At 32.5% G+C, this 106,888-nt stretch overlaps 7 protein-coding genes across 9 annotated transcripts; 1 reads left to right on the forward strand and 6 right to left on the reverse strand.

Annotated features, from left to right (window-relative positions):
* Positions 1–13,339: 13,339 nt before the first annotated feature.
* On the reverse strand, positions 13,340–31,551 carry LOC143046271 (programmed cell death protein 6-like). 2 transcript variants are annotated; one of them, XM_076219350.1, is made up of 7 exons: positions 31,397–31,551; positions 23,613–23,954; positions 22,893–23,020; positions 20,578–20,652; positions 20,076–20,150; positions 15,856–16,024; positions 13,340–15,241 (listed from the first exon to the last, which is right to left on the reverse strand). In XM_076219350.1, the coding sequence occupies exons 1-7, from the start codon at positions 31,433–31,435 to the stop codon at positions 15,197–15,199; spliced, it is 873 nt and encodes a 290-aa protein (XP_076075465.1). In that variant the 5' UTR covers positions 31,436–31,551; the 3' UTR covers positions 13,340–15,196. The 2 variants fall into 2 exon arrangements, with proteins under 2 accessions (XP_076075465.1, XP_076075467.1); XM_076219352.1 differs by lacking the exon at positions 22,893–23,020 and adding an exon at positions 23,041–23,168.
* A 4,449-nt stretch (positions 31,552–36,000) lies between these two features.
* On the forward strand, positions 36,001–97,204 carry LOC143046272 (2-oxoglutarate dehydrogenase complex component E1-like). Of its 2 annotated transcripts, none has more exons than XM_076219353.1 (20): positions 36,001–36,076; positions 36,185–36,676; positions 47,166–47,303; positions 49,264–49,366; positions 55,951–56,051; positions 56,440–56,594; positions 57,459–57,605; positions 58,215–58,485; positions 82,588–82,716; positions 83,150–83,329; positions 83,671–83,823; positions 84,193–84,421; positions 85,779–85,929; positions 86,267–86,394; positions 89,511–89,689; positions 90,137–90,208; positions 91,871–91,996; positions 92,846–93,082; positions 96,170–96,336; positions 96,531–97,204. In XM_076219353.1, the coding sequence occupies exons 2-20, from the start codon at positions 36,461–36,463 to the stop codon at positions 96,634–96,636; spliced, it is 2,988 nt and encodes a 995-aa protein (XP_076075468.1). In that variant the 5' UTR covers positions 36,001–36,076; positions 36,185–36,460; the 3' UTR covers positions 96,637–97,204. The 2 variants fall into 2 exon arrangements, with proteins under 2 accessions (XP_076075468.1, XP_076075469.1); XM_076219354.1 differs by lacking the exon at positions 49,264–49,366 and adding an exon at positions 50,966–51,062.
* LOC143047091 (uncharacterized) lies at positions 59,804–62,620 on the reverse strand. Its single transcript, XM_076220055.1, has 5 exons — positions 62,592–62,620; positions 62,119–62,363; positions 61,572–61,629; positions 60,906–61,068; positions 59,804–60,270 (listed from the first exon to the last, which is right to left on the reverse strand). The coding sequence occupies exons 2-5, from the start codon at positions 62,301–62,303 to the stop codon at positions 60,263–60,265; spliced, it is 414 nt and encodes a 137-aa protein (XP_076076170.1). The 5' UTR covers positions 62,304–62,363; positions 62,592–62,620; the 3' UTR covers positions 59,804–60,262.
* On the reverse strand, positions 63,261–64,674 carry LOC143047093 (integrase/recombinase xerD homolog). The gene has a single exon (XM_076220057.1). It carries the CDS (start codon positions 64,663–64,665, stop codon positions 63,565–63,567), a length of 1,101 nt encoding a protein of 366 aa, XP_076076172.1. The 5' UTR covers positions 64,666–64,674; the 3' UTR covers positions 63,261–63,564.
* LOC143047092 (uncharacterized) lies at positions 64,678–66,628 on the reverse strand. Its single transcript, XM_076220056.1, has one exon. It carries the CDS (start codon positions 66,292–66,294, stop codon positions 64,723–64,725), a length of 1,572 nt encoding a protein of 523 aa, XP_076076171.1. The 5' UTR covers positions 66,295–66,628; the 3' UTR covers positions 64,678–64,722.
* LOC143046446 (uncharacterized) lies at positions 69,766–72,889 on the reverse strand. The gene is made up of 3 exons (XM_076219608.1): positions 70,999–72,889; positions 70,160–70,336; positions 69,766–69,930 (listed from the first exon to the last, which is right to left on the reverse strand). The coding sequence occupies exons 1-3, from the start codon at positions 72,835–72,837 to the stop codon at positions 69,766–69,768; spliced, it is 2,181 nt and encodes a 726-aa protein (XP_076075723.1). The 5' UTR covers positions 72,838–72,889.
* LOC143046447 (uncharacterized) lies at positions 75,831–80,868 on the reverse strand. The gene is made up of 3 exons (XM_076219609.1): positions 80,865–80,868; positions 76,842–77,897; positions 75,831–75,877 (listed from the first exon to the last, which is right to left on the reverse strand). The coding sequence occupies exons 1-3, from the start codon at positions 80,866–80,868 to the stop codon at positions 75,831–75,833; spliced, it is 1,107 nt and encodes a 368-aa protein (XP_076075724.1).
* Positions 97,205–106,888: the final 9,684 nt, after the last annotated feature.

A 106,888-nucleotide genomic window follows, 5' to 3' on the forward strand; every position in this document is an offset into this window, starting at 1 on the left:
ATAAAGGTGTTTGCACATCATACAATGACAAGTGCACATCATGTAAAGGTAAATTCACATTATATAATGACAAGTGCACATCATATAAAGGTAAATGCACATCATATAATGAAAATGGTCATAACAAGACAGTTTTGGCGTTCCATAACATAGATGTAATCGTAGTTACATGGGGACGGGTATTTTTTGCCCCATATTTTCCATATTTGTTAATTTCACTGATATTCGTGTTTTTTAAACTTACAAAAATATAATTCAGGAGCGGATCCAGAAATTGTTAAGAGAGAATTCATACCCAGATGAAAGATTAAAAAAAAAGTAACTAGGGTTCCCAACCCCGGACCCCCGACCGCCTGGATCCGCAACTGCCTAAGCGATTACAAATACATGTATTAAGTAACGTGAATGTATTCATATTAATTTATTTAATCGATGATTTGTACATATAAGAATTGAATAATAACTCATACAGAATAAATGCAAGTTATGATAAAAAATTTAACAAGAAAGGCTTCACCGCATACTTCATGTTAAATGTGTGTATATAAGTATTCTTACCTCTACTAAGGCAATAGGAAAACAAACTCATGGACCATTCAAGTACACCGTAACTTTTCAATTGATTCTTTTTGACTTGAATTCCAAGCCATGAGATTTGTTTGATTATTGGTGAAATAAGACGCAAACTGGGTGTAAAAAACTATTGTTTTGATTTTCTGTGTCAAACGTTTATAAATATAAAAAAGAAGATTTGGTGTAATTGCCAATGAGACAACTCTAAACAAGAGAACAAATTAAATGACACAGAAATGAACAACTATAGGTCACCGTACGGCCTTCAACAATGAGCAAAGCCCATACCGCATAGTCAGCTATAAAAGGCCTAGAAATAACTTTTGTTGCATGGTTGTATTTTTCATGAAAAGTTATTACCCCTATTTATGTTTTTAAGTGATAAAAATAACAATGTTCCACATGAATGTATGAATAAATATACCATAAAAATCACCTACGTGCCCCATTTTCCTAAAACAAACTAGAGAAACGTATATTAAATTTTCATGTGCATGCATTAACAATGCTTTTTATATGTAATAATCAGTAACATTTTATAAATGTTGATATTTCCTAGGAAATCGGTCATGAATGTGGATAAATTGCATGTTTCAATCTTACTTTTGCTTAAGATATCGATCATGAATATGACCAACGAATCGGACAGTATGAAAACATACGGTGGCAACGAGGCGGACAGTACACTTTGAATAGAAAAGATTCAATTGTGACAATATAATAAAAAAAAATGAACCAAACTTTTGTGTGTGTATGCGGAATATGATTATTCAACTATGTATCGATTAAAAATCTTGAAAATGTTTGAATTTTCGGAGTTTTGTTAAGATTTATGACTCGAAAAATCGCAAAATTTTGACCCCTCTTCATGATCAGGAGTTATTTTAAAAAGACGGTTGATGCTAAAAGCATAAAATAAGCTTTAAATGGTCAAAAATACATCATTGTAGTTATTCACTTACCTTGAGCTGCTGAACAATCCATTATGGGACACTTTGTGTTGATATTCTATATTTTTTTGAAAAACAACGAGCCGATCGCCGTCGGACAGATCAGCAACTTCCGTTTTGTGTCACTGTCCGCTTGTACACTGTGATATATGGCTGTGTACATTCTGTATATACAACTCGTCTAAACATCAACCCAACAATGTTAGATCTGTAAATTTGCTTTTGCAAATTTTTTGTACTTCCCTCATCGGGATTCGAACCCATGCTACTGAGATATCTTGACACTATATATATAGGACTCTAAAGTGCGATGGTACTCTAAAATGCGATGGTCACGCTAAAGTGCGATGGTCTACGCTAAAGTACGATGGTGTCTCACGCTAAAGTGCGGATGGTATTTTGTTTGCTAATACACTATGGTATATGACGCTAAAATGCAATAGATCAATAGTATAGGTTTGGGGATTAAAACGTTAAAGTGCATGGATTTTGAAAAATATTCTTTTTGCATTAGATAGTATATACATGTGGTAAGGTATAACATATGTGATAGACTTATTTATAATTTCCAGATAGGCTTATAAGTGATTGTTTCTAAATTTAAAAGACCAACCACGTACTATTTTAGGTGTCACAAAATACTATATGTCTTGTTTAATGTTTTTATAACATCTCGTGCGTATTAAATATTTGGATGATTGGTTTATCTTGCCTTACACACAGTCTATCACCCCCCTTACAGTCGTCACTGTAAGTTACAAATACCTTTATTTTAACAACGTTAATTTTCAATAAAATCGACATTACTTTGATGGGACCCTAAGTAGACTGCATCGTAAACAATGATTTAAATGTATATGTTCGTTTCCAATAGAAGCAGGATACAGGATACCTAGGCGTATACTGTTTTGTATCAGTATAGAAATTTGGTCGACTGCAGAACACAAGTCTTTCTTCCAGCACCCTTAAATTATAAACACATTCTTTTTAGCCGACAAATATAAAAAAAGAAGATGTGGTATAGAGCCCGGTAAGGTTTGAAATTAAGCCATGGACATTCCGGTTAAAACGTTGTTAATCAAATATTCTTATTATATCTTCCGGCATGTCCACTGATTTTTTGTTTGTATAAACGACTGCTAATGTTCAAATAGCACAGCTGCAGTATATTATAAATTTAACACTAAACAGAAAAAAAATTAACTTGTGGCCACGATGTTATGCCACAAACATACGGTGTCATTTTTTTTTAGTACACCAGGTCCGGATTTCGACAATAAATGTCTCTTCAGTGATGTAAGGGATCGAAACGGTATTTGGAAGGCCATATAAAAAGTACCCTCATTTTTAGATAGGCTCTTGAATTTTAAGAGTCAAAATAGGATGAACGGATCATATAAAGCGGAGGGAAAATATGATACAAGCCCAAACGAAAAAATAAAAACGAGTCTAAATTGAAAACTACGTTCAAACCTATGATTGCGTTGGATAAAAACCGCACTTTTTATACGTGTGCATGTAAAACAAATTTCGTTGTAGAAGGGTCTAAAAACAGCACAAACAACATTTTCCAAAAGACCAAAAAAAGTGAAAAAGTATATTCAAACAAAACGCATTTGACTAACAGGTCGAACAACTGATGTTCTTTAACCCTGCTGACTGCCATTGGCGATTGCCAAATAAAATTGATCACAAGATGTAACAAAATGGATCTTAATAGAAATTTAATACTAAACAGAATAAAATTAACTTGTGGCCTAGATGTTATGCCACAAACATACGGTGTCAATATTTTTTTTTTAGTACACCAGATCCGGATTTCGACAATAAATGTCTCTTCAGTGATGTTAGGGATCGAAACGGTATTTGGAAGGCCATATAAAAAGTACCCTCATTTTTAGATAGACTCTTGAATTTTAAGAGTCAAATATATATATATATATATATTGTTTGTGATTTTATAGCTTTTTTTTTTCGTTTTGACATTAGTTGTGTATAATCAAGTTATGTAGGTCTATTAATACGGATACTATAAAAAGCAGTGTTTTTTTTACTTAAAATTGAGAATGAAAATGGTGATTTGTTAAGGAGACAACAACCCGACCAAAGAGCAGATAACAGCCGAAGGCCACCAATGTTTCTTCAAAACAGCGAGAAAATTCCGCACTCGGAGGCGTGATTCAGCTGGCTCCTTAACAAAAATGTGTACTAGTTCAGTGATAATTGACGTCATACTAAACTCCGAAATATATAAAATAAACTTTGGTTTACTTTTTTAAATTGTTATTTGGATGGAGAGTTGTCTCATTGGCACTCACACCACATCTTCCTATATCTATAGAATTAAAAATCATACCGTTGAAGACTAACAAAGGCCAGAGGCTCCTGACTAGGGACAGGAGAGAAAAAATTAGGCGGGGTTAAACATGTTTTTTTTTATATCTCATCCCTCCCACTATACCTCTAGCCAATTTAGAAAACAAATACACAGCAATACGCAAAGTAAAACTCAGTTTAAAAAAAGTCCGAGTCCAATGTCAGAATAGGTAACAAAAGAATCTAAACAAAATGACAATGTTCCATGAATTAACAAAGGACTACTAGCAATTACTGACATGCCAGATCCAGACCTCAATCAAACTGATTGAAAGATTATGTCTGCATCGTATGAACATCAAGCACAATCCCTCCCGTTAGGTGTTTATTATCACATATCACCATAAAATATATGAGACTTCTAGAAAGCGAGATGTAAAGTCTATCGATGAAGAACCGAAGATGTCAAGTAAGCGCCGGAGAAATAAAGTCTGCTAGCACCCAAGATGTACGATCTAGCGCTGCAGATTGAAAAAATCGAGCGCTGTAGGTTTTAGGTAGCAATACACATTTAGGACTTTGGTTTTGCAATTCGGCCCTGTTTGATAAATTGTATTGCACACCAACTTTCTAATTGGACAAACTCACTAGGGCAGAATTGCAAAATCCCAAATCGTAACTGTGTATGCTTACTAAAACCTATAACACATAACATGGATTCAGTATAAAGATGCCCCAAACAATCTAAGATTTATACAACGCCAAAACAAACGTATCGACAGGATGACAATTAGGACCATAAATGTCCATAACGTTATGTTCTTTGTCACCATGTTTCGTGAAAATTGGTGTATTTTTTCGATCATCGTGAAATTGCCACCCCTCCACACCACCGTTTTCAGAAGATTTAAGTATTCACATGGGTCGCAACAAATAAATTTGAAATCAAATTGTTCAAAGGACTTTTTGTAAAATAGAAATAGAAATTTTCCATTTAAATAATTCAAACGAGAAGACTGATTTATGTACAAAACAATAAACAAAAAACTGATATGAAAGACAGACATCAACAAGCACCACTGAATTACAGGCTACTGACTCGGATTAATCATAAGATTGTATGTGTCGGATTTAAACCTTTTCTAATGCTCTACCACCCTCTATAAACATGGGACAGTGAAGTAACAGACCTCATGAAAAAAAAAAACACTTTCAAATCAAATCATGAAAAAAAAAAAAACACTTTCAAATCAAGTTCATTTTTTTTCTTTCAAGACTCATCATATTGACACACAGCACAAAAATACTAAGGATACTATAAGCACTGGTCTAAAAGTAGGATGTTTTCTCTTCTGCAATGCTATCTATATTTGAATCAGCAGTGGTGCATTCATTTATACATTGTACAAAGGGGATTGAGCCCCTAGTAACTGAAAGGTTATAGATTTATTGAAAAAAAAATGTTTTATAAATTATTTAAATCACTGATGTCAAAACTTGTCAAATTGCTGTGACAAGGGAGATAACAAGTGTTTCTTAGTTTTTAACTATTCGTCGATTAGTTTCCATATTGATGTAGTCATTTTTTGTAATCATTTACTAATGTTTTTCATTAAATAAAGTATTGCAGTGTATGTCTTTATTGTAAAAAATAAATTAAAAAAATATACAAAAATCTGTTATAATTAAATCACATTTTGCTTCACATGTGTAAGTATTTGAAACTTGGATATGTTATTAAGAAATCATCCTTCAAAATGTAAGCCAACAAAAGATAACATAAAAAGTAAAGATTTGAGATTAAAATTGAATACAAGCAACCATTTTATGATAATTATATTACAAGTTACACGGAGTTTAGTTTCAACTTTAATAGTAGTTTGAATGTCCCACTGGTATCTATCTTCAGCCTATCTTTCACATGTATGTTTTTGCCCCCCTTTTTATGTTGATTTGTTCATTGATTTGATGTTGATTGATATAGCTCAATAAAAGATCAGATGATAAATTATGGACACAGTTATAACTGTGGAAGAGAACAATCGTGTAAATGCGTGCAAGAGAACAATAGTTTTACTTTAAATGCGTGCAAGAGAGCAATCGTTTAAATGCGTGCAAGAGAACAATCGTTTAAATGCGTGCAAGAGAACAATCGTTTAAATGTGTGGAAGAGAACAATAGTTGGAATGAGAAGGAGGGAACAATCGTTTAATTGTGTGGTACAGAACACTCGCTAAAATGTGTAGTAGAGAAAAATCGTTTAAATGTAAGCAACACAAAAATAGTTTAAATGTGTGAAAGAGAACAATTGTCTTACTGGATGGAAGAGAACAATCGTTTAAATGGGTGGAAGAGAACACTCGTTTAAATGTGTGGAAGAGAACAATAGTTGGAATGTGGGGGAGGGAACAATCGTTTAATTGTGTGGTAGAGAATAATCGTATACAATAGAACAATCGTTTAATTCTGTAATAGAGAACAATCGTTTAAATGTATACAAGAGAACAATCGACAAATGCATGGAATAGAATAATCATTTTAATGTATAGAAGAGAACAACCCTTTAACTGTGTGGTTCAGAACAATCGCTTAAATGCGTGGAACAGAACAATCGTATTAAAACGTGATACAGAACAATCGTTTATATGTGTGGAAGAGAACAATCGTTTTAACGTGTGGAAGAGATTAATAGTTTAAATGTGAGGAAAATAACAATTGTTTTAATGAGTGGTAGAGAGCAAGTTTAAATGTGATAACAGAACACGTTTTAATGTGTGATAGAGAACAATCGCTGAAATGTGTAGTAGAGAACAATCATTTAAATGTGTGGTAGAGAACACGCGTTTTTAAAATGTGTGGAACAGAACAAACCTTTTAGAATGTGATATAGAACAATTGTTTATATGTGGTAGAGAACAATCGTTTAACTGTGTAGAAGAGAACACTCGTTTTAAATGTGTGGAACAGAACAATCGTATTAAAATGTGATAGAGAACAATCGCTTTAATGTGTGGTACAGAACACTCGCTTAAATGTGTAGTAGAGAACAATCGTTTAAATGTAAGCAACATAACAATTATAGTTTAAATGTGTGAAAGAGGACAATTGTTTAACTGGATGGAAGAGAACAATCGTTTAAATGGGTGAAAGAACAATCGTTTAAATGTGTGGAAGAACAATCATTTAAATGGATGCATGGAAGAGAACATTCATTTAAATGTGTGGAAGAGAACAATCGTTTAAATGTGTGGACGAACAATCATTGAAATGGATGGAAGAGAACATTCATTTAAATGTGTGGAAGAATAATCGTTTAAATGTGTGGAAGAACAATCGTTTAAATGTGTGGAAGAACAATCCTTCAAATGTGTGAAAGAATAATCGTTTTAATGTGTGAAAGAATTATCGTTTAAATGTGTGAACGAATAATCGTTTAAATGTGTGGAAGACAATAATCGTTCAAATGTGTGGAAGAATAATTGTTTAAATGTGTGGAAGAGAACAATAGTTTAAATGTGTGGAAGAACAATCGTTTAAATGTGTGGAAGGGAACAATCGTTTAAATATGTGGAAGAGAGCAATCGTTTACATGTGTGGAAGAGAATAATCGTTTAAATATGTGGACGATATTTATCGTTTAATTGTGTGGAAAAGAACAATCGTTTAAACGTGTGGAAGAGAACAATCGTTTGAATGTATGGAGATTTATCGTTTTAATGTGTGAAAGAATAATCGTTTAAATGTGTGGAAGAATAATCGTTTGAATGTGTCGAAAGAACAATCGTTTAAATGTGTGGCTAAGAGTACAGTCACTTGTTTAAATATTTGGAAGAGAATGTTATGTATGGAAGAGAGCAATCGTTTAAATGCGTGGAAAAGAACAATCGATAAATGTGTGGAAGCGAACAATCGTTCAAATAGGTGGAAGAGAACATTAGTTTTAATGTATGGACGAGAACAATCGTTTAAATGGGTTGAAGAGAACAATTGTTAAATGGGTGGAAGAGAACATTTGTTTAAATGTTTGGAAGAGAACAATCGTTTAAATGTTTGGAAGAGAACAATCGTTTAAATGTGTGGAAGAGAACAGTCGTTTAAATGTGTATGAAGAACACTCGATTAAAAGTGTGGAAGAGAACAATCGTATAAATTGATGGAAGAAAACAATCGTTTTAATGGATGGACGAGAACAATCGTTTAAATGCGCGGAAGAGAACAATCGATTAAAATGATGGAAGAGAACAATTGTTTAAATATGTGGAAGAGAATAAGTTTTGAATGTGTGGATGAGAACAATCGTTTAAATATGTGGAAGAGAATAAGCTTTTGAATGTGTGGAAGAGAAAACCCGTTTAAATATGTGGAAGAGAATAAGCTTTTGAATGTGTGGAAGTACAATCATTTTAATGGGTGGAAGAGAACAATCGTTAAAATGGTGTGGAAGAGAACATAAGTTTTAATGTGTGGAAGAGAACAGTGGAAGAATAATCGTTTAAATGTGTGGAAGAGAACAATCGTTTAACTGTGTGGAAGAGAACAATCGTTTAAATGTGTGGAAGAGAACAATCGTTTAAATATGTGAAAGATATTTATCGTTTAATAGTGTGGAAGAGAACAATCGTTTAAATGCTTGGAAGAGAACAATCGTTTAAATGTGTTGAAGAGAACAATCGTTTAAATGTGTAGAAAAGAACAAACGTTTAAATGTGTGGAAGAGAACAATCGTTTACATAGATAGAAGAGAACAATAGTTTAAATGTGGGGAAGAGAACACTCGTGTAAATGGATGGAAGAGAACAATCGTTTAAACATGTTACAGAGGACATTCGTTGAAATGTGTGGAAGAGAACAATCGTTTAAATGTGTGAAAGATATTTATCGTTTAATAGTGTGGAAGAGAACAAACGTTTAAATGCTTGGAAGAGAACAATCGTTTAAATGTGTTGAAGAGAACAATCGTTTAAATGTGTAGAAGAGAACAAACGTTTAAATGTGTGGAAGAGAACAATCGTTTACATAGATAGAAGAGAACAATAGTTTAAATGTGGGGAAGAGAACACTCGTGTAAATGGATAAAAGAGAACAATCGTTTAAACATGTTACAGAGGACATTCGTTGAAATGTGTGGAAGAGATAAATCGTTTAATTGTGTGGAAGAGATAAATCGTTTAATTGTGTGGAAAGAGAATTATTGTTTAAATGTGTGGAAGAGAACAATAGTTTTAATAGGTGGACGAACAATCTTTTAAATAAGTGGTTTAGAGTATAACTGTTTAACTTGATGAGTCTATACGCACTCTCAAGTGTACAATTTCCGCGTTTTCCACTATTCTTTATATTCCGTCCAAAATTGTATATTTCGTAAATCCCACGTTTTATCAAAACGTTTAATCAACATTTTGCCAAGTAGGTTCTCCCTTAGAACAAGCTATTGTACGTGACTTGTCTCTATTTTAACTAATTCCTTCGTATTGTATTACGTAAAAACATAATTACAGCAATGATAGTGTGGTACCATCAAGATTCCTAGTCATTTATAAGTTGTTATGCGTCTACTCGTTGAAGCATGCACATCTTGAAATTGGAGATTTATATAAATGTCATTACAAACATGTGCTGCAGTCTGACAGAATATGTCATTAAAACACATATGCCTCAATCTGACATTATGTCATTACGAACATGTGCATCCGCCTGACAGCTAATATCATTACACACATATATGTGATTCAGTCTGACTGTATATGTCATTATAAACATATGTTCCTCATTCTGACAGTATGTCATTACAAACATTTGCCGAAGTCTGACAGTTTATGTCATTATAAACTCATATGCCTCATTCTGACAGTACATGTAATTACAAACATATGTCTCAGTCTGACAGCCTATTTCATTACAAACGCATATGTGCTTCAGTCAGACAGTATACCGGTATGCCATTACAGACTAATGAGTGGCAGTCTGACATCTTATATCCTTTCAAACACGTATTCCGCTGACAGATTATATAATAACAAACACATATTTACCAGATTGACAGGATATGTCATAACAAACGTATGTGCCTCAGTCTGACAGTATGTCATTACAAACATATGTTAAGTCAGTCTGACAGAAGTAAATGTTATTAAGTATTAGTTTAAACATATTTATATACTATATATAGTATAGGGGATTGGGAAACAAGTTATTGCAACTTATATTAATCCCTTTCCACTGTGGGGGTGCGAGTGCTGCCTTGTAGCGGCATTAACCTGCTCTTTCGAAATCTACAAAGGTGTCTTTTACGTGCAAGAGATATGATTCTCTCTTAACACGGGTCAGCCATTTATCGTCCCCTTCTGACGGACTATCATCGTTTCCTCACAAATGGTTTGACTCGCAAATGGTGTCAATGGAGAGCCGAAAATTAAGTCCCTGAAATCGAACCAGGTACCTTTATGTTAGTAGTTTGATGCACTAACCACTACACTATGGCTTTCTGGTGCATATGTCATTAAGTATGTGTATCCGCAGAAATATGAGCGCTTCTGTTTGACAGTATATTCAGTTAAAACATATGTGCCTCAGTCTGACAGTATATGTCGTTAAAACATGTGCGTAAGTTTGACAGTATTTGTCATTTTAAACACAAATACCTCAGTGTGACAGTAAACGCCATTAAAATGTGCGCCCCCGCTGGATATCTAATATCATTTCAAACACATGTGCGTCAATCTGACATTAACTCATATGTGCTTCAGTCAGACAGTATATGTCATTACAAACATATGTGCCAGTGGCGGAAATTTTCATAAGTGACTGACTGCCTAAGAGGGGGCCCTTCCTGTCATGCTTCAGTGATTCTCTATATAATCAACCAAATTTTTCCCACAAAAGGGGAGGGGGCTCTAAATCCGCCTCTGTGTGCTTCAGTCTATCATCTTGTATTATTTCTAACACGAAACGTATTCCGCAGTCTGACAGTTTATTTTATTACAACACATATACACCAGGCTGACAGTATATGTCATAACAAACATGTGTGCTTCAGTCTGACAGAATGTCATTTCAGAGATATGAGCCTTAGTTTGACAGTACATTCCATTAAAAGCATGTGCCTCAGTCTGACAGTATATGTCGTTTATAGAATGTGCATAAGTCTGACAGCATTTGTCATTTTAAACACATATGCATCAGTGTAACAGTAAATGTCATCAGCATATGTGCCTCCACCGGACAACTAATAACATTACAAACACACATGCAATTCAGTCTGACTGTATATGTCATTACAAACATATGTACCTTAATCTGACATTATGTCATTACAAACATGTGCCGAAGTCTGACAATATGTGTCATTATAAACACATATGCTTCAGTATGACAGTATATGTTATTACACACATACATGCCTAAGTCTGACAGCTAATATCACTACAAACACATATGTGCTTCAGTCAGACAGTATATATCATTACAAACACATGAGTGTCAGTCTGATATCTTATATCATTTCTTACACGTATTCCTCAGTCTGAAAGTTTATATCATTACAAGCACATATGCACCAGGATAACAGTATATGTCATAACAAACATGTGTGCTTCAGTCTGACAGTTTATATCACTAAATACACATATGACTCAGTAAGACAGTATATGTCATTACAAATATACATGCCTCATTCTGGCAGCGAATTTCATTACAAACCGAAATTATCTTCAGTCAGACAGTATATGTCATTGAAAACATGAGTGTCAGTCTGACATCTTATATAATTTCTTACACATATTCTGCAGTCTGACAGTTTATATCATAACAAACACATATGCACCAGGCTGACACTATATGTCATTACAATTATATGTGCCTCATTCTGACAGTATATGTCATAACAAACATATGTGATTCAGTCAGACAGTATGTCATTACAAACATATGAGCATCAGTCTGACATCTTATATCATTTCTTACATATGTTCCAGTCTGACAGTTAATATCATTACAAGCATGTATACACGAGTCTGACAGTATATGTCATAACAGACATATGTGCCTCAGTCTGACAATATGTCATTTCAGAAATATGAGCTTTGGTTTGACAGTATATTCTATTAAAGACATATGTGCCTTATTCTGATAAAATGTGTCATTACAAACATATGGTCCTGAGTATGAGTTTATTTCATTACAAACACATTTGTCTCAATCTGACATGATGTGTCATTACAAACACATGTGTCACAATCTGCCAGTATATGTCATTACAAACACATTTGTCTCAATCTGACATGATGTGTCTTTACAAACACATGTGTCGCAGTCTGACATGATGTGTCATTACAAACACATGTGTCACAATCTGACAGTATATGTCTTTACAGAAATATGAGCCTTGGTTTGAAAGTATATTCCATTACTGTTGTATGTGCCTCATTCAGATAATATATGTCATTACAAACATATGCTCCACAGTCTGACAGTAAATGACATGACACACATGCACACCTTTAAAATATGTATAAACAGCCAGCAAAGTCAAAACTTCCTAGCATTCAAACCGTAGAAAAATTTTGTCGAAATGATATGCACCTTTTATGCAAGTATATACTCCAAACATGACAAAGTTCAACTATCTCCAAAAAGAGCAAATATTAATAAACTTCAAAACCTTGACAACATGCACACCTTCAATATATGTACAAACAGTTGCCATTTGCTGATGTGGTTCATGTTTCTCCTTTTTGTCAAGCCTTTAACTTTTGTCCAAAAAGCAAGACATAGCAATCCTACATTCCCGTCTTCAGCGTCCACAAATATTCACTCTGTGGTTAAAGTTTTTGAAATTTTAATAACATTCACTATCCTGGATTTGTACCAAATTTGGACAAAAGTTTGTTTATGATTATAAGATAGTATCAAGAAGTAAATTTTGTAAAAATAAATCCTGTTTTTCCATATTTCATTCATAAATGGACTTAGTTTTTCTGCCAGGAAACATTACATTCACTCTGTGGTTAAAATTTTTCAAATTTTAATAACTTTCTTAAACTATCCTGGTTTTTTACCAAATTTGGACAAAAGCTTGTTTATGATCATAAGATAGTATCAAGAAGTAAATTTTGTAAAAAAAAAATGCTGTTTTTCTGTATTTTACTTATAAATGGACTTAGTTTTATTTTTCTGCCAGGAAACATTACATTCGCTCTGTGGTTGAAGTTTTTGAAATTTTAATAACTATCCTGGATTTGTACCACACTTGGACAGAAGCTTGTTTATGATTAAAAACTAGTATCTAGAAACTCTGTTGTTTGGTTTCAGAGGATTGGTGATGGCAGGAACAGGACGACAGATGGACAGACAGACAGGTGGATGGGAGGACAGATAGATGGGTCAAAAATATTATATCCTATTGAACTTTGATCTGAGGGGTACAATGGATAAGTGCTAATCAAGTTATATCATTTTAATGCTTTAAAAAGGTCTTAAGAGTATCAAAAACAAAAGAGAAATAATTCTTAGAATTTTTAATATTTATGTCAAATGATAAACATAAGTTCATATGTACCGGTATATAAGATTAATAAAAAGTTTCTTCTCTACTTAGTAGATAAAATTAATCATTACAAATACATTTTGCATACAGGCATACTTGTAACAAAACAAACAATTATAAAATAAGAAAGCAAGACATCTTTTGTACCAGTTTGCAAAATTAATAATTAAAAAGAGTGATTTTCTGTTTTTCATTTTTATTTGGCTGAATTTCCTTATTGAATCATTATTAAAGCATGATGGGGTATAATAAGAAATGTCTTCAATTAACCCATTTGTATACATTTATTTTTTGGAACAACCCTTAGTCTGGTTTTATACATTCAAAGATATATGTAAACATACAGACCCATATGAATATGCTAATTACAGATGATTTCTGTTCATAAAAGTAACAGAACATATACTTTTAAAACATTTATAGAAGCAATAAAGAAGTGGCATTTCACTAAAAGCAGTCAGTTTGGTACAATTTCATCAAAATAAGCTAAAAACCATCATTGGTGTATTATTGACTTGCAAGTCAATATTTCAACTCATTTAAATCTGTATTCATGCAACCATTAAATTTAACAATGTGATTCATAAAGTATAACATGTTCTGAATAGGAATGTTTCCATTATACACACCATCACTTTTATTTCAAAATACAATCATACAATACTAAGCTCACAACTTAGTCCTAAACTTAAAAATACATTTTGGGAGCATAAATTGTCACCTTTAATAAAAGTTTAAAATTTTAGCATTTTCTCTTCATCATACAAGTTCACTACTGCACTCATCAAGTCTTAAAAGAAAATGTATTGTAAGAGAATAATAAAGCCAGAACCTGAATATATAAATAGTCTGAAGAGAACAACTAAGGATTATCACATATATGGCATGTACAGATAATTATGTGGATAGAACTATTCTTGTATACAATTATTGATCTAACAATTATACAAAACACTAAATCACTAATTCAAACAATGAAAAAAACTTTTGGTTCTAAACGACTACATAAATGATGATTAACTATTGATTTATGAATTACTGTTTGCTATAGAAATATATTTCAATAAAACTTGGCACATTAGACCATACCAGACATACATTCTAACTTAGAAAGAGCAAAAAAGCATAATATTTAAGACACAATAGTCCAAAGGCTTTACAACTTGAAATGTAATAGTTCTAGAAAAATGTGAATGACTCTAACTTTATAAATTAAGTAAAGTTTTCTTTAGATAAGCAGTAGTTTAGTGACAATTGTTGCTGTTCTGCAAAAACACTTGGCACTATTTTTGTTTCTGTTGTATATTTAGAGGACAACCAAGAAATTAACAAAAATCTTATTACAACAAGGCATTTATCTGGATCACATCCAACCTAATTAAAATACAGATCATGTTTCCACTTTCCTTACAAGGATTAGATACTGTCCTGTTTTCTGTTTTTACCTTATGTTTCTCAAGATCCTCATGATGTATCATAATATAATACTCCCTCAAAGGAGGCAGTAATTTGATTTGGTTCATGTAATAACTGTCAGAATACACCACTTCAAAAATTTGGCGGCTGTAATTTAATTGGATTTTGTTATAATTATTAGAAAAGGAAGAATAATGGAGCATTGTCAGATCCTTGTAAAGAAAGTATGGACGCAGGATCACATGTAACCAGCTGATTATTAAAAATAAAATATAACACAAATGATATGATACGCTTGTCACTTTGGTCACCAGAAAGTTTAACTGTCTCCAGTATTAACCATAGGAAGGACAGTGTCGTAATTAATTTGATTGTCCCTGTCGTTTCCTTTTCTTCTTTACTTCACAGCCATAATAGTATTGTCTAGAACCATCTCTAAAAACTGAAAAATAAACAAACATATCTCATGTTCAATTTTTTGAAGTGATTGAGTGATTTTTTTCTTATGCTTAATAAGGGTATAAATCTGAATTATCATTAGAGTCTTAGACAACTAATGCTGACATCAGTGGCGGATCCAGAAATGTTTATAACTGGGGGCCCACTGAATGCCTATGAAGGGGCCCGCTCCGGTCATGCATCAGTGATTCCCTATATATAATCAAACCAAATTTTTTCCAGAAAAAGGGGGGGGGGCAGGGGCCCCTGGGCCGCCCCTCTTAATCCGCCTCTGGACTGGACATCAAAGAAAGATGTATCAATATTTCATACGTTACTAGCTATTATCTAAGACAGAGAAAATTCAGACGATTCCATGTTTTTATCACTTTATATCAAAAATTTAACAAGAATGGTATGGCACAGTTTCTGCATCTGGTCAAATGGGATTTAGGATCTTCATACAATCTTTTACAAGTAGCAGGTAATATTCAAGGTAGAATCTTTGTCTATCATAATGGAAAATTTGGCAAAATCACTTAAACATGAACTTTTTTTTAATTGGGTTGTAATCAGATATCCCAGCACATATCTATACACAGTAAGTTAATGAATTACCTCTTCATAACCTATGTTTATAACTCCTCTCTGTTGGGTGTCCTTCACTCGGAATTTATCTGTTAATGTCTTTAACATTACACAAGCTTGAATAAAATCGTCAAAATTAATGGTCCTCATTCCTCTTCTGTCAAACACTCGGATCACACTGTCACTGAATTGAGGTGACCTGAAAAGATAGGTTGAAATTTCTTCATGACATCCTGTTTTTTAATTATTTTACCTGATATACATGCTTAGAGGGAAAAGAAAAAAATCAGTAGATATAAAGGGAACTATATGACATACATTTATATAGCATAAATGTACTTGATCAAAATTTGAAACACTAATGTGTTTAGTCACTGTTCACACGAAATACAATTTTACTGTTTTAATGATTCAGAGCTCCAGATAAGAATTCACAAATTGGGTTTTTTACCCACCATTTTCTTATATAATTGGGTGATAAAGTTTTTTAATTGCATTATCAATTCCAATTCACCCCTCATGTTAATATCAAATTGGGTTTTTCACCACCAAGCTCCTGAATGTATTGGGTTTTTTCATCAACACAATATTGAATATTTAGGCAATATCAACCCCAGATTTTTTCCATCTTAAATATGTTTCTTTCTTTGTTTAGCTGTTTTATTTGGTTTAGGGTTAGGGTTAGGGTTATTTGCTAGCTGTTTTATTTGGTTTATTCACTGAGGAGCAATTGTAGGTTTAATTTGTGGCCTGTTCCAAACCTTCTGCCAGTTTTGTATTTTCTCACAAAAACGGATATGTGTATTCACAGGCACTCATCTTACACCTTTATATAATAAATTCGGAGACATGCAGTGCCTGTGTGTGTATTCATTAATTAACCGTAAAATGAAAAACCAGGTGCTCCGCAGGGCGCAGCTTTATACGACCGCAGAGGTCGAACCCTGAACAGTTGGGGCAAGTATGGACAAAACATTCAAGCGTGATACAGCTCTGAATTTGGATTGTGATCAAATTTTTGACATTACATGGTTTTTTTTACACAAAACAAATGTCAAGATTTTACAAATCAATTAAAGATTTCTTCTTATTTAAATCTAAAATTAAATAGTTGACACAGCATAGGTTTCTGACACATAATGAATGTGGTCTAATGAACTTAAAAGTTTTTTTTTGCCTTTGAGCAATTCACTATGCTGTTGAATATTAATCCTCTCAAAAAAATGTTTGAAGAAATTTTCTTTTTATTTATGAAATCTGAAATGAGAAAAATTTAAACCCCCCCCCCTTTTTTCACATCCCCGTTTCCCTTTTTCCAAAACTGATATCAATTCAAATTTCTAATGCAGTTTGCAACAATAACTACTCTTTTAAATACATCATAAAATATTAAAATGTAAAATAAAGTGCTTGTTATCACTGAATGGTAAAGATTGGTTGGTAGTAAAAGTGAATATACATTGTTTATTGTATAAAACAATAAAAAAAACTTCATCAGCAACATTTTATATTGGCAAATAAAAATAGAAAATGACATCATAGTCATGTCTGGCAAATTTCCAACATACATTATCTAAAACATTTTAGATAAGATAAGGAAAAAAAGCTTCATCAGCAACATTTTATATTGGCAAATTTCCAATGAAGTTATTTACATAAAGTTATTGGCAAATAAAAATAGAAAATGACATCATAGTCATGTCTGGCAAATTTCCAACATATATTATCAACTACTATTCTATACAAAGAAAGATAACTCCAATTGAAAATTAATTGCTATTGCACAATATTGTGCAATTAGATATTTCTTGCTATTGTGCAATACTGTGCAATTGAAAATTTCTTGCTATTGCACAATACTTGATATGGAATCCTGATTTGGATCAACTTGAAAACTGGGCCCATAATCAAAAATCAAAGTACATATTTAGATAAAGCATATCAAATAAGCCCAAGAATTTAATTTTTGTTAAAATCAAACTTAGTTTAATTTTGGACCCTTTGGACCTTAATGTAGACCAATTTGAAAACTGGACCAAAAATTAAGAATCTACATACACAGTTAGATTTGGCATATCAAAGAACCCATTTATTCAATTTTTGATGAAATCAAACAAAGTTTAATTTTGGACCCCCATTTGGACCAACTTGAAAACTAGGCCAATAATTAAAAATCTAAGTACATTTTTAAATTCAGCATATCAAAGAACCCCAAGGATTCAATTCTTGTTAAAATCAAACTAAGTTTAATTTTGGACCCTTTGGACCTTAATGTAGACCAATTTGAAAACGGGACCAAAAATTAAGAATCTACATACATAGTTAGATTCGTCATATCAAAGAACCCCAATTATTCAATTTTTGATGAAATCACACAAAGTTCAATTTTGGGACCCTTTGGGCCCCTTATTCCTAAACTGTTAGGACCAAAACTCCCAAAATCAAACCCAACCTTCCTTTTATGGTCATAAACCTTGTGTTTAAATTTCATAGATTTCTATTTACTTATACTAAAGTTATGGTGCAAAAACCAAAAATAATGCTTATTTGGGCCCCTTTTTGGCCCCTAATTCATAAACTGTTGTGACCTCAACTCCAAAAATCAATCCCAACCTTCCTTTTGTGGTCATAAACCTTGTGCTAAAATTTCATTGATTTCTATTTACTTATACTAAAGTTATTGTGCGAAAACCAAGAATAATGCTTATTTGGGCCCTTTTTTGGCCCTTAATTCCTAAACTGTTGGAACCAAAACCCCCAAAATCAATCCCAACCTTCCTTTTGTGGTCATAAACCTTGTGTCAAAATTTCATAGATTTCTATTAACTTAAACTAAAGTTATAGTGCGAAAACCAAGAAAATGCTTATTTGGGCCCTTTTTGGCCCCTAATTCCTAAAATGTTGGGACCAAAACTCCCAAAATCAATCCCAACCTTCCTTTTGTGGTCATAAACCTTGTGTTAAAATTTCATAGATTTCCATTCACTTTTACTAAAGTTAGAGTGCGAAAACTAAAAGTATTCGGACGCCGGACGACGACGACGACGCAGACGCCAACGTGATAGCAATATACGACGAAAAATTTTTCAAATTTTGCGGTCGTATAAAAATACTACATAAACTCTAATTATACTTGAATGATTTTGGTTTATTCAATTTATATAAATCTGGGTTTAGTTGTCTTTTATTAGAACTTTTGGTTTCTCATGCTTTATCATGTCATAATTGATTTGGCCTTTCACTTTTTCCAACTGATTTCGTTTTTGACGAAACCCCTTGTTTATTAGCAATGTTCTCGTTAGAAGGTACGCACACACGCCCGTGCTTTCGATGGACGCTTCCTAAAACACTGGCTGCATGAGTCTTGTTACCATAACTTTCCCTCAGCTTTTCAAAAGAAGCAGAAAACATGCTTCTATTTAATATTTTTACCGGACATTCACTTTTGTTTTAATTCAATGTATGTTATGATATATCTCGAGCAATGCAAAAAAAATATGACTAAATGACACACGCTAATTGGATTAACGCAGAGAAGACCGAAATGTTTTCAAAAACACGTGTACCTTTTGAGCAACGGAAAACTCCAACAGGGACCCATTTCAGCTACTTGATGCTTGGATCTATTTTTAGAACGAAAGGAAATTTCCAATTATAAATATTATAAACATAGATTTACGCGACGACTGTAAACAGATAAGGGTAAATAACGCAAACAGTAGCCAATTAAAGGGTTGAGAACTCATGGTTTGGGCATATAATTGGGTTTTCCTTTGAATTAATTGGGTTATTGAACCCTGCAATGGGCAATTGCATTGGGTTTTTTATTATTTGTATTGCGTGATCACGGAAATACGCAGCTTATCTGGAGCTCTGATGATTATATCACAATATGCAGTTTTTAACAAAACAGTATTTCAAGGGATGTTTTCATAATTTTACAGTCAATACAAGAGGAGAACTTTATGAGTTCTTGATTAATTTCTGCAAAATGTGAGGTAGGGCCATACTTGCAAGGACAAGAAATTATATCTTGTCATACCTTCTCTTTCATTCTTCAATATGTTTATGTTACTCAATTTTTGAAAGAAAACTGATAACAAAGGATATGAGATTTATTTGTCCTTTATTTAAAATGGCAATTTTCAGTCATTCTTTGCATCTGTGAGTGAGTATAACTGTTATTCCTGTCCTTGTAAATCTACAGTTATGTTTTAGCCAGACAATATTAAAACCAGACCCATACTTACAAATTATAACCAAATGTTCTGAATGCATTGCCTAGCTCCTGAGCGTCAATGTTACCCGATCTATCTGTATCAAATCTATAAGGTAAAATAGATAAATATGATCAAATTATATACTATTTTTCCATATTTATCCACATAAGGTAATAACTTGAGTTTGTCTGTGTGAAAGTTTTTCTTAGTTCAACATTGTGAAAAACAACATATTTAAGCAGTTTATAATGCAAGATATGACAGTCAGCCAGGATCAGTAAATGTTTTGTCATGCTAGTTGTTTTAAATCACATTTGGTTTTTCATACTGTATCTTTCAAAATAAGTAAACTGTCTAGGATGTCCTTATCTAATTTTTTTCTCCTTTCTTCTTTCTTATTATCTTGTTCTCTGAATCATAAAAACAAGTCTTAATTTTTTTCAAAGTATAATTTATGAACCAACTTTCAATTACTCAGCAGCCTTTTGCAAGAGTATTATTTAATCTGGTCTTATATTCTTTACAGTGTTACCTTTCAAAGCACCCTTTCCAATCTTGTACATATTTCCATAAAGCAGCAAATTCATGGATATCAATTGTACCATCTCTGAAATAAAAGGAACATAGATTAAATGTCAAAACAAGCAGAAAGACAAAACTATCATTTTGTTTCAGTTTTTCTTTCCTTAAGAGGCTAGAAAACAAGTGTTCTCCATTGCAAATTCAAGGTCACTGAAGGGAAAATTAAGCTGAATGGAACACATTTAGGAAATTTTGAGTTATCTTCCTTTATTGAAAATTGTACTTGAACCTATTTGAAAAACTTGTGTATTTTTTTATTATTAAACAGCTAATCTTGACAAGTACAGTTATGCAAATACATATAATTTAGTAAACTAACTGATAATTATTAATAAAATGGATTGCACCATGTTTTTTTAACTCTGGCATTATATGTGTCGAAGTGTTTGTAAATAAAGTATAGTGATAGTATTATCCTCATTCACATATACAAACGAGATTTGGAAGATAGACTTAAGGAATGGGTCATAATCTGTATCCTCATTCACATATATAAATTAGATTTGGAAGATAGACTTAAGGAAGGGCTCATAATCTGTATCCTCAAAACTACAAATCGGATGTCATGGTAAATACTAGAATAAACAAAACTCTTAACTTGAAAACTGAATAACTCACATAATTGAACAATATAAAACAATTCATATAAAGAGACCAACTACATGCAATCAGGCTAATGCAATGTTAATATTTCATCAACAACAAATATTTTGGCGAATATCATTTATTAAAGCTACTAAATCTACATCCATATCTTCAATAGAAGTGGGATCTTTAGCTACATTATAATGTCAGCACAATGATTATACATCAATGTTAAGAACATAAATGACACTTGTAAAATAGAAGTGAAATACTGAGGGATCTGAAAATTTTTAAAATTGCATAGCTCATCAATCAAGGGGATAATATCCAAAAAAATAAGAAGCTCTTACTTGCAGTTGCTGAAAAATTGAAACAAAAAAATCTTATATTCTGACATGTGACTCATTGTAAAGAACATAACATGAGAATGGAAATGGGGAATGTGTCAAAGAGACAACAACACGACTAAAGAGTTCTCCTACACAGTGAGAACATCTGGCACCTAGAAATGGCTTTCAGCTGCCATATATTTGGTAATTGCCAGATCTAAATGAATGAATATTGAAAAAAGCTTGCATGAAGATGCAGTTTTTTTATTTTGAGACTTTTCATAAACTATGCAAAAAATACAATATGTAAAAAGCAAGCAATATATAGGTTTAGTGTATCAAATAAAGCCTGTACGATAGATGTCAACTCTGAAATACTGATGGGATCTTAACAAAATGTTTCTTCCCCTTCTTTTGCATCATTAATTGTTGTTTTGAAAAGTGAAAATGCACAAATTATTGTCAAAAAATTTGTCTTGTTTAAGATACAGTACCAAAACCCCTTGACATGTTTTAGTGAATCAATTTATTTATGATAGCCCTTCTTTGAATGCTTTGAACTTTTTGTTCAATTATTCAAACATATTAATTGCAAAAGTCTGATAAATTGTCTTAAAAAATAAGTTGTAAATCAGTTTTCCTCTAGATAATTTCCCAAGATTAAGAATTTTCCACCTTGGAGACTTTTGTTTTGACACCAATGTTATGCTTCTTTGTGTTTTGTGTATAAAACTAATTAGTAAATACAGCCTAAAGTGTGAGCACACTGTAGCACTGTATATTCTGGTTAAAGATTAGTGTGCTATGAATGTTGGATGAGATCAGATGTATATATGAAACTTAAGTAGCTTTATTGTATGCTTATAGTGGGAATGTGTTATCAATAATTGAGTAAGAGTTTCCATCAAATTCACCTCTACATTTGTAAATAAGACCCAGTAAAAAAATTTGATTTCCATACCAAATGTAACTGGATTGATGAATGAAACAAATTCAAACTTTTTTGTGGGGGGGGGGGGGGGGGGGGGACTTTAAAATTTGTGTCCTCAAATATAATACTTTCAGTATTGTAATTGTGCTCAAAAGGGAAGGATGTATCCTTATACTTATTTCTTAGGTATTTTCTTTCCAAAAAAGAAAAGTAAAATAATAATACATAAACTTTAATGTGATTTAGTTTCCTAATCTTCACCATTAATTAGACTACATTTATATATTTACATCTTAAAGCATAAACTCAATTTACAAAACTTAACAACTATTGATATTTTACAATCTAGGGACCAACAATACAAACAACTACAGCATGCTAGAACATATTACAATGTACAACAAGAATGGTGTCTCTTACTTGCTCTTATCAAACATCCCAACCATTAGACGGCAAGTTTCTTCATTAAAAGGTGTACTATTCCCGTTCATTAAGGCTTGCCGTAGTTCAATGGCCGTAATTTTACCCGAACGATCTTGATCAACTGCCTGAAATAAGAATAGCTTACTTGTTAGTGTCAAACATCCCAATCATTAGACGACAACTTTCTGGATTAAATGGTGAAAAATTGCCATTTAGTAATGCAAGTTGTAACTCGTTGGCAGAAATCTTACCAGAGTGATCCTGGTCAACAGCCTGAAAAATATGGCAAACAATATCTATATACATGTAAAGACAGCTTGAAGCTTTCGTAATCCATTAATTGTTTTGCAATTAGAATATTGATCTTTATTTGAAGATTAATGAAAAGACAATCAATTGATAGATAACAGAACATTTTTAATGCTTGTTTGTACAACATGTTTTTCTTAATTGTAATTCTAAGATGCATATTATTTTGTCAAATTCATTTTATTCAAAATCTGTATTTATTGTCAAGATAAGTAATTTTCTAGGACAACTTTTATTAATTAAAAAAAACACTTTGTTCACAGGATGATCTTAGATAATTCAAATTTCTTTGATTCTTCATGCAGGTTCTTGTTTTAAGTACCCGTCAGGGAATATTATCAACAAAGTACACACTATTATGTGTAATGTGTAAAGTACTTGTTTCATACTATTCATAATGTTTTATACCTGAAACCAATTCCATAACTCTTGACTAACACCTGGTGGTGGAGCAGGTGCTCCGTATCCCCCTGGAGGTCCATATCCTCCTCCTTGTGGTGGTGCTCCTCCACCATAGGCACCCTGTTGATAGCCACCTGGCTGACCATAGGATGCAGGTGGTTGTTGGTAACCTTGTGGCTGGTAGCCCTGGGGTGGGGGTTGTCCATACTGTTGTTGAGGTGGTGGTTGTCCATACTGTTGTTGAGGTGGTGGTTGACCATATATTTGTCCTCTGTTAGGTGGTGGGGCCTGTGAGTAAGACAGAGGAGCACCTGGTCCTTGTTGAGGTGGAGGTGCACCATATCCTCCCTGAAATAAGTATGACAACTGTCTTCATATTTAATTCAACTTTTGTATGTCCTTATTACATTTCTATATATTAAGTTTATATTGTGATATTTGACAGTGGTGAAAATTTAAACTGGTGATTAATGGAGTCATTAATATTCATCATGTTCAATGTGACAAAAATTTCATGAATTTCTTTGGTATACATGTACATGAACATAAAAAATGAATTAATTATTCATTGAAGTAAATAATTTTCAATGTACGTTAACTTTGACAAAACCATGAAATTAAGTGTCAATGAAAATATAATTTGTCACTTGACAAGAATTTGTAACCATAAAATAAATGAATCCCCAGTAACAATTAAATGAGTGATCCTGAATAACAAAGTATTTGAAATCTACAGCTAATTTTACCGATTTTTTTATCATGAATTTAATAATAAGCTATAATTGGTATTGACCAATTACACTGGATATCATGATGACCAGTTACTATCAGAAATACACAATTTTTTTCAATAATTTTTAACAGGACCTTTTTGGGAAAATATTCTTTAAACATAAGGTTTCTTCCAAAAGTTAGGTTTATCACCATAGACTCTGACTTTATGCCATATCTCTTTATTGAATATATTGGCGGATGATTGTAATAGATCTATGATCTTTTGATTTCAATTTAAACTCCAGGTCCCTTAAGGTGTCACAGATGTACCTTATCACTTTTTGTCAGCCGTTACTGGACATCACAAAGGAAAAAAGTGATTGTTGTAAAACATCAAAAGTTGAAGTGTTGCAGATTCCCAAATAAGGATTAGGTCTCTTTGTACACCTGATCAAATTTACGCTTGACCCAAGAATCTGTGCCGGTTGAACTTTTAATGTAATACAACAATCACTTCTCCATCATTGTGTCAGATATTTATTATTTTAACTTCAAAATTTTGCAAGGAGCCTTAGTGATGTTCATTAATGGCAAACAAATAGCGATAAGGTGAAAGTCTGCACTGGTTGCGACTGGGACTATTATACTAACGGGACTGGAAACCATTACACCAATCAGTGTAATAACATCTACATCACGGCCGTTAGAACAAGACTTTACCTGCATTTTTATCGATACACCATATTGTTTTGACAGTGACATCGTGCCTTATAATTTCGGTAATTTTTTTTTTTATTTTATAGTTATTAGAAATGATAATCCTTAATATAAACATGATTACTTTAATGATTAAAGATATCCCAATCTTTGACAATTGTTATTAATCACCAAATCCCGCCTTAAGTTAAGTGTAAACCAGGTGCTCCGCAGGGTGCAGCTTTATACGACCGCAGAGGTCGAACCCTGAACAGTTGGGGCAAGTATGGACAAAACATTCAAGCGTGATACAGCTCTGAATTTGGATTGTGATCAAATTTTTGACATTACATGTTTTTTTTTTTACACAAAACAAATGTCAAGATTTTACAAATCAATTAAGATTTCTTCTTCAAACTTTTTAAATCTAAAATTAAATAGTTGACACAGCATAGGTTTCTGACACAGAATGAATGTGGTCTAATGAACTTAAAAGTTTTTTTTTTGCCTTTGAGCAATTCACTATGCTGTTGAATATTAATCCTCTCAAAAAAATGTTTGAAGAAATTTTCTTTTTATTTATGAAATCTGAAATGAGAAAAATTTAACCCCCCCCCCCTTTTTTTCACATCCCCGCTTCCCTTTTTCCAAAACTGATATCAATTCAAATTTCTAATGGAGTTTGCAACAATAACTACTCTTTTAAATATATCATAAAATATTAAAATGTAAAATAGAGTGTTTGTTATCACTGAATGGTAAAGATTGGTTGGTAGTAAAAGTGAATATACATTGTTTATTGTATAAAACAATAAAAAAAACTTCATCAGCAACATTTTATATTGGCAAATTTCCAATGAAGTTATTTACATAAAGTTATTGGCAAATAAAAATAGAAAATGACATCATAGTCATGTCTGGCAAATGTCCAACATACATTATCTAAAAACATTTTAGATAAGATAAGGAAAAAAAGCTTCATCAGCAACATTTTATATTGGCAAATTTCCAATGAAGTTATTTACATAAAGTTATTGGCAAATAAAAATAGAAAATGACATCATAGTCATGTCTGGCAAATTTCCAACATATATTATCAACTACTATTCTATACAAAGAAAGATAACTCCAATTGCAAATTAATTGCTATTGCACAATATTGTGCAATTAGATATTTCTTGCTATTGTGCAATACTGTGCAATTGAAAATTTCTTGCTATTGCACAATACTTGATATGGAATCCTGATTTGGACCAACTTGAAAACTGGGCCCATAATCAAAAATCAAAGTACATATTTAGATAAAGCATATCAAATAAGCCCAAGAATTTAATTTTTGTTAAAATCAAACTTAGTTTAATTTTGGACCCTTTGGACCTTAATGTAGACCAATTTGAAAACTGGACCAAAAATTAAGAATCTACATACACAGTTAGATTTGGCATATCAAAGAACCCCAATTATTCAATTTTTGATGAAAACAAACAAAGTTTAATTTTGGACCCCAATTTGGACTAACTTGAAAACTAGGCCAATAATTAAAAATCTAAGTACATTTTTAAATTCAGCATATCAAAGAACCCCAAGGATTTAATTTTTGTTAAAATCAAACTAAGTTTAATTTTGGACCCTTTGGACCTTAATGTAGACCAATTTGAAAACGGGACCAAAAATTAAGAATCTACATACATAGTTAGATTCGGCATATCAAAGAACCCCAATTATTCAATTTTTGATGAAATCACACAAAGTTCAATTTTGGACCCTTTGGGCCCCTTATTCCTAAACTGTTAGGACCAAAACTCCCAAAATCAAACCCAACCTTCCTTTTATGGTCATAAACCTTGTGTTTAAATTTCCTAGATTTCTATTTACTTATACTAAAGTTATGGTGCAAAAACCAAGAATAATGCTTATTTGGGCCCTTTTTTGGCCCTTAATTCCTAAACTGTTGGAACCAAAACTCCCAAAATCAATCCCAACCTTCCTTTTGTGGTCATAAACCTTGTGTCAAAATTTCATAGATTTCTATTCCCTTAAACTAAAGTTATAGTGTGAAAACCAAGAAAATGCTTATTTGGGCCCTTTTTGGCCCCTAATTCCTAAAATGTTGGGACCAAAACTCCCAAAATCAATCCCAACCTTCCTTTTGTGGTCATAAACCTTGTGTTAAAATTTCATTGATTTCTATTCACTTTTACTAAAGTTAGAGTGCGAAAACTGAAAGTATTCGGACGACGACGACGACGACGACGACGACGCCAACGTGATAGCAATATACGACCAAAAAATTAAAATTTTTGCAGTCGTATAAAAATAACATATAAACATTGAAATTTTCAGGATGAAAATAGCGTGGGGACGACGTGGAAAAAAGTATATGATTTGTGAAATGTCTTATAACTTTTGATGGAAAAGAGATACTCAAGTTCGGTTTGTTGTAAAGTCATATTTAAAGGTGATAGTTTACATTTGCCTATTTTTGTATTCACTTTTTTACGTGAAAAGTGGGGGAAAAATCACTTTTTTATTACAACCGGAACCCACATGCTCGGCTCAAATAAATTTAACTGTTCCTATAATTGCCTACTCCTTTTTATGTGTGCAATGTTTTATTGTAATCAGGGTTGATTTTGCTTAGTAATGGTCTTCAAGTGGCATTAGCATATGACTTTATGAAAATATATACACTGGGTTCCACATATTAGAACTACAAAAGTAGGCCATACCGTGCACCGCCTTTTTGAAATTTTGATATTAACACAAAGTTCAAAAAAGTTCAAAACAATGTGGCTATGTTTTCATGAGACCCGGATAGCTTTTGTTATATGAATTAATTAGGAACTGAAATTGTCAACATTGTATTTATTGCACACTAATTGTTTTTATCAGGATTATATGGGCTATTTAAAAAAAAATGATGCCAAAGTGTGACAAACATGGTAAAAAATTAAGTCGTTGATAATCTTTTTTCTATCATTTTTCTTTCATCCAGAGACATTCAAGTTTACAAAACTACCAAGGGTTAATGCAAAATAATGAAAATAAAAATTTTAACAACATTTTACTCATAAGAATTCATCCACTTTTCAAAGGAAACAACAAAATTATAATATCAACATACAAACATAAAAAAGAATATAAATATCAATGTAATTTTTTTGTTTGTTGCAATAAAGGTACTTAATGATTTCTTGCAATTTTTTTTTACTTATATACAGTTTTTTTTTTAAATATGTAAATTTCACCAATTTTTAGTGTATTCTTTATTTCAAAAGTTTTTATATCTCTTTGCAAAGGCTTTAATTTTATATAAAAAATTATAAGGAAGCAAACATATATGATCTAACTACATCCTCTGAAAATTTCACACCAATTGCTTTAGTCAATTCTAAGTTTTCTTCATTTAAAAAATACAAACATATGTTTTCTATCCTTTTGTTACACTCCTGACATATTTTTTCAGTAACTATAAGACTGTTTTTTAATGGAATGTTTAGAAAATCAGTAGTGATATCTATTTTAAATTTACAATCTCACAAATAAATAAACCTATTATATTTGATTACATATTTTTTTAATTTCTGAGCAAAGAGCAAACTTTTAACATGTTAAATGAGAATTACACTTTAATTTTAAAGAATCTTTGGTAAATAGTGTGCAGAAAAATCACTTTTACAAGACAGATCGGCTTTCTCATTTCATTGTAAAGATGTTACAATTATTTTAATAAAGAATCATGTTGAATTTTGTTATAGATAAGCTACATCAGAAACTTGCCAGGAGTGTAACAAATGTTACACTCCTGACCATAATTTATTGCTACCATATTTTAACCTGAAACTGACCTGAAATCATGTAGAGTCTTTATATTTCACATATTATTTTAGTGCACATTAAGAACAGGTTAATTTTTTTTATATATTTCTTACATATGTACAAATTTTGCTAATGGTCTATTTAAAAAAAAAGATGGCTTTCCTTTAAACCTTGTTCAGTCTCTTGTTTGATACTATATATATGCTGTTTTTGTGTCAGATAATGTATTATGATAAGTTTGTTCGTACTACCAAAGATGGTAGCAGTACGTGCTCTGTATAAAAAAAATTGTCCAAAAAATGTACCCAAAAATGTCAGGAGTGTAACGCTTTAAAATGTTTAAGTGTAACATTCATGTTATTTTTTATAGAAACAATGTTGTTATTATTGGTTTTCTTTTCTTGAATTTGAGTGTGAACACCATCTGTTGCAGATTATCAGTAACAAACATGCCATTATTATGGTCTTTATTGCTTGTTTATGCTCAATACTTGTATGTCAGGACTGTAACACATTTAAACAAGCTAGTTCAATTGCAATTTAAGTTCAAAAATTTCAAAAGTAATGATGTAGACTTGTATTCTGTGTTAAGCTGAGGTGTAGTAATGTCATTTTATAATAATTGTCAGCTTGTTTTTCTTCCAATAACTTATCTTTGCTAATAAGATTGAAATAAGGCATTTTTTTTGTGTTACACTCCTGACATTGAAGTATTGAGCATACAAAAGCAATGAAGGCCATAATAATGGCATGTTTGTTACTGATAAACTGTAACAGGTAATGTTCACTGAAATTCAAGAAAAAACAACAACTATAACAACATTGTTTCTAAAAAAAATACATCTTAACCCAATTGTTACACTCCTGACAGACTTGGGTAGTCCTCTTATTGTAACCATAATATTCCAGTAAAAGAACTTCAGGGTCAACTGGATGCACCTGTGCTAAGCTATGATACTAAACAAAAAACATAAACCGTGCAAGATGTACAGAAACATGTTATTTAACCTACAAAGACATTTTCTGGCAGCATATTGACTTTTACTAACATTTTTATTTTTACACAAACTTATTTGAATTACCTTATGAGGCTCATAAAAATGTAAATATATGAAAGATTTGAACAAGAAATCATAGTTAAGATATAATAGTTGGATGAAAGATATTGTTTGGTATTGAATCTGCCCTTATTTATTCTATATCATCAATGAATGCACATGCTTTCTTGTAAATGTCACACTAAAAGCGTTACACTCCTGACATTTTGAGGTACATTTTTGGACAATATTTTTAAACAGAGCACATACTGCTATTATCTTTGGCAGTTAGGACCAACTAATCATAATACATTGTCTGACCTAAAAACATTACAGATATAGTATCATACAAGAGACTGACAAAGGTTTAAAGGAAAGGCATCATTTTTTTTGAAATAGCCCTTACATGTATATGATCTGTTAACCTTTGACACATTGTTTTCTTTGTGGTCAAGTAAATTGTCGGCCAATTTAATTTTTCGACTATTTCTGGTTTATTTTCAACACTTATATATGGACAATTTATTAATATTTTTTCGTAAACAATATCGATTTTTTTGCATATAAACTAATTAATTTAATAATTATTCTTTATTTCAAATCCCCCAATTTTAACAGTTTTCTATTGGCTGTTTTGTTTACATGTACCAAATGCTAATTTACTACGTGACATGATAAGCTGTCAATTAAAACAAATAATCAATAATCCCGCTATACATATTTTCGAACATCCTGGCACTTTAAATTTCTAGGAGGTGAAATTCTCGGGATTTTACCTCAAACTCTATGGGAAAATACAATTTTTAATTCCAATTTAAAACCAAACGGTAAAAGATATCACAAAGATTTTTATAACACATGTCTAATATGATAAGGAGATTTGAAAAAATGATCTCAAATTTAATTTTAATGATTTAACAAAAATTAAATTGAGTTTTAAGTTTGTGTATTTATATATGGTAAAACCCAAGGATTTGCCACCGCTTCAACTCCAATATTCAAATAGATAAACACAATCTAATTATCTGAAATCTGTGATGCAAGCATGAAATTATGTATCAGGGCATTGAAATCTTCACAGATCGATCAGTTTCCAGTCCCGTTAGTATAATAGTCCTAGGTTGTGACGAGAATCTGTGCCAAAATAAACTATTGACATCATACAACAATCAGTTCTCTAAACTATTTTGTGTCATCAGATTTTTTGTACAATGACGTCAAAATTTTACAGGAACCTTTGTGATGTCCAGTTTTGACAGACAGATAGTGACAAGTCCTACCATCTCAAAAATCCTGATCTTAATTTACAGGCTAGAATTTAAAAAAAACAGAAAATTTACAATTTCATTCCGTAATTGTTTCAAAACTTGTTGAATTAAAGGTATTGCGAAAGAGAAAACCCTACTTTACAGTACGTTTTTATACTTTTATAGGAAAATAATGCCAAATACTTTGTTTCCATGCAGCTTCTACAAAAATGACAGTGATCGTGAACATCGGTTAGGGAATTTATAAGTATCTTACGTATTGTTGTTGGGGTGGACCACCCCAAGACATTTTCATATAATGTTATAACGAAATGAAGAAATTATTTTGACTAATAATCACAACTAATACACAGGACAGTGCTGACATCTATTTATACAAAGGTAGATAACTTTGGGAAGGTCTAAAACGCGGAAATGGAAAACGCGGAAATGAAAAATGAGTGTATTATAACTAATATCTTTGGAACCGCTAAAGCTAAATTAATAAATAAAACTGATTTTGAAAGCTAATATAATAGTCTATAAGATAAAATAAAAAAAATATATATTTTAATATGCATTTTTACCGAAAAGTTGACCGGAAGGCTTTCTTAGTGCGACTCTGGCAACACATTTTTGAACATTGAAACTTAAATTCACGAAAAAGCATATAACCCGGTCAAAGTCTGTAAATTGACTCTTAAAGACATTTAAATGACAAATAATATTATATAAAGAAAAAAATAAATATATTACTATAAAAGGACAAAAAGTTGACCGGAAGACCCCCTTGTACAAAAATATTGAAGTGAAGTTTTCAACTTTGAATTAAAATTCACAAAAATATAAAAAGCCCGGTGTTGATACTATTGAAATTATTTAACTTAAGTGAAATACTGATTGAATAAAAATTGACACAATTTTGTCAAAAAAAGCAAAAAAAAAACCCTCATCGATAATGAATTATTCACTTGGAAAAGAAGGAGAAGCTTATATAACTTAGGAGGCGATAGTCAGGGTTATATAGAAGATTAATTAAGTTGTTAAACCAAATGGAGTACTGTACATTGGAAATTCATCATATGTATAATCCATGTATTTGACTTGCAAGTAATAATTCAACTTCATTGAAACCGTATCATGATTATTTGTATTTTTTTTTAAATGAGAAGATGCAGTTATGCTTGTTATTTTTAGTACAACAGTTCCAGGATATAGATATATGAAGACTGTATCTTGACCTATAATGGTTTACTTTTATAAATTGTGACATGGATGGAGAGTTTTCTCATTGGCATTCATACCACATGTTCCTATATGGTGATACATGGCTGTGTACCTTCTGTATATACAACTCGTCTAAACATCAACCCAACAATGTTAGATCTGTAAATTTGCTTTCGCAAATTTTTTTTTCATCCCTCGCCGGGATTCGAACCATGCTACTGATATATCGTGACACCAAATCGCCTGCACTCAGTAACCGGAGCGCTAGACCACACGACCACCTGGGCTTCTAACATTGTTGGGTTGATGTTTAGACGAGTTGTATATTCAGAATGTACACAGCCATGTATCACCATCACTGCTGGTGATCCGATGGATAAATCTGTTGTAGAGTTGTCACTGGTTCAGACGTACTTATATATATATATATATATATTTATATAAATAAGCAATATATGAAGTATACATACATCTCTCTGCCAACTGTAACGATTGTTGTAAACGTGAAAATTCCGATAAAAATCTCTCGACAGGTATTTCAATAAAATTATAAATACTGTTGATATTCGTATATCTGATTTTGAGACAATTCTGAAATTAACAATAGAGTCTATGATATACCCATTTTTAGAACAAAAAGATACACTCTAAGTTTTCGCAAAGCGGTTTGTGTTCGTACCGACAGACAAGCCCATAATGTAGTGGTTGTGTGACGCATATACTACATGGAAATTATCAAAATTTAATGGTCAGTTCTTCTACATACAGGTCCGTCCTCTCCATAGACAGTCATATTGTTTTAATGATAGTGTCTCATAAGTTGTTTTCGGCTGGCATCCTATATATATATGTCCTTTTGCGAACTCACTCACAGTTCTAGATTTGATATTCTTTGTTATAATTATAGAATTTAGATGCACATCACCAAGGTGGTGTGTCACATATTGAATGTGTCCTTTTACACAGTTCTAGTTTTGAACTATAGAAATTAGATGCACATCACCAAGGTGGTGTGTATTACTTAAATGTTAGGTTCTTATGACTTTATGTGTATATATATAACTTTGAACGTAGTTTTTAATTTAGACCTGTTTATATTTTTTCTTTTGGGCTAGTATCATATTTTCCCTCCGGTTTATATGATCCGTTCATCCTATATTGACTCTTAAAATTCGGCAAGAGTCTATCTGAAATTTAGGGTAAATTATATGGCCTTCCAAATACCGTTTCAATCCCTAACATCACTGAAGAGACATATATTGTCGAAATCTAGATCTGGTGTACAAAAAAAATATTGACATCTTGTGTTTGTGGCTTAACATCTTGGCCACAAGTTAATTGTTTTCTGTTTAGTATTAAATTTATATTAAGATCCATTTTGTTACATCTCGTGATCAATTTTATTTGGCAATCGCCAATGGCAGTCAGCAGGGTTTAAGAACATCAGTTGTTCGACCTGTTAGTCAAATGCGTTTTGTTTAAATATACTTTTTCACTTTTTTTTTGTCTTTTTGAAAATGTAGTTTGTGCTGTATTTAGACCCTTCTACAACGAAATTTGTTTTACAAGCACACGTATAAAAATTGCGGTTTTTATCCAACGCAATCATATGTTTGAACGTAGTTTTCAATTTAGACTTGTTTATATATATATATATATATAGAGAGAGAGAGAGAGAGAGAGATATTGTAATGGATGGTGACACTTTAATAAAATAAATCTTATCTAATTTATGTAAACAAGTACATTACTACCACTATACCCATCTATCAGTAGTCTCTTCTGAACATTTGAAAGTCCCGACTATATACTGGTTACCTAATTACACAAACAAACACTTATTTTTTTTTCCATCTCCGCATCTAATAAGTGTTCTGCTACTTATATGTCAGTGCTTCTAACTACCCCCCTAAATTTAATACTATACAAGAACTTGTTGGTTACTTTTGTTATAAAGCTGATGAAAATAATGGTATCAATAATTTTGGAGCGTTAAAAGTTCTTCAGACGTTTTAGGTAAAATACGTGCTTTTGATGGTCCTTTTAATTCTGTTCACAGTTATGATTTTTTCTTCTCTCTACACTGCACTTCCACACAATCTTATCAAGAAAATTTTTTATTAATTAACTGGTCTTTTTAACATAAAATTGTAAATTGATTTGCTGTGACTCGTTAGCCTTTTACTGTAACGAAAAAGGAAAGCATGCTTGTTACACTTACCCATGGTTACCTGAAATGTGATTGAAGCTTCAAATTTCTCCTGGACACCATATATGCACGGTTTCGGCGATAAAGTGTATCGAAAGGTATAGTAGGTATTCCTATGGACACTAATTGTTCCCCCCTTTAATAGCAGATTTATTTCTGTATTGCTATGAATCTCAGTTTATGACCAAACTCAAAAGACAAGCCATTGTTACATTTGGTTGAAACATGCAACAATACCTAGCGTTATCTTGATGATGTGTTTTAAAAACGTTTAAAAACCAGAGTTCTCTAGATATACTACCGAAATTTACCCAACGGATTTTACTTTTAAGAAATATAAGATAAACAGCAGTATAGTTGTCCATTTCTAGATTTAGACATTCCTCTGAAACCACACAATAGAATTTCATGAAACTTTGTAGATAATAAGGACATACTATGTAGATGTGCATATCGACAGGGAATTATGATTACATTTTTTTTCTATGAGTTACCGTATGTTCGTCAGTCGGTCAGTCCTGTTCTTGTCAACGCAACTTCTCTGAAACCACGCAACATGATTTCATGAAACTTTGTAATAAGAATCGACCTACTATGTAGATGTGTATATCAACAAGAAATAATGACTAAACAAAAAATCTAAAGAGTATGCCCCTTTGAACTTAGAATTTTGGCCTAATATACTACTACAACATGCAGTTTGTAATCGCAAGTGAAGGACAATCAATCCCCACCCAACACCAAGGGAGTGCTAGGACACCGGGCAGTCTGTTATTATGGTGGAGGAAGCCGAAGTACTCGGAGAGAACCACCGGGCCACTCGGTGGAAACAGACAAACCAGAGAGATATCAGAAGATTGATCTCCAGGTCAAAGTAAGGGACAACTTTGACCAACCGAGGCCCCCAAAGTACCCATTCTAGTTTAAACTCCGGTCTGGGTATCAGAGATGTGTGTGAGAGGGTGAAAATTACCCTTCTGATGTGCTGATATTTTTAGCACCCCGAGTGAGAATCGAACTCGGGACCTTTAGCACTGTAGCCATCGGCCTTAACCACTAGACCACGAACTCACATTATTATAGTCCCAGTTCAATACAGAATTTTATTATTATTTATCCGAAATTGCACTGACAACTTTATCTGGCAGTTGGTTCCAGTTTATGATGTTTCCACAAAAAAATGAAGATTTATAATGAATATTTTTGACAATTTATAACCTAATTCTTAAAACAAATATAAAAGCAGAACAAAAGTGCTCTTATCTTAGATTTAATTTTTTGGACTAATACGGTATACATTAGTCATTACTGTTCCGAGATTAGACCTAGACGGTAAAGGGCTTGTTGGTATTTCGCCAAATCTGTATCTAACCAAGTTCATAAGATCATTTTTGATTGGACAGATGCAAGAACAAACCCAATCAAATCATGTTTTACAGATAGAATATTTCGTGACGTAAATTTCGGATTTTCCCTACCGTTATTGCTCAAGACTGGCATTGAAAAAGGTCACATGAAAAGGTAAAACAAAATGATACAGAAAGTGCATCTGTGTTCAAAATCTAACATAATATATAAAAGACTTATTCGATAGTCATGTATAACTGATTTATTTATTTCTGTTTTCAGGTTCTTTAACAACCAAAATCAAGTCAAGGACAAACAGAAAATAGACCGACAATTGAATAGTGTTATTTTTGTGTCCTTTAGAACGGTCACCTGTTTGTCATTCTTCAACACTTACATATGATATTTCGCAAAATAACGTTAGGATATTGTTCGATGGAAATTTATTAAATCATTTGATTGCCATCAGGCTTTTGATGTGTTGATTAGAAATCTGGAGCGACATCTGAATTTTGATTTAAGACATAATATAAGACATTTTCACACACTAAAGACGTCATGTATCGTGTGAAGGCTATTGCTTCTGGTCTCACTAGGCCAGCACTGTATCAATTGAAGTGCCTGCATAACCAAAGATTTGCAGAAGTGACATGTGTTCCATTCAGGAAATATGCTTCAAGTGCACAGGCTGAATCGTTTCTCAATGGAAGTTCAGGAAGTTATGTTGAAACGATGTATGAGTCTTGGCAAAAAGACCCGAATAGTGTGCACAAGGTGTGGTTCTATTCTTTAGTGCAAAACCTTGTAATATTGTGTTAATTTTATATGCCAATCTTGTGTTTGTCTGCCTTTTTCTTCTTCACAACATAATTTTTGATGTTTCATGTGAACCTGGTCAACCTGGGCAAAATTGAGGTTACTCCTAATATAATACAGGAACATGAGATTGGCATATTGGAATCTAATATACACCTTACTGCTATTTGAAAATCTGGGTTGGTTGAACTATTGACGTCACTCACGTCAATCACTTTTCAATTGTGGCATCAGATATTTTGTAATATGAGTATGACATCAAATTTATTAGAAACCTTTGAGATGTCCAGAAATGGTGAGCAAATAGCAATAAGGTGTACATGTAATGATTTTTATAATCTATTGATTTCAATTTTTAAAACAGTTTTTGTTTTGATATTTAAAACAACATATGCTATGATGACTGTCGACAGTTAACAGCAAACACAGGACCTTGTTATATAACAAAATTTATCTAACAACAATAATACTGAAGATTTCCATATAACTTACATATGCCATTTATTTATTCGTGCAAGATCATTTTGAAAATAGCATGTGCACTTAAGATTTAATTGTTTAATTTTTTTACTAAAGGAATGACTAATATTTTGTCTCTCCATTAAATTGTTTGATTTTTTTTACTAAAGGAATGACTAATATTTTGTCTCTCCATTAAATTGTTTATTTTTTTTTACTAAAGGAATGACTAATATTTTGTCTTTCTATAACTTTATATCATTGAAAATGAGGTGCCCACTAAATAACACTTGTAACATTTTTTTATATTAATTCCAATAGACAGGATTACAGTCATTCCTGAAAAAATGTTGATGACATCAAAGTCACATGTCGAAATTATGTCTATGAGCTGATTAACAAAATTCTCTCAGCCAATCAGCATGATCAGAAGATGTGTTGCATCCAAATTTAAATCAAATGTATAAAGAAAAACCATAATCTTCATTCAGTTAAAAAATGACTGTCATAGTGGATTTCTATCTACATGTATGAAGAAATAACAGAAAAAATGTGGTGTACAAACGTACACTGAAAAACCTGTGTAGTGGGTTATTTTAAAGTTTTTAAAAGTGTGCATCACATTTTTGATGTTATTTCAAATAAACAACAATCTAACTATCATCATGATCATTGGAAGCTGGTGTACATTTTTTTTCTTTAAATCATAAAAAAATGTTGATGACATCACAGTCACATGACAAAATTATGTCTATGAGCAGATGGACAAAATGCTGCCAGCCAATCAGAAGAAATATTACATCCAAAATTAAATTATTTCTGAATATAAACTATTGTCTGAAGGGAAAACAAATTGCAATATAATATGCAATATACATATTAAATGAGGATACTACACATTAATTAGGATTTTTCCAAATCTGTTACATTATATAATATAACATAATTTTTATTCTTATATATATATATATTTATTATATACTTAGTAGTAAATACAGATAAATTGTATGTGTAATACAATCATTGACAAGAATGCTGTATCAGCCACCCGTGATGATATCGATATCAGCACAGTTGCAAAAGCTTAATCACACCTTTTAATCTGTATGACGTCACGTCATCGATTGCAGTCACTGTTGCAAAGGCTTTCAAATCCCTAATCTGTATGACGTCATGTTACATAAAAAACATCTTCTTGAGGTATATGTATATAATAAAGTGTATATGATATGGCTTTTTCAATATCACACACCTTATCAACCCTCAACCAATATAATCCCTCGAGCAGAGCTCTTGGGATAATATTGGTGTCTCGGGTTGATACGGATGCGATATTGAAAAAGCCATATGATATTCTCTATGTATACAAATGTCATAAACATACTGAATGTAATGTACATAAAATGTAAACAATTGTAGATTTATGAGGAAATAAGTTTTATATGGATTTTTTTTGGTTTTATTAATTTACTCTGATTTGAAGCATTTTGAAACATGCAGATTGTACTTTTATTTTCTGGGGGAGAAAATGTTGAAAACAGTGTTGCATGAATACACTTGTAAATGTAGATGTTCATATAATTCATTCAAAACTGGTGCATTTGTGTATAATTCCATCAAATTTAATGATATAAGTTTGTGTATACTATTCAAGAATGCATTAAGTGACAAAAAAAATCTTTTTAATATCATATTTTATTTATAACACAATGGTTGTTTCAACATAAGACATACATGTATCTGACTTGAATATATAGGTTTTTATTAGCACACCTGGTCAATAGGGCCAAGTGAGCTTTTCTCGTCACATGGCTTCCGGCATGTGTCCAGTGTCGTCTGTTAACTTTTACAAAAATCTTCTCTGAAATTATTGGGCCAAATTTAACCAAACTTGGCCACAATCATCATTGGGGTATCTAGTTTGAAAAATGTGCCCGGTGACCTGGCCAGCCAACCAAGATGGCCGCTATGGCTAAAAATGGAACATGGGGTAAAATGTAGATTTTGGCTTATAACTCTGAAATCAAAGCATTTAGAGCAAAACTGACAAGGGGTTAAATTGATAATCAAATTAAGATTTATCTGCCCTGAAGTTTTCAGATGAATCAGACAACCAGTTGTTGGGTTGCTGCCCTGAATTGGCAATTTAAGGAAATTTTGCAGTTTTTGGTTATTAGCTTGAATATTTTTATAGATAGAGATAAACTGTAAACAGCAATTATGTTCAGCAAAGTAAGATCCACAAACAAGTCAACATGACCAAAATGGTCAGTTGACCCCTTAAGGAGTTTTTGCCCTTTATACTCAATTTTTAATAATTTTGTAAATTTTGTAAATTTTAACAAAATATTTTCCTCTAACCAATGCTAACTAATGGGCCAAGTTCATTATAAATTGAGATAATTGTAAGAAGCAAGAATGTTCAGTAAAGTAAGATCTACAAACACATCACCATCACCAAAACACAATTTTGTCATGAATCCATCTATGTCCTTTGTTTAATATGTACATAAGTAAGACCTACAAATAAGTTATGATGAGCAAAACGGTCAATTGACCCCTTAAGGAGTTATTGTCCTTTATAGTCAATTTTAAATAATTTTCATAAATCTTGTAAATTTCTGTAAATTTTCATGCCCCACCTGCAATAGTAGAGGGGCATTATGTTTTCTGGTCTGTGCCTCCGTCTGTTCATTCGTCTGTTTGTCCGTCCGTCTGTCTGTCCCGCTTCAGGTTAAAGTTTTTGGTCAAGGTAGTTTTTGATGAAGTTGAAGTCCAATCACTTGAAACTTAGTACACATGTTCCCCATGATATGATCTTTCAATTTTGTCATCAATCCATCTGTGCCCTTTGTTTAATATGCACATAGAACAAGGTGAGCGACACAGACTCTTTTGAGCCACTAGTTCTATTTATTAACCTAAACAAACCATTGACCATTCACATTGATCATTCAATAAGAAGAAATGCAATAACTTGAATAAGCAATATAAGACATGTAAGATGGCTTCAGACATGAAACTATTATAGTTAATTTAACATGTCATGATTCAATAATAGGCGAAGATAGAAGCAAGTCTTAAGGAGGCTCGTGGGTCTAAATCATTTTTTTTTTCATAATATAGGATTTCTCTATATTTTTTCATAAATTAACTTAATACATATACTTAATAGAAAAATGAAATAAAAAAATGGGGTCACTGTTCATTTAAGCTCACAATCTGCCTCCGAAAGAGGCATACATTTTTGTTAATGTCCTTTTTTTCTGTTGAACTAATAGGAGAAATAAAGGTAATATCGAAATAAAAAAAGAACTAAATTACAGAAATTACTAAAATTTTACAATTATTTAGTTTATTTTAAGTTTATTTGAAAACAATAATAAAAAATATAGGTCACGGATGAGTTAAAGAAGATATTTCAATTTTAATGTAAAAAAATGGCATTTTTGCACCAAAGGGAGATAATTAGGAGCTTTTTCAATGATAGAAACATTTTAAAAGTCATCTGGGGCCAAACCGAATCGATTTTTTTGGTTGATTTTTGTACCATATCATAAAAGTAATAACTAAAAGTGTAATAAATAAATTTTGTAATGAAAAAACAAATGTTTAATTTTTTGCCGAAATTTTTGTACCCGCTAGCCTCCTTAAGAGGTACATTTGACCATGTCTTTTTGTGTTTTTTTTTTTTATTTTAAGATCATTACAGGTATTGAAAGATTTGGCATGAAGCAAGTGCAGTCAGAAAATCAAAATGACACAAAGTTATTCATTCCTTGTGACTAAATTTTTACAGATATATAACAAAGACCTGAGCTATCACTATATATACATGTATAAGTAATGTACTGATAAGATAAATTTTTCCTCAAATCTCACAATTTTCAACATTGATCTCTGAAACTAAAGACTTAACAAAGACCTGAGCTATCTACACGTACATCATGGATAAACGTTTCTTCAAATCTCAGTTTTTCAGTTCCAAGTGGTTATATATGGTTGTATTAGAAAGTGAATAAAAAAAATTACCCTGTTTTTGAGACCCTCACTCATAATATATTCAGAAGACAAAATATTACACAACAAATACTGGTTATAGTTGTCATAAAGTCTTGGAGATGAACATTTTTTCATATTAATGGTTCATGTCTTGGGTCATTAAATGTAGTTGATGGTAGCCAGTAATAGAAATTTTAGATTTAGTTAAAACATTTTCCCGGCTTTTGTGGCTTTTACCCCTGGTGTAGTGGAGGGGGCCTTAAGTGTTGCCCTTGTCTGTACGTCTTTTACCCCTGCTGTGGTGGAGGGGGCATTAAGTGTTGCCCTTGTCTGTACGTCTTTTACCCCTGCTGTGGTGGAGGGGACATTAAGTGTTGCCCTTGTCTGTTCGTCTTTAACCTCTGCTGTGGTGGAGGGGGCATTAAGTGTTGCCCTTGTCTGTACGTCTTTAACCCCTGCTGTGGTGGAGGGGGAATTAAGTGTTGCCCCTATCTGTACGTCTTTTACCCCTGCTGTGGTGGAGGGGGCATTAAGTGTTGCCCCTGTTTGTACGTCTTTAACCCCTGCTGTGGTGGAGGGGGCATTAAGTGTTGCCCGTCTACGTCTTTTACCCCTGCTGTGGTGGAGGGGCATTAAGTGTTGCCCTTGTCTGTATGTCTTTTACCCCTTCTGTGGTGGAGGGGGCATTAAGTGTTACCCTTGTCTGTACTTCTTTAACCCCTGCTGTGGTGGAGGGGGCATTAAGTGTTGCCCCTGTCTGTACGTCTTTTACCCCTGCTGTGGTGGAGGGGGCATTAAGTGTTGCCCCTGTTTGTACGTCTTTAACCCCTGCTGTGGTGGAGGGGGCATTAAGTGTTGCCCCTGTCTGTACATCTTTTACCCCTGCTGTGGTGGAGGGGCATTAAGTGTTGCCCTTGTCTGTATGTCTTTTACCCCTTCTGTGGTGGAGGGGGCATTAAGTGTTGCCCTTGTCTGTACTTCTTTAACCCCTTCTGTGGTGGAGGGGGCATTAAGTGTTGCTTTTGTCTGTACGTCTTTTACCCCTGCTGTGGTGGAGGGGGCATTAAGTGTTGCCCTTGTCTGTACATCTCTAATTAAGTTTCTATTCTCCAACTTTAGTTTGCCTCAACCAAAAGTAATGAACCTTTTACATAATGCTTATTACCACAAAACACAGATTAAGTTCACTTTGGGTTGGGTCAATTTAACAGTTCTTGAGTTATGTCCCTTTACAATGTTATATGCAAATGGGATCATCATCTATGTCCCATGGACACATTCTTCATTTACCTGGCTGGGCATTTATTGACTTTCAGTAGTGATATTTTACTTTTAAATAAAGAAAAACAACTGATTTAGAGCTCTCTGCATCTAAACTTGTACTTTTTTCATATAATAAAAGGTCGGAGTTCTTGCTGATCAAAGGGAGACAATGTTGCAATAAAAGCACTGATATTCAATAGTAATGTTAAACACAACTAAGATTATCTCACTTTCATATAAGATTTTCAACATTAATGATTTTTACAAAAGATTCAATCAACTTACTAATAAATATCAGTTTTCTTTGTTTAACACATTACAATTTATCAATTACCAGTCATTGAAATAGTGTCAATAGCAAATTACTGATTAACTGTTTTTATGATGGTAGTTTTCATATCCAAGTTATTTATAGTAATATGAATAATACATGTGTAAGGTGACCTTTTTTTATACGACCACAAAAAAATTTGCGTTCGTTTATTGGTATCTCTTCATCGTCTCTGTCAGCCGAAGACATTTGGTTTCCGGCCAATAACTTAGGAATAATAAAATAGAAATCTATGAAATTTAAACACAAGGTTAATTACCACAACAGGAAGGTTGGGCATGATTTTTGGGGTTATGGTCCCAACAGTTTAGAAATAAGTGGCTAAAAAGGGACCCAAATAGGCATTTTTGGGGAAAGACGGCTTCAAGCCGTCAATTCCCTAATGGGGTTGGCCAGAGTATCATTCCCTCACGTCAATCATTTTGTTTTGATAGTTTGGAAACCCCCTCAAAATGTCATACTGAAATTGATGACAAGGAGAACAGATTGACTTTAAATACATTTTTTACACATTTCCCTTCTGTTTCTCGTGAAATTATCGTATATTGAGCTTTCCCTTACACTATATACGTTTCTTTTACAGTCCGGAAAAATCAGTATTACGAAATATTCTAAATATATCTAACCTAGTGACGTCATTGTTGGAATGCCACACAGGGATATCCTTTATTCATTATAAAAATCATTCACAGTATTTGTATACTAATTTAAAATCCGTATTTGTTAAATGTAAACCTAATGATGTTTGCTGTAGCGTAGATGATTCACACACCAACATGCAATGCTTTAATCTGAGGCTATAATCAGATAATTTGTAGGTCAACTTTCGCGGTAAACAATGTCAATGGGGATACATGAGATTGGGGAGAGAAACGATAGTTTTCATTGTTTCTGTAAAGTTCTGTTTTTAGAATCTTCCTCCAATTCAGGAGCACCTCCATTGATGAGTAATTATACACTAAAATCAAAGTAAATGTTTCTGAACACTTAAAATGTGACATTTAGTATATGATAAGTAGTCTTCTATATAAATTTTTTTTTGTGTACCAACATAATTATTGAAATGGTAAAAAAAAAAATAAAAAAAATTAAATGTTGCTTTTTGTAGTTTATACCTATTGAGATTGGGGAGAGTAACTGCAGTTTTCATTCTTTCTGTAAAGTTATGTTTTTAGAATCTTTCTCCAATTAAGGAGCACCTCAATTGATGAGTAATTACCCACTAAAATGAAAGTTAATTTATCTGAACATTAAAAATGTCACATTAAGTATATATATGATAAGTAGTCATCAATTAAAAAATAATTTTGCGTACCAACATAATTATTGTAGTGGTCATTATTTTTTTCATTTTTTTTTTAAATATTGCTTTTTGTAGTTTAAAGCTATTTATTCATGAATTTTACAGATATATCAAAATGTGGGATCTGGAAACAAACTTCACACAGCTTATATCAATCATATTTGATTTTATAAGTACATGTATCCCTGTGATGAGAGTTGTAACTGGGAACTTTATCAATGGAAAATTAAAACTGAATAGATTTTTCAGTCCTCACTTTCTTGAGAATACTGTCACAAAAAATTGAGAATGGTCTTAGCCTGCCGTTCAGTTGTACATAATTAAAATTCTAAAATATATTGTAGTAGTTGTTAAATTCAATTGAATTTTAGATAATTAACTCCCAACTTTAATCAAATGTTTTGATTTAGAAGGTGCAGATCTCATTGGTCCAAATTGTCTCTATGATGAATTCTTGACTAAGGAAATGAAATAACAATAAACAACAATTAGTTTCATTATTGTTAGCCTTTCAATATGTTCTAGCTGTTCTTTTGCTCATTCTTTGTATGTAGACTATCAAAAGATACCCCCCTAAAAATTGAAACAATGGCCGTCTTTTCCCTCAGAGCTCTTCAGCTCTTTGATTCTAGTTTCCAGACAATAACTTGTAGAACAGTGCATGGATCTCTCTGAAATTATACCACAAGTTTCCATACCACAAAGAGAAAGTAAGGATTGGATCAGAGATGGGTCCGATTACATTCAATGTAATTGATTAAATTACAATTCCTTTTTCATTTGTACGATTAAATTAAATTAATGATTACATCATTTCTGAAAGTATCTGATTAAATTAATGATTACATTGACAAAGTAATCATGATTACATCTGATTACAATGAATTTAAAAACAAAACATTTTGAATGATGTGAATGAATAAATGTTCAATATAACTATAGCACTTTTGAGAAAGTATTTCATTTGGTTCAATTATAAAATGATAACTTTACATTAAACTTCATTTATTTAAATAAACACCAAATTTCACTACATATATATACATTACACTTTATCACCAATGATCTCTGAATTATTTTGAATTAAATTTAATAACAATATTTCATAATCAGGAGTTTTTTGTTTGTCTTCTGACCGCTCTTTCATAATTTATATGTATTCCAAGTTGCAGTTTATGGAAGTTTAAATGTGGATGAAATAAAGTTACCAGTTAAAACTATGTTAAATTTGAATAGAAATGTTTAATCAAATTGTAAACAATATGTAAGTACTAAAAATCATTGCATTTTACATGTCCAGTCCAAATAAAAAAAAAAAAATTAAACAACATATTTGTCCAACTTTTAATTAATGTGCTAATTAGATAAATTTTCATGTCTGATTTATCTTTTATCATATATGTTTCCCTACAGCTATACTCAATTGGTAATTGCAATAAAAACAAACATTAATTAGTCTCCTACCTGTCATTTCAAAGTTGACAAAAATCACAAAAATTAACAAAAGAATTATAATTCAGGGTTAAAGAAAAGTATTACTTGAATATATAACAGTTATTATCAAAAATTAATATGAAGATCATTATAAAACAATGAATATACATGTATGTACAATATCTTTTACCAAAAAGATATATAATTGTATTATATATCTCTGCTTAGGCTAATGATGACTTTTCAATACTGTAACTTTATTTTTTACTGAAGTAGACATGCTTGAAGTAACCAAACCATTTTAGTATGTTTAAAATTTATCATATATGAATAACAAAGAGGTTCATTTAATGACCAAAAACACAATTTTAGATTTTTTTCATTGTAATCAGAATGTAATCAAAAAGTAATCATGATTACAGGTTATTTTGAAAAGTAATTGATTAAATTAAATTACATGTAATCAGATTTTTGGCTGATTAATGATTACACTGATTACTTGAAAAATAGTAATCAATTACAGCTGATTAACGATTACAATTACAATTACCCCAAGTCTGGATTGGATTAAATAAAAAAAAAATTTCAGTGTCAAATATTTGATAACAATCCAAAATCAGACCTATATCAAGCGAATATTGTGTCCATTTTTTGCCCCAACTGTTCAGAGTTAGACCTCTGCTGTTGTATCCAGCTGCGCTCTGCGAAGCAAATTATTTTTAAAATGTAGACCAGTGTGTAACCCTGTGTTATCATTCCAACCTAGGTAAGGGAAAACATTCAATCAATGGGATTGTATTGTTAGAATAATTATGTTACACTGCACTTGCTTCATACTAACACACATACACAAATAGTTGTTATTTTCTGTGTCATTTTGGTCTCTTTTGGAGAGTTGTTTCATTAGCAATTATAGCACATCTTCTTTTTTATATTTGCACTAGCAATGAGTTAAAAAAAAAAAAAGAAGATCTCCATTCTAGTTGATGATTAGACAAGATTTAGGCTTCCATGAATTTCAAAATGAGGTGATGTATTTTCATCATGGGTACAGCATGAAATGGGCAGATTTTATTAAAGTTCTCTGACTATTGAATTGCATAACAAGCTGGAATATCAGACCACTTTTAAGATTCTGAAACTCTTGCATTCATGATCTTTACATGTATATGATTTAAAGTGCAAATCGCTTTTATGTTATTCAGCTACTCTTTTAATCTAAAAAAAACCAAACCAAAATTATAAGTACATGTACATGTAAAAAGGGGTGTAAAAAATTTGTTAAGTAGTTACTACAATTGTGAAAAGCCAAGGACCTCTTGTCTCGCCTTTGTTTTTCTTGGGTTTTTTGTCGGTTGACTCATTCCTGCTTCCATTCTCTATTTTGCATGTATGTGATACACAGATTATCTTATATTTTGACTACAAAGATGTCGAAATAATCTGTTGCTAACATATAATTTAGAATTATTTGCAATTAATTTGTTAGTTTTCAAATCTTACTACATCAAATCTTATCATTTCAGTGCCATTGTAACATTTAAACAAGTAACATCACTTTGGTACTCTTCTGACCTTAACACCAAGTCTGAAGTCTTTTTTCAAGTTTGTAAAATAAAAGATCAAAACTGATAATATACTGATTTATTTTGAAGTCTTGGAAAGCATATTTTGAAGGCCAGGAGTTTGTCCGACCACCATCTTTAGGAGGCAGTGTTCCTTCTCTCTCTTCATTTTCAAGTAAAGATATCAAAGACAATCTGGAAGTTGGCAAACTCATAGAAGCTTATCAGGTAATTAACATATTTTAGTCGTTTATTATCACTTGTCTCTCTTTAAACTGAGAAAAAAATTGATTTCTGCCACAATATACCTACACATACTAGATAAAACCAATGACCCAGAAACAAGCCTTTTTTTGCTATTCTTCATCTAAAAGTCAAGAGTGATGCCTTCAACACAGACCAACAGCTCTTGTGTCAATGTAATTGTAAGATACAAAATTTTTAGTTAGAAATCAAGAAGACCATCTGTTCATTGACCACAACTAAAGAATATTTATACAAATTTATAGCACCCAATCGTTTTTATTAAGTAGATACCATGAAGAAAAATTGTAAGTACAGCAATGCTAACTGTAAAACACTCAGTAAGTCATAACAAAGAATGACCCAGGACACAGCAATGTCATTAAAAAGCATTCCTTAGGTCTCAGCTGAATTTTTTTTCAATTGCTATACAAGAAATGGTGGCATGCAAAGTACCAATATCGCAACAGGAAGTTTTCAAAACTATCTTGTTGCTCTTATTTAGATTGATTGTAATTGCTTACTCAATGTCCAGATACTGATATTTTATGCATATTCAGGGTGAGCATATCATCTGGGTGTATCAAATGTTATATAATATAATATATAGGAAATCAAGAGTAGAAAATTTCTAACAGATCGATCATTCTAAATCCTCATCAAATTTTCCTTGATATTTTTGATATATGTTGTTAGTTTTACATGCATATTTATTATTCTATTGTTTAACTATTTGTCTGTTACTGTGTTATATAATAATACAAAGAATATACTCAACATGAATGATAATAATGTATAAAGTGATTTTTGATGATGCGTGTTATGTAATTAATTGTTTACAGGAAATGACAGCAGTGAGCAGTACAACTATTGCCAAGTTTATAAATAGTAAAAAACAGTCAAATACTTACAATTAGTTCTGCAAAGTTTTTTTATTGAAATATCAAATCAAATAGATTAGATTAAACAGATAATGATGTATACATTAATACTTTTAATGAATTTTTATTTAGATTAAAAAAAAGTTTAAAAAAGGGGAGATAACTCAAATTTGTTTCTTTTAAACAAGTTTACAGCATACAATTTTTTCTACTTTCTAGTTATTTAAACATTAGAAGTGGTGAAAAATTTGGTTTTTTAAAATTGTACTTCTCAAGAAAATGTTGATCTTTGAAGAACTTGGTTGTTATAATAGTGTCTATGAGCAAAGTGTTGCCTAGAAGTGTGCCGTTTAGGACTATACTTTACACTAGTTTATTATCTCTTCTGTGTGATGCTGATTAATCTATTTATCTACAGGTCACACTTTCATGCCCATGCTTGCTGTGGTTATGGTTTTTATGTTGACATTAAGCTGTTGATAGACTTTACATGAATATACCTTCTATGTAATCCTACAAAAACTTGCAATAAATACTTTTGTTTTAATTCAGTCATGTCTGAACTGTACACAAAATTGATTTATTTGAGTTGTTTTGGGATGAGGTATAGAGGTAGCTGTGTGCAATTAAAAACTCTAGTGAAAGTCTTAAAGTTTTGTTCAATATACATACTGTAAATTCATATATTATTGTGAAAAATCAATAGGGTTATAATCGCAACATTTTGAAATTTTTATATGAATTCAAACAGGATTTTTCTGAATATTGTGAATTAAAATCGCATTTAAGTCTAAATCAAAATCACAATAATGAATAAATGCAATAATTACAGTATATGTACCTGTACTGTGTTTTACATTTCTTATGATAGGGAGGGTTTTCAACTTATCACAAAATTCCAGACTGAAAATATACTGTACCACTTCATTACACAAACTTATTATTTCTCAATAAGAACAGCTATTTCTTGATGAGCTTACTAACATTTCTGGCACAGAGCATCAGGTTCATGGAGAGTTATGTCTATTTCTTGAGAAAGCTAACAAACATTATATCTATCACAGAGAAGAGGTCACAATATTGCAACACTGGATCCGTTGGGTCTACTGGATGCAGATTTAGATCCAGAAATTCCTAAAGAGCTATTACTGAGTAGTTATCACTGGGGTAGGTAGATACTGGGTAGTATATACATACCTAAGTCCTAGTGCAGCAAGGTTAAATAAAACAAAGGTGTGGTAACAGTTTGATGTGGAGGAAAGACACATTGTCTTAAAATTGGCATTGTTAGTGATACTAGTTCAATGGATAAGGTACGATAAGGCCCATTTTTGGCCCCCCTATTTTCTCATTTTGTTTTGGAAAGCTACTTATCATATTAGGTTTGAAGTTTGTTTAGATGAACTTCAAAACCATTAATTTCAGAAAATGGGTGAGTTGAGGGGGGTTAAAGGGCATCAAAAACGCCAAAAGAAAGAAAAATTACGATTTATGGTCATTAGCATGGACCTACGTGACCTGGAAAAAATTATAGTAATTTAGACTATGAAAAACAGTTCTCATGACATTGGAATACAAAAAATCCTGGGCCACATTGGCGCAGACATTAAAATACAAAAAAAAAAAAAACGTTGTACGTAACATCTGCAAAGGGAATAATAATTACAATATTTGTATAATGACAGAATGTTGACCCCCTTCACCTCACCCAGTCTCTAAAATTAGTGGTTTGAAGTTCACCCAAATAAACTTCAAACCTCAGGAATATTTTAACATGATAAGTAGCTTTCCTAAACAGAATTTGAAAAATGAGAAAATAGGGGGCCAAAAACAGGCCTTATCGTACCTTGTCCTTTACTTATCACAATATTTTTTTTCACAATACAAAATTAGTCATGTTATAAATGAATAACTGGAACCACATATTGTTTTATTTGGTTTTACTGTGGTATTGTATTGGGCTGCTGTTGGTACGTACTTTTAGCCCATATGAAACCATTGGGTCTTTTTCTGTAAATTTGACATCTATATAAATACAAACAAATACTCTGTGTTAGAACTTTTTTCGTTCATATGTCTTGTGTTAAATTCTGAACTGTAAAAATGAAGGAATGTTTATTTGTTTGTATATAAATAGATGTCAGATTTAATATTATATAAAATGGTGACATTCATGGAAACCTGTTTAAGCCCCCCTTCCACTTTGTTAACCTATTTGAAAGAAACTTCTAAAACTCATTCTCCAAAGGCAGCTTAGACCAGGTTTACATTATTTGCTGTGAATCAGTTAGTTACTAATTTTAGTATTTATTTATTGTAGATATTGACAGAATCATGAAATTTGGTCATGTGTGATCTTGTATGCCACTTTACTCACGGCTTTTGTTGATGCATCCCGTCTGTTCATACAGTATATATACAGACCCTTTATCATGACTGTCAGTCACATGTGCTGTACTGCTTTAAACATACATTCACAACCTTACTGACATATAAATCCATTTTCAATATTATAATATTCACCTCCAATTTCAATTTTTAAAAGTAACTGGATAGCATGGCTTTCAGTCAGGTTTGTTTTTTTCTAATTTTCATTTGAATGTTTTAAATTTTTTGTCCTTTTTGTTTACCTTTCTTAAGACTGGTAACCCCTCTATACCCAAGCACACATATGACCAAAATTTTTTGAGCACATTTTCAGGATATTTTGAATTGTTAAATTATTAAACAAAAATTAATTTTTGGAGTTGTGTGAACTGTTTGTAGGCACGTGGGCATACTATCGCCAAACTTGACCCACTAGAAATCAGTACTGCTAATTTGGATGAGAAAACTGAGTTATCTCCGTCTATATTTAATTTTGGTAAGATACGTGTAGGTGATGCATGGTGGTGTGTTTGTCAGTTTTGCTTGCACTGCTTTTCATTCTCACTATTTAATCCACATGTCAAGTTTCTTTTTAATTTAACACATTACAAAAGTAGGAAGATAAATAAATTGTTGAGCTATATTTCATTCACAATTCTCACCAATGAGTTTTCTTTAGTTTAGAGTTATTTCCCTTCATGAAAAAAAAATCACATTTAAAGCATTTTTAACCAGATTTTTGTGACAAAAATGTCGGTTATTGATTTGGGGATGTACGGCGGGCGGCCGGTCGGGCGGTCGGTCGGGCGGCAATCAAATGTTGTCTGTGCATTAACTCATGAACCGTTCAACCAAAGCTTTTAAAATTTTAATATGTTGTTACTGACAACTAAATGAAGGTCATGTTCAATAATGGGACTTTGACTTTTACCGTTCAGGAGTTATGGTTCTTGAAAGATTAAAAAATAGAGTTTCCAGTCGTGTCCGTGCATTTACATATGAACAGTTCTACCAAAGCTTCCCAAATTTTAATATGTTGTTACTGATGACAAAATGGAGGTCAAGTTCAATAATGACGATTTTGACTTTTACCGTTCAGGAGTTATGGTTCTTGAAAGATTGAAAAATGGTGTTTCCAGTCGTGTCCGTGCATTTTCTCATGAACCATTCAACCAAAGCTTTTGAAATTTTAATATGTTGTTACTGATGACAAAATGGAGGTCAAGTTCAATAATGACGATTTTGACTTTTACCGTTCAGGAGTTATGGTTCTTGAAAGATTGAAAAATGGTGTTTCCAGTCGTGTCCGTGCATTTTCTCAGGAACCATTGAACCAAAGCTTTTGAAATTTTTATATGTTGTTACAGATGACAAAATAGAGGTCAAGTTCAATAATGACGATTTTGACTTTTACCGTTCAGGAGTTATGGTTCTTGAAAGATTGAAAAATGGAGTTTCCAGTCGTGTCCGTGCATTTACGCATGAACTGTTCTACCAAAGCTTCCCAAATTTTAATATGTTGTTACTGATGACAAAATGGAGGTCAAGTTTAATATTGACGATTTTGACTTTTACCGTTTAGGAGTTATGGTTCTTGAAAGATTGAAAAATGGTGTTTCCAGTCGTGTCCGTGCATTTTCTCATGAACCATTCTACCAAAGCTTTTGAAATTTTTATATGTTGTTACAGATGACAAAATAGAGGTCAAGTTCAATAATGACGATTTTGACTTTTACCGTTCAGGAGTTATGGTTTTTGAAAGATCGTAAAATGGCGTTTCTATTCACTTTGTTGCATTTACTCATGAACCATTCAATCTAAGCTTTTCAAATTTTAATATGTTGATACTGATAACAAAATGGAGGTCAAAGTTGATATTGACGATTTTCACTTTCACTACTCATCAGTAATGGTTCTTGTGATATTGCCAGGACACAAATAAATGTTAATAAATCCGGTTTGCTGTCGTTGTGACAGCCTCTTGTTTAAAAAGGAAATTATGTGCAGGCATAGTGCTATTGTTTGTTATGATAAAGTTAATTAATATTTAATAAAGTTTTTACAAATTATCAGATATTTTTTAAATAGATTGGTAGTGATTGTTAATGAAGGGAAGAAACTCTTGAACAAACTAAAAATTATCTCGTTTATCATTGCAACTTTTAGATATTTGAAATGCACTTTAAATTTTGAAGAATTGTTATTGCTACATGTAATATATGATTTTTTTGTTGGTGCTTATTTTGATATGAAAGCAGGAGGTGGGACAGGGTAACTGGTACAAAATTAGCATTGTAATATTTATATGAAATATACATGTATTTGACCTTATTCCATATTTGAAATGGAGGTTACATTCTGGTCAACAGTATATCTTGGTGGATGTTAATTGTTGTACATAATGTAAAGTCTCATTGTAATGTTGTTGATTTCCCAGAAAAAGTAAAACTCTTCATTTCACACAGTATTAATTCTATAGTAAAACTGTTCATTTCACACAGTATTAATTCTATAGTAAAACTGTTCATTTCACACAGTATTAATTCTATAGTAAAACTGTTCATTTCACACAGTATTAATTCTATAGTGAAACTGTTCATTTCACACAGTATTAATTCTATAGTGAAACTGTTCATTTCACACAGTATTAATTCTATAGTAAAACTGTTCATTTCACACAGTATTAATTCTATAGTAAAACTGTTCATTTCACACAGTATTAATTCTATTGTTTCTGTCCTTTGATGTTATACAACAGTGTGGACTAAGGACCCAACAACTATGACACAGTGACACACATTCACAAATTAATGTGTTGTTAGGTCATTTGTTGGAAATTTTCTATATTTAAATTCCTATATATTAGTTATTCCATTATTATATTATGGTTTTTAACCCATTTGTCTGTCCTTCTGTCCATTGCTCATTTTCTTTTCAGTATCCTAACAGATATTTTATATCAGATTGCAACCTTACCAGGATGTATGTTCACATATGACGAAAAATACTTTTGATTTTATGGTCAAATCTTAATTGTCATAAAAGGTCAAGGTCATAGATACAAAGAATCCAAAAAGTGGTATCCGTTTGATAAGTTGAATATTTCATATGGTATATTGTAACATAACTTGGATTCATGGTCACTTGTAATGAGAGAAATACAGCTTTTGATTTTGAAGCAAAGGTCAAGGTTATTGTTCCAATATTTGAATAGCAGACAGTAATATTTGGTTGTATGAATATCACACACTTTTTTTTATACTTTAGATATACAGCAGAAAGTTCATATATAAGTTAACCTGTGTGTATAATGCTTTCACTAGTGAAACATTATGATGAAAGTTGTTTATTTTCTGTATATATCACATTTTCTTTATAAATTGTATATTATGTGATTCCCTCTGTGATGTCCTCTAAAGTTTCTTTATTCTTTTCTTGCTGTGATTTTATGTATAACATACATAATATTATATAATACAGTGAAACCTGGGTAAACTGAACCCTGATAAAACCGAATTTCAGTTTAAACCGAACAATTTTCAAAGTCCAACAAAATTTCCCTATCAATTAACGTTAATCTAACCTGAAAAAAACGAACCCTGTCAACACCGAATTCCGAACGCTTTTTGAAGGCTCGTTAGTAATTTATTATCTAAAAATTACCTGTCAAAATCGATCAATACCAATCAAAACTATAAAATATTATTAATTATTTGCATGATTTAATTAAACAAACACAGGATGGCAGAGTATCCCCGAAGGTATTTGAGGTTTAATGAACTTGTGAGTTGTTATTACAAACTAATTAGCATGTCTGTGTCCATGTATAAAGTGATTTTTTGTACAGAAACGTTAAACTGGTCAGGTACCCCCATCGCCGATAATGACGAGAAAAGAACTTTCCCTCAGATCAATTAAATGCACCTTACTCAAATAATTACGGCCACAAAATCGAAACTGCCACTCTGTAGCTAAACTGTTTAATTAAATAATAGTTTTAAAGCCTTTCACCGGATTAAGAAGTCGTGCAACACAACAAGGTCAATGAATTTCGATTGCTGGATTCCCTTTATAGTCCCTATATATTTGATTCGAATGCCCCCGAAGACTTCCGTTAGCTATTTGGCAACGATAAAGTCCCAGAATAAACTAGACCCCTGCTGTTGTTTCACTGTTATCGTGTGCCGAAGTATCAATCAGCGGGTGACCAGTTTAGTCCGAGAACTCGTGTGTACAATGATGTTCCCGATTCAACTACGGAATCGTCATTTGACATTGACTGTGAATCTGAATTGGTCAGTGAATTAACGGATGAGAAAATAATTATAAAAAGCAAAATCGCTCCACGTTGGACATCTCCCAACGACGAGCGTGATTGATGGAGTGGCGTTTGATTTATAAACAAAAATGTAGCAAAACGTCTTTCTTCATCTTCTTTTACTTTTACATTTACATCTAAATCAACACAAAAATAAACTGTCGTCTGATGTGTCACCTATTATCCCTTGTCAGTATATGCAAATTATTTGGTGTCGACTTCCGTTTACCTCTACAATCCGAACACCTGTGAAAACCGAACAAAACGCAAAGTCCCGTGGGTGTTCGGTTTGGACAGGTTTCACTGTAGTTAAAACTTAACAACTTCATAAACTCTTGTACTTGGAGAAGCATCATTTGCTAGCTTTATAGATATAATTATAAAACTATCCATGTACTTTTACAATGTATTGTTGAACAATCTATTAATTCAATGAAAACAAAATTGATGTGAAAATAAGTTGATAAATTGAAAGAATATGAATTAAAATTGGATAAGTCATGTTAGTTCTGATATGTTCTAAATTTGAACATGCACAAAATCTTTGTAGGCATCTGTTTTTGGATGTACACATCTGTGAAATGAATTATTGTGATTTTAGGAAATGCTTCCATACAAATGATACTATCAAAATTTAAAGTGTGAAATACAAGTTTTACATTCTCAATAATAAAAACATTTGAATTTACAAAAACTTTATTTAAAATGAACATTAATTTTCATTCTTTCTTCACATGCCTCTGTAACATCATCATATATTAGTGTTTTAGATATGCTGAAATAATACTTTAATAATTAAAGAATGTTTTCTCAGATTTCTAAATATACAGTAGACTAATGCCACTTCTGTTCTTTTATAATTGATTATTTGTTTAAAAGTTGTAATAAAAAAAGATGTTGAAATAAGTGAAAAATTAGTTCTGAAATGATTCAACAGAATAATTTGAACATACTGTATCATTGTTTTGTATAATAGTTTGACCATTTCTGTATCATTGATTTGTATTAGTTAAAAGTGTATGTATGATTGTCCACTTATTGATACTCTGTTATATACTTTATATAGAGGAGAGTGATTTGGAGAGAAAATTTACCCTTCCAACAACAACCTACATTGGAGGGAGTGAAACAGAAAAGCCACTTAAGGATATCATTGAGAGGTTGAAGGTAACTGTCACCACTATCTACATACACGTATTACAGAGTACACTAATGAGGTTACCAACTTGACATTGGAAACATCAGTTTTTTCTATGTAACAATTGACAAAATTTACCAATTCAGTTTACAGAAGCACATTTTTTACACATTGTGCATATAAAACCTAGATGTGATTTGTCCGTGTAACCATATATTTGGAGTGAAAGATTCATGTTAGACAAAATTGATTTTTTTATCAATGTACCCAATTAAGTATCCACTTGTTATATGAAATCATAACCAATAGGGTGTAGTGGAAGAATCTGTATGCAAGCTATTGTGTGAATTATTAAACTATCCATCATCTGAGATTAAAAGGTTACCAAAAACTTAACATTTCTAAAAATGTTTTCAGGAAGTTTATTGTGGCCATATTGGAATAGAGTTGATGCATCTAAATAATAAGGAGCAAATTGACTGGATCAAACAGAAGTTTGAAACACCTGGTATTGTCAGGCTAACCAAAGAGGAGAAAAATACAGTATTAGCAAGACTGCTCAGATCTCAAAAGTTAGTATTGGTTAAGTCAGAGAATTGAGTCAGGTGGTTACATCTATAGTGATCACAATAGAACCCTCAACAATGAATGAGTCCCAACACCATTAACCTTTTTCATTGGTCATTATACTATGAAGTATTGCATCATTACATAAAATGCTTTGAATCATAGATAAATTATCAGTTTAAAATGTGTATTAATGCAAAGAAGCATTCAGATATTAATCCCATAGAATTCAAGTTTCTTTATTCTTTAGTATATACGGTAAGGGGTCATCCATAATTGTCAACCATTTTCCAAAGTGTGCAAAACATACACTTTTTCAGACCCCCATCCCCACCCTCCTTCAAAAAGTGTACATCAACCATTTTCAGATTTTAAGACGAGAATCAATCATTCTTAATAAAAAGAAGATCCTGTCTATTATAGTTTAGTTTTTTATAGAAATTTGCATTAAAAAGAAACTGAAACATAATCTGACTGTTTTATTTTTATTTTATATTTTTAAAGTGTACGTATATTAAACCCTTCTCAATGGATTTTTTTTTTTTTTTTTGCATACTTGATTCACATAGGATTTTTCAATAAAATTCTGAAAATATGCTTTTAAAGTATTAATGCATTGCGAAAAACATATTTCAACAATAAATTGAAGTGAGATATTCATAGATATTTTATGAATATTCTTTTCATATTGGATACAAATTTTATTAAGTCTGATGCAGACATTTCATAGTCAAAGTGTTTCAACTGAGGTACTGCCTAGGTGTAAAAGGCGTCATTATGGAGCAAAGGGGGTGGCGTCAAAAGGCGTCATTATGGAGGAAAGGGTTAGCATAATTTGACTAGACTGTAGATACTTAATATCCTTTTAGATTTGAAGAATATTTAGCTAAGAAATGGTCATCAGAGAAAAGATTTGGTTTGGAAGGCTGTGAAGTTTTGATACCTGCCATGAAAACTGTCATAGATACTTTAAGTGACCGAGGCGTAGATGACTTCATCATTGGTATGCCACACAGGTAAGAAATATTAACTGACAAATATCCACAAAGTTAAAAGGAAGTGAATGTAAGCAATTATAGGCAGCTGTCTTCAGAAGTGAGAAAAATCCATACCATATCGCTGTCTATAAAAGGTCCCAACATGAAAAACAAACGGTCTTATTTGTAACAAAATAATTTATAAAAAACAAATATGATAGGCATGAATCAACAGCTGAACTACAGGCTCATGACCAGGGACTGGCATTTATGAATAAAGAATTTGGTAGAGTTAAACGTGTTGAAGGTGGCAGCCCTCCCCATTCCTGAACAGTGGTGAAACAGTACAACATAAGAACAAACTATAAAAATCAGTTGAAAAGGGTTGGACTCATCAGATCAATGTAAAGCAGAAAAATTGTACATCCCTTACATTAAATTCACTCAAAGTACAGATCTGAAAAGCCAATAACAACTAATGGAAAATCATTAATCTAAGACTAAAATATCAATTAGTACACTCTATAGTCAACACTGCTTTTAGCATAAGATGCCTTACATAATTACGTGTACCAATGATACTGCAGGAATTTAAACATTTTCTAGTTTTGATATGCCTTGAAAACAAATTTATTGATATTTTTTCAGAGGAAGACTGAATGTGCTGGCTAATGTGTGTAGAACACCATTGGAGAGGATATTTGGTCAGTTTGATCCCGACTTGGAACGTTTCGAAGAAGGATCTGGGGATGTCAAGTACCATCTGGGAATGTCTATACAGAGACTAAATCGGGTCACAAATAAAAATGTATCACTGTCTTTAGTGGCTAACCCATCACATTTAGAAGCTGTTGATCCTGTTGTACAAGGAAAGACTAAAGCCAAGCAATTCTATAGAGGGGATAGTGAGGGGAAAAAGGTAGGATATTTTTCTTGGGTTTAGGTTCTAACTACTACTACTATTTGGTCTAGATCAGAAATTTGGGCTTTTCAGATAACTTGTAATGTAATGGAAAAACAAGTGTATATTCCAATTCTGCTTTGAAATACTTGTGGAGTAAAGAATATTATATTTGTTTGCTGCTCTTTTCCTGGTTAGAGGATACAAAACACACTTATAGTTTAAACTGATTGTAATGATATGAGTCATTCCACAGTAGTGGTATCAAAATGTGGGACAGTGTTTTTTTTTTTTAAAGTGATAGTATCATGCAATAACTGGATATTACAGATAGTTTAAACATTTAACTACATGATATTGATAATAAAAAGATAAAATAAGGCAGATAAAATGCCAAAATGTGCTTCTGAAAAATGACTGTGGGAAAGTGACGTAGGTTACATTGGTGTCCAGTAAAATGATTTAAATACACATATTTTGTAACAGTGACTATTAAGTTTATGCATTTTCAGTTCTTTCCATTGAACCTAATGCACATTTTCTCTGTTAAGTGTCTCAAGACTATTTTTGGGGGATGTTTAACTCTACAGTTTTGACCAAGCCTCACGAAACATCCTTATTCATGTTTAACCTATTATAAATTAACACAGAGACAACACAATATAAACTGCCTTTTGAAAACCATTTAAAGACATAGTTTTAGTGAAAAATATATGAAAAGTTATTTTTTTATGAGTATGGAATAGAAAAATAAGAAAATTTGTAAAAAATGTAACGATCATTACAATGGACACCAAAAATTGTGTCAAAACTAATATCCTAATAAAAAAAAATAACCGTCAAGTTTTCTTATATTTTGATAATGAATTTTATAGAAACTCCATCAGAATAGTTATACAAAGAATAGATATAACATCTACTAATCAAGAGGATGTTGAAATTCAATACAAGTCTAAATATTCCATGTAACAATCGTCACAAAATGTAATTGAACAGCCCCGTACAATTATAGAACCTGTATGTTCAAATAGTCATCTGAGTTTTGTAGAAAGCATCCATTGACCTATAAATGTGTAGAACTCATTAAAAAATCTTTCTTTTCAGTCTAAATCTAGGTTATTTAGACAAATTTTGGGCGAACCAAATGTCTGTTATACATTGAAACACCATAAGAATAAATTTAGTAATTAATACGTTGAAACACCATAGGGGGTCTTGTAATTAATACATTGAAACACCAAAGGAGGTCTGTTTTTTTCTGTGTTGAGTTTTTTAATGTTGTCTCTATCTAGAATAACTCTTTTGTTATATTGATTGATTGGTTTTTGGTGTTTTAACCACTGCATTTAGGCTTTTTTGTTGCTGCCAGTCTTTATTGGAGGGAGACCGAGTGCCCCGAGAAAACCACAGACCTTGGATAGGATATCTGACAATTTGCCTGTACCAAGTCAGGAAGATGACAGTTCTTGTCCAATCGTTTTTGATCTTATGAAATGTCAGTTCATAATTTTTTAAGGTGGGCAGTGATTTGCATTGGTCAATAGCATGGAACCGCTGGGAGGGAGTTTCTGTAAAATGAAATCTTGAATACAGTTTTAGAATTGATTTTTAAAGGGCTACCCAGAACACATGTACATTAAAAGTACTAATTAAAACCATGAAGAGATGCCAACACAGGGAATCAAGAATAAATTATCAGTAGTTAAAACTCAAGCATAAAAATGTTAACCAAATATTTTATTTGACATAAAACTTGGAACACTCTCTGGCGGACCATCTCTGGCACAGATTCAGTTCAAAGATCTGAAAAAGAGGAAAATGGTACAGCATTAACTTTTGATATTAACTGAACTTTTCATCATAGTATTCATATATATATATATACGTATATATATATATATATTACATTTTGCTATGATACATGTGAGACAAAATATCTATTTTAACCTAATTAATAAATGTGTATGAATAAAATAACATTGCTCTGTGTGTGTGTGTGTGTGAACATATGAACTTTTAAGGTACATGTATTCCTTCATTGTACAGTACAAACAATGTACATATTTCTTGGTTGTCTTCATGTACATGTCCACATACTTTGGTGAACAAATGGCTACAAAAATTTACATTCAATTGAGGTATTTGTTTCAATTGTCTCAGCCAGGACACAAATTTACACATTCAATATATATATGTCAATGTATGTGTTATAGATCATCTTGAATTTAGTTTAGGGTATAATTCAGAATCATCACTGAACATTTTTTGGAATAATAATTTATGACTTATTCTTTTTGTATGTGTGGACTTGGCCTACCACTCACAAACATGTGACGTGAACTACTTTGTCAAAGGGTGATCTGAGTTTAAACACTATTTTTTTATATCTATATCTTTGGATAATGTAACCTATGTTTAATAAATAATCTCATATCTACCTTTGAATTTGTACATAAATCGTCTAGTTCCAATCAAACAGACATCTGGCGGGTCTATTGGTTTAACCACCTCTGATGATTTTATGGAATGGCGTATTGATGCACTTATCCACAAGTCCTCCTTCTTGTGGGTGTAGAAATACACATAGGGCCACACATCAACCTAAAACAACACAGTATTGATTTTTTATTGTTCAAAAAGGTATCAAAAATAACAACCACTTCTATATCAATACCATACAGTTCAATTTCATCAGACATGTCAGATCAGCAAAAAGTTAAAGAAAATGCTTATTACAACTGTAGGCTGATGTTGTTGCAAACACCAATCACAAATAATTATGATATGTGTAAACTAACTATTTATCCCTCTAAAATTGTGTATTAAATTTAAAGTTACATTTTAGAAATTTATGTAATTATATATGAAATTATAAAACCTACTACATGTATAATATCTAATTATTTGAACTGAAGATCAATCAAGAATACAAGAACCCTTTATTAGAATTCAGGGAATTCAAAAGTTCTACAAAAATGACAAAAGTATCATACAAAATAGTGGTTAATTATACATTTAGAAGTTTCTGAAAAACAATCCTAGAAAATATAACAGTATAACATAATAAAACTTTAACTTAAACTGAACAAAACTGCAATACTTACAACAGCAGGGTATGTTTTTGTCCCTTGGGCAATAAGCAAATACTGCCCACTCATATAACTAATACAATGTAAATATAAAGTTGAATAAATTTGGAAAGCTGAATTATGAACAAATAATTACCGATACTAAGTCAACTTCAATAATTTATGAACAGTTGCATACATGGTTATCAGACATATGTAGAAGCATTACTTGGACAGGAATTAGTCATCACTCAAGACATTTTATCATAGCCATCATGAGCTGATCTGCCATTATGACAACAGTGTGTCAGAAATTGTATCTAGTATTCATCCTCAGTCACAATAAGCCTTCCATCATTAAAGGACTGGACAAAGAAATAACACAACAGGTGCCTTATATTGTGCCAGAAATGCTTACCCTTCCAGAGCACCTGATTTCACTGCCAGTTTTAAGTGGAGTTCCTGTTGTTACTTACTTACTTTAACTGTTTGTAAATGTCTGTTGTTTACTCCTTGATTTTGAATGTTATTGTCTTATGTACATTAAAACAACAAATCTATTCATCACTAATATTTTCCTTACCTCTGTTGTTCATTGCATCTTTTAGTGTGGTGCTCAGAGACTAAGAGCTGGTCATATAAGGGCTTCTCTTGGGACAGTACAATACTATTGTCTGTCTGTTCACTTTTATCCTGCAAGTTGGCCGTCAAAGCCACTTCAGGTTGAACTAAAGCAAAAGGATGGACATCCATTGGTTTAACTGTCATCGAGGACTGGTTATCTGTCAGTTCATCCAATAAGGAGTGTTGATCAGCTGTGGTCTCATCCTGAAAAACAGCATGGAATTGTAATGCATGTAATGGCATAAAATTCTTGCACACCTTTATTCATCAAGACAAAAAAGATCCACGTACCAAATGAAATCAATACATGAATGGGTCTAAAACAGCTTATTTAATTTTTTTTTTAAATGAGTGGCTTCATCATTGTCCATTATAACTGTATGATCATGCCCAATATCTGGGTCTGCAATTTACATAATAAATTATAGATACCTTAGACACAACACTACTTTTGTTGCTCTGTTCAAGGCCGTAACTACCCTTGAGGCAAGTGAGGCAATTGCCTCACTAAAATTTCGACACTGATTATTTTTTTTATACATATATATAAATATAATAGTCATTTGTTGTTCTGTCTCAACCTTAATTTCTATAACTTGTCATCATTCCTTTTTAACTATTCTTCCTGGATATAACTCAGCATCTCAACGGGTGATGTTTCTCGATTACATTAACCTATAGTAACGATAATCATCTTGGATCTCTGGTTAAAAACAGGCTCTTGCAGAAAAAGGAAAAGCGACACTGAAGGTAAAGAAGGAATAAACTATTTTTTTTGGTGAACAGAGTCTGAGTGTTGCATATAAATTCTTCATTAGAACAATCCAAAAACGATAAGTAGACTGACAAATCAATTACTGGGCTTCGCAAGGGGGCAGGCCTGTCTGCGTATTCATTTCTCCGTTTCACCCACTTTTGACAAATCAAGTACTGGGCATCGCAAGGAGGCAGTCCTGTCTGCGTATTCATTTCTCCGTTTCACGAACTTTAATCTTTCTATTTACAGATAAATAAAATATAAATAAAATGAAACATGCATGGATTAGTTTTTATCCATGTTTCTTTAACCTTAAAAATTGAAAGAATATCCCTTCTCCTGGTATAAACAACCCATCAATGTAGACATAACACCAATACTGTACCAAATATCCAAGTATTATAATTAATACTTGTACCAAATATCCAAATATAATCAATATTTGTACCAAATATCCAAATATATATAAACACTCTGAATATACACGCCATAAAAAGGCTATAATAAATACCAAAGACTTTGTAAAGTGGATAGTCGCACGACAACGCCGATGCTGAACCCAAAGAACGGGAAGCTATATATATAACTATTATAGTATTAAAATTGTTTATAGTCCAAAATGCAATTAATAAAACAAAAAGAAATTTATTAAATTCCCAAATTCTGGGAAACGATCATACGTTCTGATAAATCGTCTTTAACATAGCCATCCTTTGAAGTGTCCGACTTCCAACGTCCATGACGTTTAAAAAGTCTGTCTGAAACTCCAAATCTCGCTGCGGCTGTAGCACCCCCAGATCGTAAACTATGTAATCCGTATGATTTTATATCGGGAACAAATGGTGAAAAAGCATCAATGAAAATTTCCCTCATCCTTGTATAGCTTAAAGGCTTATTCGTTGAACGAAAAACAAATTTTCCTTTCACTTGCGACAAATTTCTGAATAAATACAGATTTGAATCGGATTGAATGCCACTCCATTGCATATATAATTCCAAATTACGAACTGGACACAACGTTGTCCCGGTCTTCGCAATAATCAGCCAGTTTCCATCTCTGTAAATATCCGTCTTGCTTTTTTCAATGAAAATTGAAATGTGTGATGATTTGAAATTAATATCAAAATAACGCAAATTTAGCAATTCTGATACACGCATAAATCCTGCATATCCCAATATACATGCACAAATGGTACGTTGTGAAAAAAGATTTTCTACACAAAATAACTTATCATACATAGCCTGCAATAACTCAGGAGTTATCGGCTCTTTCTTCTTAATTTGTGAGCCTAATTTCCTTTTAGCGCCTTCAAAAACACATTTAACTAATTGAGAATCTGTAGGAGAATCTGCACCAATAATCGAATGCGCCCACTTTATACTATAAAATGCATCACATACGGGGCTAGACGTGGCAGAAAATTGCACTAAAGAAGCTAAATATAAAGCCAAATATAACGGTTTTGTCGGTAAAATATCAACATCAGAAATGTGGTTGATTTCCGCCCACTTTTTCCATCTCAAAAAACCATAGTAGTATTTCTTTACTGTGTTGTCCGATTTACTTTGAGCTAACAAATCGGGAATAATTGCTAAATAACTGTCAAGATCATTTGGTAACTCTGTAATATCGTTTCTGAATACCTGGAAAAACATATTTAATAACATAATTTTAAATAAATATGTGGTTCCTTCAAATTTTTGATATAGTTCATCAATATAATACATAATACAGTACACCAATAACATAAAATATATGCAATAAAACTGTCAACCATTACATAAATAACTACCACCAAGTTAATACTAATTGTTAATTAATGTCTCCCTGAAATCCATTCTAAGAGCCAACACCTTAAATGGTAAATCAATATTACCAAAAACTGATTTATTCCCTCTACCAGGTAAAAAGTTAGCTTTGTTAGTAGGTAGGTAATAGAAACCCAACACCTGATCAATAAATCTATCACCTTTGGGACACAAAAACGGCCAGTAATTTGCCGATCTCCACAAAGGTAAAATAACAGTACCATATGCATTGCACTGCTGCATGTACATAAGGACTTTCAATAATAGGCAAACTGGGGGAACATACCACCCATTTATACCTTGCCAATTGACAGTGAACGCATCAATACCCATTGAATGTACATTCCAATACCTGGAGTAAAATACAGGTAATCGATGGTTATGATCACTGGCAAACCAATCAATTTCATGAGGTCCCCACAGGGAATCCAAATATTCAAAAACGTGTACTGCAACACCCCAGTCATCAGTGTCTATGATACAACTAATATAGTCTGCAATTTCATTCTCAGCCCTGGGTATCCATTCAACCTCTAGGGACACGTTGAACTTTAAACAAGTCACAAAAATGTCATATGCAATATCTTGCAAATAAGGCTTCATACTGCCTTTATGAACAATTGAAACAACGTTTTGGTTATCCGTAAACCATTTAATGCGTTTATCTCTCATAAAATCTATCAAAGAATGAAATACACATTTAACAGCCGTAAGTTCTTTCCAAGTAGAACTATGATGTACCTCGTTTTCATGCCACATACCATGGGCAATATTCTTAGGATTTTCTACTGTAAATCCACCATATCCAGTGCCACTAGCATCACTATAAACAATAGTGTGACACGAAAAATCGGATACAAAATGTTTAAAATTAATACATTTAATATTTTTCTTCCAGAATATAAGCTGCTCTTTACTTTGAACCGAAAGTTCAATATAAGATTTCCAAGAACAAGCTGACATTACATCAATACTAAGATATTTAGTCATAATATAAGCCACATTTCCTATGACATACGACATGGATATAATCTGGCCAATAACAGAAGCTACAGTTCTCACATAAACTTTACCTAAATTTCTTAAAGATTGTTCAACTTGTATTATGGTATCAAACAATTTTGACAGTCTATCAACTGGTATGCTCAGAATAGCTTTGTCTGTATCAATAAAATAGCCTAAATATATCAATGTTTTACTGGGAGACCACATGGATTTCTCAACCTTGGGTACAAACCCACTATCAATAAGATCTTGTTTAACTTGTGCGGCAATATCTGTACACGAGTTAATATCAGAATGGGTGCCAAATCCATCATCTAAATACATAAGAATTTGTTTACCCTCTCCTCTCCATTTTTTAATTAGCGGCCTGGTGACTTTAGTAAATATATAACAGGCAGAACTCAATCCAAAAGGTAGGACGAGAAATTTAAAATATTTTGTACTTTCACCATATGTCCAAGAAAACCCAAGGTAATCAGTATGCGGCTCGTATATGTCTAAATGGTGATAAGCTGAATGTATATCAAACTTAAAACAATAAAAATCTTGTTTGATAAATTGCATAGCTACACGGATATCTTCAAATTTCACAGATGTCTTCCACAGATGTAAATTTACGTGACGTAGATCTAAAATTAAACGTTTTTTGCCATTGTTTTGAACAGAAACAGTTAATGGATTTACGACTAATGGTTTATCATTAGTACATTCAATAATAAGTCCTCTTATCAAAAGATCATCAATAGCTTCTGAAACAAAATCACTGTGTGTTATAGCAGAATGATTGTTTTGTAAACAAACGGAAGGCGGTGTAGTATAAAAAGGTATTTTATACCCGTGTAAAATAGTATCAATAATGAAATCATAACAACCAATGCTATACCAAAAATCAATATGTCTCTTTAATCTACCTTTGATGATAATTTTAGCCTGACCTTGTTCATATTCAAAATAATCATGTGCAAGATAGTGTGCACTCGATTGACTATCACTAGAAATATTTAAATACTCATCTTTTATGAAATCATTCCGTTTTTGGCTTGCCGACTGCTTTAGGATTGAATGGGCATCTATTCCTCCAGTGTTGGTTAGATCCACAACCATAGCAGGCTCCTTGTTGAACTCTAGGCTGACTTCCGCTCGTGCTGGGCATGTTTGAATATAACGGGAATCCGGAATACCAACCGGACTGAGGTTCCCGAAAGGGCTGCTGTTGGAATTTTGCTGGAATATTAGGTACATTCTGAGCAGAATTATTAACATAATTAGTAGAAGATTTAACCTTTTTTGACGCCTTGAATTTGCGCTTTTTAATAGCTCTATTTTCTGCTTTGGTGATTTTGTTTTCATCCTCGGTATCACTTGCAACCGGATTTGTCTCATACTGCCTAACAGTATCCCAACCACCCTCACTGCTATCAGCAATCTTAATTAATTTGTTACGTTTTTTAAGCTTGTCAATAACATCAACAACAGTTTCACGTGCGTAGTCTGATTTACAATGTTCAATAGCCCAAATTACTTGATTAAGGTCTTCAACAAATTCAGAATTAAGTGTATGCTGCACTTTATTACCCTCATATTTCCAGTGATATTCATTATCAACTTTGAGTTTTTTAACCTGCGACGCGACAGCTAAAGTGGACCCCTGAACCTCATTTTTTAAATCAATGAACTCCTGACGGAGTTTAGAGTTAATGTCACCTTGTTGTTTAACAGCTCTGAAAATGTCCTGTAATGAAACATCAGGAGATTCTTCAAGTGGTGTTGGATTCTCTGGATCCATGGCTAAGTTCAAGATGAAAATTTACCAAGAAAAAAGCGAACTGTTCAGATTGACGGTGTCGTGCTGAATGATTACACGGGCAATAAAATACCGCGAAAATAATTTAGAAGCGGGAAACCTAAACGCCCCCTATGTTACATTGATGAAAACACCCAGGAGAAATTAATTTCACTCTAATGCACTGCCCGTTTAAACGAATGAAATTACAAATATTCCAATTTGATATTATTGAGGAATGGTAGAACTTTTAACACAGGATTTTGACTTTATTTATTCGGGACTACGGAATTTCGTTTTCTTATATTCGGGGTTTCGGAATCGGACACCCCAAACCCCTTACCCCTAAATTTATAGATTCTGTAACTAAAATACCACCGACTATTTCCAGAAATAATTTGAAATTACATGTAAACGTTAAAAACTCCATTCAAATTCCCCTGTACCCATATCATATATACTTACTTTATAGATAGAATAATATACATGTATCTTACCCCATTCTATCCCTAGTTTGTCTACTCTATGTCAGCATGAAAGCGAGTTTAATATTTTGCAAATGCGACTGTATGATGGTGCTTACATGAAAGCTTAATTCCCTTTTGCAAACAAAACTGTTACTACCGATGCTGCTACCCAATTGCTGATGGAGAAGGAATTGGAAGAAGACATTGATCATTGTGTTGATGATAATGTGCTACCTTTAGAAACACAGAATGCCCTGAAACGACTGAAAACTTGGAAAATAGCATGCATGACTGGCGAGAGATTGTGCGGTCTTGCCATGCGTCATGTTCATCACGATACAGTCAGGAGTCTACTTCGTCAAAATTATCTCCCCATTACGCCAGTTCATTTTCACAATCGTAGAAATGGAAGCCATTGTAGGGATGACGCGCTACCAATATTGCTCTTGGAAACCGATAAATTTATCCACATTGCACCATTACGATCCTTATATGTCAATTGTATTTTAAAAGACAAATGTATCAACTAGCTAATGAGCATCAGTTAATAATCTTGTCTGCATTGATTCAACTTAAAACTATTGTCTGATCGGTTGTCAGGTGGAATTTTCGAAAATTCATAAACATTTAAAAAAAATTCTAATTAAATATTCTGTGGAAGGGCAGACTAGATTTTTTTAGTGTATGAATACTTTAAACCTTGTAATCACACACAAAAAATTAGAATTTTTCGAAGATATGCATTTTCATCATCAAACTTGAAAGACTGTCGTCAAGTACTTTCAGTAAAAAAAAATAGCTATTCGAACACACCTTCTCTTTTTTTGTGACTCATTAGATAGGTATTTCACTTGACCCATATATTTCATCTTTTAGTACTGTGATTTTTTTGTGTTATAAAGTCAACCTGTAGCTTTAATATATAAAAATAATAGAATTTGAAGCGAGACGATGTATGAAATATTCTTACTTTGTACGATATCAAGACAAAATACTCAACTCAAACACGCCCTAACATAAAAAGGTGCACTCGATTTTCTCTTTTCGATACAATTGTTACCCATTTTTTGGAATTTTTTCTTCAGTCACATAATGGAAGGGCAGACACGAAAATTACTGAACTAATAGTTTGATATGTTTTCCGTCCGTGATAATTTTTTCATAAAAATCGGAGGTTATGCATTTTCTTCATCCAACTTGATATCTAATTGTTCTGCTTAACTATGTACTAGATAAATTGAAAACTTATGCAAATGGTGTTTTAAAATAAAACACCTCGTAATTGAGAAGAAAATTGCAATTTTGTATGTTTCTATTAAATTTTTAAAATTTTGTCACTATAGTAAACAATACAGTAAACATTTATCGCCTTCTCTAACAAAGAGCTTCGATTCTTTTGTTCTATTTCAACCTGGTTTCCGACTGAATAATGATATCAGCAGACCAAATTATGATTCTGAAACGATTTGACTGAACCGGCCATAGAAAAATTTGGAAAACTCTACTGATTCGATGTTTGTTTTATGTTCTGGCAGCAGACTCAAATTGATATTTGGATGATTGTCTTACATATAAATTTAAATAAAGTTGTTAAAAATTTGATGTTAGTAAAAGTCTTAAAATACGAAAAAATTTATATAAAAAGTGTCCAAATTCAAAACATTATCAAACTCTCTAAAAATGCTTAGAATGCAGGATTTTGCACCATTCATTTCATACCCTCAAAAAAATATTTTTACCTCGCTTCGCTCGGCTCAATTATTTTGCCTCACTAAAATAAGAGGCTTAGTTACGGCCTTGCTGTTCACTGTTATCCTGCAAGTCGGACATCAGAGCCTCGTCAGGTTGAACTGAAGCAAAAGGTTGGACATCCATGGGTTTAACTGTCATCGAGGACTGGTTATCTGTCAGTGTATCCAATAAGGAGTGTTGATTAGCTGTGGTCTCATCCTGAAAAACAGCATGAAATTGTAATGCATGTAATGGCATAAAATTCTTGCACACCTTTATTCATCAAGACAAAAAAGATCCACGTACCAAATGAAATCAATACATTAATGGGTCTAAAACAGCTTATTTAATTTTTTTTTTTAAATGAGTGGCTTCATCATTGTCTATTATAACTGTATGATCATGCCCAATATCTGGGTCTGCAATTTACATAATAAATTATAGATACCTTAGACACAACACTACTTTTGTTGCTCTGTTCACTGTTATCCTGCAAGTTGGACATCAGAGCCTCGTCAGGTTGAACTGAAGCAAAAGGATGGACATCCATTGGTTTAACTGTCATCGAGGACTGGTTATCTGTCAGTGTATCCAATAAGGAGTGTTGATCAGCTGTGGTCTCATACTGAAAAACAGCATGAAATTGTAATGCATTTAATAGCATATAATTGCATATTTATAATTCTTAAGACACACTAATAATTAAGTGAAAACAAATCCATGTACCAAGTGAAAGCGATACATTAACTGTTTAAAAACCTCATCATAGATACAAGGATTCCAATAAAGTTTAAAAGGCCAAATAACTTATTGAAAAAAATGTTGCTCCATCATTGTTCATTACTGTATGATCATGAACACATCTAACATTATAGAAATATTTACCATATTATATTGGTTATTGCTGACTTCTGAATCACTGTCATCAAGTAAATCCATGACCCATGGAGCCAGCTGCTCAGATAACCCACTGATGTTTTCCAGGTCTATATCTCCAAGAGTGTCAGTACTGTATTCAAGGACATCATCATTTATGGACATCTTCAAAATTGGACAGAAATGGTTTGGAATCCAATGAGCATATGTCATTTCATCATTTCTGTTTGATGACCAGAGGATATATGCAGGTGTGTTGCTTTCCATTTCCCTTGGCAAGATTGATCGATTGAGATCTTTTCTCACATTTGGATTTCCACGATTTGGATAAACTGATTGCAGAGGCCTTCCCAAAACTGATGCAAGTGCAAAAAGCTGCCAAATTCCCATGAATTCATTTGCACTGCATACTTTCCTAATCTCTTCAAATAGTGTTCTTTCTATCAAAGATGAAGTAATTATATCTCCAGGTGTATACAGCTCTGAATACATAACGTAAGACTTTGGGAGAACAAGCGCTTCTTTATCAGATAGTTGTTCACCTCTCCTTAAATATGTATAGTCCACATATAGCGGCAAATAGCATGCCAGTTCTAGTGCAATTCTTGCACGTAGTTCTGTATGATTATTTTCCGTTCCATACATTATCACACTAGCAGACCTAGGCAAACAATTTCCATCACCAAGTACACTTGCAGGGAAATATCCTTGCTTCTTGACATCATCCGGCAACAGTTCCATGCCGAACTTGTCAATGTGTAACCCACTTCCAGAAATAGAAATGTCTTCATCTTTGTTGCACCTAAGATTTGGTATTACACTTGCGAGTTCAGTTCCTTTAATCATGATGTCATCTATTGAAGTACAACTCTTCAAAGTTTGTAATATAACTTCAAAAACAGAGTGCACTTCTTCAACTGTCGTGTCTTGTCTGTTAAATTCTTTTTGGTTTGGTGAATCCTGTGATCTTTCTTGTGAGTCTGCTGTTTTGTGGCTATTTGAACAAGTTGCTCTTTGTTTTCTTGGCGTTTCCTTTAACAAACCTTTGACATTTTTCTTGTCAACTTTCTTACTTTTTTTAGAGGTGTCTTTCTTGTTCAACTGTCTTCTTTGTGTCTCTTTTATCCAACCTTCTACCATGTCTGCATTATGACAGGAACCAGATCCTTGCATGCATGTTGAGCAAAAGCAGCTAAGTGTGCGCTTTTCTAAGGAGGCTGAATCATCGGCAGCCCTCACAGAATGAAGTTGTCTGGTTTCAGGAACAGCCTTTACATTGGTCCTCTCTGGGCGTTTTCTGTTGACATCACCTTCCTTTACTATAAAGAAATTTCTTCTAAAATGACAACATTCATTCTGTGAGTCTAGTGTTGGACGTCTTAAATTTGCCTCTGCAAAATCAAAGAATTCACTTGCATTTTTCACCATGGCTTTTCTGTTTTTTACAGCATTTGTTACAATTCTTTTAATAACGCCAAATTCACCATCACATGGTCCTTTCCCATGCCTGCTTCCAAAAAAGTGTTTTTCAACAGGAAAACCAAAGTCTGATTTGCTGTGAAGAGCATCTGCAAATGGGGTTTTAGACTTGAACTGTGAAGCTGCTCCATCACTGAAGTGAATCTGCCTCTTAGATTTCATCTCATAGACTCTTTGTATATACTCGTTTGCCAATGAAATACAATGTTGAACATAATGAACATCATGTTTTTTGTCTTCTGACACATAGATCATGCTTTGCGTTACGACTAATTCACAGAATTTGCATCTGATGTACGCAACAATGCTGAAAAGTGTGACCGTGTCGTGAGACCAATGAGCACTTTGTGCTTCATCCTGGTATAAACATGTGTAATTTTCGGCAAAATCACTACAGAAAACAGTCCAATCAGATGGCAAATTCTGTGTCACATGTCTGAATTGGTCATGTTGCCACCAGGCAGTATTTAAGTGAGCACTGAATGGCTGTAATTCTTTTTTGAGCTCTTCCAGGAAATTAGAGACACTCTCTTTCTTTAAACTTAGAACCTTCTTTGATTTTTTTTCATTTGCATACATATATGTCTGCGTTTCCCATTTATACCATTGTATATTATGCCTTTTGTACAAGTCTAACTGGGATATAAACTTATCCACCCCACATAATTTGCATAACCTTTTGACGCATTCAATTTTGTAGTATCTAGAACCCTCTGGTTTTGGGCATACAGTTCTTGATAATAATTCATATCTGGTTTTTATTCCTTGCATATTTAAAGCCTTTACCTTATATTGAATGTTGGTACAATATTCGCACAGACAATTGTTAATCAAAGTACTGAAGTACTGAACATCAGAGGACCTCAAGTTGTGTTGAATTATTGATAAATGACAGGTGTTTATATTATACCTATCAGACAGATATGTTCACCATACAATATAGTACAAATATTAAATATAATTTGCTATCATATCTGAGATACTGACTTGAACTAGGAAACTTAATTTTGTGAATTATCAATGATTACTTGGTCAAATGAGAACTGTTAGATTGGCATTATGACCATATAGTTGCACACATACAAAAATCGCTAACATATAACTTATAATAGAGAATCAACATAGCAAACAGTTCTTCGAGTAGCTATATAGTCACTCACTGAACTATGAAAAAGAGGTTCAAGACAATCATATCAAAACAGATAAATTGTAATATTGTGGCTAATTGAAAAATAAAGTGGGGAAAAATATATTGTTTTGGCGAAAGAGGTGGCGAAAAAAATAATTGACCCAGGGGAAACCCTGGGGCTAAAGATACCAGATGAACAGCAAACTCATAAATGGAAAATAAACTTACAATTCCATGACTAAAACTGAAAAAGACATGCATACAAATAAAAGTACACTAGAAACAACATAGAAAACTAAAGACTGAGCAACACAAACCCCACCAAAACAGGTGATCTCAGGTGCTCCGGATGGGTAAGCAGTTCCTGCTCTACAAATGGCATTTATTAACAATGTTTGTACATGTAGTATCCAGGTCTTTTTTCTGAAACATTTAGCTTTTGAATCAATTGCTAATTAAATGGATGTTAACACAGCAAGATTACTATCCCTTATTCTAGATTTTTGTTGCAGTCAACACAAACTCTTTAAATGTTCATAAATAGCTTCACTGAGTTACATTTGTATCTTGGTTTTATTGTAACACAGTCAATCATTTATCCATTATATTTTTTTTTAAATCAGCAGCTATACATGTACATTGTAGGTTCTGTTTTCTAATTATTAAATGGTTCATTGTAAATATTACAATGTATTATATGTAGATAGCCATTTGCTAATGATGGTATTTTTGTTAATTGAATATCACATTTGGATAGTTTTTCAACTGTTAGGTTTTTTTAACTTTGTTCGGTATTTAATACTTTGGATACCACTGGTATAGCAATGAGAACATTTTGCACTATACATATAGAACACAACTACCATATGAATGTGTCGGTCCTTTGTAAGAAACCTGTAAAACAGGCCTTGTAATTTTTTGGTGTATATCTTGATTTCCCGATTGTACATTGATGTGGCCATTAGTTTTCTTGTATATATTGTTTAACATTTGACATTTCATGGCTATTTCTAACTGATTTATGTATAGTTTTTTTCTGATTGTAAAAATGTTGTATGGTTATAAGCTTTATTTCTTTTTCATCATTTTGTCTAGAGCTGGTGTCTGATTTATACCAATCATACCTCCCTTTTCTTTTTTTATGAATAATGACAACAGTTTGGTTTTAATTTTCATTTATGTATGTACATGTAACAATATAAAACAGTATATAAACTTGTATAATCTCATTCCATCATTAATATTGGTCATTGTCGGTATATATTTATCTTTAAGTTTAACAATGTACTGTGAAAGAGCTATCTTCTAACAGATACTTAGTATATAATGGTTATTGTGAAACCACTGATTTAAAGGACAAGTTTCACTTATTGCCCAAAATAGCCTAAACTATAAAACTCCAAAAAGTTCTCAATTTGGTTTGTAATTTGGGTCTATTTCAAAAGTCTTAACACTCAATAAATCAGTTCTTTTCATAAAAGTACATTTTACGTTCCAAATTTGTCAAAATGTGATGATTTTGGGCAATTTTCAGACCTGAAAGCTTTAAGCCTCAGGAATAAAGATTTGGCCCCTACCTAAATGTACCATCCAAAATGTTTTGTAACCAAAAGAATCCAAATCTGATATATATAATTCATCAATATAAAAACTTTTTAGATCTTGGATGGCAGCCAAGTTTAATTATGCCAAAAACAATTAAAGTTTTACCATAGTTATCTGTGGTATAATTTTCACAATTATTCAATGGTTTTGTTGTGTCTGATTTTCGAATAGAAAAATAAAAATGGCAAGACCTGAACGATGCCGCCTAATTTTTTTAAGTAACATATGAACAACAGAGTCAGTGTGGGGCCACTAAGCTAAACTGCCCGCTTTGCACCAGCCAATATAAATGAATGCCTAGGGTGGGAATCGAACCCACAGACACCAACTCTGTTGTCCCTATATTTTTTTTTTAAAATAAACAAAAACAAATTGTCAAGAACAAATTTAAAAATATAGCGCTCATAGGTTTGTCTCAATAAAGATTTGCTTAGTTTGCTCATGCAGTATCCCAATATTGCTCTCAATAGTATAAATAGGCTCATGTGTACTCGAATAACCATTTAGATTAGTCTCAATATTGATATATATCTAACTCAATTGAGTAGATCTAGATCAAATTTTACTCAACATATAACTGATCATATTTGCTCAATTTAAGATCTCATGGGTGCTCATAGATAAAGTTAACTGATTGTATTTCTCATAGATATAACTAATCATATTTGCTCAATTCAAGTTCTTATATGCATGTATGTGTGAACAAATGTCTAATATAAGTTACTAAAATTTGACATGAATATGGTTACACATTTAAATTAAATAATGCTGTAGAGTATGATAAGCACAAGTATGTCATCAAATTATCATATAATTTTGGCGATACATGTCATGTATGGTCAAAATAATACAATACTACAAGCTAAGGAAGACTTAAAAAAACAGGACAGTTAATCTATATTTATATCTCCAAAACTGTAAGGTTTCTCCCAATATATCTATAGTAATTCAGTAAATGTGATTAACCCAAATTCTGACATTTCAGTGTAAAGTAAGACTCTTGATTTTACGAGCAAGAGTCTTTATACACTCAAAAAGAGTCCAACTCTATTGGAAGAAGAAAAAGTCGAAGATTCTCTGAATATTATATATAAACAATAAATTCAACCAATAATTATATATTAGAATTACTTACATAGACATAGTCAAAGCAAGGATTTACAAATCCTTGGTCAAAGTCATTACAAATTCCGCGTATTTTCCAGTCAAGGGACATATTCACATATACTAATGCAACAAACTAAGTCGGAGAAGGAGCGAAAATCCGAAACAGTATCTTAAAAAAACAGAAAATAGTTCCGTGTGTGTGTGCAAGTGATCAATCTACTTGTTATTTACGAAGAAAAGAAATTTAACTCCAAAAATTGTTGAGATCTTTATAAAAACAAATTGTTGTTATAAAAAATACACAAATAGTAACCTTATCTTTAAAGGCCTTGCAGGTTCTTGTTACTCCTACCCAATCTGCTGGTATTTTCATGATTTTCAAAATGGCTGCGGGACGGGACGTGACCTGATAATTTATTTTAATATTATGACAGATTAAATTTTCCTGGTTTTGCTACGTTAATATTATAGACAAATATGCTACAAACGGTTTAAAAAGGTGACTCCAAATCAAATAATTGAAATATGATTACCTTTCTGTGTATAAATGTGTGAATTGATTTCCTCTCGATTTTCTACACGCTCGCTCTTGCCCTCTTGCGCACTCGTGGTATTCATCCGCAACAACAATTTTTCGACGCGTCATTGATTTTGAAGATCGTTTGATTAATATACAAATATTTCTAACGACAAAACATTTTCATATTATAAATTTTGCATTAAGAAAAATTAAAAAAACTGAGTATCCATTGAAAACATGAATTTAAAAGAAGCGATACGGAAGTTTATTCTGCACTATATAGGTCCGCGGGTCTATAATGTCGGTTATTATTCCAACACTAATTATATATGCATCTCTTTGATCTTTGAAAAGTAGGCGATGGCAATACACCCGAGGCCCCCTCAGGGGCCTCTGATGTAAAAATTGATTTACTCATAGTCTGTACAGTCTTGGGTCTTAATGCAGTAAACTTGGAAAAACTTAAAGTACATTCTTGGTTTTCTTTTAGGAATTCATTGTAGTTGTCCCTTAAACTGCTCTGCAAGATTCTTTTTGGTTCTTCAGATTTCAATGATGCCTGTTTTTTATCCGGCAGACATACAGTGTCAAAATCTTTGTAGAATTTTTCTATCTTGTCAATTGTATCTTCTGTCAAAGCATCACTTCTTTTTGGTGTTTCAGAATCTTCTTCCCATACATCTTTAAGTTTTGAACATTTTACTGCAAATTTCCAAGAAATGCCAGCCTTTCTCTTTTCAGCATCTTTAAGTATGAAGCTAGTTAAAAGTCTTCTTTTCTTTAAAACTTCCTTAGTGCGATGTTTTCTGGTTTTATGCAAATCATCTTTCATCTTGCAGATTATTTCTTGGCTTAGCCTAAGATGTCTTTTTTTTGTTGGTGTCAGTAAAAGGCCATGTTTGGTCAATGCTTCTCTTTTTCTAGGAGTTGCCTTAGCAGTCAACCCTCCAACTACAGATGCAAACTTTTCAGGTGATGAAGGTAGATGCAATGAGGCTCTGTATATAGCCTTTCTTTCTGCTTCCTTTGTTGAATACCCTTGATGAGTTTCTGTTGATTCAGCTGGCATTAGGTTTTCAGTTGTGCTCTTGGATTTATCCAATTTGTATTGCAACCGCCTTTTTTCATTAATTCTTCTTCTCTTTTGGCTTGAGTACTTCGCTCTTTGTTCTTCTTTTTTTCTCTGCCAGTATTCTCTTTGTGAACTTACTTGTGCACATGTTTTTGGTTTAGTATTTTTTTTTAATTTAACAATTTCCTCTGGTTTTCTTTCTTCTCTCCATTTACGTACTCGTAATCTCGTTTTTTCCCTCTGATGGATTTTTTGTTCAGAAGACCAATTTTCCCTACATTTTCTATTTCGTTCTTTTTCTCTTTCTAAGTATGTTATATATTTTTCAGGGTCTTGTTTTATTTTGTCTCTGTTATTCTTTGACCTTTGTGCAGCAGTTTTCTTTTGTGAAGCAGATTCTGATATATGTATGGTATTTGTTTAGACATCATTGCTGACCTGTGGCCGCATTTGCGACCTCAACTTTAAGCGTAAAAACGACCTGAAAGAAATAATACAGTGGCATTATGCTTTCTGGTCTGTCCCGGATGTTTTTGGTAAAAGTTGTTTATTATGATGTTGAAGTCGTATCAACTTCAAACTTGGTATGTGCATGTTCCTTATGGTATGAACTTTCTAAATTAATTGTATGTTAAATAAAGGTTTTGATCTCATTCTTATGTTGTTATGGTTTACTGAACTTAGAAATGTGATAATGTAATAAACTGTTGACACAGGGATATGTCTCGCCTATATGCATTTTTGATAGTAGGCCAAAATAAAATGTCTGTTTAAGGTTACATGCTTTAAAAAAATAGGGTAGGTAGATCGATATTTCCATTTTATTTTATTTTTTCATTTTATTTTTTGTGATATGATTTTGAGTGCGATTTTGTCTTGTTTATAACAATAAGTTGCTAAGCATATCCCCGCATGTAACCTAAGTCAGAAAAAGGGCTGAACAAGGATAATATTAATTGTGTAAAAATATGCAAGTGTTCGGTAAACAGGAAGTTGTCGAGTAATGAATCTGAAAACGCATCACACGGTATAGCTGACTTATATTAACCCTTAAACCAAATTTCAGAAATCCTTGTATTGTAGTTCCTAAGAAAAATGTGACGAAAAATTTTCAACTTGGCTATCATGTGTAAAATCAAACAAGTGTTCAGTAAACAGGAAGTTGTTGAGTGATGAATCTGAAAACGCATCACAGGGAATAGCTGACTTATATCAAACCTGAAACCAAATTTCAGAAATCCTGGTAGTATAGTTCCTGAGAAGACTGACAGACTGATGGACTGACGGAAGGACAGACAGAGGTAAAACAGTATACCCCCCTTTTTTTCAAAGCGGGGGTATAAAAATTTCAAAGTATCGGGAAACATGAATTTTAAAAAATCTAAAAAGTGCTCACACGTTACAACTCATAACTGTTAAGCTGGTGACCTAGTACGTCATTCTGTACATTTATATTGGAAAGGTGTTTGAGGACTAATTTTTAATTTTAGTTCATTTTGATATTAAAAAAGTGTCAGCAAACAGGAAGCTGGTATTTGAAAAATCTGAAACGTGCTAACAAGTACCCGGCCATGTCCACTTGTATAAATGTTTGTCCATCTGATGAGTTAAGCCTTTTTGAACTGATTTTAACAGTTCGTTTTTATGTTGTACTGTTATACCACTGTCCCAGGTTAGGGGGAGGGATGGGATCCTGCTAACATGTTTAACCCCACCACATAAAGTATAAAAATGTATGTATGTGTCTGTCCCAAGTTAGGAGCCTGTAATTCAGTGGTTGTCGTTGTCTTATGTGTTGCATATTGGTTTTTCGTTCATTTTTTTTTTTATATAAATAAGGCCTTTAGTTTTCTCGATTGAACTGTTTTACATTGTCATTTCAGGGCCTTTTAAAGCTGACTTCGCTGTATGGGCTTTGCTCATTTTTGAAGATCATACTGTTACCTATAAATTAATTGTTAATTTCCAAGTTATTTTGGTCTATTGTCATTGGCAATCATCCAAATCTTCTTTTTTATATTCACACATTACAACTCATCACGCACAGTTAAGCTGGTGGCCAAGTATGGGTCATTCCGCACATTAATTTTGAAGTAGCTGTATAGTGTTTGACAAAAATATTTAACAGGCAAATGGACAAACAGACGGATTTTTATACAAGGTGATTGCATTATAGCCCCCTACTCTAGAGTGGAAGTTTCTATATAGTATATGAAAGTAGTATATATTGTGAAAGTATATATTATAGCGGATTTAAAGTGGTTTCTTCGGTATCAGGCAATCACACCACATTTTATTTTATCCGATATTATTGTGCAAAGTTTATTTCAATAAATTTTTCCTGAAATATAATAATTTCTTTAATGCAACAAGATCTTTGTTTAAATATAAAATCTTCGTGTCCATGTGTAACAATCTTTAGGTGGACTCGTGTCTCAATGTTACAATCATCACAGAAATGACAGTATATAATCATTACAATAGTGGCAGTTCATTGGGAGTATGCAAAAATAAACTTTTGACATTTGAAATGGAGATGGCATTATAATATTTATTAAGTCTAACATAAACATGTTTATTTCTGCAATTCAAGATTTTAGTGTCCCTTTGTAACCATCACATAAAATTTTGGAGTCTCAATGTAACAATTGTGTTTTATTCTGGCGTCTCCATGTTACAATCATCACAAAAATAGTGACTATATTGTCACTTCAATATTTGCAGTGCATTTTACAAGTATGTAAATGAAAAACATTGACATTAAAGTCCATTAAAATGAAGTTGGCATTACTGCACATAAATATTTTCTAAATAAACATGTTTTTCAGCAATTCAACATGATTGTTACAGAGACGCATAATTTTGGTGTCTCTATGTTACAATCACTTTGAATTCTTGTGTCTAATTTGTAACAATCGCTACATATTTTGGTGTCTCAATGTTACAATCATCACAGAAATAGGGAATGTATTGTCATTACAATAGTTGCAGTGCATTTGCAAGTATGCAAATGAAAACTGGTGACACTAAAGTCCGTGGTATATTTAACCATTATTATTTGCTTTAAAAATTATGTGTTTTCCACAATTTTGCTTGATTGTTACTGAGACACAAGATCTAAGTGTCCGTATGTAACAATCGTTTCTTAAAACGGTGTCTTTTTGCATGATAATATAAAAACATTTTTTTATTGTAACCGAGGGAAATATAAAGTTCGTGGATATCGATAGACTTTCTACATTTCTTCTTCATTGAACTGGTAAATATTTACATTTTTATACAATACTTCAACTATTAATAAAGAACTGTGAATGATCGTTACTTGTGTCAATCGTTAAATTTCAGGACACAGAAACGTTACCTACCCATTCTCCGCCATATTCCATTTGTGTTCCCCGCTTGTACACGTCACTGATTCTTCTTCTTCTCTGTATTAGCTTCCTTTAAATAGGAACACCTCTAATATATATATTATTAGAGTATTTGGGGTAAATTTTGAAAGATTTTTTTCTGGTTGTATGTAGATAACTATGTACAGCACACTATATAGGAGGTTTTCTTTCATTTATAAGTTGTTTTTATATATATATACAGACTGTTTTATTTTGTATCTTTTTATTTTATTTTTTTTTTATTATAATAAAGGAAACGTGCACCATAGCAGTATTTACATGTGAGGGTCTTATATACATGTTTTTTTTTTTTGTTTGTTTTTGTTTTAAAACTTAAACATACAATATTTAAAAGTTGTACAAAAACAAAATAAGTGTCTATAGTGATAGTAGTTATATATATATAATTCTATTTTTTATAAAAGGATAGAGTTATAGATTAATTTTCTAAAATGAGGTTACTTAATTATTTTAAAAGGAACAAGTATGTATTTTAAAAAGTAAAAATATATATTGCATCAATTTTAATATGATAAAATATCTCATAATAGTGAACATCAATTTTCTTGACTGGCGATGTGGAATTTCATAGATAAAAACTAGAATCTTTTATCTAATTAAAAAGCTAAAAATAAAAATAAGACAGTCATTAAAAACAAAGTTCTTATTCTTAGTTTCAGTATCATGTAATAAATTTACTTTGTTTTAAGTGGAAAATGTGGTTAAAAATATTTTGGCATCATATAAAATTATCATTTATAATTCAGGAGCTTGTCATTAATTTTAATTATTTTAATTATATGATAACATTTCTCATTTTATAGAGATTCATGTGCACATGCTACGTCACTAACACAAACATTGATGATTTGCTGATGCGCAGTAAGAAAATATAGGTGAATGAATGATCGTTACAAACTGGACGCGAATGTCAGCCGGTGCATTTCAATTACGATCATGTGTCAACAGAACGTCTTTATGTTATTGTTTTCACATTTTACAAAGAGAAGACATAATTGGTGCATTTAAATATAATCGCTCATGCATGGCACCTACAATTAAAAATCCTGAGACCATTAGTTTTGGGTTTAACAGTGGACACGACAGTAGCGATCGTTTACATTAATTTGAAAACAATATTTTTACCTTTTTTGTTTATTTTTCTCCGACAAAATCGCGTATTATAACGGCTTAAACCATCTACTTCACCATAGATTACTCAATAAAACATAAATAAACAAATATAACGTATTTGTGTATAATTGAAAATACCGTACCAGAGATGTCCCAGAAAATGGCCGATTATTTTACCCTACTTCATCATAAACTGGTTTCAAAATATATTTAAAAAAACATTAACAACCGAAATTATATCTTCTTTTATTTCTTTGATATGTTATTTAAAGCATGACATTACGAATTGACCTTAAATATAGATCAAAGACTTTGTTTTTACTTGTTTTAAATGAGAAGTCTATTTTTAGCCACTACCGTGGAATGACTCATATACTAATTCCCAATATGTCAAAACTTAAAACCCACTTATTGAGGAACCCTGACCTGGTTGATTTTAGTAAACATTTTCAGTAGTCAGGGAATTGTTATGTGCATCTTGCTAAAAGATGATGTTGTGCTGTTAACAGTTACGTTTGATAAAATTAGAATAAGTAGATATCTACTATCTGACTATTTGTAGGTGGTCAGTATGTTACTGCATGGTGATGCTGCTTTTGCTGGACAAGGAGTAGTTTTTGAGACTTTCCATCTGAGTGACCTTCCAGATTATACCACAAATGGAACAATTCACATAGTTGTCAATAATCAGGTCAGTATACACAATCATTTTGTTTCCTATATAGGTCAGTATGCTAGGATGAGTTTTGTTTCCTATATAGGTCAGTATGCTGGGATGAGTTTTTCATCCTAGATTATAGAAAAACAAAACCATTGCTATAAAATAGAATTTAGTCAGAAGGACAATTTTGTCTTACTGATCAATTTGCCTAAATATAATTGAGAGTTTAAAAAAAAGTAAGAATCTTTTTTCGGTATTTTTAATGTGAAAAAAGATAAATTTATTTTACAATCAATGGTTTTGAAGAGTGCAGATAAGGATGTATTTAATTTTTGTCAATGATTGAATAAAGCATTTTATATGATATAATGGAACATAGATATAAACCTTGCATGTATGTTTTATATAGAAGGAAAGGTATTCATATATTAGATATTGTTTTTATTTCATTAAATTGTTGTAGATTGGATTTACTACAGATCCCCGATCAGCCAGATCATCAGCCTACTGTACAGACGGGGCTCGTATGGTCAACGCCCCAGTCTTTCATGTCAATGCTGATGACCCAGATGCTGTGGTTTACGTGTCCAAAGTAGCAGCAGAATGGAGGGCAGAGTTTGGAAAGGATGTAGTTATTGATTTGGTATGTACTGCAAAATTAAAACAAATCAATGTAAAATATACAACCTGAAAAAAATACACATTATGATCATTTGGTGGAAAGGAATAAAAAACATAAGATTTGGTTAAATTTTCTCTAGTGTGGTTTCTAAAGAGAATTATTTTGATTTGAGTTTGTATATGTGTTTATTGCATATAAGTTGAGTGAGTTTTAACTATTGGTAACTATGAATGACTTGGGGAGACTTTGTGCTCAGAAATAAGAATGTTTACCAAATCAGTACTATGATATTCCTCATCAAAAGTGTTTAGAATATTTGAAGTTAACAACATTATGTCATTTCCATACACTTTATTTTATAGGTATGTTACCGTAAGAATGGTCACAATGAAACAGATGAACCAATGTTTACTCAACCATTAATGTACAAGAAGATAGCGGTACAGAAACCAGTTTTAGACCAATATGCAGAACAGCTAATCGAAGAAGGAGTGGTCACCACAAAGGCATATGAGGTCAGTAGATTTTGATATAAGAATATAATCTTAAGAAAAGATAAAGTACCAGATACATGAAGATAGCCTTTCTTTTGCCTCTTCTTTGACAAAGTACATTAAAACTGGTTCTACAACTTGTTGAATTTATTGTGTAACAAAATACTTTTGTTCATTTCAATAAATATAGCCATTTGGCACTGATGCTATCTTGTAACGTAGGGAGCATAGTTTATTACAGCTGAAGGCTATGGTTTAGCAGGGAAAATGATTCACTGTTGATTGAAATACATTTTTTGGTTCTTAGAAAGTCAGAATTATATTGTTGGAAAAGTCAAAAACATATTAATTTTAAAATATCAATTAGAATGATTTAAAATTTATTGACAGGAAGAAATAGAGAAATATAACAAAATCTGTGAAGAAGCATTTATTCATAAAAAGGATCATAAGAAAGGGGAGTGGTTAGATTCCCCATGGGATAACTTCTTCAAGAAAGAAGGACCTGGTCAGGAACGGTGGATGATGGTCAAACCAAACACAGCTGTACCAGAGGAGAAACTCAATCACATCGGAATGAAAGTTAGTTCTGAGCCAGAGGATGTTACCATTCATTCAGGTAAAAGAAACAGTGTCTAAGTATACACTATACTTGCATCTACCTGACAAGAACTACATTAAAGTTCAACCTTCATCTAGGTTAATAAAATATTTAAATCTAAATGGTTTTCCAGAAATGGGCATACAATTTATTAGGAAAAAATTGATTCTTCCATTTAATGAGTTGTCTTTGTTTTAATTTGGAGGAGTACCTTTTATTGTCACATGGCCATGTGAGCTTTTGTCATCACTTGTAAACTACTGTTCTCTGAAACTAATGGATCTGTTATATTTGTCCTGGGGTCCAGCTCTCTATTATTCTTTATTTTTATGCCCCATTTATGGGCATTATGTTTTCTGGTCTGTGCGTCCGTTCGTCCGTCTGTTCGTTCGTCCGTCCGTTCGTTCGTCCGTTCGTCCGTCTGTCCCGCTTCAGGTTAAAGTTTTTGGTCGAGGTAGTTTTTGATGAAGTTGAAGTCCAATCAACTTGAAACTTAGTACACATGTTCCTTATGATATGATCTTTCTAATTTAAATGCCAAATTAGAGTTTTGACCCCAATTTTACGGTTCACTGATAGAAAATGATAGTGCAAATTTCAGGTTAAAGTTTTTGGCTTCAGGTTAAAGTTTTTGGTCAAGGTAGTTTTTGATGAAGTTGAAGTCCAATCAACTTGAAACTTAGTATACATGTGCCCTATGATATGATCTTTCTAATTTAAATGCCAAATTAGAGTTTTGACCCCAATTTTACGGTTCACTGAACATAGAAAATGATAGTGCAAATTTCAGGTTAAAGTTTTTGGCTTCAGGTTAAAGTTTTTGGTCAAGGTAGTTTTTGATGAAGTTGAAGTCCAATCAACTTGAAACTTAGTATACATGTGCCCTATGATATGATCTTTCTAATTTAAATGCCAAATTAGAGTTTTGACCCCAATTTTATGGTTCACTGAACATAGAAAATGATAGTGCAAATTTCAGGTTAAAGTTTTTGGCTTCAGGTTAAAGTTTTTGGTCAAGGTAGTTTTTGATGAAGTTGAAGTCCAATCAACTTGAAACTTAGTATACATGTGCCCTATCATATGATCTTTCTAATTTAAATGCCAAATTAGAGTTTTGACCCCAATTTTACGGTTCACTGAACATAGAAAATGATAGTGCAAATTTCAGGTTAAAGTTTTTGGTCAAGGTAGTTTTTGATAAAGTAGAAGTCCAATCAACTTGAAACTTAGTATACATGTTCCCTTTGATAAGATCATTCTAATTTTAATGCCAAATTAGAGAATTTATTCCAATTTCACAGTCCTTTAAACATAGAAAATGATAGTGTGAGTGGGGCATCCGTGTACTGTGGACACATTCTTGTTTACCTTCTAGGTTTGAAAAGAATAATGAAGATGAGAAAACAGATGGTTGAAAAGAGACAGGCAGATTGGGCTTTGGGTGAAGCCTTAGCCTGGGGATCTTTACTCAGTGAGGGATATCATGTCAGACTTAGTGGACAAGATGTAGAGAGAGGAACATTCAGGTATGATGGTCAGGGAATCACTTAAATGAGAATCAGAGTGTATAAACTTGTACACTAAAAAATACTTTTGGTTGATGTTATTAGACATATAGAATAAATATGATCTACTTCATTACATACCCAGGTCAGAAGACTTGGCTCTCAATTTTCAGTATACAGTCATTGGAATATATGTTAAATTTAATTAAAGCCTGGTTTCGAGAAATATTGTGTTGCTTTGATGGAAAAAAAAAACAAGATAATATATTATATAATCAAAGATATATTTCCTATACATGTTATAGACTTAGAATTGATAATGACTTTGTAGATATTTCATAACTTTGTTTGATTGTAGCCACCGACATGCTGTATTGTTTGATCAGAATGTTGACAAGAAGAAAATTGTACCACTGAATCACTTGTATCCAAACCAGGCCAAGTTCCAAGTTCACAACAGCTCACTCTCAGAATACGGAGTACTGGGTAGGTATAAGTAGTCATTTTTGTCGAGCCTGCGACTTTTGTCGCAGAAAGCTCGACATAGGGATAGTGATCCGGCGGCGGCGTCGTTAGCTAACTTCTTAAAAGCTTTATATTTTAGAAGGTGGAAGACCTGGATGCTCCATACTTTGTATATGGATGCCTCATGTTACGAAGTTTCTGTCAGTCACATGTCCAATGTCCTTGACCTCATTTTCATGGTTCAGTGACTACTTGAAAAAAAAATCTTTATTAAATTCTCTCTTATTGTAAGTAATAAGATAACTATCTTTGATATGTGTGTACCTTGCAAGGTCCTCATGCCTGTCAGACAGTTTTCACTTGACCTCGACCTCATTTCATGGATCAGTGAACAAGGTTAAGTTTTGGTGGTCAAGTCCATATCTCAGATACTATAAGCAATAGGTCTAGTATATTCGGTATATGGAAGGACTGTAAGGTGTAAATGTCTAACGGGAGGTGTCATCTGACCTTGACCTCATTTTCATGGTTCAGTGGTTATAGTTAAGTTTTTGACTTCATTTTCATGGTGCAGTGGTCAAAGTAAAGACTTTGATTGTTTGTCTTTTTTTCTAATACTATATGCAATAGGTCAACTATATTTGCTGTATGGAAGTATTTTATGATCTATATTTCAGTTACGCAGGTTTTATTTGACCTTGACCTCATTTTCACGGTTCATTGCTCTGTTAACTTTATTGTGTTTTGGTCTGTTTTTCTTAAACTATTAGCAATGGGTCAACTACATTTGTTATATGGAAGAATTGTTAGCTGTACATTGTGTATACAAAGCGAAAAACCGTTACAGTTTTAATAAAAATAAAGCGAACCGAGATGAGATGAAAAAGTGAGGGAAAGTTTACAGAGCTGAAATGAATAAAAGTTTTGAGAGTTTTCAACATGCACTAGAATCTGACATGCGTAAACTTTCGAAAAAAGATTCTGGTAAATTTTGGAAAATCTTGAAAAGATTGGATAGAGGGGGGTCTGATAAAGATATCCAAATTACTATTGATCAATTATATGAGTATTGTAAGTCATTAAATAAGAGCGATGTTCCAGATGATGATATTGATTTTGAGGATTTAGTTAATAGTATAAAAAGTCAGGGGGTTATTGAAATTATAGATCCGGAAATTACAGAGGACGAAATATTGTCAGCTGTTAAAAAATTATGTAGTGGCAAAGCCCCAGGGGAAGATGGGATTGTCAACGAATATATAAAAAGCACGGTGAATCAATTTTTGCCTATTTACACTAAGTTATTCAATTTAGTGTTTGATTCTGGAATCGTTCCCAAATCATGGCTTATTGGTATCATTAAGCCGTTATTTAAAAACAAGGGGGATCCAAATAATTTGGATAATTACCGAGCTATTTGTCTTACATCGAATTTAGGAAAAGTGTTCACCTCTATACTTAATTCAAGACTTAATGCTCTGTCAGACGAGATCGGGATTATAACTGATGCCCAGGGTGGTTTTCGTAAGGGGTATTCTGTCCAAGATAGTATGTTTATCATGCATGCTTTAATTTCACTATATTTGAGTTCGGGAAAGAAATTATTTTGCGCTTTTGTAGATTTTAAAAAAGCTTTTGATACAGTGTGGAGGGTGGGACTATGGCAAAAATTATTAAAATATAACATTGGTGGGAAAATGTTTAAAGTTATATTGAGCATGTATACGGATATTAAGTCTTGTGTTAAAAATGGAGAACTAAAAACAGATTTTTTCCCGTGTGAGGTAGGTGTAAGACAGGGAGAAAAAATGTCACCTTTTCTCTTTGCCTTATACCTGAATGACTTGGAGGAATATCTGGATGAAAACTTTGTTGAAGGTCTAACATTTATGAATGACAAATTTACAGAGAATCTTGATTTGTATATCAAGTTATTTATTCTTCTGTACGCCGACGACACTATTATTTTTGCAAAGTCGGCAGAAGGGTTGCAAAAGGCTCTGAATGTTTTTGAGCAATATTGTTTCTGCGGCTGAGTTTTCTTTAATAAACTAAACTAAACTAAACAAATGTCATGAAATGTATACAAAATGCTTATTACCACAAAACACAAATCAAGTTCAAATTTGGATGGTGTCATTTTCACTATTCTTGATTCATGTCCCTTTATACATGGTAAAACATCAAATAGATACATGGGTGAACATGAAGATGGTACTCAACATGGCTGCCACTGTAACTATAAAATATATTGGTAAAACATCAAATAGATACATGGGTGAACATGAAGATGGTACTCAACATGGCTGCCACTGTAACTATAAAATATATTGGTAAAACATCAAATAGATACATGGGTGAACATGAAGATGGTACTCAACATGGCTGCCACTGTAACTATAAAATATATTGGTAAAACATCAAATAGATACATGGGTGAACATGAAGATGGTACTCAACATGGCTGCCACTGTAACTATAAAATATATTGGTAAAACATCAAATAGATACATGGGTGAACATGAAGATGGTACTCAACATGGCTGCCACTGTAACTATAAAATATATTGGTAAAACATCAAATAGATACATGGGTGAACATGAAGATGGTACTCAACATGGCTGCCACTGTAACTATATTGGTAAAACATCAAATAGATACATGGATGAACATGAAGATGGTACTCAACATGGCTGCCACTGTAACTATATTGGTAAAACATCAAATAGATAAATGGGTGAACATGAAGATGGTACTCAACATGGCTGCCACTGTAACTATAAAATATATTGGTAAAACATCAAACAAACAAAAAATTAAAATTTTTTAGATAGCACACTCTTTTCATCATGTTTCCCTTGAATAAATGATGGTGATAATTTCAACCAACATCATAAAAGGTACAAAGTTTGATTATAAAAAAAGTTCACAGGGCTGACATTCCTTCAGAATCTTATGTAGAAGTTACTCTATTTTTTTTCAAACTGATAGTGGATAGTGAGGAGTGGTGAGACTTCAAAGAGATGTGCCTTTTTGCTTACAATACTGTGTAATAAACTTTGATATGTTGTCAAATCAAATTTCACCAAAAATATACATCAAGAAATATGTATAACCAAGATGATATTATTTTCAGGATTTGAATTAGGCTATTCCTTGGAGAATCCTTATACATTGGTGATATGGGAGGCTCAGTTTGGGGATTTCGCCAACACAGCACAATGTATAATTGATCAGTTTATTAGCAGTGGCAAAGACAAATGGACAAGAGAAAGTGGCATCACTTTACTGTTACCACATGGTTATGATGGCATGGTAAGTGGCATAACTTTATATTTTTATAATTTTTGAACTTGTCAAATATTTCCAATTATAATTTATTTATGATAATAACATGGTATATATCTTACATGTATTATGTATGTTGTGTATATATTTTAATTGTTGGAAATAAAAAAATAGAAAATAAAGTTTAACGAGATTGTTTTGCTAGGCAGAAGTATATACTATACAGTCATTTTATTTGACATAAGGTTACATAAGGGTGTTGCAGCTTCCTCACACACACCTTGAATTGTATTACACAGTACACAACAGCTGGGGAGCTATATTGCTCATATCATTTTCATCAGAATTTAAAAAAATATATAATGAAATGTCTATTGTAATTACTAACGAAAATATTATGCAATTTTGAGAATATTTACTCCTTGTAAGCATTGTCATTATTATCTACATTTAAGTTTGTGATTTTGATTGTAGGGACCAGAACATTCCAGTGGCAGATTAGAAAGGTTCCTTCAAATGTCTAATGATGATGGAGACTATTTCCCTGTAAGTATAGATTCACTAGTCTTATTTGGTAAACTGAAGTCAGGTTGGCCCTCTAACAAGGGAGTAGTGTCTATTTCCCTGTAAGTATAGATTCACTAGTCTTATTTGGTAAACTGAAGTCAGGTTAGCCCTCTAACAAGGGAGTAGTGTCTATTTCCCTGTAAGTATAGATTCACTAGTCTTATTTGGTAAACTGAAGTCAGGTTGGCCCTCTAACAAGGGAGTAGTGTCTATTTCCCTGTAAGTATAGATTCACTAGTCTTATTTGGTAAACTGAAGTCAGGTTTGCCCTCTAACAAGGGAGAAGGGTCTATTTCCCTGTAAGTATAGATTCACTAGTCTTATTTGGTAAACTGAAGTCAGGTTGGCCCTCTAACAAGGGAGTAGTGACTATTTCCCTGTAAGTATAGATTCACTAGTCTTATTTGGTAAACTGAAGTCAGGTTGGCCCTCTAACAAGGGAGTAGTGTCTATTTCCCTGTAAGTATAGATTCACTAGTCTTATTTGGTAAACTGAAGTCAGGTTAGCCCTCTAACAAGGGAGTAGTGTCTATTTCCCTGTAAGTATAGATTCACTAGTCTTATTTGGTAAACTGAAGTCAGGTTGGCCCTCTAACAAGGGAGTAGTGTCTATTTCCCTGTAAGTATAGATTCACTAGTCTTATTTGGTAAACTGAAGTCAGGTTAGCCCTCTAACAAGGGAGTAGTGTCTATTTCCCTGTAAGTATAGATTCACTAGTCTTATTTGGTAAACTGAAGTCAGGTTGGATCTCTAACAAGGGAGTAGTGTCTATTTCCCTGTAAGTATAGATTCACTAGTCTTATTTGGTAAACTGAAGTCAGGTTAGCCCTCTAACAAGGGAGTAGTGTCTATTTCCCTGTAAGTATAGATTCACTAGTCTTATTTGGTAAACTGAAGTCAGGTTGGATCTCTAACAAGGGAGTAGTGTCTATTTCCCTGTAAGTATAGATTCACTAGTCTTATTTGGTAAACTGAAGTCAGGTTAGCCCTCTAACAAGGGAGTAGTGTCTATTTCCCTGTAAGTATAGATTCACTAGTCTTATTTGGTAAACTGAAGTCAGGTTTGCCCTCTAACAAGGGAGTAGTGTCTATTTCCCTGTAAGTATAGATTCACTAGTCTTATTTGGTAAACTGAAGTCAGGTTAGCCCTCTAACAAGGGAGTAGTGTCTATTTCCCTGTAAGTATAGATTCACTAGTCTTATTTGGTAAACTGAAGTCAGGTTTGCCCTCTAACAAGGGAGTAGTGTCTCAACAGTCACAAAAGTTAAAAAGAATGTGAGCTCATAGTTAATATGTGAATCTGACAGAGGCATTGCAAACTTTATGTATAAATTTTAAAAAAATGATAGTCAATAAAAAGGACATCACAAACAAGTTTTGTAGGAAGACAGAATTAGTTTGATCTGTGTACAACAAAACATGGAAAAATCAAATTCTCCTGTTTTCTGGTGAGTTACAATATTTTTCCAATATCAACAGTTATTATACAGTTGAGAAATATAATTTGCAATGGCAACAGAAAGACAAACACTATTTTTGATAATATATAGTGTTATAGCTATTAGGGTTACATCATTTATAAATGTTGCTACACATTCAAATGACAGTTACTGAATTTTTTATAAATTTTATGTTTCAGCCTGAAAATGAAGATTTTGTAACACAGCAATCTCATGAAATTAACTGGTTTGTATGCAACTTTACAACTCCAGCTAATTTCTTCCATGCAATGAGGAGGCAGATACTTTTACCATTTAGACGACCAGTAAGTCCAGAGGCAATTTAGAAGTCAACACAAATCTTACAATAAATAAACTGACATTAATTTCTATATTAAATCATGGTTTACAAACAAATGTGATTTATACAATATAAAATATCACAAATGTTGAAGAGCATTAAATTACATCTTAAGGAGGCTCGCGGGTACAAAAATTTTGGCTAAAAATTAAACATTTGTTTTTTCATTACAAATTTTATTTATTACACTATGAGTTATTACTTTATGATATGGTACAAAAATCAAATAAAGAAATTGATTAGGTTTGGCCCCAGATGACTTTTAAAATGTTTTTATCATTGAAAAAGCTCCAAATTATCTCCCTTTGGTGTAAAAATGCCATTTTTTGGCATTTAAATTTAAACAACTTTTTAAACTCATCGGTGACCTATATTTTTTATTATTGTTTTCAAATAAGCTTTACATAAACTAAATAATTGTAAAATTTTAGCGATTTCTGTAATTAAGTTCTTTTTTTAGTTCGATATTACCTTTATTTCTCCTATTAGATCAACAGAAAAAAAGAACATTAATAAAAATGTATGCTTCTTTCGAAGGCATATTGTGAGCTTAAATGAACGGTGACCCCATATTTTTATTCCATTTTTCTATTAAGTACATGATAAAGTTCATTTATGAAAAAATATAGAGAAATCCTATGTTAGGAAAAAAAAATGATTTAGACCCACAAGCCCTTTAACTGATAAGTAGCATTCAGTCAAAACAGTGTTAATTAGTTTGGAAATGTATTCTTACCGAATTGAAAATTGATATAGACATTGGCCAGCCAATATAAAAACTTCTTTCAAATATTAATAACAATATTATTTTTAGCTTATTGTCATGTCACCCAAAAGTTTGCTACGACATAAGGATGCCATTTCTAGCTTTGATGATATGAATGAAGGAAGTAAATTTCGTCGAGTTATACCAGAGTCAGGAGCTGCTACACAGAATGCTGCTGGTGTAAAGAAGTTGATCTTCTGTAGTGGCAAAGTCTATTATGATCTGATCTATGAACGAGAGAAGAAGGAATTAAATGATCAAATAGCTATTGCAAGAATTGAACAGGTAATAAAACATAGCTTTATCACCTACCCAATACTGGTGTTGAGAAAAGATTATATATTCTACATTGGTGAAACTAACAAGCTTAATACCCCTTTCAGATAGTTGAGGTAGAATGTCAACATTTCGATCTAAAGAGATCATTTTATTTTACTCTGCTGAAATTTTTTTAACCTGCAGTAAACCAAGCTCCTACATTTTAGGCCCCAGATTGTCATGCTTGTCATACTTCAGTCCATTGAGTTTTAATAAGATAGTCTTACTGGAAATCATTGAAACAGTTGGCCCTAATTTTCTACATGTGAAGTTAAAAAACCCAACTTCAGATTATCTAGTCTACCAAACAACATGTCTGCTTTTACTATAAATAGAACATCTGTCTTCAATGAGGGTGGTAAAGTGTTATTTTCGTGCAACGTGTTTTGCCATTTTTATTAGCTCACCTGGCCCGAAGGGCCAAGTGAGCTTTTCCCATCACTTGGCGTCCGTCGTCGTCCGTTGTCGTTAACTTTTACAAAAATCTTCTCCTCTGAAACTACTGGGCCAAATTAAACCAAACTTGGCCACAATCATCATTGGGGTATCTAGTTTCAAAAATGTGTGGCATGACCCGGCCAACCAACCAAGATGGCCGCCATGGCTAAAAATAGAACATAGGGGTAAAATGCAGTTTTTGGCTTATAACTCAAAAACCAAAGCATTAAGAGCAAATCTGACATGGGGTAAAATTGTTTATCAGGTCAAGATCTATCTGCCCTCAAATTTTCAGATGAATTCGACAACCCGTTATTGGGTTGCTGCCCCTGAACTGGTAATTTTAGGTAATTTTTGCTGTTTTTGGCTATTATCTTGAATATTATTATAGATAGAGATAAACTGTAAACAGCAATAATGTTCAGCAAAGTAAGATTTACAAATAAGTCAACATGACCAAAATGGTCAGTTGACCCCTTTAGGAGTTATTGACCTTTATAGTCAATTTTTAACCATTTTTCCTAAATCTTAGTAATCTTTTACAAAAATCTTCTCCTCTGAAACTACTGGGCCAAATTAATCCAAACTTGGCCACAATCATCTTTGGGATATCTAGTTTAAAAAATGTGTGGCGTGACTCGGTCAACCAACCAAGATGGCCGCCATGGCTAAAAATAGAACATAGGGGTAAAATGCAGTTTTTGGCTTATAACTCAAAAACCAAAGCATTTAGAGCAAATCTGACATGCGGTGAAAGTGTTTATCAGGTCAAAATCTATCTGTCCAGAAATTTTCAGATGAATCGGACAACCTGTTGTTGGGTTGCTGCCCCTGAATTGGTAATTTTAAGGAAATTTTGCTGTTTTTGGTTATTATCTTGAATATTATTATAGATAGAGATAAACTGTAAACAACAATAATGTTCAGCAAAGTAAGATTTACAAATAAGTCAGCATGACCAAAATGGTCAGTTGACCCCTATAGGAGTTATTGCCCTTTACAGTCAATTTTTAACCATTTTTTCGTAAATCTTAGTAATCTTTTACAAAAATCTTCTTCTTTGAAACTACTGGGCCAAATTAAACTAAACTTGGCCACAGTCATCATTAGGGTAACTTGTTTAAAAAATGTGTGACGTAACCTGGACAATCAACCAAAATGGCTGCCACGGCTAATAATAGAACATAGGGGTAAAATGCAGTTTTTGGCTTATAACTCAAAAACCGAAGCATTAAGAGAAAATCTGACAGGGTTTAATTGTTTATCAGGTCAAGATCTATCTGCCCTGATGTTTTCACATGGATCGGATAACCTGTTGTTAGGTTACTGTCCTGAATTGGTAATTTTAAGGAAATTTTGCCGTTTTTTGTTATTATCTTGAATATTATTATAGATAGAGATAAACTGTATACAGCAATAACGTTCAGCAAAATAAGATCTACAAATAAGTTTACATGACCAAAATAGTCAATTGACCCCTTAAGGAGTTATTGCCCTTTATAGTTAATTTTTAACATTTTTCATAAATTTTTGTTAATTTTTAAGAAAATATTTTCCACTGTAATTACTGGGCTAAGTTCATTATCGATAGAGATAATTGTAGCAACAAGAATGTTCAGTAAAGTAAGATCTACAAACACATCACTATCACCAAAACACAGTTATATCATGAATTTATCTGTGTCCATTGTTTAATATGCACAAGACCAAGGTGAGCGACACAGGCTCTTTAGAGCCTCTAGTTTCACGTGCAGCCATGAAAAGGGTTCGTTATTCACTGTGTTTTGTGAAATCGGTAAAAAGATCAACGTGCAAGGCATTTTTAATTGTTCGTTCATCGTGAAGTGGCAATTTTATTTCGCGTTCTTCCGTGCAGATACCCCCCCCCCTTTACGCCCCTCTTCAATATTTCTTCTTTTTCATTTGATCTTGTGAAAGGTAGATATTTAACTATCAATAAGCAGTTTGGTGCATTAATGCAGACAGTGTCCTCATTGGCCCAATATAGATTTGACAAATTTTGAGTAATACTATGAATTATCAATTTAGAATGAACAAAAGCTATGCATGCTTCTTATTGTATCAGGTTACTTTTGAATGCTGTTAATGCATGTTAAAATGCTGATTAACATGTTATAAGGAAAATGATTTAAAATTTCAATAAATTTCTGGCATCCTACCTATTTTTCTTAAGAAGGAAGTTGTGATTGGATTAAAGAAAAAAAAGGTACAGAGAACTTCACATGTTATCAATATAACGAATTAACCATGAAAATGATCACCATGCAAAAGTACTCTTGTCACTAGACTGCTCTCCCTTCCCTCAGATTCCAGCTAGAACACTACATTACTAGTATTTCAGATTTTACCAGTGTTTGAAATAGTGCCTGATGTATTGAAAGACAAGTTTGACAGTATCATTTCCAGATTTCACCATTCACATTTGACCTTGACATTATATTTTACAGATTTCAATGTTCCCGTTTGATCTAGTATATTTTGCAGATTTCACCGTTCCCATTTGATTTTGTATATTTTCCAGATTTCACCGTTCCCATTTGATCTTGTATATTTTGCAGATTTCACCGTTCCCATTTCATCTTGTATATTTTGCAGATTTCACCGTTCCCATTTGATCTTGTGAAGGAAGAAATACAGAAGTATCCCAAGGCCAGCATTAACTGGGTACAGGAGGAACACAAAAATATGGGAGCCTGGTTTTATGTAGAGCCCAGAATCAGGACTGTCCTAACTAAACTTGATATGGCAGATGCTTCTATTGAGTAAGTTACTTTTATTTCATTTAAACACATCTTCAATATAATAATGTAATATGATCATTTTTAATTGCCACATTTTAAAATATTAAAAAAGAAATGTTGTCATCTGATTTTATGAAAGAACAAACTATGAATTATTTGTTAATTATTGTTGTAGATATTGTGGCCGATCAATTATTTGTTTATTATTGTTGTAGATATTGTGGCCGTGAACCAGCAGCATCCACCGCGGCAGGATCCAAACGCAGTCATTTATTACAGTTAGCGTCTTTCCTCAACGAAGCTGTCAGTCTGTCAGAATGAGGAAACAAAACATTAGAACCTTTAAAATACAATATCAGGATGTAGAAAATCATAAATAAAAGAGAACTTGTGATAAATGAAAATATTTGATGTACACAATATAGACCCATCGTTATAAATACCAACTATTTGGGTGTTTTAATAATCAATTATGCTGGGTGAATGTAGTTGTAATTGATTGTTTTAGCTGTAAATTCTATTCATTCTGTACATACCTTTATATGAAATGTTTATTTTAATGTCAGATATAAACTGCAGGGCAGATGTACACTTGTTATTAAAACTCAAAATGTCACACTTTTGTAAGATTTCCTTGGATGTGAATCAAACTTGTTTTTTAAACCTATTTTTATACCTTATATTTTCTACCTTACTGAATTGTTTGTGATATCTACTGTGCCAGAAGTCAATGTGGATAATTTACCATAAAAAAAATAATGTGATAAGTTTAACATTAAATTAGGTATTTATACAAGAGTTGGTGAACATGTTTATGTCACAAGTTTTCAAGTCTAAAAAGGGGATATAATAAAAGTTATATGATGGACATGGCAGTCTGTCTTGTGAATTTGTCTGTTTTCTGTCTCTATTACCAAATATATTTATTTATTTTACAGATGTATAAATTCTGTTGACGCAAAACTCTCTGTAGGTGCACAAAGTTCATTCAATGTCACAAACTAAACAAACAATTGTAAATTGGGAAATTGGAGAGGATCTTCATAAACAACCTCTATTGTTATTTCTTACAATAACATCTCTAGAAGCTATACAGAATTATACAGGTTTCCTAGATTTGTGTTATCTCGTTTAAAAAAGGGTTAATATTCGAATTTTAAACATGTTTAAATATTTTAGTCCAGATTACTAAACAAAATAAGAAATATTAACAACGATAAAAAAATTTACCAAAGGTTTTGTGAGGAGTAGGTTAGATAAAGGAGGTAGATTTGGTGGTTAGGGATTATACAGGGACACATATACAAACCAAGTAATTCCTCTCACAACTTTCATTTCATAGTTAGAGGAATTATTTAAATGGCATTAAAAGTGACTTATCAAAAGTCATACATATTTATTAAAAGAAATAGTGGATGGAAATTACAAAAAATAGTGTGTTTATTTCAAAAAGGTTCAAGTTCTACAATTTATGATATATTTTAATTATATAATTTTCACATTTGACAATTTTTAAGTTGAAAGGCCTAGTTTTGATTCTTTCTGTAAATAGTTTGCCTCCAAGTAGATTTTTTGTGTTTCCATTCAAAGTTTGGTGCTGTACTTACCTTTACCTTTATATAGATCTGCAAATACACTCATCATCATTATAGTTACAACACCATTCAAGAATATTACACATTTCTTTGTGCCATTTATTGACACTATTAAAAGAAAACAGGCAAGTGTGAAAATTTTGTTTATTTGATAATTTTGTGTGTTTTGTTGAATGCACTATTTCATTAAAGACATATGAATTTATCGATAAAGCTGAGGTTAGTTAAAAGAGCATGCCAAGTTTGATAATTAAAAAAAAAAATGTACAAATACAAATTGATAAATGACCTTGAAATTATCTTGATTTCTGCATCAATTATAGTACCAAATATGACTTAAGAATTAGGACTCTTATAGAATTATATATTTATACTTAAATTGATAGTAAAAAACTTTCCATTTGGTACATTGGGTAAGTCAACTTGGTACCAACTTTCGGTCAAGTCAGCTACATATTTTTATAGCGTCAAGGTCAAATTTTATGAGAAACATGAGCTTGATTTTTTATGGTAAAAGAAGGGTAACATGTGTTGAGAATTGTGGTGAATAAAAGTGACTTCAAATGAAATTTAAGCAAAATCAAGCAGAAAAACCTTTTATCATTGTAAATGATACAAGACCTTATGCTTCCAATAACCACATTTTCATGCTAAAATAACTTGTTTTTGTTTTTACAATAGTTAATTTATTATTTTGTTTATCTTGCTTTGTCAACTATGAATTAGGCCTGGAAAGAAGATATATTGTTCAACAATTTTTAACAATAAAAATTTGTTTCATTATTAATGTTAATGTTTTCTATTGCATTCATCTTCAAATTAACAATAGCTGTACTTTAGGATCAGTACTTTCATTGTGTTTAAATTTCTTTAGTTATGCAGTACAAAAAATGTAGTCCGTTTTCATATAGTGTAACAAGTCTTAGTGGTCAAATGGGGCGTATTGCATTTCCGCTAATTTTTCAAAATCACAATGCTACGTTTCCGCAAATTTAAAGTATACGTTTCCGCAATTTGTATTTATTACTTTTCCGGAAATTTACCTGGTAAATTGTAAATATTTGAATATATATTGACTTGAAAAATGTTGCTATGTCCTTATACAGAGACAGGCGAAAGCAGTTTCCAAAATTACCTAAATGTAGATTAGAAATTCACGAGACATTAAGACAAATAGATTTGAACACTAACACAATTGAAACTTATTTTAACTTTTAATTAGTCAACGATTTTGATTTGGGAATCGTTTTACTTTCATCTTTCACCAACTTGGTATGTCTATGTAATGAAATGACTGATATTTTCATAGATGGCACATTTAAATCCTGTTCGAAATTCTACCAACTCAGTTTATTCGATACATGGATGTAAAAATGGTAACTACATTCGTCTTGCATTTGCGTTACTTCCACTTAAATCCGAGGAATGTTACACGAAACTGTTGGATCGGCTTATTGATGTGTGCACTACCCGAAGAATAACTTCCCGAGGTAGTTCATAATGACTTTGAATGTGTAATGCATACTGCTGTTACGAAAACACGAATAGTGCCGCGTCTTTTCATGCCCACTTGAACGAGCAGTTTTACGCTAGCCATCCTATAGCATTTTTTGTTTGTTTTTATTGATGTGTTATTGAAACTGCAAACAACATCTTACATAAAGATGAGAACTCTAACTGTAAAAGCACCCGTTTGGAAATGTGAAAAGGAGAAGATGGACTTCCTTAAGTTCTTGAACAAAATACAGTTCTTGAACAAAATAGTATTATACAAAAATTGTAAACGGTGAATGTACTACTGTGGACTTTGTGCGGCGTGTTGGCTACAAATATTCTGCCAGAACTGACTTATGAACTCATATCAAGATATTTCTGATTGGTGCTGACTTTTGAACATACGTTTTCATAGATTTAAATGATGAAGTTTATTTGCATGTTATGATGACCTTTGACTTACTTAATATTTATTTTATATTATGGCTTTGCTTTCGATCAACAGGTATTCCTCAATTATTTGCGGAAAAGCAATAATTTATTTTTTCCGGAATAGTTACTTTTTTCCGGAAAAGTAAGATATTTATTTGCGGAAACGTAAACTTTTTTTTCCGGAAACGTCATCTTTTTTTCCCGGAAAAGTAATGCCAATTTGCGGAAACGTAAAACGCCGGTCAAATGGTGGTATTCTAATTTATCTGGACACATAACCAGCATTTGCTCTTACTTCTAAATGCTGCATGTTTGGCAGAAAAGCAGCAAATAGGTTTTTTATTGCTTTCTTGCATAAAAGACTGACTGATCATTTTTATACAACCGCAAAAATTTTAATTTTTTGTCGTATATTGCTATCACATTTGTGTCGTCGTCGTCCGAATACTTTTAGTTTTCGCACTCTAACTATAGTAAAAGTGAATAGAAATCTATGAAATTTTAACACAAGGTTTATGACCATAAAAGGTAGGTTGGGATTGATTTTGGGAGTTTTGGTCCCAACATTTTAGGAATTAGGGGCCAAAAAGGGCCCAAATAAGCATTTTCTTGGTTTTCGCACTATAACTTTAGTTTAAGTAAATAGAAATCTATGAAATTTTGACACAAGGTTTATGACCACAAAAGGAAGGTTGGGATTGATTTGGGGTGTTTTGGTTTCAACAGTTTATGAATTAGGGGCCAAAAAAGGGCCCAAATAAGCATTATTCATGGTTTTCACACAATAACTTTAGTATAAGTAAATAGAAATCAATGAAAATAAAACACAAGGTTTATGACCACAAAAGGAAGGTTGGGATTGATTTTGGGAGTTGAGGTCCCAACAGTTTAGGAATAAGGGGCCAAAAACAAAAAAGGGCCCAAAAACAAAAAAGGGCCCAAATAAGCATTATTCTTGGTTTTCGCACCATAACTTTAGTATAAGTAAATAGAAATCTATGAAATTTTAAACACAAGGTTTGTGACCATAAAAGGAAGGTTGGGTTTGATTTTGGGAGTTTTGGTCCCAACAGTTTAGGAATAATTTGCCGAATCTAACTGTATGTAGATTCTTAATTTTTGGTCCCGTTTTCAAATTGGTTTACATTAAGGTCCAAAGGGTCCAAAATTAAGCTTAGTTTGATTTTAACAAAAATTAAATCCTTGGGGTTCTTTCATATGCTGAATCTAAAAATGTACTTAGATTTTTTATTATTGGCCAAGTTTTCAAGTTGATTCAAATCAGGATCCAAAATTATTATATTAAGTATTGTGCAATAGCAAGAAGTTTTCAGTTGCACAGTATTCAGCAATAGCAAGAAATCTTCAATTGCACAGTATTGTGCAATAACAAGAAATTTTCAATTGCACAGTATTGCGCAATAGCAAGAAATCTTCAATTGCACAGTATTGTGCAATAGCAAATATTTTCAATTGCACAGTATTGCGCAATAGCAAGAAATATCTAATTGCACAATATTGTACAATAGCAAGAAATTTTCAATTGGAGTTATCTTTCTTTGTCCAGAATAGTAGTTGAATCAACTTAAATTATTGTTTTTCCAATATACAATTTATATTCACTTTTACTTCCAACTGATAAATTAAAACAATCTTTACCATTCAGTGATAACAAGCACTTTATTTTACATTTTAATATTTTATGATGTATTTAAATGAGTAGTAATTGTTGCAAACTCCATTAGAAATTTGAATTGAGATCAGTTTTAGAAAAAGGGAAAGGGGGATGTGAAAAAAAAATTTGGGGGTGGGGGGTTAATTTTTCTCATTTCAGATTTCATGAATAAAAAGAAAATTTCTTCAAACATTTTTTTGAGAGGATTAATATTCAACAGCAAAGTGAATTGCTCAAAGGCAAAGAAAATATTTTAAGTTCATTAGACCACATTCATTCTGTGTCAGAAACCTATGCTGTGTCAACTATTTAATCACAATCCAAATTTAAAGCTGAATCCAGCTTGAATGTTGTGTCCATACTTGCCCCAACCATTCAGGGTTCAACCTCTGCGGTCGTATAAATCTGCACCCTGCGGAGCATCTGGTCATATAGGTTGCCCTATAGTGATCAAATCTGTCTGTCCGTCTGTAACAAATTGTGTCCATTCTATTTCTTGAGAACCATGACAATTTTCAAAGTTTATACTGAGCATGTTTCTAGGTCAAAGTTCAAGGTCAAAAACTTTTGTTTCACTGTCTGTCCCTGTCAGTCTGTCCGTAACAAATTGTGTCTGCTCTATATCTAGAGAACGGTAATAATTTCATACTTTATACTTGATATGATGTTTATAAACCAACACCAGAGGGTGTGTCTTAATGGTTTGAACAACTTCCTATGTCAAAGGTAAAAGATCAAAAGCTTTGTTTTGAACTGACAACCCCATGTCTGTGATAAAAATCATGTCCTCTCTTATATCTTGTGAACCATTACAATTTTCAAAGTTTATATTTGACATGTATATTAACCAACACCAGAGAATGTGTTATAATGTATGTACAATTTCATAGGTCAAAGGTCAAGGTCAAATAGTTTGGTTTCAATTGACAACCCCATGTCCTGGGGTAAAGATACATTGTTTACCAAATTTTGTTGACAGTGGGGTCCACAAAGATGGCTCCCATCTCAATGATGTCTAGTTATGATAAGTAATACGTCTCGGTTGGGAGGATCTTCAACATGCCCATCATGCCAAGTACACTGCATTTTATATTTTAAAGGGACCTTCATGGGGATCATATTCTGAGTTCTTACTCTTATAAGTTTTTTCATCTATGACTAGAAGCAATTCCTACCAACTTATAATACAGATGCATGTATAATGTTTGAATAACAATCTCATTTGTACCACATATGCTTATCCCCGTGACTGCTCACTGATCCACATATGCTTATCCCCTTGACTGGTTACTGTTCCACATATGCTTATCCCCTTGACTGCTTACTGTTCCACATATGCTTATCCGCTTGACTGCTTACTGTTCCACATATGCTTATCCCCTTCGACTGCTTACTGTTCCACATATGCTTATCCCCTTGACTGCTCACTGTTCCACATCTGCTTTTCCCCTTGACTGCTCACTGTTCCACATATGCTTATCCCCTTGAATGCTTACTGTTCCACATATGCTTATCCTCTTGACTGCTTACTGTTCCACATATGCTTATCTCCTTGACTGCTTACTGTTCCACATATGCTTATCCCCTTGACTGCTTACTGTTCCACCTATGCTTATCTCCTTTACTGCTTACCAAAGGCCACTGCCTCTTTTGTTTAACAGTTGGATGTCTTTAAGGAGATCGTATTTTATTTCAGGTCAAACGAAACTGCAACTGGTATTTGCTGTTCCAATTCCAAGCACTCAGCATTTAGCAGTTAAGAGTTAAAAGAGTTAAACTAGTGTTGTAGGGTGGTGTTCTGAAGACTACTGTCTTATGAGCTACCTTAAAGCAGGGTTTATTCATATCTTGTTAATATTCTTGTGAGGCAACCTTGAAACACTTACTCAGAGTGTCTGTCTTGTACAAAGCATTGAATACTCATATTTCATAAATATATTATTTTCTTTAATATTCATGTGGTACTTGTTCCTAGAAACCAGCACGAGATCTTCTATGCGGCAGTAATTGAGGACTTAAATGCTGACTAAGTATCCATTTTGCTAGTTTGTGGTACAACAGTTGTTATATTTAAAGTTCCCTCTCTTAATTGTGGTCCTAGTTCTGAGTTTGCATCAAATATTTGCCACTGGAAGTCAAGCAAAAACATAATCAATTATAATTAATTGTGTTTAAGTGGTTTATAATACAAATAAAACCTCTTTCAGAATTTGTTTGTGGTTTAATATGCTTTTGCATGCATCTGGTATTTTCCTTTGTTCGAGATTTAAAAAAGGGGTATGGATATCCACAAAAGTAGGCAATCTTCCTCTGTTGTTTTCTGGCAGCGTATTTCACTCGAGTGCGGGGGAGTGGGACGGTTTTTCGATCTAACGGATGAAACCAAAGACTTGTTAAATGGTATTTGCTGCTTAATCACTAAGCAAGTAGCATTGAGTAGGCGGAGCAAATGCAGATGGGTTAGGAGTAAGTATATTGTGTCCGAGTCACATTTATTCCTGTGAACTCTTACCATGGTTTGTGAACCAGTTCATTATTCCTGTGAACTCTTACCGTTGTTTGTGAACCAGTTCATTATTCCTGTGAACTCTTACCATGGTTTGTGAACCAGTTCATTAACAATTTGGCTTATTGTGTCGGTCTGGTTTTATGCAGTATTACAATAGAATAGAAATCCTGTAAAACAATTCAAACGAGAAAACTAACGGTAGCTGATTCATATACAAATCTATTTACGTAAAATGATATAATATACATGCAATCTCTGAATTATTAGCTCCTGACTTGAGACAGGTACATACAGAATGTGGCGTGGTTAAACAGGTTGGCGGTGGACTACTATCCCTTAACCTGGGACATTGATGTACCGAAACAACGAAAGAACAGAGGTTATTCTGGTAAGAACAAACTATAAAAATCAGTTGAAAAATACCGGACTTGATCAACACGACGCCTACATAAAAATAAAAAAGGCACAAAGTCTTCATTTTCATAATTTAATTTCTTAATTTGCAATTTTTATACGACCGCAAAAATTGAAATTTTTTTGGTCGTATATATATTGGTATCACGTTGGCGTCGACGTCCGAAGACATTTGGTTTTTCGCACTCTAACTTTAGTAAAAGTAAATAGAAAATATGAAACTTAAACACAAGGTTTATGACCATTAAAAGGAAGGTTGAGATTGATTTTGGGTGTTTTGGTCCCAACTGTTTAGGAATTAGGGGCCAAAAAAGGCCCAAATAAGCATTTTTCTTGGTTTTTGCACAATTACTTTAGAATAAGAAAACAGAAATCTATGAAATTTTAACATAACGTCTATGCCCACAAAAGGGAGGTTGGGATTGATTTTGGGAGTTTAAGTCCCAACAGTTTAGGAATCAGGGGCCAAAAACAGGTCCCAAAATAAACATATTTCTTGGTTTTTGCACAATAACTTTAGTATAAGTTAATAGAAATCTATGAAATTTTAACACAAGGTTTATGACCACAAAAGGAAGGTTTGGATTGATTTTTGGAGTTTTGGTCCTAACGAATTAGGGTCCAAAAGGGTCCAAAATTAAACTTTGTTTGATTTCATCAAAAATTGAACAATTGGGGTTCTTTGATATACCGAATCTAACGGTGTATTTAGATTCTTAATTTTTGGTCCCGTTTTCAAATTGGTCTACATTAAGGTCCAAAGGGTCCAAAATTAAGCTTAGTTTGATTTTAACAAAAATTGAATTCTTGGGGTTCTTTGATATGCTGAATCTAAACATGTACTTATTTTTTTTATTATGGGCCCAGTTTTCAAGTTGGTCCAAATCGGGGTCCAAAATTTAACTTTGTTTGATTTCAACAAAAATTCAATAAATGGGGTTCTTCAATATGCTGAATCTAACCATGTATTTAGATTTTTAATATTTAGGACCGGTTATCAAATTGAGGTCTAAAGGGTCCAAAATTGAACTTTATTTGATTTCATCAAAAATTTAATTCTTGGGGTTCTTTGATATGATTAATCTAACCATGTATTTAGATTTTGGATATTGGAATACCACAAAGGGATGGAAAGAATTGTCTTTGGGAGTTATGGCTCAAACCGTTAAGGAATAAGGTGCAAAAAAGGGGGGGAGGGTTTCCAGGTTAATGGACAATTACTTAAGTACAAAACATAATTTAAAAGCAGCGTAAGGTTGGTAATTGAAACTCATTTTAATAGCTCACCTAAACTGCTCTTAGATTATGTATATTGGAAATTTGCCAAAAACTTTAGTTTAATGAACTTCATTGGAAATTTGCCAATATAAAATGTTGCATTGGAGTTATCTTTCTTTGTCCAGAATAGTAGTCTCAAATCAACTTAAATCATGACTATGACATTTTATATTTTATGATGTATTTAAATGAGTAGTTATTGTTGAAAAATCCATTAGAATTTTGAATTGAGATCGTTTTTGGAATAAGAGAATGGGGGAGGTGAAAAAAAATTGGTGCGGTTCAATTTTTCTTATTTCAGATTTCAGAAATGAAAAAGAAAATTTCTTCAAATATCAAAGGATTAATATTCAACAGCATAGTGAATTGCTCAAAAGCAAAAAAAAAAAAACATTTTAAGTTCATTAGACCACATTCATTCTGTGTCAGAAACCTATGCTGTGTCAACAATTTAATAATCACAATCCAAATTCAGAGCTGTATCCAGTTTGAATGTTGTGTCCATACTAGCCCCAACCGTTCGGGGTTCGACCTCTGCGGTCGTATAAAGCTGCGCCCTGTGGAGCATCTGGTTCTGCTGTGTGTAAGTGATTACCAAAACACTGAGTATAACCTTGACTGCACATGCGGTGGAGGTCAGCCATTGTAGCGAGAATAAATAAGAGGTTGTGACACCAAAGTATATCCCATTTTAGCTGACTGGATTTTTATCCATATTTAACGTAAATTAACTTTGATTATCGATGCCCATTTTAGAGACTTTTTTAATCCCCCCGAAAATAAAACAACACTGATCTCATCTACTAGTAATTGAATCATTAGTTTCTGAACTCAAATACAACAAATCTTGTTCTGGGTAGAAGTTTATATTCCTGTGTATATCGTTCACCTCTACAATATCGATCAACGAATTGAAGCAACTCCTGGTTCTTCTTGTTATCCGAATATCCTGGTCTTTTTATCTTATCCGAAGTTCTTGGCTTTTTAAATACTATGTCGACATTATCGAATATCATATTTTTCTTTCTCTCGGAATAGTTCAACAAAATTTACATTTTAACTTAATTTCAAGAAGACCCATTGGGCGGGTTGTTGTCTCTTTGACATTCAAAAGTATCTTTTTTTCTTCTTTTTTTTTTTTCAACTGTATAATTTTTTTTTCTTTCTAAAAAAAGT

Source organism: Mytilus galloprovincialis, chromosome 9, assembly GCF_965363235.1.
Source record: "Mytilus galloprovincialis chromosome 9, xbMytGall1.hap1.1, whole genome shotgun sequence".
Taxonomy (NCBI): domain Eukaryota; kingdom Metazoa; phylum Mollusca; class Bivalvia; order Mytilida; family Mytilidae; genus Mytilus; species Mytilus galloprovincialis.

What these genes read in the sequence shown, in the direction of transcription:
- LOC143047092 (XM_076220056.1), bottom strand. Translation starts at nt 66,294, where the DNA reads ATGCAATTTATCAAACAAGATTTTTATTGTTTTAAGTTTGATATACAT.
- LOC143046272 (XM_076219353.1), top strand. Translation starts at nt 36,461, where the DNA reads ATGTATCGTGTGAAGGCTATTGCTTCTGGTCTCACTAGGCCAGCACTG. An exon ending in ATATCATTGAGAGGTTGAAG is followed by an intron (nt 56,052 to 56,439) that starts GTAACTGTCACC and finishes AAATGTTTTCAG; the next exon opens with GAAGTTTATTGTGGCCATAT. An exon ending in GGATGTTACCATTCATTCAG is followed by an intron (nt 84,422 to 85,778) that starts GTAAAAGAAACA and finishes TTTACCTTCTAG; the next exon opens with GTTTGAAAAGAATAATGAAG.
- LOC143046447 (XM_076219609.1), bottom strand. An exon ending in CAAGACTGTACAGACTATGA is followed by an intron (nt 75,878 to 76,841) that starts GTAAATCAATTT and finishes TATAATATTCAG; the next exon opens with AGAATCTTCGACTTTTTCTT.
- LOC143046271 (XM_076219350.1), bottom strand. Translation starts at nt 31,435, where the DNA reads ATGAAAATGTCTTGGGGTGGTCCACCCCAACAACAATAC. An exon ending in TGGAAAGGGTGCTTTGAAAG is followed by an intron (nt 20,151 to 20,577) that starts GTAACACTGTAA and finishes TTTACCTTATAG; the next exon opens with ATTTGATACAGATAGATCGG. An exon ending in AGAACATTTGGTTATAATTT is followed by an intron (nt 16,025 to 20,075) that starts GTAAGTATGGGT and finishes CTATCTTTTCAG; the next exon opens with GTCACCTCAATTCAGTGACA.
- LOC143047091 (XM_076220055.1), bottom strand. Translation starts at nt 62,303, where the DNA reads ATGACAGTTAAACCAATGGATGTCCATCCTTTTGCTTTAGTTCAACCT. An exon ending in AGATGCAATGAACAACAGAG is followed by an intron (nt 61,630 to 62,118) that starts GTAAGGAAAATA and finishes ACATTGTATTAG; the next exon opens with TTATATGAGTGGGCAGTATT. An exon ending in CAAAAACATACCCTGCTGTT is followed by an intron (nt 61,069 to 61,571) that starts GTAAGTATTGCA and finishes GTGTTGTTTTAG; the next exon opens with GTTGATGTGTGGCCCTATGT.
- LOC143047093 (XM_076220057.1), bottom strand. Translation starts at nt 64,665, where the DNA reads ATGTTATTGGTGTACTGTATTATGTATTATATTGATGAACTATATCAA.
- LOC143046446 (XM_076219608.1), bottom strand. Translation starts at nt 72,837, where the DNA reads ATGCAAGGAATAAAAACCAGATATGAATTATTATCAAGAACTGTATGC. An exon ending in TATTTGAAGAGATTAGGAAA is followed by an intron (nt 70,337 to 70,998) that starts GTATGCAGTGCA and finishes GCTGTTTTTCAG; the next exon opens with TATGAGACCACAGCTGATCA. An exon ending in AAAGTAGTGTTGTGTCTAAG is followed by an intron (nt 69,931 to 70,159) that starts GTATCTATAATT and finishes GCTGTTTTTCAG; the next exon opens with GATGAGACCACAGCTAATCA.